The sequence below is a fragment of the Stenella coeruleoalba genome (assembly GCF_951394435.1).
Source record: "Stenella coeruleoalba genome assembly, chromosome: 2".
Classification (NCBI taxonomy): domain Eukaryota; kingdom Metazoa; phylum Chordata; class Mammalia; order Artiodactyla; family Delphinidae; genus Stenella; species Stenella coeruleoalba.
Window position 1 is genome coordinate 140,656,104 of NC_137147.1, and position 124,646 is coordinate 140,780,749.

Sequence of the window (124,646 nt, forward strand, 5' to 3'; positions counted from 1 at the left end):
CTTTTGAGATAAGGTTAGGAAAGACAGCAGCTTCACACTTGGTCTCTCTCTTTTGGATCAGTTGCCACGTCATGAGTCGTCCAATGGAGAGGCCTACGTGGCAAGGAGCTGAGGCCTCCAGCCAACAGCCACGTGAGCGAGCTTGGAAGTGGGTCCTCCAGCCCCAGTTAAGCCTCAGATGACTACAGCCCTGGCAGACAGCTTGACTGCAGCCTCACGAGACCCTGAACCAGATCCACCCAGCTAAGCTGCTCCTGCATTCCTGAACACGGAAACTGTGATAATAAATGTGAGTTGTTTCAAGCTGCCAAGTTTTCGGATCATTTATTACGCAGCAATAGATAACACACAGGACTTCTCAGAGCATTTAATAGGCTAATGTAAATCTCCAAGAAAGAAGATATACAATGTAACATTCCCCTTAGTTATCTGGCCAAGAAGGCCTTCTTTTTTGAGTTTTCTCAAGAGAGGAAACTGATTTAATTGATATGGCTCTGGTTAACTTCTAACCTTGATCTGTCTCATGAGCTTGTCATCTACCCTTCCAGAACCTTAACTTTTCCCTTTTATAGAGTAGAAAGAAACCACCTGCCTTTGCATCAATCATGACTACAGTTCCAGATGGGCAGGTTCTGAGCTACTTGGTGGGGGGATGGGAGGGTAGCTTATCTAGGTCCTAAAAGGAGTTTCACCCTGGGGCTCAGGTGGCTTCTGTGAGGTGGTAGGTGGGTTCAAGACCCACCATCTCAGTCTTTCTTCCACAGGCCATTTCCCCAAAGTGGTGAGAATTAATGTTTTCTAGCTTGCAGACAGCTCAGAGATGAGAGGCATGGACCCAAGTCTTCCCCATCAGGCTGAGAGTTCCTCTAGGCCAGAGCATGAGCCTCCCCCATCAGACTGGAAGAGTTTACCTAGGATGGATGGCCCATGTACTCTCCCTCTTCCCCCTGAATCCTGTGGACACACTACAGCCATGGGCGGGAAGGAACAACAGAACCTTCTCTGGCCTTAAGAGCAAACATACGACCTTCCTCCCTTTTTTTTTTTTAAAATAAATTTATTTATTTATTTATGGCTGTGTTGGGTCTTCGTTTCTGTGCGAGGGCTTTCTCTAGTTGTGGCAAGCGGGGGCCACTCTTCATCGCGGTGAGCGGGCCTCTCACTGTTGCGGTCTCTCGTTGCAGAGCACAGGCTCCAGATGCGCAGGCTCAGTAGTTGTGGCTGACGGGCCCAGTTGCTCCGCGGCATGTGGGATCTTCCCAGACCAGGGCTCGAACCCGTATCCCCTGCATTGGCAGGCAAACTCTCAACCACTGCGCCACCAGGGAAGCCCCCTTCCTCCCTTTTCAATGTAATTCCCTCTACTCTTTAACTGGTAAAAGATTGAAATCAAGTTTCGGGATGCCAGATGGGTCAGAAACCCACAGAAGCCCTGCATGTTCCTCTTTGTTAAAAAGAAGACAGTTTAAAAAAAAAAAAAAACTATAATGCGAATACTTTATTATCAACGAGTGACTGGTATTAGCTTTTTGCCTGGGCATTAATATTTCAAAAACCATACACCAAACCCAGGCTCTTCCACCTAGCTCTGCTGTATCATTTTCTTTAAAAAAAAAAAACAAACAACAACAACAACAAAAACCATAAAGAAGAGGAAGGAGGAGAAGAAAGAAAATATATCTGTATTATAAGCCAAAGTGCGTCTTTCTTGTTTTGTCCATATACACACATTGCACCATACATAAATAATTACATTGTAAAAATGACTCCATAATTACAAGTATAATATATATTTCCATATAATATATAAAACTTTATATTAAATCTAGGTAGATGATATCTGGGGGGGGTCGTCCGTGGGGGCTGTGTCTCTGGGCACGGGGCCCCCGTTGGCGGGGCGGGTGGCGGGCCGCTATCTGTGGTTGTTGAGGAGGATCTCAAGCCAGCAGGGGCAGGAGGTGATGAACTGCCGGGAGTAGCAGGGACCCCAGCCCTTGGCGAAGCTGATGCGGACGCTGTTGGGGTCGTAGGGGCCGTCGGCGGCGTCGGGCTCGGGCCCGTGCTGGAGCAGGCCGGAGCGCTCGAAGTCAAACACCTTGATGGAGTAGCCGGGGGGCACCTTGCGGACCACCAGGGCGCGGCCGCCGGGCGCGTCCAGCGTGGGGGAGTTGACGAAGATGGGGTGCTCGCCGCGGTTGTAGGCCCACACGCCGTCCGGCTCCTTGCTGAGCAGGATGCCGAAGCCGATCTTGCTGCGCGTGCGCCGCACCGACTCACTGCGCTGCTCCAGGTTGAGCTGGCCCAGGCAGAAGCCGCTGCCCTGAGGTAGGTCGTAGAAGATGCTGACGGCCTGGTCATACACCGCGTAGAGGCGGCCCACCCGTGTCCGGTGCTCCCAGTAGGCCACGCTGCACCAGTGGCTCGGCTTGGTGGCATCCGGAGACATGCTGGCGTCTGCAGGGCAAGCACAGGGCACGCGGGTGTTATTCCAGGGCAGCGGAAGCGGCACTGCCGCCTGGCCGGTGGGCTTTGAGGGGGGTCTCTGGCGCCCAACAGACATGGGGAGCACTACTGCGGGCCAGGCCGTCCTCAGATTTAACCCACAGCAGGACCCCACCGCCCACCCCACCCCCAGACACACACGAAGGCAAGGTACCTACCGTGCCAGGTGCCTGTGGGTACCCAAACACGAACCACACCCGGCTCCTGCCTGTAGAATTTTACAAGCCAGCAGGAGAGGGACACACACCCACACACCCAAGGGAGGGACTGACTGGCGAGCACCTACATTGTTCCGGGTGCTGTGCTCTGCACTCCTCACTCCGCACGTGACTCACTGGGTCCTCCCATAACTGTGCGGAGGCCACCTTCTCACTTTACAGACGAGCTTCCGGGACTTGGCAGCCACCAAGCAGCCTGCCCAAGGCCACTCAGCCGGCGAGTGGCACCACCGGGATTTGAACCCGGTCAGTCCAGGCCTCAACCTGAACAGAGCGGGGTGAAGCTATCAGAGGGCATAAACCGCCCCTCAGAGGGGACTCAGGCATAGGAAGGCACGGTGCGGTGGGGAATGTGGCCCCCAGGACCTCTTCCGGCCCAGAATGGGAATCGCGGCTGCCCGACGGCGCCCAGCCTCAGCCTGGAGCGTTACGCAGGGTCTCCCAGTAACCCCCACCCCCGGCCCCTCAAGTTGGCTCTCTGGGCAGGAAGTGCAGCTTTTCACCAGAACTGTAGCCGCCTCTGTGAGACAGAGAAGCAGAGGGTCTCTAAGTGCAAAAGGAAATCGCTCCTCGAGGGCTCCAGTTTGCCAGCGGCTCCTCTCCGGGCCTCAGTTTCCCCATAGACGGCAAAGGGGTGGCCTGCATGATGACTGGGATCCCTCCGCACTCCAGCTTGGGGCATCTCTACATGTCTGCATGAATTTAACAATTTTCTGAGACCAGGCGTAATACCAGGTATAGGCAAGGGGCCCATCTTGAAGGGCAGCCCCCTCCTCACTGCTCTCGGGTGTGGCCGGCTTCTCAGATTCTGAAGCGTTTTGACATCTGGTCTCTCCTTTGAGCTCAGGGCTCTGACAAGCAGGTGGGCACCCATGACTGCCCGGTGGGGTTATGTGTTCCCACACAGGCCCCTGGCTGGGGCTTTTGCAGAGGGCGAAGGTCTGCTGGAGGCCTGATGAGGACGCACTGAGGACCTTTATGGCTCGGCTTCTCCAAAAGAAACAGATTAAAGTCCAATCAGGGGCTTCCCTGGTGGCGCAGTGGTTGAGAGTCCGCCTGCCGATGCAGGGGACACGGGTTCGTGCCCCGGTCCGGGAAGATCCCACATGCCGCGGAGCGGCTGGGCCCGTGAGCCATGGCCGCTGAGCCTGCGCGTCCGGAGCCTGTGCTCCGCAACGGGAGAGGCCACAACAGTGAGAGGCCCGCGTACCGCAAAAAAAAAAAAAAAAGTCCAATCAAACCTGAGGGAGAAAGCACTGCCAACAACTTCCGTCAGGAGCCTGGGTGAGGTCAGCTCTGTCTGCCTTCAGCCCAGCCCCGCCTAGAGGCCCCAGAGCAGCCGGGTGACAGGGCTCCTGACATTCTCTTATGTGCTGGGAGGCCCACCTAGCAGGAAAATGTCCACCTGAGGGGCCTCCTGTGGGCTACCTGCTCTGCTGTGGCCTGGGGCTGGGCACAGTCCCAAAGGGCATGCTCCTTGCCCTCTGCCTGGCATTAAGATCCCAGCCGCAGGTCCCCAGGCCAGCCCCTGAGGACATATCATTCTGTCTCACAGTCCCCATCCAGGCCCCTCGTGGTTCTAGCTGATGGTCGGGATGGGGGAAAGAGGCCCTGCTCCCTGCCCTCAGCTGACTTGCCCCTTAGCCAGTGCGCAGAGAGACAGCTCTAGCCCGTGGTAGGTGACACAGCTGCAGGCACTAGGCCAGCCCCAGCAGGTGAACAGCTAGGAACACCCCAAGCCATTGCCCCTTTCTCCATCCACCCATCCAGCACTGGTCTGAGAGTTTCCAAGAGCCAGGAGAGCAGCACCATCCCAGCCTGGCCGTGAAACTGCAACGCCAACCTTCTCACCGAGCGACAAGAACTCCGTTAGTGCACTAGGCACAGAGAGGCGGGGAAGCAAAGAAGCTACGCCTGGAGAATGTCGGGTGACAAGACAGACAACAGGCATCCCTGAGTGCCTTGCACGAGCCAGGCGCCTTCTTCACAACGGCCTTGGTCGCACCTGTTATCACCCCAGTTCACAGGTGTGGTAACTGAGGCCCAGGGAGGTGCCAGAACCGGACAAGGGCACACGCTAGTGAGCCAGCATCAGTGCCAGGCCACACTCCCGAGGGCAGCTCTTCTCCGTACTCCGGGCAGACACCCCCCAAAACCCAGGCACCAAGCAAATGCCCCCCTTCTCGAAACCTCACCCCGTTTGTAACCACGACTGCTCTCGTGGTCTGTGAGTCCTAGAGGTGCTCGCCCACAAGCCGGTGAGGCACTGTCCGCCCCAGAAAAGAAAGGTCTTCATTCCCTGAAGACTCAGCCAGTCCCCCTGAGTGAGGGGGTGCTGCCGTCCCCTCCACGGTAAGCTCAGAGAGGCCACCCGAGTCATCAAGTGGCAGCTCTGCCCCCGGAGGGAGCCACGCTGTCGTAGAAGGCAGAGAAGCCGTTTAACAGTCAGGGGGTGGGGGTGATGGGATTGAGGGGGTGGGGTAATTCCTCCCTCCCAGCTCCTAAAAGGCTTTCAATTCAAGGCCAAGTGGGCCTTCCTGTCCCCCTCCTCTCAGTACCTCCCACCCCAGCCGAGTCAAATGCGCCCTCGCCCTCTACCCCCATCTCATCGACACCTGTGTCCCCGGCCTTGCCCCAGTCAGCGCTCTTCGCAGGGGAATGGGACCCTGTGAGTGGGGATGAACCCCAGCCCCTCACCCACCCCCCCGCCACCCTGGAGCAGCCCTAGGGCCCAGCCTGCCCCATCCGTGGCGCTCAGGGACACTCCCCGGGCCAGGCCTCACTTTCCGCGGCCTCTTTGGTTGAACAGACTGGGTAACAACTCATCAGGCCTGGGCTCCAGGCCATGTCTTCCAAATTCCAGGGGATGGACTGTCACCTCTGAGAAGCCCTCTCTGACCTCTCCCTCCTGTGCGCCTAGAGCCTTAAATGCAGTCCCTCCCTTGGCCTGAGCAGGTGTCTGTGCCCCTGGCTGGCCTCAACTCTCAAGGAGGAAGGGGTGGGTCTTAGTCCTTTCTGCATCTGTCCCAAGTCTGCATGTATCCCCAGGGTGCTCTTGGAACACCTACAAGGGAAGAAGGAAGGAAATAAAATAGATCCCAAGTGTTGGCACACTGCCCTCACCCCTACCCCCCACAGGAATCCTGCTCAGCAGGTGGGACCGATGCCCTCAGGCCCAAGGGGGTGCTGGGCAAGGACTAGGGTCTCAGGTCTGATCCTGAGAGAACAGGCCGGCAGGTGAGCCCATCACCATGCTTGGGGCATCCCCGTCCCCACCTAGCTCTGAGGGTCTCTGGGCTCCAGAGCTGGAGGGTTCCCCCCGCATCATCTCATCCAGGGAGCACCGATGCTTTGGGCTTTCACAAACCAATACACTGTTTAATGGAGGGGTTGGGAATGTCATAAGGTTACCACGGTTTTATTTTGTCACATACAGACTTATTAAAAACCCCAAGACCATCTACTATCACTAGCACAAAAGAAAGTAATTTGATACTCACAAAATAGGTAGGACGTAAATCAGAAAATTTTAAATTAATACATTTAGATTATAAGAAGCTTTCTTATTTCTTGCACCATGGGCCAATGAGAACTTAGTCCGGAGGCTGGCCTGTGGGAACTATCAATTGAGTCCAATGTCCTTGTGCCTCCAAGATGGCACCTCCGGGGGTACCGGGTGACTTGCCCAAGGACACACAGCAGTGGGTGGCAGAAGTGGGACCAGAACTAGAGACCCCAGATTCTAACCTAATGCTTGTCACATGATCCAAAAGGTTTCCTAGTGAGACAGACCTAAGCTCTCACCACTGACTGGATAGGTGGCCATGAACAAGCCACTGAATGTCCCCAAGCCTCAGTCTCCCCATTTGTAAAACGGACTTACTCATAACTGAGCGCCTCATCTGCACAGTCCATCTTTGGATTTTCTGGCAACTCTGGCAGCAGATCAATCGGGAGCAGAAAGAAGCAGCTGTCTGTTTATCCGTCCCAGCGCTGGCCTAACCCTTCCAAGGCTAGGGCTCCTTAGGGGTGTCACGGGTCACGACCCAGGGTCATTCCCCAGCACGGGAAGTTACAATAGGACAATGGACGGCAATGCCCTTTGCAAACGGTAAGGTACTTTACAAATGTTAAGGTTTAGCTCCCAGCCCGGTACCTGAGATGCAAAGAGATGCTCAGTAAGCGAAGGAATGAAGGGTGAAGCAATGGATAACTGAATGTGGGAGACACAGATGAGTGCTCCTGGGGTTCTATTTACACACACACGCACATGCGCACATGCACACGTGCGCGTGCACGCGCGCGCGCACACACGTATTCAGATCTCATGCCGTGTGTTCAGAGCAAGCCGACCCGCCCTCTTTGAGAAGGCAGGCACCCCCAAACCCAGGGTCACCTCTCCACTCCTCACAGACGCAGAGCCCCACCCGACCCACCACACCTCGTCTGTGGCCTGGGCTGCCACTCAGGCCGCGAGGGGACAGTCTCTTGCAGAAGATCTTTTGCTTTTCGTGGCTCCAGGGCTGTGGTCCCGCCATCAGCCTAATTAGGAACCAGCTCCTTAATTGCAAATAAATACCGCGGAGTCAGACCCGAGTGAACAACATCAAAGATGACCGCGCTCTGACCGAAACTCCTGCTCGCTACCCCCTGCTCAAGGCCTGGCCTAGTTCCCAGCCAGACTCTGGGTCCCAGCTGGAAGGGTTCCAGGGGAAGGGGGAGAGGAGAGGCACGGTCTGGCGCGATGTCTGGGGCAGATCTGGTGGAGCGGCACCAGGCCGGGGGTCAGGAGGCCTGCAGCCCGGTGTCCAGCCTCCTGGCCCTGATCAGGCAGGCCATCTCCCTTCTCCTGGCCTCAGTCTTCCTTTCTGAACAATGAGCTCTACATTTCTGTGATTTCATGCATGTTCACAGCAGCTCTACTCGTAATCACCCAAACTTGGAAAGCAGCTCAGATGTCCATCAACAGGAGGATGGACGTTATGGACTAAATGTTTGCGTGTGCCCCCCCCCGCCCCAAATTCATGTTGGAAATCTTAAACCCCAATGTGACAGCATTAGAAGGTAGGGTCTTTGGGAAGTGATTAGGTCATGAACGGGATTAGTGCTCTTTAAAAGAGACCCCAGGGCTTCCCTGGTGGCGCAGTGGTTGAGAGTCTGCCTGCCGATGCAGGGAACACGGGTTCGTGCCCCGGTCCGGGAAGATCCCACATGCCGTGGAGCAGCTGGGCCCGTGAGCCATGGCCGCTGAGCCTGCACGTCCGGAGGCTGTGCTGCGCAACGGGAGAGGCCACAACAGTAAGAGGCCCGTGTACCGCAAAAAAAAAAGAGACCCCAGAGAGCTCCCTCGTTCCACCGTGTGAGGACATAGCAAGAATACAGCCATTTATGAACCAGGAAATGGTTCTCACTAGACACCAGATCTACCGGCCCCTTGATCTTGGACTTCCCAGACTCCAAAACTGTGAGAAATAAATATGCATTATTTAAGCCACCAATTTATGGTATCGTTATTATAGCAGCCCAAACAGACTGTGATAATGGATAGACGAAAGTAAGGCTCATCCACACAGTGGAATACGACTCACCAATAAAAACGAACCAACTACTAAAACACACCACAATGTGGGTGAATCTCAGATGCACCCGGCTGAGTGAAAGAAGCCAGACACAGAAGACGTGCTGTGTGTTTCCATTGATACGAAATTCTTGAGTAGATAAAACTAACCTACAACGACAGAAATCAGAACAGGGATTACTTCTGGGGAGAGGGGACGAGGGAACTTTCTTGGGTGCTGGAAATGTTTGATATCTTGATTGGTACAGTGGGAACTCAGGTATAGACACTGTCAAAAATCATAACCTATGCACTGGAGAGCTGTGCATTTCATTGTACATATGGTGCCTTGAAAGAATTACAACGAAGATAGTGGAAATGTGGCCATCCTGGAGTGGTCCCAGCAGGGCTCCCAGGTGGTCCAAGGGACAAGCCCTGTGTTTCCCGGCCAGAGAGGGGCGGCCTGGCCGCCCGGTGGCACCCACATTCCTGCCACCAGAGGGTGGTGATGCCTGCGGCGGGCAGGAGACTGGCCTGACAGTAGGTCCCCTGCACTGAAGCCGGCCCCTCCGACGGCTGGCGTTCCTTCCTCTTGGCCTCTCTGCCCAGCAAGGGTGCTTCGAGCCCAACGTGTAATTCTGTTGGGGTGCCGGGGCACCAAGGGGGCCAACTGCGTCTGGGGGAGGCGGGGAGAGCTGAAATCCCAAGCAAGCCTTTAGCTTCTTCGAATCAGCAGTTTTCTGTCAAAACAAAGGGCAGGAACGTTCCTGTGTGCTCCCCCGTGGGCCGCACGCTCCAAAAGCCTGAGCATACGCAATGCAGCTTGTTTTCCTTGTGATTCCCCCCTTTCCACTGGGCCAGACCGCCTTGGACTCACCCATCCTGGGAGGCAAACCAGAGACATGCCCAGATTAAAGTCTCCGATCCCTTAGACTCTACGGAAGCTGGATGTGGAGGCTCAGAGCATTCGCAGGAAGCTGGACCCTGAGTCCCCAGGTCTCCAGGGCCTGGCTGGGCCGCTCGTGCTCCTCCATGTTCAAAGCTCTCGCTGCTGCTTCACACCCCCTTGGGCCTTAGCAGCCTCCCTGCCTCTCCTGGGGCTGGCCCAGCCGCACCTCAATGAGCGATGAAACATGGGCAGACGCCATCGAGAGCTGGGAAGGGAGACTCAGAGACTCAGAGAAGTTAAGTGACTTGCCCAGGGTCACCCAGCAAGTTGGTGGCAGAGCCAGAGAGGAGCCTAGGGCTGGCTTTTCCAATCCCCTTTGCACAGGGCCCCACTGGGGCCTCCTACCCTCCTGGAAAACTCCTTTCTTCTGTCCCATGTCATGCCTGTGGCTTTAAGTTCCCATCCAACCAGCAGCTTTTTCATCTGAGGCTCCCAGGCCTGGGAGTAATTATGTGGCCCTGCATCTGGTTAACCTAACACCCCTTTAAAAGCCTTGTTTGCCCATTAGATAAGTAGTTTTTGTTATCAAACTAAAGAGGGAAAAAGAAGTTTCCACTTAACCTTCCTTTGTCATTTTAAGCTACAGAAATGGCTTCAGGTTTTGAAACAAGTCCAGAGATACAGCATTAATTAGAAGCTCTTTTTTTTTTTTTCTTTGTTAAGGGAGGGGGAGACCAGTCCTTTATCCACTGGGATCCGGCAGTAAAAGCAGAGAAGGAATGTGCACAGGGCCATGTTAATGGTCAACAGCTTAGAACAAGCCTCTCCGCTGAACGCTTTCCAAAAGCAGGGCCCAGCTGACAGGAGTTTCCTCTTATTTGCTCCCACCCGCCCCTCCCCACCCCCACCTCAGCTCCAGCACCTTTGGCCCCCGGAGGAAGCCAGGCTTCCAAGAGGAAGTTCCTAATCGGTCATTACATCACGGGCGGTCTAGCCACCGCCACTGCCTGCACGGGGTCCACCTTGGGGGCTCTTTCAGCCGCTGGTCTCTGGGGCCAAGGACTGTGCTTTGCCACCACTTTGCAGACAGTCGACCAGCCTCTCTGCTCTGTGTGTGTGTGTGTGCGCGCGCGTGGTGTGTGTGGTGCAAAAGGAGAATGACAGCAAGGGGAGGAGGGAGGCCAGGAAATGCGTGATCCATGTGGCCAAAATTCATGATTCTGCAGATGCAAAAACTGAGGCCCAAAGAGGGAAGGGAACTTGCCAAGGTTACAGGGAAAATTTGCAATACAGGGGCTTCCCTGGTGGCGCAGTGGTTGAGAATCTGCCTGCCAATGCAGGGGACACGGGTTTGAGCCCTGGTCTGGGAAGATCCCACATGCCGCGGAGCAACTAGGCCCGTGAGCCACAACTACTGAGCCTGCGCGTCTGGAGCCTGTGCTCCGCAACAAGAGAGGCCACGACAGTGAGAGGCCCGCACACCACGATGAAGAGTGGCCCCCGCTTGCCACAACTAGAGAAAGCCCTCGCACAGAAACGAAGACCCAACACAGCCAAAAATTAATTAATTAATTAAAGTACCCTTAATTTTAAAAAAGAAAGAAAATTCGCAATACAGTGGCTAGGACCAGTTGGATGTCTCCTGCACAGGGCCCGGAAGTAAAGCTGCCTGCATGTGAATCTCAGCTCTGCCACTCACTAGTGGTGAAGTCTTGGGTAAGTGACTTCACCCCCTGGGCCTCAGTTTCCTAATCTGTAAAATGGGGATGCAATCAGAGTTTACTGCCTCGGGCTGCTGGGATTAATTTCAAGTGCATTGAATAATCCCTGGTTCAAAATAAGCACTCCATAAGTAACAGCTATTATTTTTTACTAGTATTATTACCACCATCTTATCTCTATATGTTATTTGCATAAATTATTTAATAGATTGACTCAGCCTGTATAGTTCATAAGGGTATTCATATTAGGTAATAATAATACCTGCAATGTGCCAATGGAATTGAGAACCAAGGGGAAATAAGAGGAGGAGTACTAGTAGTAGTAGTAATAATAACAATACAATAAGGCAGCCAGTAGTAGTAGTAATAATAGTAATGATGATGATTTACCAGCCAACATTTAATGAACCTTTACCAAGTGCCAAGCAGAGTATGAAGCACTTTAAATGCAGTATCTCAACATACTGTCAATCCTCTCAGTAATTCCCATTTTAAGAGGCAGCTGAGGCCTGAATGTCAGGTAGTGTGTCCACAGTCCTCAGCTAGGAAGTTGCAAAGCTGGGATTCAAGCTCACATCTATCTAGAGACAGGGGGCTTTGCGTTACTCTCTCATGGTTGCAACCTATAGGCTGCAAACCTCCAGAGGCCTGCCGAGTAATGGCACAGGGACTGTGCTGTAATAACCCACCCGTGTCCACTCCAAGCTGGCACGTGGAGACTCTATAAAGACTGGATGTGAAAAGTGGCCCTTGGATGTGGCAATGTGGGGACCCCACCACACGCTGCCCACCTTCTAGGAAGACAGGGGTTTTTCAGAAACCATGCCATATAACAGCTATCTACGGTCCCCTATGCAGCCCCGCAAACACATACACTTTTTTGGTTTTTAAGTACAGTTTCTCCCATGCACTCCCACCACCCCTCCTCAACACAACGAGCATTTTCTAAATGCACTGCAGTTAGGAAGGGTGACCTTGGGAAAGGGCTGCTGACCCTGGCTGAGTAACTGGAGTGTGGGAGCTGCCGGGTGCTCTGTGCTCGGCACCAAGTCCAGGAAGCAGAATCATCTCCATTCTCAGAGGACAGACCCCAGGGACAGAGGCCACACAGCAGTACAGCACGGGAACCCTGACCGACGGCCTCTGAGCCCAGCTCCTCTCTGCTGTGCCCTCGCTGCTGCCTCATCTGCTCCCTCTGCTCTTCTGGGGAGTCCATGGAACCCCTGCCCTGAGGGGTTTAGAGGGACGTGAGTATGAGGATAGTCAGTGGCCGCCCAGCTGAGTCGTAACTGGCCTTCTCTAGAGAGAGGCCTGCTGGGCCCGGCAGGAAGGCCTTTCTTCTGGCCTTGGTGCCCTGACCCCAGCCTGCTCGGCCCCAGGTCTCTGGTTGAACAAAGTGGCGGTCTGGGCTGTGGGGAAGGTTTCCATTCATCTATCTTGTGCAGTAGTCAAAACAGATCCTGAAAAGACGAACTCCTCTTGTAACCCTGACATAAAACAAGCTTTCACCTGGGCCCTAATACACACAGGCCTGCTCAGTCTCCTCCACAGGTAGTTTCCCTGGCACCTACCAGGACCTAAGACTTCTATCAGCATCCTTCTCGCCCTGCCTCCCTAGCAAGATTGTTCCAGGTTCCCTGGGCCCAGTGGGCAGTGGCTTCTCTCCCCAGACCTTGGTGCTCTGTGGTCCAAGCTCCCTTCTTAAAACCACTCTGCAGACAGCTCCAGCTTCTGAGAGCCCCACTGAGGCAGCCATCAGATCACTCTCCATCAGAGTGAGAAACACTGATGAGAAACTCCTCCCCAGAAACACTGGTGTGCCGGCCTGGCCTGGCCCCATGCTCCTAAAGGAAAGTCCAACACCCTAAGCCACCCAAGGAGGCAGGGCAGGGGAACCACTCAGACTTCTAACAGGGAACCAGGTCCGGGTGGGAGAATTCTGGTTCCCTGTGCCCTGGAAGGAAGGATGGTGAAAAGCATCTGTCTTCGAGGGGAGGGGAGAGCCGGGCGATAAGCGGCTTATAAAATCAGCCCCACGTTTTCCAGAAGGAACCAGTTTCTGCAGCAAAAGGCTCTGAACTTTGCTCCCATTCCAGGTCTTCTTTTGTTTTATCACAGAGTCAGACTCTGAGTGTGTTTGTTTGTTTTCTTAGCCAGAGACCCCCTGGGATGGGAAAGCCTGGCTTTTCATATTGCCCCTGGAAAGATTCTAAAAACACAGTGTGCACCATAATGAAGCTGGGTACCTCAGTCCCCAGGAAAGAGAAGGCGGGTGTGAGAAGGGAAGGGGCCCCCCAGTCCTCCCTGGCTGCGGGTCTGCCCTGCCGATGGCCAAACTCCTGAATTCACACAAGAACCAGGCCCCTGGCTGCTCTCTGGGTTCCTGTCTTGGCGGAGTTTGGGTTTTCACACCTTAGGCTTCAAGTGCCAAAGTTCACTGACTCAGCCCAACCTTGACTTCCCTGTTGAAGAAAATCGGCCCTTTGGGGGTTCAGATGGGGACAGCCTGGGCATGTGTCAGAGGTGCGTTGGGGGGCGCGATCTGTGGCAGTTGGCGGTGTGCTTCAAGGAAGCTCATTTGGGGGTACTTTCCTGCCCTGCAGGCTACCAGAGCTGGGGGAATTCAGGACAGCTCCGTTTCTCTTTTATTTCCCAAATACAATTTGAGTTTTATTGGCAAACCTCCTGCCTTAAACTTCTACTTGGACCCAATGAAAAGCCATAAAAGCAAAGTACCTTAAAACTGCCCTCAATGAGCCTGTCTCAGCAGCTCTGCGGGGCTGGAACCTGCCCTGGTGCAGAAACGTCCCAGGGGAGGCACCCCTGCTACTGGGATCCCTTAGTTCCCTGTGCTTTGAACACCCCACTCTGTGTGTACTTTGTCCACCCACCCTCTCTTGATCTGGAAGATTCCCTGAGACCACAGGCAGCAGAGAGGTGAACTAGTGCAGATCTTAACAGCTGGGTTACTGTGGGCAGGCGACTACGTCTCTGAGGGCCGGGACCAGCTACAGAATTTGGGGGGCCCAGTGCAAAGTGAAAATGCAGGGCTCCTTGTTCAAAAAGTATTCAGAATTTCAGTGGTGAAAGCATAGCCTTAAATTGAGCTGAGGCCCCTTCTGAGCACGGGCCCTGAGTGGGGCACTCACTGGACACCCATGAAGCCAGCGTAATAACTCACTCAAAGGGGTCAAGGGCAGGGGGCAGGTCCATGACGGGCCTAACAACGGTAACTAGCACTTGATGAACATGAGTTTCCTCCTCCCTTCCCCAAAGTTTGTCAGACTCTTACTCAACCGTCAAGACCCCGATGTCACCTCCTTTGAAAAGCCTTCCTCAGTCCCTGCGTCTGAACTGCACGGCCCCTCCTCCATGACACTCTTTGATGCCATCATCAGGAGGGCGTGTGTCTCCACCGCACCCACCTGCAAGCTGGCTGGCCTGGCATGAGGCGTCACTCATCTCTGCCCCTCCTCCCCCTGAGACCTGGCACCCTGCCACCGGACCAGGGCGCTGTCAACAATGGGCGCTGAATGGAATTTCACATCCAAGAGCTGGGAGGGCACTTGGGAAATCATCGGGTTTTCCCCAGGTCTGAAAAAGATGCAGCAGCTGTACCGTTCCCATTGAATAGATGACACCACTGAGGCTCAGAAGCCAGGACACTGAGCGGGGGAGGGAGAAGCAGCATCCCTACTTGCTGATCCTCATGGTGCAGCCCCACCAATGGAACGCCGGATGAGCTTGCTATGTGCCACACTTGTTTCAGTGGCTCAAAAAAAAAACGCCTAAAGCCTACAGTTGTCTGGCAATGGGGGTGGATTTAATTTCTCAGACTCGCTAAGTCTATGAGGGTGAATGGAACAGGGAGCACGGCTGTCAACGGAAGAGTCAAAGAATAGGATGGGGAGCTGGTTCTCTTATTTGCAAAGTTCTCAAAAATACGCCTCATCTAACACCAGCCTGGTGTCGTTTACCAACGAGCCAGTACCATGTGACCTTTGCAAGTCAAATACACCTGCCTTATTTACATTAAAGATGCACTTTGGGATAAACACCCCCAAATTAAAGTCCCGGGGTGGGGGCACTCAAATTAAATCCTTGCATTAAATCCTTCCCTTAAAAATATCCTTCTGTAACACAAAGGTACATGATCTACACCTCTTTAGTGAACACAGCGTCCTACAGGCTGGAGTTTCTTCAAGTGAGGGTTGCCTGGATCACATACATTTCTGGAACACACAAGAGTGCTTTATAATAAGCAAAAAGCTAATATTGACTGCAGAGACCATTAAGCCCCAATTAAATACTAATATCTGCTGTAAAGAGCACAGTAACATGAGCTTTAAAGGTTCCCTGCAAAAATGTTGCAAGATGACCTAGGGCTTGGCAGAAGCTCACGCCTGCGAGCCGGCCTCCTGTCTGTGGTTGTGCTCCTGCGTAAAACTGAAGCCGCTGAAGCTGCTCGGCACCTTCCGTGCCCAAGCTCCAAGCTGCCTGGAGAGGGATGGCTTCTTTGCTATGGGGCTAGAGGTGCAGAGAAGGGAGCGCGCCAGGCGGTCCGTCCATCACATCAGGCCAGCGGGTGGACACAGCCCCGCAGACTTGCGCCCCATGCCTCAGCCCCAAGTCCAGGACCCGTTTCCAAAGCAGAAGGAGGCGAAGCTTGGTTCTCACAGCCCCTGTAGCCCAAGCCAAGAAGGTGGCTGTACCCCCATTGATAGTGATGGTGGGATACTGTTTCTAACCGTGGAAGGTTTTCCAATTCTCCAAGCCCATTTTAGGTTATGGAATATAAAGCCCAGACAGGTTGGGTGACTGCCCACAGGGGGTTAACGAGGAAGGAGGACCAGGGCTCATCCACGTCTTCGGAGGCCAAAGGTGCTCCTTCCACTGTCTGCGCGGTGCCCCACCCCCGCTCACCCCCGGCCAAGCATCTTGGGAAAATGAGTCATCAGCTCAGTAACAGTTTCTCAGAGTAATGCTTTAGTCTGTGTCCAGGTACACATGGGCACACGCTGCACGACTCAAGTCAATGCAGCGATGATGTGAGCGCAATTGTCACAACTGTCAACTGTGCTTCTGTTTAGTCTCCTATTCCCAAGGCTAACTTTTCAGCCAAGAGGGGCACAAGGCTTGTTTGCCATGATCCAATTCTTAATCCTTAATTGTCTTCTAGGAAAGACAAGAGGACCGGGGAGACCTATGGGCAGAACCCAACCGATGGCAATGCCCAAGTGCCTTCTAGAACTGCCTCCCGCTCCTGAGGGCTGTCTGCAGCCACAGGGACCTGTGTGATAAGGGGAGGAAGGAGTGCCTTTCCTGAATCATGGGGAAGCCTGAAGAGGCTCTTGGGGAAGGGAACTGAATAATCGTGTCTACCCTAGCAAGCAGCACACACCTGGCATGCACGGGCTCAGCGAACATTAGCAGAGCTTTGCTAAGTAATGATCCTGCCGTCGCTGGGTCACTACTGAGGCCTCGTCTCCCGTCAGCCTATGGGAATCCAGCTGCTATTGGCCACTGTCCGTCCACATACCCCGTCTCATTTAACCCTGAGAACAATCCTAGGAGGTGCAGAATCTTACAGAAGAGGAAATGGAGGTTAAGTCCCCTGCCCAAGGTCACAAAGCCAATTAGCCAGAATGTGAACCCAGGGGAGCCAGACTCCACACCCACTCTTCCTTCCATCCCTCCTTGCAGAGTGTGACCCAAGGGGCACTCAATTTCTAGCCTACACTGGTTCCCCCAGATAGTGCAGTCTCTCTTCCGGCCATCTCCTCCACCTGAGACCTGTACCTCCTCCGCCGCGGCTGGTGCCTGCCCCTCCGCGCCCCGCCCCCAGCCCCCCCCACCTCTACTGCCTCCCTTCCCCGTGGGCACAAATGACTCTGCGGGCCACCAGTGTCTGCTTTCCTGGAGCACATGCCCAAGTTGGGCCCACTAAGGAGGACCTGAAGTAATTCAGCCCATAAATCATGGCCATTGTGAATTTCCCTTTTAGCCACAGGCCAAGTCAAACTCTTCCTTCCCCCACTGTAGTTAACCACTCTGGGTTCACTGTATCTCTCGCGGCTGGCTCTGCCTGGCTGGGGGCCAGCGCTCAATTATTAATTAATCTGGGAGGTGCAGGTTGCATTCTTGGCCACCTAACCACTTCCTCCTCCGTCAGGAACTCACAGGCCAGGCCCTTTTAGTTACATCAAGCGTCTCACAACATCCCAGCCCTATCTTGTGGCCAGAGCTGCCAAGAAAGGACGCTTAAAACCAGAGTTAAAAATAACAGGAGAAAACCCAAACACCCAGAAGTCCCCTTTCCCAACTCCATCCCACAGAGCCAGCACTACCTGTGTGCAAAAAGCAAAGCGCGCCTCAGCTGCTCAGGTGTGAAATGGGACATCTCCTCCCATAACACACCAGCCGCTGCGTGCGTGCGTGCGTGCGTGTGTGTGTAGGAAGTGGGTGGCTGGGGAGCCCTCCCCTCTGAGAATTCTCACTAGCCAGAAAGAGAGACACCAAGACTTAAAACAAGCTAAGAGGCAATCCAGAGTCTGGGCACGGGAAGGTGCTGCCGCCGACATCACCTGCTCGCTTTATCCTCACTGGATGAAGGAAACTGATAGGCAGCTGCGTGAGCAGAAGGCAGGAGAGGCTCCAGCCGAGTTCAGGTTTATTCAAGTGGTTCAGGCGACTTTGGGCGTGAGGAAGAGGATGGAAGTGTGAGCCTCTCCTTGTCTGGGTCAAGTCTATGGGAGGTCTTTGCATGGACAAACACCCCAAGAAATGTGGGGATCAAACAGAGCAAGGTGACCAACCTTGGTGTGAAAGGTAGCCCCCTGTGACAGTGAGGTCCAATTATGAAATCAGACCACGGCTCTCTTGAGATCGGTGCCGAAGCCTTGGGCCAAGTGGGACCACTAATTCCTGATTAGAAGTAATGCTGAAGGGTTGACGTCAATGCTACTGGGATGAATGTCAAAGGTGAGCTGTACGACCGGTGAAAGACAAAAATGATAGAGGGAACATCTCAGGTCATAAAAAGGGATAAACATCTGCTGTTGCTGGAAAGTATCCTTTGGTCACCTCCTCTCCTCCATCCCCCACTGGCCCCACACACACCCCACAGTATGTCAACCTCACCCGCAGTGTCCCAGTGTGTCCCGGTCAAGCTCCGGGGACTTAATCCCTTAGGGTGTAGTCTAGGAAAGCTCTTTGAAATCTCATGCTTTCTACTCCATGACATGTCTGCTTCCGATCAGATAAAACAAACGATTTGTCCCCCAAGCCTTCCTATAACATGGACATTCTGGGGAGGAAGGGACACTTTTGGCTTCCCTTACCCTGAGCACTGAGGCTCTTGGTTAAAGCATGCAAGATAAATGATCGTGCACATACATCAAGTACCGTTCATTAGGACCCATAAATCCAGAATTTGTAATAATTCCGAAAGCAGCTGGGTTGAAGTTAAAAAAAAAAAAGTTTTGATAAACAAATGCAAAATATAAATAAGGTTCAGGAGAACTGTTTATCCTACTAGCACTGTATAAACAACTGGCATACCAATTACAAATCGCTCTTATCTGTGCACTAAAGCAGATCTCCGAATGACCTCTAACGGAAAACATTATCCCCGGTTAGCATCACCGTCTATGGTATTCAAACATCACAAAATTTGGTTTCTAGACAGTAACCTTTCCAATCAGCCACCATCCAATCGCCTGAACTGATGAGTCCCTGAGTTGTCAGTGTTCCCTTTCTGTGCAACTGGAAAGGAGGCCACTTGGGCGACTGTACCTCCAGCACCCCCAGGTCCCTCAGCGGCCGTCCAGGAAGGAGAGGTAGCCCTTGGCTCCCACAGGCCAACATGCCACCCAGTTATTTCCGTGCCCATCTGAAAGAAGCAGCGTTTCCTAGGGCTGCTTTCCTAGGGTATGGCCAGGGGAACCAGCCAACTGGGGCGTTTCCACGTGAGAGAGGGTAGGGAGGGGCCCCACCCCATGTGGAAACCCCTCAGGCGTCAACTGCAGTAGGGGAACTCGGGATGTTTATGGCCTCCTTGGTGATGTCTAATGAGCCAGGCCCCATGTTTTCTCCCTGGGAGGAAGCGCATTTCACCTCCGGGGGAGGGCTGTGGTGGTCACTGATGTTTTCTAAGAAGCAGGCAAGGTGAGGGGACCGCAGATTCAGCGCAGGGAGTCTGAGGTGGCAGGAAGAGGCCCGGGCAAGGCCGGGAAGCCGTCAAGCTGAGAGGGTGTGTTGGTCCTGGCCCGGGAGGACAGACTGTGAGGCCCCAGAGAGGCGGGCAGAGGGCCAAGCTGGAAACACCGGGGGCTGCTCCAGCCCGAGGACGTGGCCCTGCCAAGTCGGGGAGGCGGCACTGACAGGCGAAAGGCAGATTCCGGCCAGGCGGGTTCGCAAGGCCACCGAGTCAGGAGCAGCCGCCTGCGTCTCTGGGCACGTGGGGGGAGCTGTGCCAAGAAGACCCAGAGCCGCCAGCCTCCCCGGGTGCCCCTGTCCCGGCGCTACCCCGGAGACCGCCCGCCTGCGGAGCCCAGGGGAAGGCAGAGCCCCTCCGAGTGGTACTGACCTCAGGCTCAGCCTCGAGGTCGGAAGATGGTCCTGCTCCCTGCACCTTCCATCTCCTAGTTCCAGAGCTGCCCAGCAGAGCCCCAGTCCCACCCCGAGACCACCGCTCTGCGGCTCCTGCCCTCTGCGCGTTCCAGACATCTTCTGGATCACCAAGACCCTGTGGGACCCACTGGGTGACGGAGCCCGCCTCAGAGGTGCTCCCTAGGCTAGCAGGGGCCTCTCTGCTATGCCCTGTGGGGAAGACTCATCTTGTGTCTTGTGGGGCAGGGAAGCCAGGTGTGCTGGCGGACGCTTTTTCTCCTCTCCCTACCAATTCCTTTGCACCCCCCTCCTTGGGCTTCACATACTGCTATCAGGTAAGACCAACAAAAATATGAAGGCTGGGACCTACCATACGCATGCATCTGCCCCCAGATGGACGTCCTGCCACAGACACCATGGCTTCTGTAGCTGACCCGCAGGTTGACCAGAAGGATCTTCACCCATATGTTTGGAATCTGGGCATCCACTTGGTTTAACCCTCTCCCTCCTCATGGCCTTTACCGTAAAACAGGCAGACCGACTCACTTACTTATAAAGACCCACATCCTAGTAGGTCACTCACGCCAGTCTGACCATCTCTACCTTCCCAAGGTGCCCCTCCTGACCTCTCCCACCCAGCCACTGGAACATGCAGGGCCCCACCCTGAAACCCTGAAAGCAAATTCCCTGAGGGGAAAGAGTGGGAAGGATGTTTTCAAGAACCACTCGTTGTGGGTTTGGGGTCCAGCCAACAGAAGGGCCACGGAGAGGCAAGAGCAGTATTTGCTTACGAGGCAGGGCTCCGCTCTCACGCTCGTTAAATGCCTACTGTGTGTGAGGGTGCACCAACCCGGACTCCCTGGAAGAAGGAATAATCAATTCTGCGGCAAGGGGCGTGCTGGAGGCCGGAGGGAGGAGAGACTAACGGCGATGTCAAAGGAAATCAGAGAGGCTCTTGTTTCTGTAAACATCGCTCGTTCTGGTCAGTTCCAAGCTATTTAGTGGGCTACACACACATGTTTTTTCCCTCAAACCAAAAGAGCCCTCCCTAAGACTCCAGGCTCAGGGGAATTAAAGAAACAGCATCAACATTCTTTGCAGCTGGCCCACAGGAGGTGCGCACTGGCCCGGGCGTGTAACTAACTGCAGGCCTGCAGGAGAAGTCCCACTCCCTGTGAGTTCTGAGGGGCATTTCCCTGCTCCCAATTCAAAATGGTACCTGTCACTTGGGGAATCCACCCACCGCCCTGGTGGGTCGTGTGAATGTCTGAGAGTTGAGGGTGGGGGAGGCCATACCAGTCTTGGATTGGTAGAAACTCGGAAAATTATAGGGTGCTCTGGAACATCCTGTCTAACAGCAAAAGCATGCTTATTTCAAAGAGAAACTTGGAGGAAGTAGGGGTATCTAAAGGATTCTTGGGGAGCTGCTCAGTGTCAGCGTTAGAACTTATTCAGCCCAACCTCCTCCCTTTACAGAAGAGGAAACCGAGGCTCAGAGAGCAGCAATCACTTGCTGGAGGTGAGGCAGCAGCAGAGCCGGGTCTCACAGCTAGCGCTCCTGTCTCTAAGGAATGACTTGGTTCTATCAATACCACTGGGCACAAGGAACAAATACTCCTGATGAGTCTGGCCAACATGAATTATTTTTGCAAAAGGGTCTGTTTGTTTGTTCTTGTGAGTTGCAGGGAGAGAGTCCTTCCTCGCATGGCTGTCAGAACAACTCCCCGCCTCTGCCTGAGTAGTGACCCGCCCCGGCTGGCCGGCACCACCACAGACTCTCAGGCAAAGGATGTGCGTTGCAAAAATGGGGCAAAGTTTCCTATTCTGAAGATAACATTGTAAGACACAGGAAGTCTCCGAGCAGAGCCTGAGTTTCCAGAAGGTCTCTGCACACCCATTCGCAACCACTTCCATTGTACAGGGTTCCTAGAGATTCGAGGCTGGGGGATGGGGCGGGGGGACAGTGCTGGGAAGGGGCAGCAACTGTGACTCAGGTTAGAGTCCAGAGAGGGCTTTTCAGGCTCACTGGGCCTCCCTGCAACGCAGACCCCTCTCCGAGGGCCGGCTTCTTCAACCGAAAAACAAAAGGGTTAAAAGAGCCAGTGTTTCCCCTGCTTTGGGCCCTTATGTCCAGATTCCCAGGCCCCGCCCCTGGAGATTCTGATTCACGGGTCCTGGGTGGAGCCCAGGAATCTATGTTTTTCACAAGATTTAAGAGGCCTCTCTTCTGGCTGATATGTCACTATCCCACGAGCAGAGGGTTCAGAAGCCTGGCACAGTAGTGGGAGAGCTGGCTTCCCCGAGGGAGGGATGACAGGGGCAGGAAGGAGACCAAACCAAATTGACTTCCTAGCATTACACGGACGTGGCGGTCCCAGTGCCGGGCCAGGAGACCAGCAGGGAAGGCGACACTCTGGAGCCGCCACGGATGGCCCTGACTCAGTGCACCTGGGCGTGTCTGAGGACAGGCCCTTGGGACAGCGTGCGCCTCCTCACGGGATCCAGCATCAAGGGCCTCGGCTCCAATCCCAGCTCTGCCACTTCCTAGCTGTGTATTAGGGACGAATGGCCTTAGTCTCTCTGGGCCTTGGGTTCCCCATATGTGAAATGGGATCAAGGGCAGCCAGGACAAAGAATCGTGGGACAGGGAACGACTGTGCTAGGAGCTGACATGTCCTGCCAGCTCACCATGTGCCAGGCACCTATTTCTCACAACAACCCTGGGGTGTAAATATTATTAATTGCCCATTTGATGGACAAGGAGGAAACTGAGGCCTCCTGACCCATCCAAGGTCACCCACTGGTAAGGGGTGGTGCTGGGATTCACAAAGAGGCAGTCCAACCTCTGCTCCTGCGGGGCGGGGGGCGTGCAGCAGGCAGGGAGGCGCTCTCTCCACAGATGCCCCCTTCCATGCACAAGCACTGCCCAGAGCCCCCACAGGGCACAATGCTGGTCTCCTGTGGGGCCAGGGGACCAGGCACACCTCTGCCCTCGGAGCTCCAAGCCAGGGGAAGAGAGGACAGGACCACCAAGAACATCATAAATGAGGGGCAGCGAGGCAAAGAAGGTCGGGCCACCAAATCCTCCTAGGGAAGGAGGATGCTGACTGGTGCCCCAGAGGGGTGGAAGGGGTGGGGAGGACGGCCAGGCGCTCCAGGGCTGAGGGACGGCCTGGGCGAAGGCACACGGGCAGAAGTCAAGGCGAAAGCAGTCTCCTAAGGCCAGATCACAGAACACGGAAGGGCTCGTGGAGAAAAGAGAGTCTATAGGGGTTGGCTAGGGCTGAGCACCTGGGGTGTGTTGTGGGCATGGGTAGCCACGGGAAGGTGGTGGGCCTGACTGGTTCTCCACTGTTTCATGGGCATACATCCCTACACCCCACAGACTACTAGCTCATTCAGGGTGGCGACCCCGCCTACAACTGGGTGTGATTAATACTGAGAGACAGGTGGCCATTATAAGTGGGAACTCTAGGACTACAGGAAGCACCCAATACTGAAGATGCAGAGCTTTTTTTTACCTCATCTTGATTTGTCCAGCCCGTTTAGAGACAAGACAGACCACTCTAGTTTAAAAAATCCAAGGGGTGAGGCAGGGACCTGGCATGGTACAATGGGACAAGCACCTGTAAATACACAGATACACATACTGCAACATATTTGCAGTGTTGTTCATAAAATTCTCTGTCTACTGGATCTGTCAGCTTCTGAAAGCACTGTGTTTTAAAGTCCCGTTCTCCTGGGGGTTTGTCAAATTCCCTTTTTATTTCTATCTGTCTTTTCATTTAGAGATCTCAAAGCTATGTTGTTAGGTGTATAAAGATCCTTGATTATTATATCTCCCCGAGATATAATAATTTAGCTTTGATCTATGTCAGGCGTCAGCAAACGCCAGATGTGGCCCGCCACTTGTTCTGGGCACTACAGTTTTACTGGAACACAATCACAGGCATTGTGTTATATGCTGTCTGTATATGCCACAATGGCAGGGTTGAGCAGTGGGACAGAGACCGAACAGCCCGCAAAGCCGAAAATATTTATCTGGCCCTTTACAGAAAAGTCTGCCAACCCTTGATCTTTGTAAAATTTGCCTCTTTGTTCCTTCTAATGCCCTTTTGTCTGGAATTATATTACCTCATATTAATACTGCCGCACTTACTTTCTCTCTGTTTAGCACTGACTTAGTGTATCTTTCCCCACCAGTTCTCTTCAGTTTCAACCTGCCTATATGATTTTGTTTAGATGTGTCTCTCCTGAAAATCCAGCATGTAGCTTTGTTTATAAAAACAGTCTGAGAGCTTTTGTGAAGTTTACTGTCACCAGCGTTCGGACCTGCCGTGATTAAAAAATAATCTACTCTGTTTCGTTGCTGTTTTCATCCTGCTCAGCTTAAGAGTAGTTAACTGGACTTCCCTGGTGGTCCAGTGGTTAAGAATCCGCCTGCCAATGCACGGGACACGGGTTTGATCCCTGGTCCAGGAAGATCCCACATGCCGCGGAGCAACTAAGCCCGTGCGCCACAACTACTGTGCTCTAGAGCCCACGTGCCACAACTACTGAGCCCACGCACTGCAACTACTGAAGCTCGCGCACTCTGGGGCCCACATGCCACACCTACTGAGCCTGCGTGCTGTAACTACTGAAGCCCACATGCCTAGAGCCGGTGCTCCGCAACAAGAGAAGCCACCGCAGTGAGAAGCCCGCATACCGCAACGAAGAGTAGCCCCCACTCGCCGGGACTAGAGAAAGCCCGCGCGCAGCAACGAGGACCCAGCGCGGCAAAAAAAAAAAAAAAAAGAGTAGTTTACTCTCAGGAGGAAAGTGGGATGGGGAAGAAAGGGAGACTTCTGCTTTACCAGTGTATTTCGAATGTTATATAAAGAGACTATAACTATATTGACTGTGTGATGACATGTTACTTTATATTTAGTAATAAAAAGGAGAGTGCTAGGGAACCCAGGGTCATGACTATAGAAGGATCTGTGTGATGAATTCTTCAGGCAACGGAAGTTCCAGACACACTTTCCTCCCACCACCTCCACCCGCAGACATACACAAAGACAACAACTTTATAGAAACGGGGTCTGTATAATGTGGAGTAGGCTTCAAGGAGGGTCCCTGGCCCTCTCCGTCATTTTAACCAGAAACCAGCCCCTCAGAGTCATGGGAAACTGCTCCTTGAGGTCACCCGGCCTGCCAAGGTGGCCGTCCCTCCCTCCCTGGCCCCAGCCCGGTCATCTCCACATCTGAAGAGGGCCCGATCCCCAGTGCCCGGGTCCATCGCATTCCGCCCGCCCTCGGCTGTGTTGTCCTGCCAGCACTTCCTTCGCAGCTCAGTGGCCATTCCAGCATCCAGGGCGTGTGTGCGGAATGCAGGGATTGGGGAAGGCCCAGCCCAGCGCCCTCCAGCACTGAACCGCTCTCCCCCCCCGACCCCACCCCCGACCCCGTGCTCCCAGCTGGCCCCACCTCCAGAATTCCCTTTGGCCCCTCCAGCACACTCCAGAACACTAGAGCCAGGCGAACCCTCCAAGAGACTGGGGCGAAGCCCTGAAAGGGGCCGGGATCAAGATGCACTAGCCCCCAACCTGGGGGCTCAGGCAAAGACCCATCCTCGGGGGCTGGACCGTACCTCGGGAGCCACCAGGAGGGATGCCCCGGATTCAGACTCTGCCCCTGGCAAGTCCCATGCCAGTCTGGGCCTCTGCCTGCTCTCTCCTGACTCCATGGGAGTCCCTGTCATTAAAGAAAGGGTGGCTGGAGGAGGTCCCCCATCGAAGGGAAGGGGTGTGTCCTGCTATGTCTGACCCGGATCCTGGTACCCACAGACACCAGGTTCACTCGCATGTCACACCTCTCCTCCCGTGTCTTCCCACGGGGACCAGAGTTGGCAGTGTGTGAGGATGTTATAAAAGCATTCCCTGAACACCTGCTGGGCTTCAGGCCAGACCTTCTCACACCGACCTCCTCCATTAGATCCTGACAACAGTAGAGGAGACGAGGACTCTCACCGACACCGTACAGATGGGGAAACTGAGGCTTGGGGAGAGGAAGCAATTTACTCAGGTCACGGAAGACAGTCAAGCAGCAGAAGCCCTTCCCCACAACTCCAAGTCTCAGAACTCTTGGTGGGGTTTTTCTCCACTAGCCACAGTGCCTCAGGGAGACATGAAGCAGAACTTCCCTCCCAGCACATGAAGGTCAAGCCCAAGGCTCCTGGGGCCGGGGTGGTGGTGGTGAGTCTCTTCCTAGGGAGAAGAATCAGCCAAAATAGCCACAAGGCAAGAACCCCCTGCTCCCCACTCTCACCTCTGTCCAGAGAACCCAGCTGATGCCTCAAGTCACTATGCTCCTCATTTGCTGTGTGACTTTAGGCAAGTCACTTCCCCACTCTGAGCCTCCATTCCCTCCAAACAAGGGGGCTGGACTATAAGAAACTCCGATGTCCCTTCAGTCCAATTCCATCCATTACTAAACCTGATTGAGCCTCCTCTGGAAGAAGCTGCTGTGTATGGGACCCCTCCCCTTTGTGGGTATGTGGGATGGAGGGGAGGGCAAACAGAGCAATGGAAAACAAATATTTTCAAGGATGGGAGTAAACACCACTGCTGGCATGGCAGCGCCGGTGGAGTTGCTGAACTAGAATCCTGAAACCGTTAAAAATAGGAAAAGAAACGGTACAGTTCACATATTTTGCAAAGCTAAGTTAAATCAACATCTGCAAAAAATATCCCCGTTAAACGGAATAGCAGGATTTCATTAAGTAAATTGCAAGTTGGCAAAAATTCTGAAAGAAAGGGGAAAAGCCACGGGCTGGCCTGTAATTTAAACCTTATTTTAACTGTGACAGCATGACTGCAAAGGGCTCCATTTCCAAACGAAAGGAAAAAAATAAAATAAAGCCTAAAAAAAAATTTTTTTTTTTTTTTTTTTTTGGGAAAAAGGGCCTCCTGCACGCCCAGGCATGCCCCTCCCCCTAGCTTCCAAGGACCCACAATATTTTCAGTAATTATAACATTACCTAGTTTTCCCATGGATATAACAAATGAGGGACAGAGAGAAGGGGGAGGTGTGGGGAAGAGGGAGGAAAAAGTGAGCACACAGACAAAGTCACCATTGTCACCTCTAATTAGGTTTTTTTTTTTTTACCAAAATGGCTTGAAGCACAGAACTCTGGGAATCTTTTCCTTCCTCCAGGAGGCCTTTCTGTTTAACCCCACTGTGGGTTCCCCTGGCTGGGAGCCCCATGCAGAGGTGGAGGCCAAGCCCAGCCCTGCCCAGGGAGGGGGAGATTACCACCCAGACCCCACTGCGATGGCCCTGCCACTCACCCAGCCCCTCACCTTGGGCAGACTCCTCCTGCCCCGAGCCTCAGTTCCTCATCCCTAGAATGGGGTGGTAACAGCAGCTGTCCTGCCCAGGCTAGTGCTGGGAGATCAGTGGTGAGCACCTTGTAAGGCACAGAGAACCCACAAAGCCCAGGGACATGCTATGGGCTCTTCCACCTGGAGCCCAGGTAGGGCCGTTTCTACAGGTAAGCAGAAGGCTGCAGTGGCAATTTCACGGCCCTGGGACATCATCCAAGGATGACCTTAGCATAATAATATTCTCATCACAAGAGACTTGAGCCAGAAGAAATCATCTACTTAGTTCTGGTACAAAAAGGGGCACTGAGGCTCAGCAGCAGGCAGTGACCATGGGTTGTTATTTCACAGAGGGTGGGGCCTCTGGGAAGCGTGGCCCTGCGGGCATGCTGACGAGGCCTACGAATCCATGAGGGCATGCTTGGTACCTTCCTGTGAGCAAACAAATTTCTGACAGCTTCCCAGCCTGGTGGTGACTCCTCAACATGAAGGTCACCCTCAGAGCTGGGCCATGACCTCCACAGTCCTAAGGAGTTTTTGAAGAGTAAGGACAGCCCTGGAACCAACAGAGACAGCCCCTTTCTGAACACGTTTGATGGGCTGCCGGAGTTTCCAGAAAATCCAAAGACAGACTGAATGAATGTGCAGTCCTTATAGGCCCAGAGAGGGAAAGGGACTTGCCTAAGGTCACACAGCAGGCAAACAGCAGAGGGGGGACTCGGGACAAGAACAAGGCAGCCTATCCCTAGCTCCAAGTGAAGTCTTACCTCTTTGATGAGGTGAGACACACTGCACCCCCAAACCACAGAGCTCCCTCTTCCCTCCCCCAGCTCCTCACCGCTGCTCTGAAGGCAGCCATAAAGCTCATCTTGTCCTTTGCGCCCTCTTGTCTTAAATGGACTTTTTTTTTTAATGAGATCTTTTTTTAACATGCGTTTTTTTTTCGTTTTTTTTATATTTAAGTATAGTTGATTTACAATGTTTCAGGTGTACAGCAAAGTGACTCATATATATACACATACTCTTTTTCAGACTCTTTTCCATTATAGGTTATTACAAGATATTGAATATACTTCCCTGTGCTATACATTAGGTCGTGGTTGTTTTATCTGTTTTACATATAGTAGTGTGTATCTGTTAATCCCAAATTCCCAATTTATCCCTCTCCACCCCTTCACCTTTGGTAACCATAAATTGAGTCTACTGCTGTTCTGTAAATAAGTGCATTTGTATCATTAAATGGACTTTTAACCCCTGCGCTGTTACCTTAAGTTCACATGTGCCTTTTCTCTAAGCCTCAGTGAACCCACCTACAAAATGGGGATTATAATGAACTATACTCCTCCTACACCCAATGCTTATAAGGATTATGGGAGACTCTATTAAAATGCCCAACCCTGTGCTGAACAGCTAGTAGGCACTTACTCTGCACAACCCTATAATGCCTAGCACAAAAGGTACCTACCTGGTGACATCATCACTGACGGACAGAAAATAAAATGGGCACGTGCATTTATTGAGTTCATACCAAGTACCACCGGTTGTACTTCACACGAGGGTTTGGGTGAATTGTGTGTGTGTGTGTGTGTGTGTGTGTTTGTGCGCCAGTGGAAGATAGGGAAGAAGTGAGTATGAACCCCTGCATATTGCAAACTGCAGCCAAGTCTTTCAGCAGTGCAATGAGCCAACTCCCCAGGCAGTGTCACCTGGAGCCGGGTAAACTCTGACCTTTTTGCAAGTGTGAGTTTGAGTGCGACCCCTGCCTTGATTTAAAGAGAGCACAAGCAAGAGGCCACTGTGTAAGAGTGACTGAGCGAGTCTGGAGAACGCAAGAGTCAGATGGAGAGAGAGGAGGGATGAGAAATGCCCCCTTGTCTCCCAGGACCAGATAACAATATCGCCCATTCATGGAGCACTTCCTACATGCCTGTTATTAACTCAGGCCCCTGAGGTGGGGCTCCCATTATCCCCACTCTTACAGAGGAGGACAAATGAGCACATGACCACCCACGGTGAGCGCGGTGGGGCTGACATTTGACCCCAGAGCTTCAATCCCCAAGCACTCCACGTGCTGCCTTTCAGGCCCTCTGATGGTGAAGGCAGGCAGTGCCAGGAAGCTGGGTGAGGAAACGGAGCCTCAGCATCACCTGGCTGGGGCTCTTGCCCTCAGCAAGACACGTCCCCACAATTCTCCAAAAGACTAGCAAAACCCTTGCAGCAAGAGCAGAAAAACATTCTAATCATGAGGCTCTTTGGGGTGGGGGGCCTGAGTTGTGTCAGGCGAGAAGCACATACTGGATCCCATTAGCCATCCTATCATGGCGGAGGGCTGCAGGGTCCACCACAGTCACTCCCCACCAGGGATCACCAGGAGGTCTGGCCCAGCCCCTAATGCAGTGTGACTTTGAGCAAGTCACTTCCCTTCTCAGAGCCTCGGCTACCCCATCTGCGCAACGAAACCTTGAGTGAGGGACCCCTGATGTTTCACACCCATTAGGAAGGATCCTTAAGAAAGGCCACCCAGACAGCTGGGAGGGGGGCAGGCATGCGGAGGCCACCGTGGCCATACTTGCTTGCCCCTGATGGAGGTCGGAGGCCTCCTGAGGGAGCTGAGGCAGGAGGGCAGAAGTGGAGAGATGGTGCCCGAGGGGCAGTGCTGAGGGGTCTGGGAGCAGGGAGGAACCCTGGGGGCTCCTTGGAGACGCCTGACTCACAGAAGGCCCAACTGTGCCCAGATCCCACAGCTGGGATGATACATGGGCAGGCTGGGGGATGAAACTGCTGGCACTGAGGTGGGCACTGGCATCGCCACTCCCAGCCTGGGCACATTGTCTTACAGGACCGCTCAGCCTCAGCACCTTTTGCAGATCTCAGATCCTGAAAGTGATGGGGAAGTCTGATTGGGCCTCGGGGCCTTTGTGGCAGTGACATGGGAGGCTTCGGAGAGGTGGAAGGTAGACAAGGGGCTTTAAAACCTGCTTCATGCGGCCCCAAATAAGCTACCTCTCCTCTCTGTCGCCCAATGACCTCGTCTGCCAAAAGAAAATAATTAAACGACCTTCCCAGGGCGGCCTGTTGTGAGAATTCAACAAGACAATACATGTAAAGCTCAGTGCATGTGGTACACGTTTGGCAAATGCTACGGTCATCCCCCTGCCCCTTCTCCCTGAAATGTGTCCCTCACTGTCCCCTGCCAGGGCTAAAGGTCACCTCCTCCATGAAGCCTTCACACACTTGCCTAGGCAACCCCCACTGGGATCCCAGAGCGATCTATTCACATCTTTATAAAAAAGATTTCCGTACGTAATTTTTAAATTAGGTGTCTGCTTCCATCAAACCGTGAGCATTAAGGGAAGAGGCTAGAGCTGGCAGGGTGATGTGACCATCTAGCCTAGGGAAAGAACTCAAAGCACAGAGGTGATGGGACTCCCTGTAGTGACACAGCAAGCCAAGCCAGAGGTGGCCCTGAAGCCCAGCCTTCCGGGCACCAGCCTGGGGCTCTCTCCCAGAAGCCCTCCGCCCCAAAGTGTCTATGGTCTGTCAGAAGGCAGGGAGGGCACCTCACAGTCAAGACTTCCGACACTGCCCCTGGCCGTCCTGACCCACTAAGATCTGTGTATGGCTGAAAGATCTCTGCCCTGGGGATCTCAAGACCCCAGTAAGCTTCCCAAGCCTCAGCTACTGCAGCTTGAAAAGGGGCAATGCCTGTTTGCCCCTCAATGGGTTTCCTAAGGAGCAAGTGAAAAGCTGGGTTGTAAGCTGCATTTTTCTTAAAGGCACTATTAAATGTAAGGGATATTTATTATGTTTATAAGCAACTGTAACAAAGCATACCTTACACAGCAGCTTCCTACGGAAGGAGGAGAAAGAAAGCATGCCAGCCACCTGGGACCTGGCTGCAGTCTGGTCGCCAAGAAGTCACTGTGACTCGGGGAAGTCACTGGTGTCTCTGGGACTGTTTCCTCTTCCCAACAAAACAAAGGTTTGGGCTGGCTGACCGCCAAAGCCCCTCTGGCACTAATAACCTGCTCTGTGCCCAGCACGATCAAGGCGCTGAGGACGCAGCACGCACAAATCAGGGGCTCGAGTCCCAGGGAGGCCTGAATATCTTGATGCCAAGACCTGCTCGAGACAGGTGAGTACAGCCAGAGCACGGGGCCGGCCTATCTCCTCCCCGCTCCCAGGCTGGCTTTGTGATTTGCTTTGACCTCGACACACACCTGTCATGTCAGGAAAACTGTGGCCCAGGGGGCTCAGGAGTCCCGGGTTCGGTCTTAATTCTCATGAGCCTCAGTTGCCTACCGTGAGAGGCAGTGACAGAACCCTTCCCGCCGGCCGCCACACGGCGTGTTGGAAGGGCTGCAGAAAGGCATGTGCTAACAGCCTGTGAGGGATGCGAGCGGGAGTGACCTTTTCTTGAGTATCTTTGTGCCAGGCAGCAGGCTGAGCACCGTACTTGGCTACCATTTAGGGCTCACGGTAAGTGGGAAGGTGGGTTCAGTGGCTTCCCCAAGGCCATAGGGTACCGACTGGCCCTGCCTTCTGATTCTGGAGTAAGATGGTCTGAGCCCTCTATGCAGAGCTACAATCACCACCATCACCTGATCACCACCATCCTCCTCCGACCCCCCGCAGAACAGAACTCAACAAGGTGCAGAGCACTTTCACCCAGAGAACCTCTAACACAGGGCCCGTCTCAGCGCTTCGTCTCCAAAGGGCAGGGGCTTGTCGGGCTCTCCTTTGCTGAAAACAAACTTTGGTCAAGGTGGGGGGTCTTGGGGCCACCGGTGGCCTGACACATGGAGGGTGTCCAACAAACACTGCTGGTGTTCTGCCCACGTCCCCTCAGCCTGCACCAGTTCAGGGCACGACCCAGCTTCTAAATGCCAGCACCTGCTCTTGTCCCAGGACGTGCCTGAGAGGTTGCTGGGGCCTTACTCTGCTTGAGAGCTGGAAGCACCAGGAACGAACACCCAAGGAACGGTGGATTGGAGCCCCAGCTCCCCCTCCCCTCGGCTGGGGTAACTCTGAGGTGAGCTCCATATTGTTTCCCAAAGTCCCTAGCAGGATTCTGCTCCTACCCACAGAGGTAACTGGCTTCTGGCCTCCCCACCCCCTGTTCCTTCTCCACACTCCACTGACGTTTCCTGGGTCAACCCCCTGCCCCAATAAACCGTGCAACTGAATTTCTGTCTCAGGGTCTGCTCTGGGAACCCCCAAACTAAGAAAACCTTGCCTTGGCCCCAAACAAATCGTAGCTACGGTAGCTGTTCCCAGGCCCAAGTTCCTAGAGAGACGGGAAGTTCTCTGGGAACCAGAGTTGGGTCTCCTCTGCTTTGTGCCCCTACAGGAGGCCCCAGGCCAAGCTGCGGGGGGGGGGGGGAGGTGCCCATAAATGGAGCGAAATGAACGTGAGATGGGTCATCACATGGAACACTCGTCCTTGTCCAGAGAAGGCCCCAGTCTAGCTGGGAAATAAGACATAAAACAGTTTGTGAAGCTGTTCACACAAAAAGAAGAGTGTGGTACCAGGGGGTTTCCTAGGTGTCTAGATAAAGGTCACGAGTCTTACTGAGAGCTGACTTACCCAAGGTCACGTGGCTCTTCTGTCTAGGTGTGAAAACAGATTACAAGCTCCTCAAGGGCAGGGTTGAGAGAAGCCCTCTGTGTCCCCGCCACGGCAGCTCAGAGCGTGCCCTGGACGAGGTAGGGAATCAGTAAAGGGCCACTGGTTAATCTTTACGGAAAGACCAGGCGCCCCGGCCGCAGTGAACACTTGAGGAAGTACCCGTATGTGTGTCCCATGTGTACACACGAACCTCGGATGACAGCACCCAGACAAGTCTGGAAGATGTGCTGCAGACCCATGGTCTCCCCTCGCTCTCTTGGACGCCAAACCCAATCTGTCAGCAGGCCCTGGCCGGTTCTGCCGTCCCGACATCTCAGAACCACTGTCCACACACAGAGACTGGACTCCAGGACTCAGCCTGGGGCCAGGACTTGGCCTGGGGCCAGGCCTCCTGGGGCAGGTGTCAGCCCAGCCCACCTCCCACAATTAAAATTGTGAAGTCTCTAGACCCAAGAGGATGGAAGGAGGCAGCGTTCAGCAGGCCTGGTCCCAAGAGGTGCCCAGTGGTCACTGCGTCCCTGCCCTCTGGTTTCCTAGACCCGGAAGGGCCCTCAGGAGCTTCTATTCCAGGAATTTTTTTTTTTTTTTTTTGCAGTACGCGGGCCTCTCACTGTTGTGGCCTCTCCCGTCGTGGAGCACAGGCTCCGGACACGCAGGCTCAGCGGCCATGGCTCACAGGCCCAGCCGCTCAGCGGCATGTGGGATCTTCCCGGACTGGGGCATGAACCCGTGTCCCCTGCATCAGCAGGCGGACTCTCAACCACTGCGCCACCAGGGAAGCCCCTACTCCAGGAATTTTTAACCAGGAAGGCACGAAGTGAGCAGCCGGGGAGCCCGCTGAATCAGACTGGCCATCAGGCACGTGGACTGCGACAAAGACCTCCAATCAGAGGCTCTAATCCAAGCCCCTCATTAAACAGAGGGGAAACTGAGTCTACGGGAGGGGCGGTGACTGACCCAGGGCTCCAAAGCTAAGACCAAGTCCCCGCAAGTAAAGCTTTTGGAAGAGCACATCCCACACAGGCCTCTCCCTATAGCTTTGCAAGGAAGCTCCTGTCCTGTCTCCTTTTCCCCGATGATCTCGAGCAAGAGTGAGTTAGGGTGCAGCAGGGAAGCGGAAAAACCTGGGGAGGGGGTGGGCGCGTGACCCCTCCCCCAAGGAGCCTTGCCATCTAATGAAGCAAAGAGAAAGGTTCAGGTGGCGGTTCAAACGCTTGCGTTTTAAAGATGAAAGTATGCGATTCAATTAAACGTTTAAGTAGTGTTTTCTCACACTAAATCACTGAATCGTTGGTGCATTCCTTGAATTTCTCAGGGCACTGTTCATTTTTATTTATTGTTGTAACCCAATGCCCTTAGCTGCGTGAATGGTGCTATTCGAAGGAAACTTGTTTTGCAACGGGGAAAGTTGTCCCAGGTCTCTTAAAAGGTTCATTATGTGCCTGGTAACTCCGTTCTATTAATAATCCCGGACTATATAGGCAGGGCTTACTTTCCATTTAGCATTATATTTTCCATAATTCTGTAAACAGCTCCTCCACACAAACCCTTTTGATATTCAATTCCTCCCTGTTTTTTTCCCCTAACCACTCTTCTCTCTGGGCCTACTCCTTATGAAAAGAAAAAAAAAAAAAAAAAAAAAAGATGGAAAGAAAGAAATCACCAAGCACACATATTTTTTCAATTAGGCCATGCTTGGTGCCAAAATATATGGATCCCACTAATAGCCATAAGTAATCTTAAGGTCTTTTCCCCAAATATTTTGATTATTTTACAAATCCCCCAAGGAATGTGCTCTTAGGGTGATTTATGGAGCCCAGGCAGGATTCATGATTCGGGCCGGGGGGCAGCTGGCTGCAGCGGAGCAAGTTAGGATATGGGGGCAGCTGTGTGTGCCCCCCCCAGACAACGCCTTGTGGGAGGGGAGAGGTGGGGGAACCAAGGGGCTCTCAGGGGGAAACTTTAGGCCATCTCTGCAGGGGTGAAAAGGGGGAGTTGGTGGCTCCTACACAGGACAGGTGGCTGCGGTCTGCCCTCTGGGGAAATGGTGGCTGGAGCAGAAGTCACCTCCACAGACATCCCCCATGTCTGAGGATCCCCAGGTCCCCTCTGTTTGCCGTGCATTCTCAGGTGGGGTGTTTTGTCCAACCTCTATCAAATTTACGCTGCTCACTTTTCAACTTTCACTAAGTATGCATGACTACGGGGGAAACCATGATGGCAAGGGAAAGCTAATCTGGAATTAAGAACTACTGTATCTGTGAATAATCTTCAGGTGAAGAAGCCATGCTGGTGGACAGATGAGGAGGTACCACTGGCCCAGTGGGCTCTGTCAACGGAGGCATCTCCAGCCCCCGACCATGAAACCTCTCTACTCCCAAGGGACAGCCAAGAAGATGGGGCCAGGGACCCTCAAAGACCAGCTGGGATCGGCAGGCTGGGTTCCCCACGGGGGCGCTGAGGAGTCTGGCCAGAACTTCCCACTGACCAAAGGGGCCCAAATCAAGGACGAGCTTGTTAGCAGGGGCAGATGAGGCTCTCAAGTGAAGGGCAGGTATGGTGGCAAGGGTCAGGCCTTGGCAGCCAGAGGCGCAGGGCCCATCCACATCCCGACAGCAAACTGCGCAACTCCTGCCAAGCCTCAGTCTCCCCTCCTGCCAAGTGGAGCTAAGAAGCTCTGTCTTCCTGGCTGGATCCTCTCGTGCAAGATCTACTGGTTCAATTGGGTTGTTCTTTGTAAGTGGAAAATCAGGCCAGAAGGAATTTTGTATTAGGCCTGTTATACAAATAACTGATATAATAAACATCCAACTGCACAGCATTCCCCAAAAGTAGCTTAAATACCCCTTTCCCTTCCTTACGCGTTAAAATGAAATTAACCCTACAGAGCCAATGTCTTTGCATTCTGAGATCATCCTCCCAACTCTGAAGAATTCAGTTCCTCACACTGAAGTCTGACTCCAACGTCCCATGAAGCCACAGTGGGGGGACTTGCTGGATTCACTAGCGGGTCATCGTAACCGTTCACATCTGGAAGTGAGCCCTCTCTGCACTGCCTCCCGTCAGCTACCGTCAAACTGAACCTCGTCCTTGACTGGCCACCCGAGCAGTTTAATGGTCACGCCCACCAAGGGCATGAAATCGGCCACAGCCAGAAGTGGCCGAGCCTCAGTTTGACAAAACTCAAGACATAAAAGCCTGGAAGTCGCTGTCTCAGCCTCCCACACAGCCAGAGGGTGTCCCCAAATGACGCTCTCCCTGAACGAGCGGATGACTTTTCATGAGCAGGTACGCGCAGATCCCAACCCCCAGCTACCCACCGCCAACACCAGGAACCCCCCACCCCAGCACAAGTCCAGAGAGGAACTTGGAGCCTCTGTGTCAGCAGCAGGAACAATAGGCTGAAGTCAGGGTCCTTGAGGATGTGGAACAAAGAGCTGGCTCGCCGGAAAGGGAGACCTTTAACTTCCAGAAATCACACACGTCCCATCCCACACGTTGTCCCGCGACCAGGAGAGAGCCCCAGGGTCACGTGGCCTTTGGAAGATCCCAGGTTTGTTGGGGCCAGAAAACCCCCAGGCTTGAAAACACATAATAGGACAAGAGTCATCCCAGTTGCACAGCTGCTGGGGTCCCCGTCTCTCTGCATGTGCCCTGAAACCTTCACCTGTCTGAGGCCCCAGAGGGTGTGGGCAGAGGCTGGCGAGACCGGTGCCAGCCTGCCCTATCTCCCCCCCACCTCCAGCACCTCCAGCTGATTCACCGGGAGCCTCGGCCTCTTATCAGGGCCCGCCAGCCAGGCACCAGCCCACATCCCCACTGGCTGCACCTTCCGCCTGGAGCACGCCTTTGTCTCTGGCTCCAAACTGGCTGCAGGAAGTGGGGCGCAAGGGAGGGGCAGGGGTGCCACAAGGCCCCGGAGGCACTGCAAGGGGCCTCCCCACCTGATGTCACATGATCCTCACCTAGAGACAGAGAAGCAGAGGTGGAAAAGAATTCAAGAGACCATCCACTCACGCTGTGTATGAGCAAGCTGAGGTCCAGAGAGGGAATGAGACTTGTCCAATGTCACACAGCAAGCTGGAGGCAGAGGCTGGGCTGGAGTCCCAGCTTTCCTAGCCTGACTGTCTGTCCTGTGCTAGGCCGCTGACAGGCCGGGTGCCCTGAGCAAGGGGCTTCGCTTTTCTTAGTGTCCTCACTAACAAAATGGATTCAGCACTCAGACCTTGAAGATTCAAGTCCAAGATGGGAAAGTGTTTTGCCGAAATAAAAGTGCCCTCCTGGAGTAGGAAGCCCTTCTCTTAGCCTGAGTAAAGGGGAAGTTTAGGGAAAGGAGTGCAGGGGAACAGAACAGGGGGGGAAAAGGGAGTCACCAAAAGCTATTTTATTGCAGGGGCCCAGGAAGGGAGATGAGAGGAGATCGGAGTCAAGTTGAGGGGCAGAGGGCATGCCAGCCTGGGTGCTGCAAGAGGGGCCTCCCAGGTCAGTGGTGGGGCTGGACGGCCTGGGGCTGGAGCTCCGGACTTGAAAAGCAGGATGTTTGGCTGGGGCCTCTCCTCTCCCAATAAACAATCCACAACCTTACTCAAAACAGAGGGGCACACTGGGGAAGGGCCTGGTCACCTTATTTCCATATCCCCTCCCCAGGGGAGTGCCACCAGCTACCTCGAGGGCCCTCAGACCGGTGGGGTGGGAGGCGGCGGCAGGGACCAGGGTTGGGCAGCAGCTACCATCCATCCAGAGGTCACCTGGGGACCCCCCATCTTGCTGGACGTGTGGGGCAAGAGTCTTGCCAACTGTCACCCTCCTCGCTCCCATCCTGACCACGGGCACCCAGATTCCTGGCCTGAGAGCCAGAAAGGGGCCCCGAGAACAAAGTCTAGTCCCTCAAGAAACTGAGGTTCAGTCAGTGAGGCAACTGCCCCCAGTCACACAGGATCGGGGGCATGAAACTGGCACCCAGACTCCCTGTCCGGCACTTTCCAGCACCTACGAGAGGCGTGGGGGATGGAGGGCTCATCCATTTTCTTGTGGAGAGCTGGACCAATCCTCCACCATGTTCTTGGATTCGCTTGTCCCCTGGAGCCTTGGTTCACCCAGCCGGTGTTTATAGAGAAGAGACATGGTTCTAGGCTCGGGGTGTAGCCAGCTGTGAACAAGACTCAAACCCTACTTCAAAGAGCTCATATCAGCTTCCGCTGGTAACAAGCTGCTTTTTGTTATTCAACAAACATTCACCGTAGGTCTAGTCCACGTGAGCCCCGAACCAGACGCCAAGGGCGGCCAAGGCACCGTGGCCCCACCCTTAGCCTGAACTTGTCACACGTCCTGCGCTCACGCTCCTGTGGCCTTTCAGGTAGTCATCATCTTCCCCATCCAGGTGGATGGGAAGCCACCTGAGACATGGACCAGGTCTTGGCTCTCTGCTCTGCTCCCAAATGGCTTGGCCAGAGGCAGGCCACAGAGCATCCACTCAAAAACTGGGAGTGGATTATTTACCAAATGCCTCCCTTCCTCTGGCAGGAAGTCGCTCCCAGCACGGTGGTTTTTTTTTTTTTTTTTTCCAACTCTTTCTGGGCTCGTGGTTTGGAAATAGCAAAGGGTTGTGAGTTACAAGATCCGGGCCCTCTCCTCCACCGCTGCTGGGAGAGAAAACGGATACAGCCTTTCCGGAGAGAACTCTGACCTTAAATGTGCATGGCCTTTGACCTAGCAGTCCCACTTCTAGGAATTTATCCTGAGGAAATACCCAGTGATGCGCACAAAGACGTATGTACGAGGACCCTTACCAGGAGGCAATGTTCCTGAAGTTAAAAAAACAATCACTGCAACAACCTAAATGTCCAGGCCCCGGGAGACTGCTAAGTAAATATGGTACATCCATGAAATGGAATGCTAAGCAGACATTAAAAAGCACACTGAATGTGTGCTGAATTAAGCAACTGTCCTCAATATTGCTAAGAGCAAAACAGAGCACTACAAACAGCTATATATACTTCTAATAACTCCCTTCTTTTCATTTGGCAGTATGTACATCTATACATTCAGCAGATTTCTACTTCCCATTTTTTGCTAAGACAGAGGATGACATGAAAAATAATATTCCAAGCTAGTTAAATAATAATTTCCTTTCAGCGTGGTAGAGTTAAGGGTAATTTGTTTTTCCTTAGTGCTTTTGTTTTCTAAATGTTCTGCATTAATCATGTATTACTTTAAAAAAGGAAGAAAGAGGAAATGCTATTGGGGTGGCGCCTGGGCCATCTAATGTCTGTAGGAGCCTCCTTTGCTCATCTAACAAGGACATCAGTGACATTGATAGCTAGAAAGACAATACCTGCACAGGTGTCGTACATCCTCCCCATTCCACACTCACAAAAGACCTTTCAGGTAGATACCCACTTTACAGATGCAGAAACTGACTCCATGCCAGCCCAGAGGCCTCTGCTCACCAAGCCCCACCACCAGCCACCCCAAGAGAACGCAGCCCACGTCAACCTTGTGGGATCGGCTGGGAGTGGGAGGCTGGGTGGGAAGCTGGGAAAAACCTGTGCCACCACAGAGCCACCAACGCTTCTAAGAGAGCAAACTCTCAGCTGCTACATTCTCACTGCGCACTGCAGGGGACTCTCGGAATCCCACAGGGATAGGCCCTGCAGGGTCTCTGGCTGGTGGGCGCACCCATTCCTCCGCTCAGCCTTCTCTGGGCAGCTGCCACAGCAAGGCAGGAGTGACTCACAGAAGGGCAGGGCATGGTTATGTCCCGATGTGGAAACTGAGGCCCACAGAAGGAAAAGTCACACAGTCAGGGTGTGGCCCACCACATGCCGACCGTGGAGGGGCAGCCGCTCTGGAATGCAGGACTTCCAAGTGCGGGGGCTCCAGGGAAAAGAATTTCGGCGCTGAGGACTCAGGCAAGAACTCAGTAAACGCACCCACCCAAGGCCAGAAGCAGAGCCAGGTCTCAGGCCAGAGAGCCGAGTGGGTAGCCCAGAGGACAGGCCATGTCCACCGACCCACTGGACTTCCTTAAGTAAGGCTGGGACTCCGGAAGGGGCACCAACGATGGACAGGGTCAGAAATGCCAGGCGCGACCTGAAAACCACCAGCTGAATCAAGGAGGGGGCAAAGAGCCCACCAGTCACTCCTTCCCCCGGGGAAGGGTCAACCAGCAAGAGCATCGCGGCCGAGTCCCAATCTTGGGACCACCAATTACTGCCCAAAGGGCTGACTGGACACCCCGTGGGGCGCTGAGACCACGGACATTGGGGCTGCAGAGGACCCTGTGCAGGATCCTCTACTGTCTGACTGTCCCATACAGAGTTCACAGGGCAAAGGCATCCACCATCTCCCCACCTGGACCCAAAGGAACCAGAAGGCCAGAGGAGATGGAGATTTCTTTTTTTAATTTTTGTTATTTTTTAAATACGAATTATTTCCAGCCGGAAGGCAGAGCGAGGGGTGAGGGCCATTGGAGGCCTCTGGCCGCCGGCACCCAGCCAGCCTTGTAAATGTCTGGCAGCTGGAGGGAGACTCAGCTCATTGCTATCAAAATGAGCTCGTTACTGCTAATTTCCCTGGCTCACCAACGGATGTATCCAGTGTGTTCCTGAATCTTCAAAGACGTTTCCTAAGCCACCCTCAGGGGATCTGCCAAGAGTCATGGAGTGTAGGCGGAATTTCAGGGTGGCCTCAGTTTCCCCAACCAAAGTGTGGGCAGAAGAATAGGGAACAAAGGTAGTCCATTCAACTGTAGCTGAGTCAACCACAGTCGAGGTCAACCATTCCCCACTGGGCTGCTCACTCCTGCGGGTTAGTGGGGAGACGGCAGGACGGTACAACCTCAAGGTGTCCACTCAAAACAACCCCACCACTCATCAAGCACCCAGCAGGCCCCCGGACAATACCAGGCACCTGGTGTATGTGATCTCTTTTCATTTACACAACAACAAGGCAAACAGGACCTTATTACCACTCGCGTTTATAGATGAAGAAACCAAGACTCAGAGAGGTTAAAGAACTTGCCCCAAAGTACACAGCTAGTGAATACTAAGGCCTCCTCTAAAGCCAGTACTTTGCAAAGCAAGCAAGAAAAGAGACCAAGGGACTTCCCTGGTGGTCCAGTGGTTAAAACTCTGTGCTTCCACTGCAGGGGGCACAGGTTCAATCCCTGGTCAGGGAACTAAGATCCCACATGCTACATGGTGCATCCAAAAAAAAAAAAAAAAAGAGGGCAGACGTGGCAGGGGCGATGGCCACCCTGTAAGCACACACAATCTAGGCAGGATGTGCAAAGCGTCCCCCTTCCTGGGAGTTGACAAAGGAGGGCAAACACCCATTGGCCACCCCAAGCTGGGGTGGCCTAAGAAGGCTTCCAAGAAGGTGACCTGAGAGAGCCACACTATTCGTGCTCAGGGCTGCCGAAGCTCAAAGGAGGGGGTGGTCAGCACCACCCCCTCGGAGTGTCCACCTCCCTGGGCCAGGCTCAAGCAGGGAGCAACACAACCCAGAGAAGCGGTGGGTAAGAAGCAAGAGTCCTCCACACGCATGGGGTTCATCTTCCCACCTGGGAGGCCAGGTGTCCAGCTGATGATCGAGTGAATCAGCCCTGGGAGATCCATAGGCTGGAGGAGAAGGCCGCCGTCAGAAACAATGTTTACGGAAAGTGTTAACTAGGCAGGGAAATATTTACTGATGCTGAGGGGGGAAAGGCAGGATACAAAGTTGTATTTTTTTAACAGAAAAACAATTTAAATAGAATAAGCCAAAATGTTCCCAGCGGTTATCTCTGGCGGGGGAGGGTTACCTCTTTGCGCTTTTCTATGCTTTCCACATTTTCCATTAACGAGCCATATGCTTCTTTGAGAAACAAAAGCCAATGGGTGTGTTTTAAGTGAACCCAAACACCACCACTGCTGACCCCCAACCTCCTGTCCCCCATCCCTCTGTGCAGAGGATGAGGGAGCTGCTCTGGGAGACAGACAGGCCTGGCTGAGGCTCTCTCCTCCCGGAGGCCCTGGGAGTGAGGATCCGCACCCTGGGAAGATGGACACATAACGCCGCACGTTCCCCGGCCACCTCTAGTGTCCAAAAGGCTGCCGGGTTGAGCAATCCACACCTGGGTTCTGTCTGCAGCTAGGTGAGGGCCTTGGCTCCCCCCACAGGTGATACAGGACCAAGAGCGAGATGCCTGCGAGTGCAATGCATGGACTCAAAGATGCTGCATCAATGGTCCCGGCGTGCACCGTCCACGAGCTTTGTCAAAAGAGTGGGTGCCCCACAAGCTGCTGAAGTGCCTGGGCTACTCCTTCTACGTTTCAGCCCCTCCACCTGAGCCTGTTCTCTGGTCCCAAACAGAGCCAGCACCCTCACCCCACCCTACCCCCTGGAGGGGAAAATGGCAGAACTGCTCCCTGGAGAAAGCAGCGCTGTTCACAAACATTTGGAAGCCTTGGGCGGGGGGCAGGGGTGTGCAACACTGGAAAAGTGGTTCTAAATGACATTAGGTAAGAAGGGCAGAAAGGAAAATGTTCTCTTCTTTGCCACTGCACCGAGACGGCGTGAAAATATACCCGGGAGACAAGACACTGAAGGACAGAGGGGAAACGGAGCATGGCAATTGTGTGAGGGTGATTTTTTTTTTCTATTTCTGAACTTCCTGGATTATCGAGAGGCTCGTTTTCATGCACCGCCACCCCCAATTTTCACGGGGATGACATGAACAGATATATTTATGAGTGGTCCGTAGGCACCGACACCCAGTGTCCTATCCGGAGCCTAAGACCAGCAATGTCCGCCCTACCACACACGTTCATCCGTGCCCTCACCACTCGCTTTTGCCCACCTCCCTTGGACCCTTGGTCCTATCTGTCCCACAAGAAAGAGCGCTCCCTAAGGGCCAGTGGCTGTTTTATTTATATGTGTCCCCAGCCAGTGATGTGAAAATAGCCTCTCAGTGTGTACTTTCAACAGAATTTAACACAAGGCTTTAAAAAGCCATTCTCCTTTTGCGAGACAAAGGGATGGGGACGGTGGCATAACAATGTGAATGTATTTGATGCCACTGAATGGGACACTTAAGAACGGTTAAAATGGTAAATTTTCTATTCTGTGTATTTTGCAACAATTTCTTTTTTTAAGCCATTCTTTTAATGCCGAAGGAGCCAGTACCTTAGGGCTCCCTCTCCTAAGTGGGGTCCTGGCTCCCCCTCCACCTCCCCAGCTCCTTAGCCCCCTTCGGGCCACGGCCCATCTCAAAAGTGGGGAGGCTGCGCTCCTCACTTCCGTGTTTATCCAGAGTGGAGCTCTGGGAAGCGAAGGCTCAGCCCAGGCTGGCTGGGGCCTGGCTCCAAGGCTCCAGGTTTGCCATAGGGGCCTTTTTCCACCTACCCAGATCCAGAGCTGGCACTGCGCAACTTCCTGGCTCGCTTGCATCTCTTTTTTTTTTTCTTTTCTCCTTCAGGTCATTTAAACCTGTTTACCTTTGGGCTACGTGGGGCCCAGGCTCCAGGAAAACGAACTTAGGTACCAGCCAAGAGGAAAGGCGGGAAAGGGGGACCCTCCAAGTGGACAACGGGGTAAGGAAGAAAGTTGGAACCCCACTCCCTCTACAAAATCCTTCCTTCTCCCTTCAATTCAATACCCATTTACCAAGTTCCTCCCCATACCAGGCACTACCCTCGGACACGGAGAAGTACCGAGCTAGCAGTGAAAGGGACCAGAAGACCCCTCATTCATCCCTGCTAAGACGTGAACTGCTATCACTGAGTCTGTGCCATGAGTCGATGAAGGATGGGATGACCAATTCTGCCATGGTGGCCAAGGCAGGCTCCAGAGAGGAAGTGACATGAGTTGGACCTTTGCAAGGAATCGGAGGAGTTGGCCAGGTGGACAAAAACAGCCTGGCAGTGCATTCCAAGCGGAGGGAGCAGCGAAGGCTTGGGGGCTGTGAAAGAGCCTAGCGTGCTGGTAGTTCGGGGTAGGGCCTGTGTGCCAGGCTGAACTTCCGCCTGCAGGTGGCAGGGAGCCGTGGGAGGATGCTGAATTGGGGAGGTGATGAATGGGGGCCCAGACTCCCTGCCTCACCCCAGCACATTCCTGGGCCCCAGCCAGGGCAGACACCCTGGGTACTTTCCAGGTACCAGACCAAGGTTCCCTCTTGGTCTCGTGTATTCCTTTCCACATTCGTGAATAATGAAAGCGGTGCGGCCCAGGCATCAATATTTTTCAAAGCTGCCCTGATTGATTCTAACTGGGCTCTGCTGTCAGGCAAGACCTTTTTGAGGCCCTAGCAAGATACTGCCTCCAAAAACCTTTTGTTAGTGCTGTACCCGTCCGGGATGAAAAATGTAAGCTTTGGTGTCTGCCCCACTTGAGTATGAATCTTAGCTTCACCACTTACAAGGTATGTGCCTGGGTAGGGTTGTCAGGTAAAATAACAATACAAGGTGCCCACGTAAAATCTGAATTTCAGATAAACCACGAATAACTTTTAGTTTAAGTATGTCCCAAATCAATTCCTCCATCTGCACCAGGGAAATAACCCTGAGCATAAACCCAGCACTCGCTGGGTGAAAGTTACCCTTTCCTTCCTTTCTTCTCAGAACCCTGTCTCAGTAGAGATTCTTTTCCCATTATGAAAAATTTCAAGCACACAACAAAAGTAGAATAGTAATAAACTCCTATATACCCACGGAGTGGATGATGTTACATGCCCCTCCCAGGTCCCCTTTGTCCCCAGCTACTGGGAGGTTTGGGCTGCTAATGGTTCGCAGGTGCCCCTTACTGGGAGAACTGTCCTGGTCAGGCGATTATAGTCCCCCCTCCCAGTGTGTGTGCGTGCATGCGTGCATGCGTGTGTGTGTGTGTGTGTGTGTGTGTGTGTGCGCGCGCGCGCGCGCACACCCACCCACAGCCAATGAGTAACTGACACGGAAACAAAAGGCTGATGCCTTGCCTCAAGGTGTGACCAACTCTGGGGTGCAGTTCCCGCTCCAGAGCTCCCCGTGGACCAGGCTGAGGCTGGACTCCAGCTAAGCCCACATCCTTGCTGCCCCAGTTTGCTTCCCTCACTCCCTTCTCCCGAGAACAAGCCCCCCAATAAGCTGCATGTGTCCAAATCCCCATCTCAGGCTCTGTTTCTCAGAGCCCCCCAACCTAAGCTAACTCTCACTCAGATTCAACAATTATTAAGTTGCTACATTCAGCCCCTTTTACTTATTTGCTTGTTTGTTTTGGCTAAAGTACCTCCTATCATTTCCCCCTGCATCCTTCATTATGCATCTCTAAAAAAAATGTGAGCAGTTAAGGTTCTGACTTTCTTTCCCTGATTTCCCTCCCAAAGGGGAAGGCCCTTGTGGGGGAGTCCTAACTCCCCGCAGTGCCAAGGGACAGAGACCAGAGGCCAACCAGGCGGGCACCAGGCCATTCTGGCTCCAGCCCAGCCCTGGACTATGGCGTGGAATTGGTGGCCGGCAGACCACGGTCACCCCAGGTCCCACCTCTTTTGCGTGGTTCAAGAGCTCTGGGACAGTGTCCCAGCATCCTCTTGGGGATGCTGCCAGGGCTTAAGCATCTCTCTATTCTTAAAGAAGGGGATGGCAATGGAAAGGCCAACCCAGCCATGGCTATCTGCTGGCCAAAGCCCCTACCTGCCCTTCCACCTGGACCCTGGGCGGTCCCACCAACCAGGAGGCACACAGCAAGGGTCCACACTCTGCCACGCCAAGGAGTCTGCTATGCAGGAGGCAGCACGGATGGGGGGAAAGGCACACCAGGGTTTATTTTAACTGTGGTAAAATACACATAATAAAAGTTAACCGTTTTAACCATTTTTAAACATACAATTCAGTGGCATTAAGAACACTCGCAATGCTGTGCAGCCATGCCACTATCTAGTTCTAGATCTTCTCCATCACCCCAACGGAAACCTTATGCCCATTAGCAGCCCCTCGCCTCACCCCAGCTTCTGAGTTCAGAGAAAACTTGGGTTCAAGTCACAGCTCCTTCACTCGCTCCCTGTGTGACCCTGGCAGGTAAAGTTCTGAAACCTCTCTGAGCCTCAATTTCTTCATCTGTAAAAATGGGACGAGGGGCTTCCCTGGTGGTGCAGTGGTTGAGAGTCCGCCTGCCGATGCAGGGGACACGGGTTCGAGCCCTAGTCTGGGAAGATCCCACATGCCGCGGAGCAACTAGGCCCGTGAGCCACAATTACTGAGCCTGTGCGTCTGGAGCCTGTGCTCCGCAACAAGAGAGGCCGTGATAGTGAGAGGCCCGCGCACCGCGATGAAGAGTGGCCCCTGCTTGCCGCAACTAGAGAAAGCCCTCGCACAGAAACGAAGACCCAACACAGCCATAAATTAATTAATTAATTAATTTTTTAAAAAGGGACGAGAACTCAAGGGAGGTGCCGGGAAAATCAAAGCTGATGGGGATAAGGTGCTGAGCTGCTCCTAGCACTGCTACATCCAGGCCAGGCTCTCTATGGCCGAGGATGCTCTTCCCCTCCATCGTCCTCTCCTCCCTGCTTGTACCCTTTAGGCTCCTGGGCTGTGTGCAGTGACGAAGGGAAGGAGGCTGCTTTCCTCTCCCGGAGGCAGGGCAACTGGAACGAGTACTCACGGGCTCCAGTGTTTTCCCTTCGCCATGCCCGGACCCAGTTCCAAACCAAAGAGTTACAAAGGCCTTTAAATTGCACACTCAGGGCGAGGTCAGCCAAAACCCGCATTTCCAAGCACCGTGCTTTTAAACGTTGAAAACAGCCAAACGTGAACTGGCCCCTTCTGAGGGTCACAGCTCCCAGCGGCCTCTTGGCAGCTGGCACTGATGGATGCCTCGCCAGCCTCTCCCTCCTTCCCGAAGGTGGAGTCACCTTCCCGTCGCCACACTGGGCTGTCTTTCCCTGTCCAAATCAGGGGTGAGGGCCTGGGTCTGGGAAGAGGAGACCCGTCCTCTCATCAGCTATCGGGCAACCCCAGGCAAGTCCCCTGCCCCCTCCGTTCTACGAAATCAGGAGAGGGTTCCCTGAGGTAAGGACTCAGCTCTCTTGCCAAGCTCCCACCCTGTGGTTTCTGTGAACAGCAGGCTCAGGGCTGGAAAGGATCTCACCAGGTCATCCGATCCAGCTGTCTCCACTGCCTTCCATTTTACAGACAGGAAGCTGACACCCGAAGTCTGAGGCAACTCGCCCAAAATGTCACATCTGTCTTGGTAGGATAAATTCACACTTGACTACCTCAGGGAATGTCATGGGGGCAGAGGTGATGTTGCTGAGAGTCCAGGAGAAAAAACTTCTCCCCTTTGCAACTCTTCCTCTGAAACATGGCACCCAGCACCAAGCACCAAAGCCATTCAAATCCTATGCACACCAGGTCAATATGTAAGAGTTAATTGTATTTCTAGATACCAGTAATGAATAACCGGAAAATGTTTTACAATTTATAACAGCACCAAGAAACGTGAACTACGTTGGTATACGTTTAACAATCCCGTGCACGATCCGTATTCCGAAAACTACAAAACACCAGGAGACAAATCAAATACCCAAATACATGGAGAGATACACTCTATTCATTGACTGGAAGACAGTATTTTCAAGATGTCAATTCTGCCCAAACTGATCTATAGATTTGATGCAATCCCAAACAAAATCCCAGCAGGATTTTGTAGAAATCAACAGCCGATTCTAAAATTAATATGGAAATGCAAATGCTTGGAACAGCCAAAACAACTCTAAAAAAAAGAATGAAGCTGGAGGACTCATGCTACCCAATTTCAAAACTTACTATGAAGCTACAATAGTTAAGACAGTGCAGTATTGGTAAAAGGACAGATAATGAAACAGAACAGGGTCCAGAAAGAGAACACACATAAATGATCGACTGGTTTTTGACAAAGGGGCCAACATAATTTGGGTAAAGAGAAAGGGTAGTCTTTTCAACAAATGTTACTAGAACAATTGTACCTCCACAGGTGGAAAAAAAAAAAAGGAAAGAAAAAAGAAACTAGGCCCTTATCCCACACCTTGAACAAAAATCAACTCAACATGGACTATAAACCTAAATGTAAAACCAAAAACTATAAAACTTTTAGAAGAAAACATAGAAGAAAATCTTTGTTACCTTAGGTCTGGCAGGTTCTTCATATGGCACAAAAACATGAAAAGAAACAAATGACCGACTGGACTTCAGCAAAAATAAAAACTTCTGTTCTTCAAAAGACTCCATTATGAAAAGGAAAAGACAAGCCACAGACTGGGAGAAAACATTTACAAAACATATATCTTTTAAAGGATTTATAACCAATATATAAAGAACTCTCAAAACTCAATATAAAAGCAATCAACCTAATATAAAAAATGTGCAATGATCTGAACAGATACTTCACCACAGATACAGATGGCAAATAAGCACATGAAAAGAAGTTCAACATCACTAGTCATTAGGAAAATGTGAATTAAAACCACAATGAGAGGGCTTCCCTAGTGGCGCAGTGGTTAAGAATCCGCCTGCCAATGCAGGGGACACAGGTTCGAGCCGTGGTCTGGGAAGATCCCACATGCTGCGGAGCCTGTGCGCCACAGCTACTGAAGTCCACGTGCCACAACTACTGAGCCTGTGCTCTAGAGCCCGCGAGCCACAACTACTGAGCCCACGTGCCACAACTACTGAAGCCCGCGCGCCTAGAGCCCATGCTCCGCAACAAGAAAAGCCACCGCAATGAGAAGCCCGTGCACCACAACAAAGAGTAGCCCCTGCTCACCACAACTAGGGAAAGCCCGCGTGCAGCAACTAAGACCCAAAGCAGCCAAAAATAAATAAATAAATTTATTAAAAAAAAAAACGAACACAATGAGATACCACTACACATCTATTAGAATAACTCAAAAACAAACTGACCATACCAAGGGCTGGTGAGGATGTGGAGTGACTGGAACTCTCATACGCTGCTGGTGAGATGGCTAAATGGTACAAACTTTGGAAAACAGTTCAGCAATTTTTTATAGAGTTAAACATACCTTCAGCCCTACACCCAATAATCCCACTCCTGTATTTACTCAAGTGAATTGAAAACTTATGTTCACACAAAAACCTGAACACAAACGTTTAGAGCCAAAAACACTGGAAATAACCCAAATGTCCATCCATGCGACACCATGAATGAATCTCAAAGCATTATTCTGGGTTAAAGAAAACGGTACAAAAGGCTACTCGCTACATGATTACATCTGTAGGATGTTCTGGAAAAGGCAAAACTAGAGAGAGAGAAAACACATGGGTGGTTGCCAGCAGCTGGGTAATGGGGTAAGGGCTGACCACAAAGGGGCACCAAGGAACTTTTGGGGGGTGATGGAAATGTTCTGTATCTTGATTATGTAATAATGTTACATAACTGTCAAAATTCACAGGACAGTCCGCTTTCAAACAGTTTTAATGTATGCAGACGGTATCTTAAAAAACCAAACCAAACAAACCGCATGTAGTCTCACGAGGGTTCGTCTTGTTTCTCCAACCAGTCAGATAAATGTGAGGGTAATTCTGGCCCAGAGAGGTAAATTAACTTGTCCAAGGACACAAGCTCTGCAGTCAGGTGGATGTGTGTTCAGACCTCAGCTCTGCCATTTATTAGCTTGTTGCCCCTGGGCAAATTGCTTCTCCCATCTGAGCCTCAGTTTTCTCATCTGAAAAATGAGGGCAAGTAATAATAGAACCTACCTTATTGGGACTGAATGAGCTTAAGGAATAAAAACACACGTTCTGCAGTACTCAAATTTTAGCCATTATTATTACTTCTCCTACTGTTATTGTTATTATTATTGTCGAAGAGCAAGGACTGAGTTGCAGGGAATGACTTCAATCCACGTCCTCCTGCATGAGGTGTGCGATGCCAGGCACCAGGACCACCAGTTTCCCTAAGGGGCAGAGGCAGGCCCAGGCCCTGCCCAGAAGGCATTCACAGTCTGGCTGGGGACAGCAGACAGACTCAGTGCAAAATCAACCCACAGCAAGAGAGTGGTGTACAGATGAAAACTACTGAAAGTTCAGAAAAGAGAGAAGCCACTCTGGACTATGTAATCCCTGAAGGCTTCCTGGAAAAGGAAGGATTTTACTGACAAGGACAAACCAGATATAATTAAATCAAAGGAGAGGCACCAGCGCCATCGGGAAAGGGAAGAACCAGAAAATCCCTCTACCCCTAACTTCTCCCCAACCCATCCCTGGCAAAAGGCATTTCCTCCCAAGGACCAGCCCTGGGCCAAGGGGAGGTACAGGCATGACAGCAGAAAGTCCGGGTATCATGCCGGGCACCCACATGTGTCCCCACATCTGGGCCAAAGGGTCCGATGAAGGGCTGCTCTGGGATGTGGGGCTTTCACTTTCTCCCCACTTTTTTCCAGGGACCTGAATTTGGGTTTGTCTGGGGAGTGTTTGCTTTAGCCCAAGTGTTTTTCCCGCAGCCCAGGTCCGCTCCCTCCCTGCCCCTCCTTGCCCGCGCGCTCGTCTGGAGCTCCGGGCCACGGGCGCCTTTGATGCGCCCCCTCTCCAGACTTCAATGTCGCTGTGTGCACGGCCCCTTTAATAAGTTATTTCCGTGGAAAACCCTGGTAACTCGGTCATGAATCAAGCCTATAAACACCTCCAATCCATCAAAGCACCCAAGTAAGGGAGGGGGCGGGTAGGGGAGGAAAATCTCTTACAGTAACTCACACACTGCTCCCTCAGAAAGGCCCAGCTGCCCGGCTGTCAGGGGCCCTGCAGTGGCCAAGCCAGCCCACTGTAAAAGCGACATGTCCCCCAACCCTCCAGCCCAGGGATCCAAAGCCCCCGAGGACACTGCCCGTCTGTGTGTCCCCGGACGAGGCAAAAGTCCTGACCCAGCGCCCACAAGATTTACAGCCCGGAGAGGCAGACCCGACCGGCTGCTCCCGGGGTACAGGAATGTAATGTTTTGGCTACTGGTGAAAGGCCCAGTTTATTGGAAACACACTTCTTTTCCAATGTTTGGTTTCCTTTCACTCTTTTCTCCTTTTTGTTTTCCCAGAGTGCAGTGCCCAGGGTCTTCAGAAAGGATATGGACCTAGAATCCTGCCTGGGGGGAAGCGGGGAGGTGGGGAATGGGACATGAGGTCAGATGTCTGAGCGGTGGGCTGAGCACCACCTCCATGTGGGCAGAGGCCTGGGCACGGAGTGGGGAGACCCCAGGTCTGGACCGGGCTCTGCCACCTGGGAGCTGTGGGGCCCAGGACCGGCACTGTCCCTCTCTGGTCTCATCTGTAAAATGGGTGGGATGAACCAAAACCCCCTTAAAAGTGTTTCTGACTGTCATGGTCTTGGACAACAGTCTGGTAAAGCATGGAATAAAGCTGACCACATGTTTGCTGGAGAGCCCGGCAATGCCACTTCCAGGTACATTACCCAAGAGAAGCAACTCCTTTTGTCCACAGAAAGGCTTGTCCAAGAATATTTATTAGTAACATCACCAGTAGGAGCCAGAAACTGGGAACTGCCCAAGTGCCCATCAGGAGTAAAATGGATACATTAGCCTAGGAGAACCATGGCTGTGCCCATACAGTATTACCCGGCTATGAATGCGTGATCACAGATGTTCACGATAGTACGGGTGAGCCTCACAACATCTGCTATGTTGAAGAAGAGCCCACAGGATTGGTGGTGGCCAAAGGTGGGGGTGGGGAAGAGTGGATGAAGGGGGTCAAAAGGTCCAGACTTCCAGTATTAAGATAGGCAAGTCCTGGAGATGTAATGTACAGCCTGGTGACTGTAGTTACCATTACAGTATTACATATTTGCAAGTTCCTAAGAGTAATCTTCGAAGTTCTCATCACGAGAAAAAAAACATTTGTCACTGTGTGAGGTGATGGATGGTAACTAAATGTATATGGTAATCATTTCACAATATATACACACACATGTATCAAATCATTACCTTGTACACCTAAAACTAATACTATGCTATATGCCAATTATATCTCAATAAAAAAAGAAAACAGAAAAAGGAAGAGCCCTCAGTGTATGCTTCTGTTTATGCCAACTCTAGAAAGAGGAAAACTAGTCAACAGTGTTCCAAGTCAAGACAGTGCCATGCAAACCTATTCTCTAAAGCACCTAGCAATCAAAAGTATTTCTGGGATGTACAGCCATGGCCCACCAGAGAAAAGTGTGGCCTTCCTTGAAGTGGTATTCAAGGCCCTCCCCTTGGGCCTCACTTCTTACTGCCCTGCCAGGATTGCTCCCCTTCCCAGAGCAAGCATCATCACATGGCCTTGCCTTTGCCCAGCATGTCCCTGGCCCTGGGGTGCCCTTTCCCCCTCCTGGTGACACACCCCCTGCCTCCTGACCCAGCCCCTCTCCCAGCATGCCCTGCAGGCACCCTGGAAAGCGGCTGTCTCCCAGCCCCGCACTATGCACTTAGGAAACAGCACTTTCCCTGACTCTCTAGGAAGCGGTTTTTTCCCCAATCTTCCCAGTTAGATTCTAAGTTTCTTGGGAAGGACCTTCCTTGGGTATTCGCTTCACACAATCCTATCCCTCATGCTAATACGTGGTTACCAATTCACTTAATTACCGCTTACAGAAAATTAAATGTCCCTCAGCTACCTATGGTACATATGGGATCTCCATGGCATCCACGAGGATGCCCAGCCCACTTGTCAGAAGTGGAGTGAGGCAAGGCTGCAAAAGGGAGGCTGAGTGAATTTTTTTTTAAATTTATTTATTTATTTTTGACTGTGTTGGGTCTTGGTTGCTGTGTGCAGGCTTTCTCTAGCTGCGGCGAGCGGGGGCTACCCTTCGTTGCGGTGTGCGGGCTTCTCATTGTGGTGGCTTCTCTTGTTGCGGAGCACAGACTCTAGGCGTGCGGTCTTCAGTAGCTGTGGCGTGCGGGCTCAGTAGCTGTGGCACACGGGTCAGTAGTTGTGGCTTGCGGGCTCTAGGCACGCAGGCTCAGTAGTTGTGGCGCACGGGCTTAGTTGCTCCGCGGCACGTGGGATCTTCCCGGACCAGGGTTCAAACCTGAGTTCCCTGCATTGGCAGGTGGATTCTTAATCACTGAGCCACCAGGAAGCCTGAGGCTAAGTGATTGAAATCACAGGTCTGTCTGGCTCCAAGGCCTGGGCTTTTCACCCTTGCCCTCTTGAGTTCACGAGCATCCCCTGTCATTCATATTCCTCACTCCACATCCTACTCCAAGGTCTAGAAGCAGACCTGGGCAGGGCTAAGTGGCTTATTTTATTTTTTTAGCAAAGCTGTTCAGACCCAAGGGAGGCATCTGGGCAAGGAGAGGGACTCAGGGCTCAGGTGGGGCTGTCCCCCGCTTTCCTGAGCAACCACAGAGAGCACACTTTCCTGCACAAGATGAAAACGGCAATCTTCTCATGGAGGCACTGGTCAGACGCTTGCCTTTAGCTGAGTGTCTCTGAGCATCACTTTAACCACCTCCCAGACTCAGTTTTCTTCCCTGAAAACTGGAGGTCACAACTCCCACTTCACCAGGCTGTGCTGAGTAGGCACCTGGTGATTTTCAGAGGGAGGGTCAGACGTGACCTCACTGGTGCTCTCCCACCACTAACCCCCAGAACACGAGTGGTAGCTGATGGGACTAGAGCCGGGCAGCCAACTGCTTTAAGATGCCACACGCCCATCCCAGAAGTGACCAAGCTAAGGCTCCTGTCTTGAGGGGAAGATGGCCCAGATGCTCTAGATCCCTTCTAGGTCCATTTGGATCTGCGGTTCTTAGCCCTGGTTGCACATTAGAATCACCTGGGGAATTTTTAAAACCCTGATGCCCAGTCTCCCCCCAACCATTTCTAGGGTGGGGCCTGAGCTTTGTAAAAACTCTTCAGGGGACTCTAACGTGCAAAGAGGGTTGAGAACCAATGAGTGAGACCAAATGACCCATTTTACAGATAAAGAAGGCGAGTGGAAGCAGGTTGAGACCACCAAGAGATGTGGGACTGAGCCAGGACTGGGACCCGGGTCTCCTGGGCCCCCGGGCCAGCTGTGTCACTAACTTTCAACTCAGAGGAAGCCCCCAGGGCTCTGTCTGGCTTTGCCCTGAGAGGGAAGAGGGCGGGGAGCTAAGACACAGCTGGGCAGCCAGGTTGGAGGAGACGGGGTCTGTCTCCCCAAGCACCTGGACCCTCTCCTGCCCTCCTCGGCTCCTCTCCCGGGTCAAACAGCAGCAGAGGGCCCAGAAACAAGGCTCCCCCCAAACCAAATAGGGTCTCCTTGGGCTCGAGACAGACAACGTGAGCTGAGGGTCCGGGGATGTGGAGAAACCAGAGCCACTCTGTGAAATCTGTTCCATTTTGTTTTAAACTCTTTAGGGGGTGGCGGGCCTTCTGTGAATCACAAAACAATCCCAGCATCTACCGCATGCCAGGCCCTGAGCTGGGTGCTAGGTGGGGATGACCCAGGCCCTGCCCTCACAGCCAAGCCCGCCAAACCCCATTCCCAACGTCTGCCCCCTGAGAGCAGCCTTGTCTTGGAAACACCGTCGCCTCTTTTGCTGTAACCCTGCGGGTAGCTCTGGGAGTGACCCTGCACATCCCTCGGCTCAGCAGGGCAGAACTTGACCAGAGCAGATGTGCAGTTTCCGGAAGACCACACAGCTGCTGAGCGGAAGGCTGGGACCTAACACGGGGCTGGGGCGCGTGTCCCCTCAGTGCCGGACGTAAGGCGGTGGACAGGAGGGCTGGGGAATGTGGGTAGCATGTGGGGGGGGGGACACAGTCTGGGACTTGCTGGGCACACACACCCTGACGTGAACAGCCTGCTGGGTGCCCCATTTCACCCCAAGAGGCTGGAGCTGGAGCCAGAGAAGCTGCACTCTGCCCCCATCCCTCTCCCAACACACCCCACTCACCACGTCTGCCCCAGCAAAGCCTCCTCCCCCAACTTCGCTGCTTCCCCGGGCTGCTCAGGAGCCATGCAGCTCCCGGCTCTGCCCCTTCCCTTCCCGATTTCAGGCTGTGTGACTGTGTGACGGGAGCCCACCTCTCCACCTTCTCCCCCCACCTGGCACAGAAGGCCTGGCAGCCCAGCTCCTCCCTGCTCTGTCCAGAGCTGGCGCTACCCTGGACGGCTCAGATGAAAACGGCTTCCAGGCTCCTATCTCTGAGTTCCCCCCTCTCCTTTTAAAGATCAATTAAAGCCTCGGCGATGATTCACCTTGCAGTCTGGGACAGTGCCTTTGATGTCTGCTCCAGACATGAGACCTCTGTTTTTCCAGAGACTTCTACCACGGGGTGAGGGTAGCGTCCCTCCCTCGGGCCAGGGCGGACCCTGCTTTGCAGAGGTGCCAGCCCCCCAGGCCTTACCCTCTCAGGCTGGGGGTGCCAGGCCCTGACTGGGGGAGGGGGGGTGGAGGGAGGAGGGGAGGGCATAGGGGAAGGGCCCGTGAACACCAGGAATTCTTTCCACAAAGGCAACTGGAAAAGCGATGCATCTCCGCTTCCCTTGGCAGCCAAGGGCCACGGAGGGAGAATGTTTAATATAAAAACATCTGACAAAGTACCTTCGGGATATATTTTCTGCATCAAAGAAGGAGCTCTTGGCAACAGGTGCTCTACCCTGACAAGGAAACTTTCGAGCGCAGCTCCCAATTGTTACAGACACCCAGGGAAAGCGTGCCAGTGGGGACAGGAGGAGGGCGAGCCATGGGGCCCGGCAGACAGATGGTTGTGATTAGGCTGGATGCAACCAAGTGCATTTTCTGGAATTTCAGGTCTCCTCAGAAAACCTGCCGGTTCCCCCAGTGATGCAGGCCGCCCAAGGCAGAGTGAGGGGTAGGGGCCATCTGCCTCCAGCTCAGAGGCACACAGCCCTGGATGGGCACAGGGCTCCCCCTCAGCCCAGAAGCCCATCCACCCACCAACTCACTGATTTACTCATGTATTCATCCAGCAACCATCCGACCAGCAGAGTCTCTCTAGGACCCGGTGACAGTTGTTCATGCCGAATCTTGGGGACCCAGGAACACAAAAGCCCCCACAAAAGAAGAGCAAGAATCATTGGAGTACTGTATCTTCCAGCGGGCAGAGAGGGTACCTCGCCAGACCCTGGGGAACCCAACAGGGGCCAGACTGCCTGGGTCTGATCCCAGTTTCACCGCTTTCTAGCTGGGAGACATTAGGAAGTTACTTAAACTCTCTGAGCCACAGTTACTTCTCCTTTAATTTGGCTAATAAAAGTGGCGACTTCATAGAGTTGTTGGGAGGATTCATAAATCTGATTATTAAATGTGTTATGATCTGTCTTTATTTTTATGTGTTCTCTCTCTTTTCTAGATCTCTTTGTCCCAGGCAAAAATCCATTCATTCATTTATTTATCTCACGATGACCTCCGGCTATTGGCTAGGCCCTGTGCTGGATGCTAGGCAAGGTCCAGAGCCCCTTCAGTACCAAGTATATCCCAGAGGTCCTCTGGGCCCAGTACCCACTACCTCTCGGTTCCAGTCCATTCCTCCAGATTTAGGACATCTCTGGATTCATCTTACCCTATTCTCCATCTCTCACGTATTAACCTTCTAGCCACAAATAAACTCACAACACACAGTGCTATTTGCATACCTTTCTGCTTCTGTACAAGCTATTCATTCCTTCTATCCGACAGGCCATCTATATCCTGTTGTCCTCCTGGTGAACTCCTAGTCACCCTACAAAACCCAACTCAGAATCACTTTCTCCTTGAAGCTTTCCCTGAACACCTCATTCCCACCCCAACAGAGTCCCCTGCTCTTGTTTCTGTGCTGGTGCTAAGGCTTGCCCACATCTCCACAGCACTCAGCAAAATCATTCCCCATTCTTTGCTTGTTGTCTACCTCTCCTCCTAGACTATCAGCTCCTAAAGGGGAAGGTCCTGGCTTTCTTCACTTTGTAGCAGCTGCACTGGCATGCAGTAGGCTCTTATTACATGTTCAGTACACTGACTTGTCACCCCAAAGCCTACGGTCAGAAAACACACCAGCCCTGGGATCCTTTGTCAGGGACCCTGGAGGATGTAAAAAGCTGTGTGATCTCTGGTGAATCAGTCGCCTTCTCTGGGCCTTGGATTGTCATGGGTTAAGTGTACCCTCACTCTAGTCCCCAAGTTTTCATACTCTGGGACCAGGGCTGCCGGGGTAGGGGGCAGTACACCAACCCCCCTCCCTCTGCATGGCCTTGTCCCAGGCTGTAGTTTGGCTCTGAGACAATGATGAGAAGCTAAGATGCTGCAGGCCAAAAGCCCCAGCTCTCTGTACAACCCCTCAAGGCCTAGGAGCTGGTACCCTCCGCCTGGAACACATAAGCATCAAGGGGCCCCTGAGATCGGTGGCCCAATGGCCCCAATGTACAGCTGAGCAAACTGAGGCTAGGGAGTGAGGAGCTTACTTGAGGTCACACCATAGGGTAAAGGGCAAGGCCAAGCCTGGAACCCACATAGGTGCACTGCTCACCACCCTACGTGCTTCTTGGCAAACCAAGTTGGCCAGGTCTCCTCCACAAATGCCTGGTCCTCTGTCATTCCTGCCTTTGACCCCCTCACTACCTCTCCTCCAGCTCCAAAAAACCAGCCCAGGAAGAACAGGTCCCCTGTGATATACCTGGGAGGTTTTAGGGAGGGAAGAAGGTTTTTTTTTTCTTTTGTTGACCAAAGCTAAAACAAAAACAAAAACAAAAACACACGGCAGAGATATGATGCAAGGAACCAGAGCAGAGGTGAGTGTGCCCTCTCCCCACCCCCGCCCCAAGAGGAGGCAAGGAGTCTGGGGCTATTTCGGAATTGGAAATGGTAAGCTGGTCCCAAGAGCCCAGCGTTAGTCCTGCAACCCATCCACAAATTTCCAAGCTGGAGCCTGACCCAGTGGGTAGGCAGAGCAGGAGTGGGTCACACCCAAGACCACCTCTTAAACCATGGGGACCTACCTAGGTTCAAGGTGAGTAGTGTCAGGGCACCATCTGCCCCCAAACTCCAGGTAAAACGTCCTTCCTGCTCTCCAAAGCCAAATGGAACCCTCTTTTCAGCTAAAACTCAATCCCCCTGCCCTGCCACTCTCTCTTCTAAACCACTCACTCAACACGCGGCACCCCTAGACCCACAGGCTGTGAGCACTGTCGCATATTGGGACTGAGCACAGTCACGTGACAGCAATGTTATCCGGGACCTGCCTGTCACCCAGGTGCGATCAGTTGGTAAAAATTCACCAAGCTGGACACTTACCTGTGTACTCTGTATATTATAGCAGAAAGTTTTTTATGACCCAGGCCTTGGCCTCCTCATGCCTCGTCTCCCACTAACGTCAGGTACCTTGCTTCCCAACCCCTCTATCCTCCTTTGGTTTCTCAATATCAGGCTGTTTTCACACTTCCAGGCCTCTGCACTTGCTTTCCTTCTACGTGGACCGCATCTCCCACCCCCCAAACCTTGCCTCTTTGGTAGATTCCTATTTATTCTATAATACCCAATTGGATATCACCTCCTCCAGGGAGTCTTCCTGGGTCACCTCCCCACCATACCAAGAGTCAGTGTGCCCTTCTTTCTCTTTACTGCCTCTTATTCCACTTCTCATTATTACTATTTGTGTCTTCACCTGTCTGTGAGTACCTTGAGGGCAGAGATGATGTAATTTTTATCTCTGCGCTTCCAGCCCAAGCACAGTGCCTGGCACACCATAATGGCCACACCTACCACATGTGTGCCAAGCCGTGGCTGATTCACTTGGCATCATTTCACTCTCACCATAAGGTGACACATTGTTATTTTCATCCTCATTTTACAGGTGAGAAAACCAAGGGTGGGAGTGGTTAAGCAGCTGCCCCAAAGCCCCACAATTAGGAAATGGCAGAGCCGGGACTTGAACCCAGGGCCCAAACGTGCGCAGCCCATGCTCTTCAGCCCACCTTGCTAGAGAGGCTCAGCACACACTGAGGGAGCTGAATTGAGGAACTTGGAGAATGAGGAGCTCTAGGGTCATTCTGGACCAGGGCCTCTGAGGCGAGCAAGCTTGGGTCCTAGAATCGGGAAGCAGCAGGAAATGATACTGCGCTAACTCACTCCTCTCCTGGCTTCTGTGAGCACTGACACACATCAGACAGCACTGACCACAAAGGGGAACCTCCTCAGGGACCACTGAGAGGAAAGGTGGCAGGTGGGTGGGCAGCATGGACCCATCTAGGTTATGGCCTGGCTCCACCTCCTATGCTTGCTGTGCGGCCCTCAGATGCTCTCCTAACCTCTCTGAGCCTCTGTTCCCAAACTCTGCCAATCTACAGAATGCACGAATCCTGGAGAATGATCTGTGCCCTTGAGGAGCTTAGAGTTTGGCTGGTGGAGGAAAGATACCCACATCCAGCTAAGCCCCCAACTCTCCACACTGTCCTGAGTAGCTCCTTTTCTTCCCGGGCCTTCTCTTCAAAGTGAGGGGCTCGCCCTCACTGACACTCTAAAGAAACCAGCCTGCTCCAAGGACTGAGATACTGGTACACACAACCAAAGTCAAACAAAGGGATTGTGTGGTCCCCATGACAGGCAGCTTACACCATGTCTTGCATACAGTGGGTGCTTAATAAAGCACTTGAATGGTTATCCAATAGGCACTAGAATAGGATACTAGAAGGGAGTTACTGGTTCCTACAGAAGTCTGCCCAGTGCTCTACGCTCCAGCCCCACAGCACTGGAGTCAGGCAGGCCTGGCTTCTAAAGGCAGCCCATCACCTTGGGCCCTGGTCAACTCCCAGAGCTCACTCAGCACCCAGCACTGAGCCTGGCCTAGCTCCTCCTACCTCATCCAGGGCAAAAAGCTCCTTGTGTCACGCTCATTCTGTTCTAGCCTGGAGCCAAGAGAACCCAGCCCTCAGAGAGGTCGTTCCCACGTGGCCCTTGATCCTGCAATTTCTTTGAATTATCGCATATCCTGCCTTTAATTTGCCAAGAAGAGTTGCCCACCAGCCACTCACACCTTAGTATGAATTTAACCAGCTAATCTTGCTTTCCTCCGCAAACTAAATCGAAATAAAGGGAATGGGGGGGGGGGGTTGGAGATGTTGCAGAGAGGAAGAGGATGCCCCTTAGACAGTCAAGGGGCAGCAGTTAGACAAGGAAACCAGAGTGTCGAGGACCTGAAGTGAAGGCACCCCAAAAGGGGACTTCTAGGCTTTCAATTTTTCCAAATCCCACTGAAGACTCCAGGTGTAAGGGTCTTTACTTAGTGGAAGCTCCATGTTCTGGCCCCCTACTGGGTGATCTTGGTGAAGTCACTTGCCACCCTGAGCTTCAGTTTTCTTGTCTGTTTAGTGGGGATCACGTATCGACATTTGGAGCCGACGCAGAGATCAGATGAGAGGGTGGCAAGCATTCATCAGAAGGCTGAAACAAGACAGTCTCCCGTCCTGCTGCCCCCCACCCTGCCCACCGATGCATCCTCAACTGCCCTGGCTGTGACTAAGCCTCAAAATCCCCCCATTTCCCCTAAAGTGGCCTCAGCAACAGGACGGGAAAGTGAAGCAGAGACCTTGGCGCTGGATAAAAATAGCCAGCCTCAGGTCGGCTGCTGGGATTGTCACTGTGCAAGACAAGCAAGGGCAGCCTCCGTCCCGGAGCTGCAGACACCCTGCTCCAGCAACACCCATCCCAAGACGCTGAGAGAGGCCAGGCTCTCAGGGACAGCGCTGCCCAGGATGCAGGGAGACAGAGGGGGCTGCGGGTGGTCTCCGGGTGGTGGGCAAGCTTCACCCGGTGGGGACACGGAGAAGCACAGGGCCCTGTGCCTCTAGCCAGGCCCCAGCCCCGTCCCTAGTACTTCAATCAGGACAGGCTGTCCCTGGCCTCCTTTTGATCACTCCACCTTGCCAGGTGTGGCTCAGGGAGAAGGATGGGGATCCTTGCTGTGGAAGGCTGCACAGTCACACCGCTCAGTCTCCCACCCCAAGCCTGCCACTTACAGTTTGGGAATCTGGGCAGCTGGCCTGGCCATTAGCCTCGGTTTCCTCACCTCTGAAACAGGGGGAATCAAATGTGTCTCGCTGGGTTGTGATAAGGAGTCAGCGAGATGAAGAATGACCAGCAGTCAGCAAAGTGCTAAGTAGTGAATGTCAACGTTAAATAAATAAACGTCAGCATCAGCATCCTTACCATCTGTCCTTGAGCATCAAACGCCTGGTCTGTCCCAACGCATTCTACCTGCCTGTGCTCCTCAGCTTTCTGACCTCACCTCCTGCCCTGCCTCCCATCTTTGCAGGATGAGTCTTGCTTCACCATCCACTGAGACCCCTCTGGGCCTTCTTCTCACCCTGCAGGGCCTCCCTCCCTGAGCCTGTCCTCCAAGGTAACAGCCACCCACAGCCCCAGCTCTACACGCATCCAGGAGGCAGGGGCAGGGCCAACCCATCGGTCCTCGGATCCCCACGGCACAAGTAAGCTAGAAAAGCTGAACTGTGAGCCCGCAGAGTGGGAGGAGACCCACGCCATCCCTGGGAGGGGCCTGGATGACTACAATGGGGAACGCCTACCGAGACCACCTGCAACCCAGACCAATCAACCCCCAAAAGGAAATCCCAAACTTCCTCCCCAGTTCCTTCAGTCCCTTAGAATCCCAAGGCAATGGAGGCCAGATTTTCTCATGAGAGCCACGCAATCCTCATCCACGGTAAAGAGCATCACAACAGGGCCTTCTCACCAGTCAGCACCAAAGGTCGCTCTGGGATAGCTGCATGGGAATCCCAAACACAGGCCCACTGGGCCCCGAAGGCAGCCCAACCTAATGGCCTCAGGGTCTCCGGAGACCTTCCAGCCTCCAGAGGGTGCTCTCTCCTGGGAACCGGAGGTAGGGAGGGGCCTCCTGCAGGTGCTCTGGGGTCTGCTCTCTCCAGCCTGTGTCACACACCAGGCCAGCTCTGGGATGACAGAGATCACATCTGAGGACACACCATGAACCCGTAAGGCACCTCCACACACGGCAGTTTCCGCCATTAACAATGAGGGGAAGAGATGATGAAAAACTACCCATCTGTCCATACAACCAACGCCAGCGCAATCCGTCTAAGTTAAATACACTCTGACAGTTGGCAGGGACATGGAATCTTGCATTCAGAAATACTTTTAAGCCTCTTGCTTCAAAATTGTATGTGGCTTCCAACCACGTAGGCACAGAGGAAGAAGAATGGATTAAAACGTCCACTTCTTGCGTTCATCTGGTTGGGTCTTTCAGGGAAAGACATTTTAACAAGTAAGGCCAAAAGGCGGGGATGAAAACAAAGTGGGCCAATGAGAGGGGCCACCAGAGACCAGAAGGCAAGTGGGACCCAGAAGCCCTAGACCCCAGTACCAGCTGGGCCATAAGCTCTACTGTACCCCTGGGCAAGTCACTTCCTGCTCTAGTTTCTAGTTTCTCTATCTTCGAAACAGACGTACTCTTGTGATCTCCCACGGCTGTGATGGAACATGGAACGGATGGGGAAGGGCTCTGGACACGGGGACTGGACAGGCAGCCCTGAGCAGCCAACACTGTGACACCCGTAGAGGCGTGGGAAGAGTATGGCAGGAATGACAGAGCTTCATGCGAAATAAGTTCACTGGAGGTACATCCAGCCCTTGCAGAGAAGTGGGGGACAGAACAGTGGTCAGAAGCACAGTGACATAGTGGCAAATGGCTCTGCTCCTACGCGACCCTGGGCAAGTCACTTTACTGCTCTTCTGAGATGATGCTTCTCAAGGGGCCCGAGTATAGGATGTGGCCCAAAGTAAACACTCAGTAGATAGCTACAATGACTGTTGTTGCCATTATGACAGGGTGTGGGGTCCGGGGAGGACGGCTCAGATGCAGGCAAACACAGGCCTTCTCAAAGCAGCCAACACAGGCTGCTGGGGAAGCATCTCCCGCCCGAGCGGCTGTCACCCAACGCAGCACAGAGCCAGGCCACAAGCCCCAGCTGTCCTCACAGCGCACCCTACCCGCCATGCTCCCAAAAGACCCCACAGATCTCAGCACTTGAGCCCCTCCTGGCCCTCGAAGCCCCCGGGTCACCACCAACATGGCATTTCTCAAGGAAAGCTTGATTCAGGTGTTCCCCAGAACGTGAGGGTCCCTATTGCCAAGTCTTAAATGTGGGAAGTAGGGGAGGCTCCAAATCAGGGTTCTCTCTGCTTCCTAGCCCAGCACCCAGTGCTCAGGGAGAGACACGGAAACCACCAGCCTCTGGAAAACTCCTCGCTTGCTAGACTCTCCCCCATGATCGTTCTACCCACTCCATTTCCCCCTCTTCTGACCCTGCGCATCGGTCCTTCCCCAGAGCAGGGACAGAAGGAGAAACCCAAGAAGACAAACGTAAACAAACACGTCCATTTTGCTGCCTCTCAGCCAGCTTGGGGAGAGGATCCCTCGCAAAATCTGGATGGAGAACTGGGCTGGGTTTATCATGTCCACAAGAGAAAACTGGTCAGAGCATGGATTGCCAGGCACTTGAAAAGTTCTCATCCTTAGGCTTCATTCATACAGATTGTTCTTAACCCCAAGAACACCTGTGATGAAGACCCTGGCAGTCTTCTCCTCGAGGGGTGGGAGGCCCAGGGAAAAGAAAAGGAGGGGGGACATCAACAAGACCTCCGTCAGGCCCCTGCCACTTGTCCCCCTCCTATAAAGTTCAACACAATGGCAACATGCAGGGAAAAAAGAAATGCCAACCTGAGAATTCACCCGGAGCCGTGATGAGGGAGTTGGTGGCCTCTGTTTCAGTGTAAGACAATGTGGAATCAGATAGATCTACAGGAGGAAAGAGAAAGAGAACTTAAGTTGGCTGTGGGGTGTTCCTCTCTTGTTTCTCAAGGCAGCGTGTCCCCCACAACTTTCTTCTGCCACTCCCCGCCCCAAGATCGCACGAGACCAGGCCAGCCAACCCTGGAACCCTTCTGGAAAATGCTGGCTGCTGCAGCCCTGGCACCTGAAAAAGTTTCAATTGCTCTGGCCACAGAAATAACCCAAGTTCAGGGGATCGAGCAAGTAGTAACTTGGAGCCTTCTTGGGTAAGGTTAAATTAAGCCCCTAAACAATTCATAGCTGCTGTACTTAATTACAACCATTAAAATTCTTGAAGTTGTTCCTTCTTGCTTCCTTCCTTCCTTCCTTCCTCCCTCTGGAGCTGGGGAAACTCTGTTTTAACAAGTTACCAGCCATCCTCACTCTGTCCCGCTTACACCCCTCTAATTAAGGGCTCAAGCATTTGCTCCCAGATTAACTTTTTTCTCTCTCCCCTCCCCCACCCTCACATCCAAACCCACTCCCAGAGCAAATTTCAATGTCTAGACTATTTTTTTCTTTTCTTTCTTTTTTTTTCAAGGCGTTCATTGTTGTTTAAATAGTTTTAAGTACCTCACATGGCGTGCGCTATTTGTTTTCCCCTGTCTGCAGTGCACTTAGATGGGGAAGGGAAATTCTTTTGCACGTTTTCTCTTGAACGCTGAGCTATTAGCGGGACAAGCGGATGCCTTGGGGGGCAGGCCGACTTGGAAAGTTTTTCCTGGGCCTCTGCCTCTGCTACCAGTAACGGGGTGCTGTCCCCGTTAAGGGACAGGTCTGTCCAGGAGATGGAAGGCATGTTCTTTCTGTGAGGCTTGTAGTATCTTTCATCTTCTCACCCAGCACAACCCAGATGTGGCTCGGCTGGTCCCACCTGGCTCAGGAGAGCCACTCCAAGCTGGGGAATCCTGGCACAAAAACCGTTAGCCTAGGCCCTAGCTAGCTAGAATTCCATTCGATCCTGTAGGAATTTTTTCCTTCTACCACGTGGCCTGGGGAGCGGGAAGATGAAACCTTAAACAATTTGGCCTTTTTCTTTTTCTTTCTTTCTCGTCTCCCACTTGCCAGATGCTGACTGGGTGTTCCGGGTTTTATTTTGTTTTTTTGGTTTTATGTGATCACAGTGGCTTAGAAGTGAAATGACTTTTTGTTTATGAAAAACTAACAATGCAAGGAAAAGAAAATAATACAAAAAATAACTCGGGCTGTTTATCGGGGCCTGAAAAAGTTATCTGCTGGTCAAATGTGTTTGGAGGAAAATAGGGACAGATGGAAAATCTCTTTAAAAGAAGATAATAACCTCCGTGCTTAAGTGGGAACCTCTTTGCTTTTCAGACCTAATCTTCCCCAAGTGTTCAGGCCCCAAGTCTTGCTGCCACTTATTGTCCGAAGTAGCAACACCCCAGGCTGAACCCTGTTTCTTAGTGAACCGCTGTGGAGCCAACACAGACAGCTTGATGAACGTTCCAGGAGTGGGGGTGATGGGTGTTTTCCATCCTTCGCAGCTATAAGTCCCTGCCATGCACTCTCCAAACGTTCACGTCTAGTGCTTCTAGTGAGGCCCTACGAGGCTGCTGTAGAAAAAGAACACTCCAACCTTGGTCACTGCTCGAGCCCCAAGGAAGAACCTCATCTGGAAGCCGGAGCCCCAGGTTCGAGTCCCGCTTCCACTCTTACTCAGCAAAATCAGGGGTCACCAGCTTTGCCTGCAAAGGGCCCCGTAGTGAATATTTTCAGCTTTGTGAGCGCTACAATCTCCATCGCAACTATCCACCTCTGCTGCTGTCCTGCGGAAGCGGCCACAGACAATACAGCCGGGTTCCAGCAGAACTTTGTTATGGACTCTGAAATTTGAATTTCATATAGTTTTCACATGTCACAAAAGACATGCTTCTGCTTTTGGTGGTTTTTTTTTTTTCTTAACCGTTTTAAAAAGTAAAAACCACTCTTAGCTCAAGAGCCACACAAAAACAAATGGTGGCCTGTCGTTTTTGGACCCTTGAGCTGTATGACCACCAGCAAGTGTCACTTCCTCTTTCTCCGTCGCAGTTGTCCCATTTGTAAAATAACCGGGACACCTGCTGATTTCCAAATGGTCGCTTTGCCCCGCTGGATGGAGTCCTGATTTCTGTGGCTTTATCACCGGCTGACCCACGATTCCTTGGGGCAATGATCCTTGACATTCAAGCTCAGGTGCTACACTTACTAAGAATGTTTGAGGGTTTTCCTTTTCCTCTACTAGAATGAGGGATCTTCTAAGCGACTAGTGCAATTATGTTAACTTAAAAAATGCTGGGCTTCCCTGGTGGCACAGTGGTTGAGAGTCCGCCTGCCGATGCAGGGGACATGGGTTCGTGCTCCGGTCCGGGAGGATCCCACATGCCGCGGAGCGGCTGGGCCCGTGAGCCATGGCTGCTGAGGCTGCGCGTCCGGAGCCTGTGCTCCGCAACTGGAGAGGCCACAGCAGTGAGAGGCCCGCGTACCGCAAAAAAGAAAAAGAAAAATGCTGAGACGGGCCTGGGAGGGAAGGATGGGGCACCGCTGAGCTGAACAGGGGCTGCTCTGGGTTTCCGCCTCAGCCCCACTGCTCATCAGCTGGGCAGTTCTCCCTGACCTTCGGCCTGATTCCTTGTCTACAAAGTGACAGGGTCCCACCAGATGATCACTCCAGTTCCCCGGAGAACTAAATGAAGCTCCTCCATCCACGGTATGACCGTACTTCAGGAAAAACAATGAGGAAGTTGCCATCGTTAAGCCACTGACTCATACACCGTCATGGGACAGCCTCTGTCCTCCTAGACTGAGAAGGACAAACTCCTGAAGGGACCCGGTGGGCACTCCTGTCTCCACAGGGGGGCCTGGAAGGAAAACTGGACTGGATGCCTCAGAGTTTATGACACTTAGAAGTGACCTCCCAGATGATGCTGACACACGCTACCGGGAAGAGGCCTTTACCAAAAACAAAACAAAACCCACTTTTTGTGGTCACTGGTGGAATGTGTCAGCATCAGTGCCACGCCATCTGACATTTAAAGCTCGAGGCCCACGGCAGCTACCCACGGTAGTCCCAACGGTCACAAAGTCACTCTCCCGGTACTATTCAGGCCATACTCACCCCACCACTGGGATTCTCCACTGGAGGAACCAGGAGGGCCAGGAAATGAGCCATTTCTACTTTTAAAACCACATGCATCTACCCCAGCGTACGGGCTGCTCATTTAGCCCCAAGGCTTTACAGAAAACACGTTCTACCTCTGAATGGGCCCTGCCAACAATGACACTACCACTGAGGGGTACCCTCCATGCCAGGGGCTTGGTGTACCAAGACACTTGCTTTCTAAACGTTCCAGCTGTTGTTTCTGCCCAGGTGAACTTCTTGCCTTAAAAGGGGGGGGGGGGAACATATAGCTCGTCTCAACAGTGACCGTGCTCAGCCTATCTGTCATAGTGCTAATTAATACACACCAAAGGAGAACCACGTAAGGCTGGGAGGGAAGGAGAGGAAAAGAGACAGAAACATCAACCCACCAGCATCAACAAGATGTTGAAGCTGAAACCCATTCGTCTCCCACAGGCCCATGGTTAAAGGTCACAGAGAGGTTAATGATGAGCGAGGAATTTCAAGACGTAAATAGCTCGCTGCAAAGGCGCTGCAAAGGCACTGCAAAGGCTGGGTCGGCTCTGGCCCAACTGGGGTTGTGTTTGTAAAACTTCACCCACCCCATTTCAAAGGCAACCAGGCTGGTGATCCCTCCCTCCCCTCCTTCTCTGGCCCTTCAGCACTGAGGCAGGGCCCTGTGGGAGCCTGGGAAGGAGGCAGCTCCCCAAAGGTCAGAAAGAGGACACACTTACCCAGTGGCTTGTACTCGTCGCGAGGAGACAGCCGAGAGTAGGGGGGTGGTGGTGATTCTGGAAGACAGGAGACAACATGTCACTGCTGGGATGGGAGAGTTCACACATGGAGGTTCTACAGGCTTTTGATTATTGGTTTCCTCAAATAATAAACCCAGCTCCCAGGAACCCAGCACCTCTGCTGCCCCAGTCCCCTGGAACAGCACTGGCCAACAGGGAAAGCCACAAACTTGGGGTACAGACCTGGGCTCAATCCCTGCTCTGTCACCTTTGGCTGTGTGACCTCAGGCAAGTTACCTCACCTCTCTGAGCCTGTTTCCTCAGCTCTAAAATGGGGACAATAATCATAGAGACCTCCCAGGTTTGCCAGGAGGGCAAAAGGAAATAATGTATGTAAAATGCTCAATACAGCTCTTGGTACTGAAGAAAAATACCTCCACAAACAGTAACTATTGTTATTATAATGAGAGAAACAGGGGTACAGGGAAAGTCAAAGCTAAGGTGGCCTGTTAAAATACAGGATGCTTGGTTAAAGTTGAATTTTGGATATACATGGCATAAACGTTTAGCATAAGTATGTCCCTTGCAATATCTGGGACATACTTATACTAAAATATTATGTGCTGTTTACCTGAAATTCAAACTTAACAGGGAATTCTGTAATTTTCTTTGCTAAGTTTGGCAACTCTAGTCAGAACTGACTGACTGCAGAGGCCCACATAGACAGAGGAGCTCCCTTTCAAACAAACTACATTAGAGCAAATGACCTTCAGGGCAAGGAGGAGGACATGACTGGTTGGAACCCAGGAAGCCAAATCCAGCTCCCCCGATGGGAGACCTTAAACCAGTCACTGCCAGCTCTTGGCCTCAGTCTCCCCCTCTGTAAAGAGAAGGGGTGGTACACACAGTCTCCGTGGCCTTCCAGATCAGACCCTCTGCGATTCTTTATTGTCTATGGTATTTTTCTTTGGGTTTCCTTTCATTTGCCTAAAATACTTGTCCTTAAAAACATATACTTTGTCTTCAGAAGAATTCCTTAGGCCTCTTGCTTTCTGGGAAGTAACAATTTGCTTAACTAAGTAACAATTTGCACGAATGAAATGACCCTTCATTTTCCTTAAAAGAAACTAAAGGCCATCAAATCGCAAACTAAAACAAACTCTCAGTGGTAGTAAAGTGGTAATAACTATTATTAGGCAGGTATCAGGAATGACACAAGGGGTAATAAGTGTTTTTCACAATTATAATAAGGCACAATTAGTCGCAGGAGCAGGCAGCTTCACCTCTTCCCCACCCCGGCTTTTCCAGCTAGAAGTGACTTCAACAAAGTGAAGGCGCTGCAGTCTAAAAACAGGGAATCTTTTGTGGACTGGAGTTAGGGAGAAGGAAAATGAATCATGGATTAGCCACTGGGAGCGAAGCAAACATTTGCTGAATGTGTACCCTATGTCTCTGTGCTGGGACATTTCAATTTCATTCATTGTATTTTATTCTTTTGGACCTTAGGTACAGAGTGGTTAATCATGCTCATTGGGTGCCTATTTTCATTTCCTCCTTTCTTAAAAATAAATAAGATGACCATTATCATTCCCATTTCACAGATGAGAAGACTGACTTGCCCACTGTTCCCCAGCCAATCATGGTGGAGCTGCACTTTGAGCCCAGGCCTGACTCTGCTCTACACCCCAATGAGACAGGCAGTCAAGAGGCACCCTATCTTCTACCCCTTCATCCCAGCTGGGTCTGGTACATCATATGCACAGAAAGCGTTCAGTAAACAGATGTGGACAAAGACAATGGTGACAAGGATAATGGTAAAGTTGGGGGCATCAGTGGACGAAAGTGTGGAGAAAGAGGACCTATGGGGCCAAAAGGGTGACCCAAAGGAGACCTCAAACAAGACTCAAGGAGGGGGGCTATTTGCCTTCAGTAGGAGCCCCCTTATCCACCAGTCTTGGAGGGGCTACAGACCAGACTCTCAGGACAAGAGGCAAAATACAGGTAGGGCTAGCGCTCCACAGGGAAAGAGAATTGAAGCCAATGCTCCCACTGTACAGAGGAGAAGACTGAGGCCAGAAGAGTAGAAGTGACTCCTTGAGGGCCAGACAGGGAGCTGGTGTAGAGGCAGAACCAGAGGCCAGGTATCCTGACCCCCAGCCTCATGTCCTTTCCACTACCCCACTAACTTATCAGAAGGTCTGCAACTCCTGTGTCCGGGTTCCTCTTGCAAACATCTAATTGGCTGAGGCCCAGGCCATACATAGTAGGGAGCTCTGGACATCTGCCCCCCAAAGTGAAACCTGGCAGCAATGGGCTGTGGAAGCTGGAGTCAAGCCACTGTAATCAACCCCAGCATCTCTGCCTGGGGCTGCTTACCTGGGACCTGTAAAGGGGGGGCGGGGGGGACGGGGGCGGGAAGCTCATGAAGATCCCCCTCACAGGAGCCGTCTGGGCCTTGAGTGACACCCGCCACCCATGCCCACACCTGGGCTGGGGGCTCTAATGCATGAGTGAGACAGAAAGCCAATCTACAGACTTGGGACATCAGACACACCCGCCAGTGAGGAACTGCAAAGCTTTCAGGAGGGACTCTACCAGCACCCACACCCCCCTTCGTTCCAGCAAAACGATCTGCACAGAGATTGGAAGCACATCACTAACTTCCATCCTAGGCAAGTAAAAAAGAGACTGCACCCCAAGACACGGGGATTTAGAATGTCAGAGGTCCCCCCCAACTCAATTCCTTATTTTAACTGACGGGGCAAGTGGGGTGGAGGGAGGTAAAGGGCCCACCCAAGGCCACACAGGGAGGCAGGAGATGTTATCCTTCTTCAGCTGAACAAAGGGGGAGGCCAGTTCAGGACCAACAGCAAGTTACTTTTTAAAAAAAACAACAGAGTTATCATTCACATACCCTAAGATCTACTCTTTTAAAGTATACAATTCAGTGGTTCTTAGTACACTCAGAGTTGTGAGACCAATACCACCAACTAATTACAGAACATTTTCATCACCCCAAAAGGAACCCTGCCCCATTCACAGTCAGTCCCTATTCCCCCAACTCCCAAACCTCAGGCAACCACAAATCTACTGACTCTCCCCGCGGGTTTGCCTATTCTGGACGTTTCACACAAATGGATTCCTACAACAGAAGGCCTTTGTGTCTGGCTTCTTTCACTTAGCATACTGGTTTCCAGGCTCTTCCATGCTGTCACTTCTATCGTACTTCATTCTTGTTTATGGCTGAATGGTATTCCACTGGGTGACTATAGCACACATTTTGTTTATCCATCTGTCAGCTAATGGACACTCGGACTGTTGCCACCTTTTGGCTCTCAGGAATAACGCTGCTATGAACAACACTGAGGAAGCTTTAACTGGCACCTCGGCCTCACTCCAACACATCCACCCTCCCTCCACAGATCTGGGAGGATGGAGCCCCAGGACATGAACTCAGGTGGGACAAAAGGTCCGAAGAGAAAGTGTAGGCTGCCTCCAGGCCCTCTGTCCACACTCCCGTCTTAGAAGCTATCTCAGTACTTAGAAAAGTTGTGTTGATTTCTAAATAATAACTTACGTTCTCTAAACTTTAAGGGGAGAATCCTTAGAGCCCTGCAGGCCTCTCAGAAAGAAATGATCATAGGCAGGAGGGAAGGAGGGAGGGAGGGAGGGAGGGAGAAAGAGAGATCAGAAACTCCAGCCCCCCCAGACAGCCAGCCTCAGGCATCAACTTCAGGAATCTCCTCCAACTTCCTTCAGAAGTGAGAGCAGTCAGCCAGGGGCCGAGTGTACCAGAAGGCTAGCGCTCAGCCCAATGCAGCTCAGGCTCTGGTTAGCCCCCAGGGGGGTACTTAGCCTTTCGGGATCTAGACCCTAATTCTAAAGCCAGAAGAGTTCACAGCCTCTCCCACTGCCTGGTAACCTTTCAGTTGAAGACATTACCTTCCACCCCGATCTGTGCAGCCTAGCATCTTGCTTTTAGGAAAGGTCCACGCGCCTCCCTGGACCTCCCAGCTTTCACCCTCCCAAGGGGTGCCCTCCTGGGTGCCTTTCCCCTCCAGCCCCAGGACCTGAAGGCTCAACCCCAAGGCCCAGGGTGGGAAACACAGAAGAGAAGCTCCTGGTGCTTTAAGGCCGGCAGAGCCTAATTGCCCAGATTCCCCCGGCAGCCAGATAAACAGCGCGGCAGGCTGGCGCCGGCAAGAGGCACACTGCACATTATCACCCCTTCCTCACCTCCAAGGAGGAGCTCGGAGGAGCAGGGCGGGCAGGGCCCAGGGGCCGCCAGAGGGGCCGCCAGAGGGGCGGGGCGGGGGCTTGGAAGCCCAACTTGAAATTGATCTCATTTCAAAGGGATAATGCCAGGCCAAATAAAAGGAAAACTTTCTAGCCCATTCTAATTCCTATAGTCCTGGCCTGGGAACCCTGTGTTTTCCTAGGCGGCCTCCTCCAGTCGTTTAGAAGTTCTCTCTCGCTCCGTCTCTCTTTCCCTGGCGCAATTTGGATAATAGTAATTTACTGAATATAATTACAGAAAAAAAAAAAGTGGTGAAGCAAAGAGCAGGAGATTTATTCCAAAGTTAATGGATACTTTCGGGAGAAAGGATCTCTATAAACACAGGTTAGAACTGTGATTAAAGTATTTCTCCACATTTCCGTCCACATAGGCACCAAGCTCAGCGAACTGGCTTTTCCAGGGACAGAAAGATACACCAGAGGGAGGGAAAGCTAGGGCCTGACTCCCACGGGAGCGGGAAGCCCAGGGCAGAGCTGGGCACACAGGACCCCACTTTCTGAGACAAGCATGGGGGAGAGGGCAGGCCTGTGTCACCTGGAATCCTCCCAGCAGACCCTCAGAGATTCTGTTCACCACTCCCTCGCTTTACAGATGAGAAAAGAGGCCCAAAGAGGGGAATTGGCCCCAATGCCCCAAAGCAAGTTGAAAGATGGAGCAGGGTTTGCCCTGAGCAGCAGGGGGCCGCACTGCCCAGAAAGGGGCCGTCTCACTAGGGATCCCTGTGGGGGCCTGGAGGGCACTGGGGAGCCGGTGGGTGTCCCTCAGTTGGCCCGCTGGGTGTTCCAGCGTACTCTCTATGGGTGTACCTGCCCCAGTGCCCCAGCCCTCTCCCCCAGAGCCCGGGAAGGAGCAGTCTCCTTATCAGGACGCGCACGGCTGAGCTCCAGCTATGCACCCGCCCAGCTCCGGGAGCCAGGCTGGCGGCCAGGAGGCGGCAGTGGGGTGGACAGCAAAGGGCTCCCCCAGTCCTCAGTCCAGGCGGCCCATGCCTGATGGAGCAAGAGGGTCAGCGTGGTGCCTACCGGAAACTCTTCCCAGACCACCAGTCCTCCCAACGGCCCCCGGGGTGGCTTGAACGGGGTGTGGGGGGGCGGGGCTTCGGCAAACGAAGTAGCAGGAGAACAGGCACAGTCCCTGCAACAGCGCCTCCTTCTGGGAGGAGGAGAGGAGTCACGTGCCAATGCTTAGTCTGGAATTTGAGGTGGAGAACGTTTCTAGAGCCGCCCGCACTGACCCACAGAGAGACTAAGAGGAGAGGTTACTCCTCGAAGGTCAAGTTGTCGATACCGGCCGGGCAGAGCCTAGGACCAGGTCTATGGGTCAGAACCATTCCACTGCAGTTTGCCCATCAACTTAAAACTGCTCAAGGCCACCAACCTCAAACCAAGACCCAAGCTGACTTATCCAAGGAGTATGGGCAGGGCGGGTCCTGCCTGTCTCCAGTTTTCTTTACCCCACCCCTTCCCACCCTCACACCTGAGCCTGCCTGGTACCCTGACTCCCAGCAGGCCCTCTCCTCCTCCCCCTCGACACCCACCTCCCCTTACCCATCCATCCTCCAAGGCCCCGCTCCAGGTTAGAGCTGTGAGGCTCCTAGAGGTGCTCCTGTTACATGCACACCCCACAGTGCTCTGAGAGTTCAGACCTTCTGGCCTGGCCCTGCTCCCCCCATCTCTGTCCCAACTCCCCCCCCCCCCCCCCCCCCGCCACAACCCGAAGATTCTGTTTCCTGAGGGCATGGATCCTACTCATATTTCCACTCTCCCCACTACAGCACCCAGCATGCTGCCTGGCACAGAGTAAGTGCTCAACAAATATTCCCTAGCAGACTGATGTGGTGAGAGAGAAAATGCCCAGCGGGGCCTTCTAGAAGAGCAGAGGGGCCCCCACCAATTCTCTCCTCCTGAAAACGGGACCAGGGACAGGGCAACCACAAACAGGGCCCTCCTCCTCAGAGGCAGGGAGGAGCCAGGGTGGAAGAGGAGAGAAAGCCACTTCCAGGGAAAGCTGTCAGAAGAAGAACAAGGAACACAGAAAGCCCGCAGAGGGCCACAGGCCAGCGACTGCCCAAAGCCCCTGAGAATCAGGCCTGGAGTCGACCATGCGGGGCGCAGGGCAGCCAGATCAATGCTGCCTCTCCCCACCCCAGCCCCCATCAGTGCTCTCTCCTCAGGAACCACCAGTGAGGCACCGTCCTTCCCCTCCAGCCACCACCCCAGACACCAACAAGACACCTGGGACCAATCCATGCTTCTAGCCCCACCCTCCCCTTCCATGCTGGGAGTCAGGAGACCTGTGTGATCTGACCCTCTTAAATGCCCCCAGGCTGGGTGCTGCCTCTCTCCAGAGGAGCCAGGCCAGAGGAACTCAGAGCCTGCCCAGGCCCAACAGTCTATAACCCTCAGAGAGTCCCATCCCTGCAGAACCCCCAGTGCCACTTAAGATGCATACACCCAGAAGATGCTACAGGCTAAAAATGTGTGATCCCTGCAGTGCAAGGGAAGGGGGCGCTGGGGGGTGTGTGTGAGGATGCAAGCTTCCGGCCTGCCTGGAGTCTCCTTCTGTCCTCACCTCTGCTACAGCACCCAGGGCCTGCTCAGGTAAGCAGGACTGGGTAGATGGTGTGTGCAAAAAATTCCAAGAAGAGGACAAAGAAGGGGGGCAGTTCTCAAAAGTACTAAAATATCCAGCTTCCTTCCCTACCTAGACACCTCCAGGACCCTCAGCTCTCTAGAAAAGCTGGGCACAGGATTGAGAATGACGATGACAGAAGGTCCTGGCATTGGACACCCAAGGGATGCTGGCAACAATCAAGAGCCAAGAGAGCAAGAGGGTGGTCTCCACTCTGAGGAGGGTTACCCCGCAAAAGCTTTGCTCCTCAGTATAGACAGGAACAAGTAGGACAGTTTACAAACACTTTGGACTCTAGCCATGAACTGCCTACACCCAATTTCACGACATATATCTACCTGGATACGACAAAGCATAATATACCGTAGGTATAGGCATATGCACACAAATGCTACAGGCCCGGGCACGGACTGGGGGTAAATGGGCTTGGAGGAGGGGGGCGCTCAAGTCTTTGGCCTCTTCTAGACCTGCCCTCCTCTTCCACCGTCTGGAAAGCCGGAGCCTGCCTCAGGTCCCTTTAGCTGAAGAGAAAACTCCAACGCGCACCCTTCTGAGTTTGCCGGAGCCTTAAGACGAAGTTGCCGTGTGCGCCCACATCCCCACTCCCCGGCTTTCCTGCCAGCGTCAGGCGCCTCCACTGGGAGCTCCCAAGCTCCAGGGGCACCCGGGGGAGCACCCTCAGCTCCGCCCGCCCGCCCGCCAGAGGTGTCAAGGAGAGACAGGAGGCCGCGGAAGGGGGCGGGAAGGGAACCCCGAGGGCCCGCCGGGCGCGGCGCGCTCACCTGGCCCGCAGAGCCGGCTGAAGTGGTAGGGGTTGCAGCACACGGTGGGGCCGTCGGCGGCGGCGGCGAAGCTGTGGCAGCCGCACAGGGGCTTGAGCTCCACGGCGTGCTGCAGGTCGGGCCAGCGGAAGAGGCGGCCGAGCAGCAGCTGCGGCGGCGCGGGCTGGCCGCCCAGGCGGAGGTCGGCGCGCGGCACCAGCACGCAGCCGCCCGGCACGCCGCCGCGGGACTCCACCGCCTCCAGCAGCGTGTCCAGCGAGCGCTCCTTGAGCCGCTTCAGCAGCGAGTACGTGACCGTCTTGAGCTCCTGCTCGAGCAGCAGCAGCCGCGAGCGGGCTTCACGACTCCGCCCGCCGCCCGTCGGCTCCAGGGCCGCCCCGGCCAGGGGGTCGCCGGCGTCCCGGGGCGCACCGGCGGCGTCCCGCTCCGAGAAAAGACAGCAGGTCACCGTCTCGCAATCACTTTCGGGCAGCCAGCCCCGGCCTCCCGGCTCCGCCACGTCCAGCGGGGAGCCCCCAGAGCCGGCCCCCGGCTCCGACATGGGCCTCGGGGGGCCCCCTGCGCGCCGGCGCCTCCCAGCGCCCTGGGCGCCTCGCTGTCCCACCGCGTCCCGGGGCCGCCTCAGGGCTACCGGGCGGACTTCGGGGCGGCCGCAGCCTCCGCCTTCTCGTGCCCGCGGGGCCGGCTCAGCTCGGCTGCCCACGCTCCCATCCTCGTCGCCGCCGCCGCCGCTGCCTTCCTCCCGGTCGGGGACCACACGACTTCGCCAAAGTCGCCGCACCAGCCCCGAGCGTTTGGACCTGAACATACGATATCCTTTGGCGCCGGGGGTGGGGGGGAGGCGGTCTCCGGTTACCGGGGGTCCGTTTCCTCAGCGAGGCGCCGGCTGCGCGAGCCGCAGCCCCACATGAAGCTCTGCCGCCGGGCGCCGTGCAGACCGCGCACAGCCTGTCGTCGAAGGGGCGCCGCAGGGCTGCAACATGAGGGAGCTCGCCAGGGCAGGACGGCGGGGAACGCGCGCACGCCGAGCCGCAGTCCGCGCTCGGCCCGCGACTACATGGACCCCGGCGCCCGGGCAGCTCAGCAACTCCAGCCCCGGCGCTTCAGAGGGACTGCAGACTGCGCGCCGCCAGCAAGACCCCGCATGGGCCGGAGAGCCTTCAAAAGTTACGCGGCTGGTCCATGAGCACAAAGCGCTCGCGCCGAACCCCCCAAATGTGTCTGGGAAGCCCTGCCTTTAAAACCCAAGCACTTCACTACATGGGCTTTTCCTGCAGGATCCGAAAGGCAGGCTTGTTGATACCCTCGACTTCCTTCTTACTCCCTGCAGAAAGAAAAAAAGAAAAAGGAAAGAAAGAAAAAGAAACCCGAAACAAAACCAAAATCCCTGGAATTGCATGCACGAAAAGCCAACTCCGTCTCAGGTCCCAGGCGCTAGATGCACTTGGAGCGAATTTCTCCAGAACGCGGGTGTCAACACATGAGTGGAAACTGTAAAAATCCCAAAGAGCTGCTGGGAATCCTTAATTAAAAATGCAATCCACCGAGGCAGAGGTCGTAGCCCGCCCCACGCTGCGCTCGGACGCCCCGGACGCTGCGGCTGCAGAGGTCGCCCCCCTCCCCCCTCCACAAAAAGTGCCTCCCGGTGGCCCCGTGGTCCCGGCGAGGTCTGGCGAGGCAGCGCCCGGCGGCTCTTTCTCTCGGCTCGTCTCCCTCGCTCGCTCCCCCGCTCGGCTCTCTCTTTTTTGTTCTCCTCAAACGCACACTGAGGGCCCCCGGAGGAGCGCCGCGGAGTCATTGGCTGCCTCCCATCATATGCCAGTCTAGACACTTTGGCGGCTCCGCGGCGCTGATTGTTGCGCAAACAAGGTTTCAAGTTTCTTAACTCTTAAAGGAGAACACGTCCCATTGCAGGGCCCGAGGCTCCGAGGGGCCGGCTCCCGGGGCGGGCCGAGCCCCGGCCCCCGCCCCACGCTTGCCCCAGCCCCCCCGCCTCGGGCCTGACAGCGCCCACGGCCTGCTCTCTGGCTCGCGTGCGCCGCGGGCACGGATGCGAGCGCGCGCTCGCACACACACACACACACACACGCGGTTACACAAACCACGGGCGGGCTGCTCGAGGGCTCGGCGGACTCTCTAAGACTCGGACACAAACGGGGCGCTTTGCCTCTCCCTGGCTTGTGCACAAACTTACAAACACACATTGCACTTCAGAATTGGTACAAACCCCCATCCCAGGGAAGGCTAATAAAAATGGGTGTGCGTGTATGCTTTCCTGGCTTGCGTCTCTTGGGAGCAGGGGGCGGCTGATTTGTTGGAGTAGCGGGAGCTAGCGTGATAGCACGAGGTTTCCACACCCCCTGCGCGAAGTCAGGGGTTGGCCGCCCGGCCAACCGAGGGGCGTGGAATGCCTCGCGCAGCGGGATTCTAGGCTTGCTCGAGGTAGGGGAGTTGCAGAGGGTGGGGTAGAGGCGGAGAAGGTCTTCTCTCGGGCTCCTCTCGGTCGCCAAGTCTCTTTACCTCGGAGCTAGGCGGGCCGCCAGCCGTCCCGGGGCTGGGCGACTCCTCCACCCCCTTCCCTTCCCCAGTTTATTCTCTGCACCACGAAGAGGGATGTGGGTAGGGCTCGTGATTTCCCCAGCGACGTTTCACCATGGCAATGGGGGTGGGTTGGGGGGCCGGGGCCCGCCTGATCCGGGGCGAGCTGGTGGGAGCGCGGCGGCAGCAGCGAGCCGCCCGGCGAGGTAAGGGTTAAGGCCGCTCTTGCCCCTGGAGCCGGCGCGGCGGGGTACCTCCTCGGGCGCTCCTGCTAGTCCGAGGGTGGCAAAAGTTCAAGCTTGTAAAGTCGGGATTGGCCCCGCGCGGAGGGAAAAAAGGCCTGGTCCCCCCTCCCACCCCGGGCGCGGCGCCGATTGGCCGGGCCACTGAGCGGGCACCGCCCTCTCCCCGGCGCGCGGCGGCCCCGCCCCCGGCGTGGTGTCCCGCCCCTTTCCGGGCAAGAACCAGACCAGCACTGAATGAAAGAAATTCCGCTACTCTCATTGGCCCGCGGCTGGACGCCATTCCCCCCGCCGGGGCCGAGGGTTTGCAGGCGCGCGGGTCTCCCTCGGGGGTTCCCACGTGTGGGACTGGCCTTGTGAGCGTGCTGCGGTGCTAGTCCCCGGGCGGGCCCAAGTTGTGTGTGCGCTGGGGGAAGGCCGGTGTTTGCAGGAAGGACTTAGAACCCTTTGCTGAGCTTTACCTGGAGCCAGGTACTGTTCGCTCCGCTCCCTCTGGGAGAGGCGTTTACTCTCGCGAATGGAGGGCCGGACTGAGAAGCTTCCCAACCCTCATCCCCTTCTTCTTTGGCCCAATCAAAATAGCTGTCTTGGCCTCCGTTTGAAAAACGGAGATGATGATGCCTGCCCTGCCTTCTTCACAGAACCATGAGGATCCTAGGAGACAGTGCCTTTTAAGTGCACAAGTCCTAAGCAAACGGTGAATTTTCACAAGTGAACAAAACAGCTGTGTAAGCAACACCTAGAGGACAACGGATCTTGTGGCCCCTTTTCAGTCACTTCTGACCCCTGGGGAAATGAATGCGTCTTAAAATGCAAGGAGAAACTTAATGTGATGTAAAGTGTTTTCTTTCATCAGGGTATCTGCTGGTTTGGCTGTGGATTACAATAATAGCTTGTGCTTACTATGGGCAAGGCTATGTTCCAAGCAAGCATTACAAAGATTTTAGTCATTCTCACAACAATCCTATTAGTACTATTATCTCCATTTCACAGATGAGGAAACTGAGAAACAGGAACTTACTCATTTAATTTGCCACTGAAATGAAGATAGTCTTGAAACTGCTAAGATACTAAAACCAGAGAGGCATAAACCAGTATGTGCTCTTACCCCAACAGCTAGAAAGTGGTGTGGGTCTGTGTTGCCGGAGCACACCCTTCAGGACACTGCTTTCCAAAATGTGGTCCACTGGACCTGCTGAATCAAAGTGTTGTGGGCTGAGGCCCCAGACTCCATATAACAACACTTTAGGGGTAGGCATGGTTATTCACCACTAATTTACATTAAAGGACACTGAGGCACAAAGACCTTAAGTAACTTGCACAAGCTTGTAGTTAGTGGCAGAGGTTGGATTTGAACCCATTGGCTAGGGGAAGAGGTATGTGTGTGTGAGGGGAAGCAAAAGGAAAAGGATAGTAGGCGGATGGATTACCTCTCAGGGCTTCCACAGATGCTCAGCACCCCTGGATGCAAATCTGTGAACTGTGACTCCTTCCCCCTCCATTCCCCCATACCTCCCTAAGGTACCAGGGCATCCCTTTCTGCAGGGTTCCTGGTGGAGCACCCTGAGGGATGTCAGGCCTGTGCTTGGGGCCTCAGGCCGAGGAGAGACTGAAGTAGGAAACTTCCTGGGGAGGGCTGCCTTCTTCCCTGGGCAGTAATTTGGACAAAGTTTGCCTTCTGCTCCTGCTCATCCAGAGATGTGGCATTGAGGGTGGGGTGCCATTAGGTGCCAGCTGGATGACACCTGAAGAGCATGAAAACCAGAGTCTAGTAGGCCTGAGTTCAGTACTGACCCTACTTAACCTCCCTCGCCTCTATAAGCCTCGGGGTTCTCATCTGTAAAATGGGAATAGGAATCATGCTACAGTTGGTTACCAAAGTTAAATGACATGAGGTCCCGGAGTCATCCCTCATTCCAGGAAGACCAAGTCTCAATGGAGATAGTATCTGGCAGAGAAGGATGGTGACAGTCAGTCCCACTGTCCTTGGATTCCAGGGCCCATCCAGCCTAGCGCCTGCCTGTGTTGTGACCACTAGAGGGTGTGTGTGGCAGTGCCCAGAGGGCAGGGCCTCAGAGCTTCAGCCTAGGGCACCCTCCTAAACTGCCCCTCTGGAGAACAAGCTCAAATTCCCTGAGGGTGCAGGAAAGGAGAAAGGTAGGGTCCCAGCTGCTGCTCCTCAGGTCTCTGCAGCCAGGTTATTCACAAAGTAACTCACAAAGAAATAACTCTAACCCCTGAGATTTAAATCTGCCCCCTCCCCATTATTCTAATATTCCCCCAAAGTACCCTGTGTTTTCTCACAGTTCATAAACCCATGCAACCCCGTGTCCATTCTCCTCTGCCTCTGGAATGTAAGCCCCACGTGGTTAGAGATGGTGAAACTGTCAGGCACAGGCCACCCACAGACCCACTGAGCGAGTCAGAAACAGGCCATTTGATGCCACTCTGTCTGTACCATCAAAGAAGCTAATTCACACAAGACAGCACCTGCCCTATTTCTTCTCCCCAGTCCTTAGCATAACACCTGTCACATAGCAGGCACTTAATATTTGTGACATGATTGGATTAAAACCCCTCACTTCACCAAGCTCCATGCTCATCATCATCCCATACCAAACACTTATATGCACTATCTCATCAAATCCCCCCAACAGCATAATGAGGAAGTTCTTATTCTTAAACAATCCATTTTTTTAGAGAAGGAAACAGAGAGGTTAAGTAATTTGTCTTTGGTCACACAGCCAACAAGTGGCAGAGATGGGACTTTAACCCCAGGCTGCTTGAGTTGAATGTTCATCTTCTGAATATCTGACCCTAGAAAAGAAAACATGGTCTTTTGCCCTTGGGATGTTTCCACATTAGCTGGGAATTCACAAGGTATGAAACAGCAGAAATAATACAAGGCAGAACTTGCTTCTTGGTGGTGGGAAGAGGCAGGCTCTAGGGGCCACTGCTTATGAACAGAGGCATTACAGAGGGAGTCTGGGCCACCTCTTACTATGGTGAGATGAACTGGCAGGGAGACTGACTCATCCTAGCCCACTTCACAGAAAACGAATGGATAAACCAAGGCTTCACTTATTAACTCTCAGGAGAAATACTATAGGCCCAACTGGCTAAGTGGTATTGTCTGCCCCTTTAGAAAGTAAATCTAATTGGCCAACATGGTCCCAAATGGGGGAGCTGGGGTACCCTTTGGTGGCAGACAACCCTTCTGAGACTTTGATGAGTGCTTTGGACCCTTTCTCTCTTGAAAAATGCACATGTGCACGAATGGAACTTTGTATTCACCCACATGACATGTACTCATCGAGCTCCTATTGGGTGCCAAGCCATGTTCTAGGTGCTAGGGATCCTGCAGCAAGCAAAAACAAAAATTCCCGAGCTCAAGGAGTCTAGTGGGAGGACAGACAGACCATAAACAAAATCATCAGGTATCCAGCATCTTGGAAGATAAAGATGCCAAGGTTAAAAATGGAACAGAGAAGAGGAGACAGAAATGCCAGGAGAGGGTAGATGTGGTTCAGAAAAAGTGGTCAGGGAATGCTTCTCTGGGAAGGTGACATTTGAGCAAGGTCTTGATGGTGAAGGGAACCTCTCTGACACTATCTGGGGGAAGAATGTTCCAGGCTCAGAGAACAGCAAGTGCAAGGGTCCTGAGGTGGTAGCATGCCTGGCATGTCCCAGACCATCAAAGAGGTGATGAGATGGGAGAAATACTAGTGGGAGGGGGCATGCAGATTATAGGGTCACACAGGCCATTGGTGGGTCTTTGGCTTGTCCTCTGAGCTGGGAGCCCCTGGAGGTTCTGAGAGGGGGAGGGACATATCTGCCTTCTGTTTTAACTGGCTCCCCCTAGTTGCCATATGGAAAACAGACTGCAGGGGCAGGGCGGGGAGCGGGGCCTGGTGGGAGACTGTTGCAGTGGCCCAGGAGAAGCCATGCTGGCGTGGGAGAAGAGGTCAGATCCTGGACATATTGAAGATAGAACCAGCATGACTTACATTACATATTTGAGAGTGCGAAAGAACATCTGAACAGTGTAGACATGTTATTGACACTTATTTACTTAATTTTTAAAATCAGTTCACCACTTTTTTTTTTTTTTTTTTTTGCGGTACGCGGGCCTCTCACTGTTGTGGCCTCTCCCATTGCAGAGCACAGGCTCCGGACGAGCAGGCTCAGCGGCCACGGCTCACGGGCCCAGCTGCTCCGCGGCATGTGGGATCTTCCCGGACTGGGGCACGAACCCGTGTCCCCTGCATCGGCAGGCGGACTCTCAACCACTGCGCCACGAGGGAAGCCCCAGTTCACCACTTTTATTTAGCCTTGTCATAAGCAGTAATAGCCATGGAGTCACAGATGTGCTAGTTATATTTATCACTTTTAAATAAATACATAAAATAGAAAGTTTATCTGTGTATCACCTGAAATTATCCTAATATCCACCTGGATATATGCAATGTTGGGAACACCAGTTTAACCAATACCTACCCTCACCCACTTTTAGGCTTTTTTGTTTGTTTGCTTTTTCCTACACTCTCTCAGAGACAAGGATTTTTCCTGGTCCTGTCTATAATTATGGGACCTATTACCATAGCCCCTATGAATCAAATGCCGATTTTACTATTGCCACTCCAGGCAGCCTGTGCTTGGGTAGCACAGAGTAATGGTTCTTAACCATCACTTTATTGAACCAAACAGACCTTGGTGCAAATCCTGTTCAGCTACCTCTTAGCTGTGTGACTTTGGGCAACTTCCTTAATTTCCTACAACAACCCCCAATAGGGGCCTATTATTATTCCCAGGTTATGGGGAGCCTGAGACTTAACTGGTAATAATAATATTGGGAGATTGTTTTGAAGATTCAAATGCTTAGCCCAGTGTCTGGCACCTAATAAATGCTCAGTAAATGGGAGCTATTATTATTGAAATAAGCAAGGAGTTAGTTGTTACCAGGTTAAGCCATTCAACTAACAACCAACTAACCTCAGGGAGACTCAGTTTCCTCAGCAATAAAATGGACCTGCTTGGGGACTTGCCTGGCAGTCTGGTGGTTAAGACTCCGCGCTTCCAGTGCAGGGGGTGTGAGTTCAATCCCTGGTTTGGGAACTAAGGTCCCACATGCTGCACGGCCAAAATTTTAAAAATAAATAAATAAATAATTTAAAAATTAAAAAAAAAAAAAGGACCTGCTCGACTGTGGTAGGAGTTAAATAAGGTCCTGGCACACTGTAGGACTCAGCAGCTCCAGAGAATCGAGAGAAACTTCCCTTCTCAATGCTATTGGTCACACCCCTCGGGCTGCACTTAACCCTCCACTATCTAAATAGCCTAAATAGCTCAAAGCAGAATAGGGCAGGGAGGGGGGCCAGGGCAGATTCTAGAACCAGGAAAGGAGGGTGATTTGCCCAAGATCACAGTGCCGCTTGGAGGGAGCCGGAAGTTGATCTGAGGTTTTCCAGCTCCCAGGGCTCTTTGCCTCTTATCCCAGTGCTTAAGGCTTCTCACCCCAACTGCACAGTGTACACAGTACAGGAGGTAAAAGGGCAGCCTTGGGGTCAGACTGCCTAGTCTTAATCCTGGCTCTGCTGCTTCTAGGGTGGCCTCTGTCACTTTACCTTTAACTCCTCTCTGAGTTTCAGTTTCCCCGTCTGTAAAATAGGTTTAATAACAATAGTACGTACCTCAAAGTGTCATTGTATTGATTGAGATCATACATGCAAAGCATTTAGAGCCGCTACTGTTATTCTGCTCCTTGTGGATGTCATAGGAGAGGGCAACACCCTGCACATTATCAGGTTTCAGAAATACCAGGTGAATGAATGAACAGAGGCGTGGATGAGTGAAGTGCAGCAAGTTTCCTGGTGGTTAAGAGGGCTGAAGGCAGTTACACAGAGACCAGGGTGAGGACTGTAGCTTTGCTGCAGTGAAACTGGATTGCCTGCATCCATCCTTCTCAAACTGGGAGGACCCCTCGAAATCGAAGGATTTTTCTGGAGGGCTAATTGGACTCAAAGCTGTTAGAAAAACTTACTTGTTTAAAAATAATTAATTTATTTATTTTTGGCTGCGTTGGGTCTTCGTTGCTGTGTGCGGGCTTTCTCTTGTTGTGGCGAGTGGGGGCTACTCCTTGTTGCAGTGCACGGGCTTCTCATTGCAGTGGCTTCTCTTTGTTGCGGAGCACAGGCCCTAGAGCACATGGGCTTCAGTAGTTGTGGCATGCAGGCTCAGTAGTTGTGGCTCACAGGCTCTAGAGCACAGGCTCAGTAGTTGTGGCACACGGGCTCAGTTGCTCCGCAGCGTGTGGGATCTTCCCGTGTCCCCTGCATTGGCCAGCGGATTCTTAACCACTGCACCACCAGGGAAGTCCCGAGAAACTTACTTTATATTATATTTGTAATACATCCCATTTTAATGTTAAAGCTAACCTAGATATATCAGGGAATAGTATGCAAAATGGAGGCTTTTTTTTTTATTTTTGCGGTACGCGGGCTTCTCACTGCTGTGGCCTCTCCCGTTGCGGAGCACAGGCTCCGGACGCGCAGGCTCAGCGGTCACGGCTCACGGGCCCAGCCGCTCCACGGCATGTGGGATCTTCCCGGACCGGGTCACGCACCCGCGTCCCCTGCATGGGTAGGCGGACTCTCAACCACTGCGTCACCGGGGAAGCCCGGAGGCGTTTTTTTGAACAGAGATGAGAGACTTCTAAAGAATGTCACAGTCATTGTGAGCAGCATCAGATCATGAGCCCCGGCCTGAGCCCAGGCCTCCTGGAGGAAGCTCACAACCCTCAGGAGCCCTCATTTCAGAGACAATGCCAGGGAATATGGCTCAGTTTGGTTCTTGGCTATAATTCAACTGCCTGTTTCTACACTTGCTATGGGCTAAAGGCCTTTAGTGCAGGGAGCCTGTCCTTCAGAGACTGGGAGTTTACTGGAAGAAACATTGGCATTCAATCATTCCTCCACACCACGGCCAGAGAGAGGCTTCTAGCATTTCTCTCACCATGAGGCTACCACATTGAGAACCCTTCAATGGAGCTCCATGACCAACAGATCAAAGAGTCACTTCCCGGCCCTGTTAGGTGCAGGTTCCATCTCATTTCCCCTCCCACCACATGGACCCTGAACAAGAGAAGGCCTGCTCCCCAGCACACCCCAAAGTTCCCCTGTGACACCTGGCCTTTGCACATGCTGGTTCACCTACCTGCAGTGCCCTTCCTTCTTTTCCTCCCAGCAAACATTTTCTTCCTCTCTCCCGAGTGACAGGCCCATGGCTGTCTTCCTTGCACTGCCCTGGCATCTGTCCAGCCCTCCTTCCCAGGGCTGCAAGTGATCTGTCCCAACCTGAGAGCCCCCGAAGAGCAAAGCCTGAGTGCTCCTCACCTCTGTACCCCTAGCCCAGCACCCAGGAGGTGGTCCAGAAATTGTTTGGGGAGGAGGGATTTAATTTAGATAAGTATGGCCACATTGGCCTCCCCATGGAGGTTGTACCAACTTCCCCTCCCTGCACAATGTCCACATCTCTTGACGCTGTGATTCCATTCTAAACAGACATACAGATGTGCTTGCACATAGTGAAAAAAGTATATATACAGTTACTTAACGCACAACTGGAAGAGTGGGGAGTTATGCTCCGTAAGGTTACTTTATAACAGAGATTGGAAACAAACTTATCAATAGAGGATCTAGTTAAATCAATTATGGTATATCATCCAGCTGTTGAAAAAGAATGAGGCAGCCCTCAGTATGAAAAGATCAAAATATTAAGTGACCAAAAACAAACAACTCAGTGAAAAAATGGGCAGAAGACCTAAATACACATTTCTCCAAAGAAGACACCCAGATGGCCAACAGGCACACGAAAAGATGCTCAACGTCGCAAATTATTAGAGAAATGCAAATCAAAACCACAAAGAGGCTATCATCAAATGACTTTCATTAAAAAATCTACAACTAATAAATGCTGGAGAGGGTCTGGAGAAAAGGGAGCCCTCCTGCACTGTTGGTGGGAATGTAAATTGGTACAGACACTACGGAGGACAGTATGGAGGTTCCTTAAAAAACTAAAAATAGAACTACCATATGATCCAACAATCCCACTCCTGGGCATATATTTGGAAAAGATGAAAACTCTAATTCAAAAAGACACATGCACCCCAATGTTCATAGCAACACTATTTACAATAGCCAAGACATGGGAACAACCCAAGTGCCCATCAACAGACGACTGGTTTAAGATGTGATGTATGTATATACACACACACACACACACACACACACACACACACACACACACACACACACACAATGGAATATTACTCAGCCATAAAAAAGAAAGAAATATTGCCATTTATATCAACATGGATAGACCTAGAGAATATCATACTAAGTGTGGTCAGACAGAGAAAGACAAATTTTATATGATATCACTTATATGTGGAGTCTAAAAAATAACACAAATGAATCTATATACAAAACAGAAACAGACTCACAGACATAGAAAACAAACATGGTTACCAAAGGGGAAAGGGAGGGGGGAGGGATAAATTAGGAGTATGGGATTAACAGATACAAAACTACTGTACATAAAATAGATAAGCAACAGGATTTACTGTATAGCACAGAGAACTATCAATATATTAAATATCTTATAATAACCTATAAAGGGAAATAATCTCAAAAACATATATATATGTTATATATATATATATATATAACTGGAAAAAACGACCTTAAGTGACTAACAACGTGTACAGTGTGCTACAATTCGGGTAAATGTTTTAAAAAACATATATGCTTGCATATGCATAAAATGTCTTTGGAAGGATCCATGGTAACCTGGGAAAGTTGGTTGTCTCTGGGGTGGTGGGAGTGACAGGGAAGCTGGAAACTAGGTAAGAGGGAGATTAACTTTTCAACACATACCTGTTTGGGGTTTTGTTTGTTTGTTTGTTTTCAGCCGTTCTATTAGATAGGTAATGCTCGCACATGGCACAAACTAAACAGGACCAAAGGTTCAGAGCAAAAGAAACCTCCCTCTCTCCCCTGCCTTCAGCCTTCTTCAGTACCTTCCGAATTTCTGCACCATGGGCTGAGTTACCCATTCAATTAAATGGACAATTAAATCCAATATTTTAAAATAACAAATATATTATTAAAATAGTAATTTTTTGTTGAAGAAAGGGAAAAAATCCACAAAAGAATAGTTGATTGAAGTATTAAATAGATGAAGCAGTTCAATAACCTGCAAAGCAGGACATAACTAAGTGACGAATAAAATGACAAAAATAAGAAGAGACAGAAGGGACTTCCCTGGTGGCGCAGTGGTTGGGAGTCCACCTGCCAATGCAGGGGACACGGGAAGATCCCACACGCTGCGGAGCAACTGAGCCCGTGCACCACAACTACTGAGCCTGTGCTCTAGAGCCCGCGAGCCACAACTACTGAGCCCACGTGCTGCAACTACAGAAGCCCATGTGCCTAGAGCCCATGCTCCACAACAAGAGAAGCCACTGCAATGAGAAGCCCGAGCACTGCAATGAAGAGGAGCCCCCACTCGCCACAACTAGAGAAAGCCCACGTACAGCAACGAAGACCCAATGCAGCCAAAAAGAATAATAATAAGAGAGAGAAGTAAGAACTGGCCATGCAGCAACCAAGACCCAACGCAGCCAAAAAGAATAAGAAGAAGAGATAGAAGAACTGGCCACACTGGGAAAAAGCATGCTGTCTTGTCCTGCTCTTGGCTTCCTGTGTGTACATTGTCTCTTCCCAGCCAGACCAGGACACACCTGTTGCTCTTGTTTACTTCCCAGAGCTCTCAGCATGCAGAGGTGTGTAATAAACATTTCTTGCCTCAATCCCCACTAGCACTGGCTGTGCTCTGGGAAGGGCTGGGGGACACAATGGTCAGTGCCTTCCAGGGCCCAGGACTGTGTGCAGGGCTGCATTGCGAATTCCATAGTCCCTAGACACTTTTGTCTTCATGGGTCCCTTCTTCCATAAAAAAATATTAAATAATATATTTTAAAAGTATATTGGCATAAAGACAAGTGTAATCCAGGCTGGATTCATCGTTGTATGTTTATCATTATTATTTCTTTTCTTCTGATTTCAAACAAAATGAAAATTAAAGCATTTTGTAGGCCCCCTAAAATTACCGTGGGCCCTAGACACTGTGTCTGCTGTGCCTAATGGATCAATGGGCCCCAGGCCTGTGCCCTGGGCATGGCCGGTGCTCAGTAAACAGGCACTGCTTCCAGGAGCAGCCTGGCCAGGGAAATGCACGTGGGCTTTGGAGCCCTAAAGGCCTGGGTGTGATCCCAGCTCCAGCACTTACCCACTGAGGCTCTGAAGGCAATCACTAAGGCTTCCTGAGTTCTGTTTCCCTCCCTCCTGCTAAAATGCAGTGTTGTCATGAGGATTAGAAATAACATTAGATGCTTAATAAATGCCCAATATTATTAGCTGATTTGTCCCCGGGATGGAGAGGGTGCTGTGGAGGTGGACCAAGGACATGGCTGGAGTGGATGCCACCAACCCCAGCCAGGAGTCCTGGCCCCTTCAGAAGAAAAGGCAGAAGGAAGGCAGTGGGAGGAGGTGCAGCCGCCTGGCCTTATATATACTCTTAGTATATATGTACTCTTAGTATAAGTCTGGAGCAGATAAAGAAAGATTAAAATTCAGAGCCAGGCCTCTGCTCAGGTATTCTCAGCCTTGACTGTGCATTAGAATCACCTGGGAGCTTAAAAAATACTAAAGCTCAATCCCTACCCCAGATCAATTAAATCAGAACACCTGATGTGGGGCTGGGTTTTTTTTTTTTTTAAGCATCCCCAGGTGATTCTTATCCAGAGCAGGGCTGAGCATCCCCGTGGCCATTTCTGTGGGTGGAAGGAGTGAGCTGGGGAATGATCTGTCCCGTCCAGCAGACAGACTTCTCACCCTGACAACATCTAAGACCATGAACTCTTAGTGGTTGCCAGAGGTGGATTGAAAGTAGGGTAAAATTCACTTGTAGGAGGTACTTCCGAGGCCCCTCACCCAACAGAGTATTCTTTTTCTCTGGGACAGCCTCCCAAATCGCCTAGCTTCAGGCTGCACCAGCCTGGATCCACCCCTGTGGATGCCACTCTCGGCCCAGAACCTTGCTGGGTCCTGAGATGAAGGGAGCAGAGCATGCCCCCATCTGACAGGGGGATAACAAAGAAGACAGGGGACCTACCCCAGCAAGCACTGAGTGCGTTTCTCCAAGGGTGGGCTGCAGACCTCCTCCACCTGAAGACCTGAGTACTGTTCATCTGCCGTCCTGGGCCACCCAAGACCCACTGAATCAGCATCTCTGGGTTAGGCCAGAGGCTGCATTTTTCACATTCTCCAGAGGGGATTCTCATGCACAGGAACGTTTCTGAGTTAAGAGAGGACCTATATTCCATATCTTGATTTGGGAGATTACACAGTGCACACATAGGTAAAAAATCACCAAGTTTGGGGGCTTCCCTGGTGGCGCAGTGGTTGAGAGTCTGTCTGCCGATGCTGGGGACACGGGTTTGTGCCCCGGTCCGGGAAGATCCCACATGCCGCGGAGCAGCTGGGCCCGTGAGCCATGGCCGCTGAGCCTGCGCGTCCGGAGGCTGTGCTCCGCAACGGGAGAGGCCACAACAGTGAGAGGCCCGTGTACAACAACAACAACAACAACAAAAATCACCAAGTTTTACACTTAAGATGTGTACTTTATGTGCCCAACTCAAGAACAAAAACAAAAGAGAACTAACCTACCATGTGCCTGGAGCTTTAGGAAGAAAAATCGGGGGAGGCTGCCTGGAAGAGGGCCTCTTTGAGGTAGGCTAGACAGGGAGAAGAGAAGGCAACAGGGCAGAGGGAGTTGGGAGGCCCATTGGGGAAGAGACTCTTGTAGCCACAGCAGTGGGGCAGGCAGGTAGGAATGGGAAAAGGGTTGTTTCTGAGGCCTTTTCAGGCAGCTGCCTCATCCCCACCCAGCAACAGGGTGTCCTTAGAGGCCCACAGGCTGCTGTGGTCAGCGTAGGTAGCCCATGTAAACTCCCAACTTGCCTCCAAGTGCATCCAGGTCTTTCTCCCCAACAAGACGGCATTGTTTGGGGCTCCAATGGAGGGCAAGAAAAACAGAGAGCCCAACTGTCCCTGTCATAATGGTATATAATTTATAATAATGTCAGCTATTAAAGGATTTTTGGTAATTAACTGACAGTGGTGTGCTATTTCACTGCATTTTTGCCTGTCATAATGATCTTGAACTTTGCAAGACGGTTTTGAACTTGCTCAAAATAAGTCCTGAATACAAAGAAGGGCGAGATCATTCCAAATAAGGGGTAAGAGACATTGGACAAAATGGGGCTGTTCTCCTCCCAGAAAGAGGGCTGAGCTGTACAGAACCAGAAAGATCTCAGGCCCACTGTCTTCCCAGGGAGCTATACAACCAGTAGAACGCCTGCCAGGCCACAGTGGTGAGTAAAGCAAGTCAGCTGTTTCAAAAGAGTGTATTAAGTTGCATTTTTTTCAATATACCTTGTTTGCACGATACACAGCTAAGAATATTTTTCTCTTCCCCAGAGAAATATGCTTCCACTCTCATTTTTCTTGAAGCACATGATTCTCTTGGTATAGTTTTTACTCTTTTGATTTTTAACAGAGACATAGTATAGGAAATATTTCTTTCTCCTCTTGATTCCACTAAGAAAAAAAAAAAAGTCAACACAAGCCCAGTGATAAATAGTAATTGACATGGAGTGCTGGAGAGGCATCAGGGAGTGGTGGGGTCTGTGGGAAACACATGAGCTCAGGCCCAGTGTGAGTGAGGCATCTGCTACTCCACTCCAGACAATCAGGACTGCAGGCCCCTGGCAGAGGCTGTTAAGTGCCAATGGCAACCTCGATTCTTCCCCTTTCTCTTTAATAGCAGAAAGATGATTTAATTTTAGCTGGGCAAATTTCATCCTGGGGAAAAAGACTACTTCGGCTTGAGCATAGTCACATGACTATGTCTATCCTCCCTTGCCCTTGGTATAGCCATGTGACTATCTAGACAATAAGTTGTAAGTAGAAGCTTTGTGCAGGAATTCTGGGAAGGCTGTATAAAGAGAGTTGACTCCCTTTTTGCCTTCAATTTTTCCTTCTCTGGCCTAGAGTGTGAATGTGATGGCTGGAGCCCTGGAAGCCACCATGGGCCACGAAGCAACTTTTGCAAATGGGAGCTATACACTGAAAACAACAGAGCCGAGAGAGAAGCCTAAAGCCCCTGATGGCTTTTTGAATCTACCTACCCCGTCCTGGGCTGCCTACTTACCTCCTAGCTCCTTCTATATGAGAAAGAAACATGTATCTTATGTAAGCCACTGTTATTTTGACATTTTCTGTTATAATCTGCCCAACTTAATCCTAATTAATACACCTGGGCTCACTGTCACCAGATAGTTCAACTTTTCAACTTTAGCCAGATTATACAGATTTGTATATGGCATAGATTGATGTCATACCTGTTGGAAACCTTATAAAATTATTTAAAATACTGAACAGGCCAAACAAATCATGTCTGAGCTGCATTCAGCCCAAGCCCCGCTCTGGCCTATACCATTGATGGTAGGTATTAAAACTGTTGATAAACAGTCAGTTCTTTCATTTCTGGGAACATAGTAGGATTGTACTTCTCGACCCAATTGAACTCAAATGTGTCCATGTGACTTCCTTTGGCCAACACTTCTGGGCAGGTGATTTAAGAGCCAGTGTGTGGTTTGCCACATTCTCTTTTCCCTGCTGCTGTCATTATGGAAGCTTATCAACATGGAGCTTCCTACGCAGCTGGATGGTTGAGTGACTTTGAAGAACAGACCACCCTGATAACTCACCATGCAGTACCTAAACATGGCTGTTGTAAAGCCAGTGAAATTTGGGGGATGTTTGTTATCACAGCATTATTTAGCTTATCCTGACTGATCTGCCATCTGCACCATAGATATTGATCAGTGGAATTTTATGAAGCCCTCCTTCAACCTTTTTCTCTGTGGCTGAAATTTCCCCATTTTTTTAGCCCTCTTACTCATTCTTTTTCTTTCATTTAGTCTTTCATTCATTCATACATTTATACATCAAACACTGGGGGTGGGGTGGGGGGATGCCCTCTATGTGGCAAGTCAAGTCACTGCTATCTGGGAGCTCACATTCTTCTTTTGATTGGGTTGCTTCTCTTGCCAATATCCCTTTGGACCCTTCCCAACCTCCCTCACACACAATCCAGAGGTGGAAAGGGATAGGAAGGGAGAGAGATGAAGTCCTTCGAGGGCAGCCTCTCAGGTCTAGGATTTGCATTAGTGTTTTCTGTTTTCCTTTCATCTAATTCAAACCTTAACACATCCAATGAGAAAACCAAGTCTCAGAGAGGTTAATTAACTTGCCCAAAGTCACACAGTTAGAAAGCAGCAGACCTAGACCTGAAGCCAGTTCTGAACCTGCAAGGCCTACGCTGTCCAGCTATCCTATACCACCTGCCTCCATGGAAGTCTCTCTACTGTGGTCATTGCTACCACCAGGAGCCATCTGTAGCTACAGGGCAGCATAGCAGATAATAGCCCATTCCCCACTTCTGACTCTTTCTTTCATCACAGACCGAAAAGCATTTGAGGGCTTCCCTAGTGGCGCAGTGGTTAAGAATCCGCCTGCTAATGTAGGGGACACAGGTTTGAGCCCTGGTCCGGGAAGATCCCACATGCCACAGAGCAACTAAGCCCATGCACCACAACTACTGAGCCTGCACTCTAGAGCCTGCAAGCCACAACTATGGAGCCCGCGTGCCACAACTACTGAAGCCCACGCCTAAAGCCCGTGCTCCACAACAAGAGAAGACACTGCAATGAGAATCCCGTGCACCACAACGAAGAGTAGCCCCTGCTTGCTGCAACTAGAGAAAGCCTGCATGCAGCAATGAAGACCCAATGCAGCCAAAAATAAATAAGATTTATTTAACAAAAAAAGAAAAGCATTTGAAACTCTATTGAATCTGATGCACACAGTATAAGCCTGTGGTCAGCAGAGGAAAACAGGAGGGTTTGGCCTGCAGTCTGTGGGAGCCAAGAATGCTTGCACACAGGCTTGGAGATGGTAGATGGCAGCTGTGTCTATTAGAAAGCCTTGGGCTGCAAGTAACTGGAAAGCCAACTCAAAGTGGTTCAAACAATAAGAATCTTTATTACTTCATTAAAAAAAAAAAAACAGAGCTAGAACAGATTCTCACAGCAGCTCTGCAATGTTGTCAAGGACCCAGTTCTTTCCATCTCTTTTCTCTTCTACCCTCTGTAGGTCAGTTTTACCTTAGACTGGTTTCCCTCACAGTTGCAAGATAGCTGCTGCAGTTCCAGGCATCACATCAGACACAGTGAGAAACAGCTCTCTTCTTGTCTCCCTCCTAAAAGTAAAGAACCTTTCTCCAGAAATTCCCTAGCAGATTCCCCTCAAATTTAATTTGCCAGAACGGAGCCACTGATTGACTTAAAGTAGAGAAATTTCATTTGCTATACTTCAACAAATTTTTTTTAAAAAGAAAAAAATTTCAACTGATAGGTGGCTGGATATCTTCCATTCATCCTTCCCCTTCTCCACGTTCTCTATGTCCTGGGAGGTTGATGTGTCTGGGCTGCAGCAACGGGCAACCTTGCTCTCTGACTCCCGGTTGGACCCAGCCAATAATGGACACCAGAAAGTGCTCCCAGAACAGGAAGAGGGAGCAGTCAGGGTATTTAATCTCCTGTGTCCTCCTTTCTCAGTCATCTGAATCTTCTACCAAAGCCCACAGCTCGTGCAATGCAGCCCTCTCCATACCAGGCACTCTCCTGGTTCTGGCTCCTGCTCCCTCCCTTGGGGTCTTCTCAGTCCTAGGGCGTGATAACAGCTCCCCACCATTGCTAGCCTCAGGCTACTTCACTACTCCTCTCACAATACCAAACCCTTCATGCACCTTTGTAAATAGTCCTTTATCCATCTCTCTTGATTGCCCAGTCTGAATGTGCTATCCTCTACCTTTCCCTAGAGCTGATGGTACACTGGGCTGGGGATAAATCTCCCTTTGCAGTATTGAATCACTGTCTCTGGGCCTCTTACCAGAAGGTCTTTTTAGCACTTGACCCTCTGTTCATCCCAAATAGCATGCATCTCCTTACCCCCCATGCTGACTTGCCCATCTCTGTCAATAGCACCACCAACCATTCAGTCACCCAGGATCAACACCTGGGTGTTGACTCCCACTTTCCCATTGCCCTGCCGCCAACCTAATCCAGAGCAGGTTCCATTGATTCTACCTCTGCTGTCTCCCATTCCTCACCCCTACCCAATTTCAGGCCTATCGCTGCTCATCTGCTCACTGACGGCAGCCTCCTAATGACCCCCTGCCTCCGATACATGCCTTTCCCTGCTGCCACAGGAAACTTCCTTAACCACAGCTCTGATCATCTTAACCTTCTGCCCAAAAACCTGCTCCTGTTGCCTGCAAATTAACATCAAATCCCTCCTCATTCAGGCCCCTACCCAGTTTCTCAGCCTCAGTTCCTACTACATCCATAACCCACCGGCAATACAGGTTACATCAGTCAGCTATTGCTGGGTTTAAAAAAAAAAAAAATCACCCCAAGACTCAGTAGCTTAAAACAACAATGTCTATTACTGCTAACAAGTCTAAGGTCAGCAGAACTTCTGCTGATCTGGGCCAGGGTCGGCTGATCTTGGCTTGGCTCACTCACATGTCTGCAAGCAGCAAACAGGTTGGCTGGGGCCTAGCTGATCTGCGACAGCCTCGCTCACATGTCTGGTGGTTGTATGGCTGTCGGCTGGGTGACAGGAAGTGACTGGGCCTGATGTCACTCAATCCAGCAGACAAGCCTAGTGGTATATTAGTTATCTGTTGCGGCATAACAAATTACACAGCTAAAACCAACAAACCTTTATTTTCTCAGTTTCTGTGGGTCAGGAATCCAAGTGCCACTTAGCTGGGTGTCTTTGACCCAGGGCCTCTCACAAGGCTACAGGCAAGGTATCAACTAGGACTTCAGTCATCTCAAGGCTCAAATAGGGGAGGATCTGCTTCTCAGCTCACTCCCGTGACTTTGGCGGGTCTCGGGTCCTCATTGGCTTTTGACCAGAGACATCATATCCACGCCGTGTGGGCTCCTCCACAGGGCACTCACAGCATGGTGGCTGGACTCCCTCAAAGCAAGGCAGCAGGAGAGTAAGAAAAGGAGAGCAAGATGGAAGTCACACGGTCTTTTCATAACCTAATAGCGGAAGTGCCAACCCGTCTCTTTTGCTGTATTCTACTCATTAGAAGCGAGGCACTAGGCCCAGCCAACACCGTGGGGTTACACAGGGCATTAATCCCAGAAGGTGGAGATTCTTGGGAGCCATTTTAGGGGCTGCCTGTCACACCTGGGCTTGGTCATAAAGTGGTGGCAGGCTTCCAAGGACAGCAAGGTGAGTCCAGAAGTGTGCAAGGCTTCTTGAGGCCCAGGCTGGGAACCTGCATATGTTTGATCAAAGCAAGTCATAAGGCCAAGCGCAGATTCAAGAGATGGGGAAGTAGACTCTATCTCTCCATGGGGAGAGCTGCCTAGTTACACTGCCAAGGGGATATGGACTAGGATGGAGAATTGTGTCTGTTTTTGCAAAGAACCACACAGGGTTTCCCACTGAACACAAAAATGCCTTGTGCTTTCTAGCCTAAAGGCCGCTGGGTGTACAGTTTCCTCTTCCTGTGTGTCCTAGCCCCACCTCTGCCTATTATATCCTGCCAGTCTTCAAGGACCAACTCACATCCTGTATCAGTTTCCTTTTGCTGCTATAACAAATTACCACAAACTTAGTGGCTTAAAACAACTCAAATTTTATTACCTTATAGTTCAGGATGTCTGAACCACACGGGTGTCACTGGGCTAAAATCAGAGCACTGGCAGGGCTGCATACCTTCTGGAAGCTCTAAGGGAGAATCCATTTTCTTGCCTTTTCCAGCTTCTAGAGGCAGCCCACATTCCTTGGTTCATGGCCCCTTCATCCATCTTCAAAGCCAAGAAGTTTGTCACTCACATCACTCTGACAATGACTCTCTCTCCCTCCTTCCTCCACTTATAAGGACACTTGGGCTTCCCTGGTGGCGCAGTGGTTGAGAGTCCGCCTGCTGATGCAGGGGACACGGGTTTGTGCCCCGGTCCAGGAAGATCCCACATGCTGCGGAGCGGCTGGGCCCGTGAGCCATGGCCACTGAGCCTGCGCGTCTGGAGCCTGTGCTCCGCAATGGGAGAGGCCAGAACAGTGAGAAGCCCGTGTACCGCAAAAAAAAAAAAAAAAAAAAAAAGGACCCTTGCGATGGCATTGGCCCTACTGTGATAATCCAGGATAATCTCCCCATCTCAAGGTCAGCTGATTAGCAACCTGAATTCCCCTGTGCCACATAACCTGACACAGTCACAGGTTCCAGGGATTAGGACATGGCCGTCTTTGGTCCAGGGGAGCATTATTCTGTGTACCACTCCCTCTCCCACCCCCAGGAGCAATGGCAGCAGTATTTATTGAGCACTTACCATGTACCTGTCAGTGCACCCTCCCTCCCATCTCCACACACCCCATCCCGCCCTCATCCATCTGAACAATCTCATCCACTCTTTACAACCCTATAAGAAAGGTTCTATCTAGTGGTCTCATTTTACGGACTCAAAGAAGTTAAGCAATTCCCCAAGCCTACCCAGCAAGTAAGGGCTGGATATTGGAATTTGAACTCAAGTCTGTCCAACTCTGAAGCCAGAGTCCCAACCATATGTGTGTCCTATGAAGCCACCCAATCCCCTCCTCTGTGTTCCCATAGCTGAGTGGTCCGGCCTCTCTTTTTAAATGATACTCCGCTAAGTTTCCACTTTCGGCAGGCCACCTCCCCACCTCAGCTGTCACAGTAATAAGAGTAGTTATTTAACGAAAATCTACCGTGTCTCAGACCCTTCACATACAACATCTCTGACACCCACTGCTAAGGCGGTCCTGTTTCCACTTTCCACAGAAGGAAGCTGAGACTCAGAGAAGCGAGGGTCAGCCTCAGGAGTCATTAATGGCAGTTCTGGAAGTTGAACACAGGCCTAATTCCAAAGCCAGTTCCTGCCTCAGCCAGGCCACCTTTGCAGTTGTAAATGCCTGCTGCCTTTGTAAGCCGGGTAGAGACATATACATATCATTAGCTGGCTTTAAGGTGGCAGTGTAGTCCAGTGGTTAAATTGGAGATGCTGGAGTCATCCTGCTGGGGTTCCCAGCCCTCCCACTTTCTGCCTGTGTGACTTATGCAAGTCACTTAACCTGTGTCTGCCTCAATTTCCTCATCTGTAAAACGTATAATGATAGTACCTACCTCATAAGGGCTGTTGTGAAGATTAAATGAGTTCACATATCTCAAGTGCTTTTGATAGTCACTGCCACACAGCAAGCGCTATGTAAGTGGTGGCTGTTATTGTGGGGTGACCTGGTCAGCTGAGGGTCATGCAGAGCCCCTGCCCCAATGTCTGGTCACGTCATTGGTCCTCTGCTCCAGTCTTGTTAGGCATCTTTCTTCTGTGAAACTTTATGACCCCAAACTACCTAAATGGAAGGTTATCTGGAAGACCAAAAAAGATAAATGTTGAGAATACTTTATAAACTGTAGAGAGAAATGCCCATGTTGGCTATCATTGACCTTTATGAAGTGCTTAACAGTCAGACCAGGAAACCATAGACCCACCGGAAGACCCAGTGTCAGCCTTCTCAGTGTGGGCCCCAGGGGAACAGAGGGCCGGCAGCTGTCATATGTCCTCCTCCCTCCCATCTCCACACCCCATCCCGCCCTCATCCATCCTGGGGCTGTAGGAATGCGATGGTATCTCAGCAAACAGACAGTCTGTTCCCAGAGGAGATGGGGCCGCCCCCAGGAGGCCCCACTCTCCCAGCCACTGTAAACACAAGGGTCTGTCCTCTTTATCAGCCTGGCTCAGCGGCAGCGGAGACAGTCTGCCCGCTGGAGAGTCACTGCACAGCGATAAGCCGCCGGGCCCCTTGTTGGCTGCCCTCCTGGGGCTGCAGCGGAGCTGTGCCAGAATAGGAATCTCGGGGCTGTCCTGGCTCGGGGCCTAAACACCTCGTCCCGGGGCTGGGGGGCTGGATGCCTGTGCTCTGAGGATGTTAGCCACTCAGAGGAAGGAAGCAAAGGCCCAGAGCCGCCAAGGGGCCAGGGCACACAGTCTGCAAAGCCCCCAGGAGCTCCAAGACTGCTGACTCTGTTAATTACATTGCTTTGCAAGATAGCTTTATCCTCCTCCTCCCTCATCATTGTCATCTTTACAGACCATACATATTGATGATGTTACCAAGCCCCATGTTTTCCAATCCACACTCCAGTCAAAGAATTAATACACATAAAGCACTTAGCACTGGGCTTGGTAAGGGCTCAGAGAAAGTCACCTTGCATAGGCACAGTGTAGTAGCGTTCTTGTGGTTCAGGCAACCCCCGGTCCCTTAAAATAATAACAGCTAATTTTATCCGGGACAGTCATACCCATTATGTCCTCAGTTTCTCCACTGACTTGGACGTGGGGAATACTGGTATGAACATCATTCCCATTTGACAGAGGAGGGAACTGAAGGGCCCAGAGAGGTGAAGTGATTTGCCTAAGCTGCACAGTCAGGACATGGCACAGCTGGGACCAGCCCCAAGCCCAGCCCAAGGAGTCAAGATAGAATCCTGGGAGCCCCAGGGGCTGGGGGCTGGGGGCTAAGGCCGCTCTCACTGAGTCTACAATCCAGCCATCACCATCACCATCACAGGGACTTCTGCTGCCTTCTCCCTTCTAAAGGCACCCCCTGCACCCCAACAGGTACCCTCTCCTAGCCAAGGGACCTCCAGGTGGCCTTTGATTCTCATGAATGGGTCCACCATCACCTTCCCCACAAACCAGCTGGGCCCTCGAACGTCCCCTCCCGCACATCAACAGGCTCTGATTCTCAGGGTGACAGAGGAAAGGGATGGACACTGAGCTGGAAGTTGGGACATACAGAATGGCTCCCCAGATGTCTCAAGTTTCCTCCAGGCCATGTCTTCTCCCTGTGCCCACCGGAGTGTCCCGCCTCCACCACCCACATGTCCACCAGATCCCACATCACAAGGTGGCCCTTTAGTCCACTGCTGTAGCCTCAGACCTCCGGCTACTGCCCCAGGCAAGGTCATGGCCCCTCTGCCACCTCCCCCGAACACCCAGCCTATCACCACCTTACCCACGGATACTTACTGAGTGTCTTCTCTGCACCAAGTACTCTTCCAGGCACTGGGGGGACAGCAGTGAACAAAACAGACAGGGTCCCTTCCCTCACGGAGCTTTCACTCTAATGAAGGAAGCGAGGGAAACAGACAGTTAAACAAAACAAATGAGTAAACTATAGGGCATTTTAAGTAAGATTTATTATAGATAACTTTACTATCATTGAAAATAAGGGCTTTGGTTAAAGAAAAAAAAAGGGATGGGTTTGGGGAGTGTGGGGTGGAGTTGCTGTTTAAATGGGGTGGTCACGTAGGCCCCCTTGAGAAGGTGACATTTGCTCAAAGAGTTGAAGGAGGTAAGGGGGTCTACCTTAAGGATTCCGAGGAAGAGCCTTCCAAGCAAAGGGAACAGCCAGGGTGAAGGCCCCTGTTTGAATCCATGTTGCCTTTTCTGTGCACCCACATTTTTCATCCCTTTATTTGGCCCTGAGCAGAGTTCAGGAGCATCAGAGGAAGTTGCTCACTTGGCCACCTGTCCTGCTGTACCAGGAGCTCCTTGGGGCAGGGACCCTGTAACGGTCAAGTTCACAGTCACCTCAGACCCCACCCTGACATGTCCAGACACACAGACACAGACCCAGACCCTCATGCCCAGACATACACACCCAAACTTGTATACAGAGATCCACACACTATGCCAATAGAGAAGGCCTCAGTGATTGTCTGTTGAGATGAACTGAGTGAAGAGGAAATCATAATTAAGTACACTCAGCCCCATCTAGTTTACAAAGGTCTCCCTTGTGCCTACTCTTTGAGCTTGAGAACTGGGTGGTTAAAAATAGTGAGGCTCAGAGAGACCAAGGTGAACGGGCTTGTCACTGGTATTTGCAATACTGGAACCCAGCTCTTCTGATTTCCATCCAATATATGTTTTCATTAAAAAAACAAAAAACTAAAAAATAGGTCAGATGTGAACATAGTACAACATTCAAAATGTCCATAGAGGCAAGTGTCCCTCTTCTCCCCGCCATCCCCACACCCCCGCTCGGCACACAGCTTCCTCCCTATAGAGTCAGAGTGCACTTATCAATTTACTTCCAATGGAGACTTCGGCTCTCCTCTCTCTGTGAAGAGAATCTGCACTGCACATACATCTGACATTATGAAAACAGGCCAGGAGTCCCCACTCTGGAAGCATCTCCTCTTTGCTCCTAGAACCTAGGTTGTCTGGAGCCAGGCTTGGCATCCACTTGGTTTCCCCAAACCCACAAGCCTCTTGGATCCATGACATGGTCACTGAATAGTTCACATCTTCGTCCCTGGGGATGATCCAATCATCATGAGGAACGCTTCGTCCTCAGAGAGAGGAAACAGGGACTGAGGGAGAAGAGGGAAGGAGTAGGAAGGGGCTTGGGAGGGGGAAGTTGGGCACTGCAGGAAATCACACTGTGCTGCAGTTTCTTTAAAAGTAGGCAGTGGCGCAGTGGTTGAGAGTCCGCCTGCCGATGCAGGGGACACGGGTTCGTGTCCCGGTCCGGGAAGATCCCACATGCTGCAGAGTGGCTGGGCCCGTGAGCCATGGCCTCTGAGCCTGCGTGTCCGGAGCCTGTGCTCCGCAACGGAAGGGGCCACAGCAGTGAGAGGCCCGCGTACTGCAAAAAAAAAAAAAAAAGACTAGGCCCCCGGACAACTCCCCAAAGAGGCTGCAATGGCGGCCAGGGAGGAGGTGCTCACTTTGGAGGCTGAAGTTGCCCAGCGTGAGGAGGAGCTGAGTTCCCTGAAGCAGAGGCTGGCGGCGGCTCTTCTGGCCGAGCAGGAGTCAGAGCGGTTGGTTCCAGTGTCTCCCCTGCCGCCGAAGGCCGCCCTGTCGCGAGATGAGATTCTGCGCTACAGCCAGCAGCTCGTGCTGCCTGAGCTGGGCGTGCAGGCACAGCTGCGCCTGGCGACCGCGTCCATGCTGGTCGTGGGCTGCGGGGGGCTCGGCTGCCCACTGGCGCAGTACCTGTCAGCGGCCGGCGTCGGCCGCCTGGGCCTTGTGGACTACGATGTAGTAGAAGTGAGCAACCTGGCCCGCCAGGTGCTGCACGGCGAGGCACTGGCCGACCAGGCCAAGTCTTTTCGGCCGCCGCCACACTGCGCCATCTCAATTCGGCGGTGGAGTGCGTGCCCTACGCCCAGGCGCTTACGTCAGCCACGGCGCTAGACCTGGTCGGCCGCTATGACGTGGTGGCTGATTGCTCCGACAACGTGCCCACTCGCTACCTGGTTAACGACGCCTGTGTGCTAACCGGCCGGCCCCTCGTGTCGGCCAGCGCCCTGCGCTTCGAGGGCCGACTCACAGTCTACCACTACGGCAGTGGGCCTTGCTATCGCTGCATGTTTCCGCAACCACCTCTGGCGGAGACGGTGACCAGCTGCGCGGATGGCGGGGTGCTTGGTATGGTTACCGGGGTTCTGGGCAGCCTGCAGGCACTGGAAGTGTTGAAGATCGCTACAGGTCTGGGCCCCTCTTACAGTGGCAGCCTGTTGCTCTTTGATGCCCTCGGAGGTCATTTCCGCTGTATTCGGCTGCGGAGGCGCAGGCCCGACTGTGCAGCTTGCGGGCAGCGGCCCACTGTGACTGATCTACAGGACTACGAAAGCTTCTGTGGCTCCTCAGCCACCGATAAGTGCCGCTCCCTACAGTTGCTGAGCCCGGAGGAGCGAATTTCTGTCGTCGACTATAAGCGACTTCTGGATTCCGGGTCACCCCACGTGTTGCTGGACGTCAGGCCTCCAGTGGAGGTGGACCTGTGTCGGTTGCCTCACTCCCTACACATCCCTTTGAAACATTTGGAACGGAGGAATGCGGAGAGCCTGAAACTCTTGGGAGAAGCAATCCGGGAAGGGAAGCAGGGCACACAGGAAGGGGCATCTCTCCCCATTTATGTGATCTGCAAACTGGGCAATGACTCCCAGAAAGCCGTGAAGATCCTGCGGTCCTGGACAGACTTAGACTCTTTAACAGTTCGGGATGTTGTGGGAGGCCTCATGGCCTGGGCTGCCAAAATCGATGGAACGTTTCCGCAATACTGAGATGGCCGGTAGAGTCTGACCAGCGAAAGATGTGGGTTGTCATGTTACCTAAAGTTTTTTTGCCTTTATGAATGTATTTGCATTTTTTTTCAGTAATGTACGGAAGAGCCTGGGATTCTCCAATATCTGCAGATAGGTGGACTTCTTTTTATAAGGAGCTTTTTAATTGTAACTTACTGGGTGATGTAGCAGTTAAGGGGTTATAACACTGTTCCTCTGAACTACCTTGTGTTTGCAGCACTTGGATGGTGTGTTGAACAGGTGGGATAGAATGTAAGTGACAGGACTTTGTGTTTTGAACTGCAGGTCATTTGCGTGTCCTGCCTTTTTTTTTTTTTTTAATCTCCCAATTAAAAAGCTCTTTAAAGTTGTCCATTTTATTGCTTGGAAAGCTGTCATATACTTACTGAATTGATCACGGATGATATAGTTAAGATAAGTTTATTGTTTACTAAGACATTCTTTGGGTGTTATTTCTAATTCAAATGATGGAACATGCCCTAGAGAAATCAGTGTTTAAAATGTAAATTGTTAAAACATTAAAATGAAAATTAGCTGGGAAGTGGTCATTCTATTAAATATTTTCAATTAATAGCCAAGTAAGATATTTACAGTCTAGCAAGATAGAAACCACCTTTGTAGCATGTCAGTTTCTTTTATAAATTGCTGACTTTTTCTTAGACTTAACCTCAGGGTCCACCTTATGTTGGACACGTACAGAACTTTCTAAACTGTATGGTTTGTCTTGCTTTGGAATCTTCAAGTCCCAAGTCCCAGCCTTCTGCCCTCCCCTGTCCTTTTGTCCCTGTCCAACCTGTTATTTTTATTTTTGTCGTTACTGTATGGCCAGAATGCCAAATACAATATTGAATTAAAGTGGAATAACGAACATTCTTCTCTCCTTTGCAGTTTGCACTTTGAATATTTGACCAATATTACTTGTTATTGCTTTACTGTAGATAAATACCTCCTATCAGATTAAATAAATTTCTGTATTAAAACAAAACAAAACAAAACAAAACTAGGCCCCCATTTAAGGACCTCTGGATTCTTCCCCAGAGGTTTCAAAGCTGATGGACCGTAAGTTCCCCATGAAAAGCATGGGGCTGGAGTCACTGGGTGACCACCCCAACCGAACCCTAGCACAGTGCCCCAAACACACTCAACTACAACTGTGGTGTCCAGTGTATGCCTTGCCTTTACTAGGAGCAGATGAAAATGCATCAGCCGTGGACCTGCTGCCAGGAGCTTACAGCCTAGGGGAGACACACACATACATCCCAGTGGGACAGTACTCAGGGAGCCTTGGGGAACCAAAGGATGCTGCTTCTCCTGGAATGAGTGAAGGAGAGAGAAGAAGGAATACACAGGAACCCCAGCAGAGGGGCCGACATATACAAAGAGCAGGGACACTTAAGAAATGCTAAGGGGAATTCTGGTTTTGGGCGGCAGAGTTCAAACAGGAAGGGTCAGTGGGGGCGGGTCAGAAGCAAAGGGCCTGGATGTCAAGCGGATGTGTTTGATTTTATTTTCTTAAGTGGAGGTTTTCAAGCAGGGTTATGGCAGGATCTGACTTGTGTATTATCTGGATCTCTCACAAACTGTGAGCAGTGTAGAGGATGGGGTGGAGGCTTCCAGGGCATGGGATATGAAGGTATGATTAAAGTCGAGCAGAGAAAATGTATTTATAATGCTTTATTTCTTAAATAGGGTGATGGGGACACTGTTTCTTCTCTTTTTTATATGTCTGAAATAGTTCATGATGAAAAGGAAATTTTAAATAAAAAAGTGAATTAAAGTCAGTGAATAAGCTCCAAGAGGGTGCAGATAACAACAGCTAATAATGAAGCTTGTTATGCTCTTAGTAAGACTGCTTAATAGGCACAATTTCCAGGACTTTCTAAGTACACAGTCATTTAACCCTCACAACCCTAGGAGGTGGGTGTTTTACTCCCCAGTTACAGATGAGGATAGGGAAATATAGAGAAGCTGAGTATCTTGCCCGAAGTCACCCAGTCAGTAGGATGGAAAGCAGCGATTCAGGGATTCATCACACTCTTTCACCAAGGCTTGTATTACCACATGGCTCCTGTTCACTACCACATCCCCAGCACCTGGCACCTGGCCTGTAGTAAATTTTCGTTGAATGCATGCAGCCCAGAGAGGTTCAGCAAGTTCCCTTAGGCCACACAGCAGTGCCCTTCAAGATTATGCCCCCATGGGGAGCCCGGTTGTCCGGCTTCCGGTCCAGCGCTCCTTCCCCGACCTGGCCGCACCCCTTTCTGCCTCTCCTGTTCCTCCTCGCAGTCTCCAGTCCCAGCCATCCTGGGTCAGTATACCGGCGGCAGCCTAAGCCTGACTCAGCCAGACCAGCGGAGCGAGAGCCGCTTAGGACGAGGCTGCGGGGAGGCGGGGCCGCGGGGCCAGAAGTGGGCGGGGCTACGTGGGGGCAGGACCTGGGTGGGCGGGGTTAGGAGGGCTGCGCCGACGCCGGGCAGAGGCAGAACAGTCCTGAGCAGACAGGAAAGCACGGTCTTCTTATTCTGCCGGCAGTGACTAGCTGTCACTCGCTCGTTCTTAGAGACCCCATTATGTGGAGCCTGTCTTTCAACCCCAAATGGCTGTGCTCTCTCAAGGATCTAGGCCGGGTGGACCGGGAGGAGGTACCCAAGGAACCTTTAGGTGCAGAGCGCTGGGTGCCATGGAAATGGAGGGCCAACTGGGGAGCCATGGCAGGCTTCTGAGCAGTAAGGGGGTCGACAAACTTGAACCTGGACGATGACCGGCCGTGGAGGGGCGGTAGGAAGCTGCCTCAGCCTACCCATACCCCTGCCTTCGTAACTCCATCCCTTGCCACACTTCCCTTGTTTTCTCCTGACCGTCTTGCTCTTCTTGGAACATTACAAACCCTTTCCCACCTCACGGCCTTTACCCTTGCTGTTCCCTTTGCTGGAAAAGTAGAAGGAGAAGAAGCAAACACTTGCAGCCCTTACTAACGTGCCAGGCACTTTCTAGGCACTTCACATGTATTAACTCATTTAATCCTCTCCACAACCCTATAGGTAGATACTATTCTTATCCCTATTGTGCAGGTGAGCAAACTGAGGCATAGAGAGAAGTGGCTTGTTCAAGGCCTCATGGTAGTGGCAGAGCTAGGACATGAAACTCTGGGATTCAACTCTTATTCCATTCGAATGGTTTGCCCATCCCTTCACCATCCAGTATAAAAAAGCTTTCTGTGCAAACCTCCCACCAATGCTTACCCTCTGTGGTTTTCATCATGGGATTTGTGTCCCCTTGACATTCTGCATTTCTTTCTTGGTCTCTGTTATCTGAGTTGTCCATCAGATTGTGAGGTCTGCTGTGTGAAGGCAGGACTTTGTCTCATTCACAGCTGTAACCCTCGCTCCCAGCACAGTGCCTGGAACATAGAGGAATTCATTAAAGGTTTGTTGAATGACTAAAGGAACAGGAGTGTGGATGTGAGATGGAGAAACTCAGCTCAAGGCTCCGTGGACCTCTATCCTTTCCTGAACCCCCGATCCCAAGAGAAAGGATCCCTCCCTCCTGCTTTGTGTTCCCCATCCCATCCTTGCACTTGTTAGCTCACACAAGTGTGTCTTCCCACTGGATTGTTCACCACCTAAAGACAGCAACTATGTCATAGTCATCTGAACAAAAATAATACTAATAATAACTCGCGTTTTGTTTTTTTTTTGGTTGCACCGGGTCTTAGTTGTGGCAGGCAGGCTCCTTAGTTGTGGCATGCATGTGGGATCTAGTTCCCTGATCAGGGATCGAACCCGGGCCCCCTGCATTGGGAGTGCAGAGTCTTAACTACTGCACCACCAGGGAAGTCCCAGTATATATTTTTCTATCCTTTTACATTTTTTAAAAAATATTTATTTATTTATTTGGTTGTGCTGTCTTAGTTGCAGCAGGCGGGCTCCTAGGTTGCAGCCCACAGGCAGGCTTCTTAGTTGTGGTTTATTGGCTCCTTAGTTGTGGCATGCAAACTCTTAGTTGCAGCATGCATGTGGGATCTAGTTCCCTGATCCGGGATTGAACCCAGGCCCCCTGCATTGGGAGTGCAGAGTCTTAACCACTGCACCACCAGGGAAGTTCCTACCCTTTTACTTTTAAGCTATTTTTTTCTTTATATTTAAAGTGGGTTTCTTGTAAGCAGCAGATGGTTGGGTGTTGCTCTTTCTTTTCTTATTTTTTAAAAATTTAAACAGTGATATTTTATGTTAAAATTAAATAATAAAAGTAGTTGGGGAAACAAACATAGTTTGAGGGGGTCTTTCTCTTTTATCCAATCTGACAATCTCTGGCTTTATTTGGGGTGTTCACATTTAGTCACATTTAATGTGACTATTGGTAGGGTTGGGTTTAAACCTATAATTTTGCTATTTGCTTTCTAATTGTCCCAACTCTTATTTCTTCCCCTTTTTCCCCTTTTCTGTTTGGGTTTTTTTTTTTTTTTGTATTAACTGTGTAGTTTTTTATGGTTCTATTGTATCTCCTTTTCTAGCTTATTAGATGTAACTCTTTTTGTGTGACGTTTTAGTGGTTTCTTTGGTGTACCTCTTTAATTTATCACAGTCTACCTTCAAATAATACTGTACCACTTTAGAGTACACAAATATTATAATAGTATAATTACATTTGTCCAAGCCTTTGTGCTATTGTTGTCAGATATTTTGTTTAAATTTGTTACAAATTCAACAATACGTTGTAATTATTTTTCCTCTTAATATTCAATTATATTTAAATATATTAAGCAGTGATAACTGTAGTTACCATTTACAGTGCTCTTTATCCTTTGTGTAGATCTAGGTATCCGTCAGGCATCATTTTCCGTCTCTTGAAAAATTCTTGTAGGACAGATATAACTGGTGATGAATTCTTTTTACTTTTATGTGTCATAAAAAGTCTTTCCTTCATTTTTATTTTTGAAAGGTGTTTTTGCTGGGTAGAGTTTTTTTTCTTTTGATACTTTGAAGATGTTCCTGTTTTCTACCTTGCATCGTTCATAATTTTATATCTGCTGTAATCCTTAGCTTTGTTTCTCTGTATGTAATATGTCTTTTTTTCCTCTGGCTGCTTATAAATTTTTCCCTTAATCACTAGTTTTAAGCAACTTGATTCTGATGTGCTTTGGTTCAGTTTTCTTTATGTTTCTTTTGCTGGACTTTCTTGAACTTCTTGGATCTCTAGGTTTAGAGTTTTCATCATATTTGGAAAATTTTCAGACGCTATTTTTTAAAATCATTTATCAGTGTCCTTCTCTATTCTCCTTCAGAAATTTCAGTTGCATGTATGTTTGGCTTCTTGAAATCACCCCCACAGTTCACTGATGCTCCATTTATTGTTCTTAATTCTTTTTCTTGCTGTGTTTCATTTCGGATAGTTTCCTTAACTATGTCTTCAAATTCACTATTCTTTTCTTCTATAACATCCATCTAATCTATCCTTAATCTTACGCAGTACTTTTCTCATCTCACACATTGTAGTTTTCATCTTTAGAAATTTGATTTGGATTTTTTTTCCTATATGTCTCTAATTAACATGTTCAATTGTTAGCTTCTTGAACTTACGGTATACCAGTATAATACCTGTTTTTATACACTTTCTTCATTATGCATTAATGACCCTCTCTTTGTTCTTTTGTGGTTTTGTTTTGTTTGGGTTTTTTTTCTTTGTTTGGTTGGTTTTTTTGCCACACCATGCAGCATGCAGGATCTTAGTTCCCCGACCAGGGATCAAACCCATGCCCCCTGCATTGGGAGTGTGCAGTCTTAACCACTGGACTTCCAGGGAAGTCCCGTGACCCTCTCTTCGTTGAGTGTTGGATTTTCCTTCTTTGTATGCCTAGTAATTTTGATGAGATGCTAAGCATTGTGACTTTTACCTTTTGGGGTAAAATCCTTTTGTATTTCTAAAATTATTCTTGAGATTAGTTCTGGGACATGGTTAAGTTACTTGGAGAGACTTGGATCCTTTTTTTTCTCTATTATTTTTTTTGGCTGCGTCGGGTCTTAGTTGCAGCACACAGGATCTTTCATTGAGGAATGTGGGATCTTTCATCGTGGTGCACGGGCTTCTCTCTAGTTGTGGTGTGTGAGTTTTCTCTCTCTAGTTGTGGCGCATGGGCTCCAGGGCGCGTGGGCTCTGTAGTTGTGGAGAGCGGGCTCCAGAGCACATGGGCTCTCTCATTGAGGCGCGCAATCTCAGGAGTTGTGGCATGAGGGCTTAGTTGCCCCACGGCATGTGGGATCTTAGTTCCCTGGCCAAGGATCGAACCCGTGTCCCCTGCATTGGAAGGTGGATTCTTTACCACTGGACCACCAGGGAAGTCCCTGGTAAAAGTTTGAAGAGTTTCTAGGTTTTGATTTTAAGCTTCATTAGGCAGGACAAAAGTAGCATTTAGTCCAGGGTTAAGTGTCCCCACTACTGAGATGAGACCTTTCACAGCACTCTAACTGATGTCCGGTTATGGGCATCTTATGATCTTCTACGCTCTGGATTTTGGAAACAGGCACTATTCTGAGCCCTGTAGAGCTCCAGGTACTGCTCTCTCTAACCTTCTGGGGTTCTTTTCTGGCCTTGGGTAGCTTTCTCACACTGAATACTACAGGGAACTCTGACTTTCTCTCCTTATGTAGCTTTCTCCTCTCTAGTATTTTTCCCTGCAAATTCTAGCTACCTTGGCTTTTTTGGACTCTCAGCTCCATCTTCTCAAGATGACTTCTGGGCTCAACATGAGTCACTCTCCCTTTGCTGTGGATGGAAATGTTCTCCAGGAAGTAAGCTGGGGCAATCATAGCTCATCTCATTTGTTTTCCATCACTGTCCTCTATTGCCTTATATCCAACATCTTGAGAGTCACTGTTTTCTATACTTTGTCTGGTTTTTCGGTTGTTTCAGATGGCAGGGTAAATTCAGTTCCTGGATTTTTTTTTTTTAAAAAGTGAAAGTGTCAATAATCGGAATTTGAAATTGAAAACAAAAACAGTACTACTTAAAATAGCGTTTAAGGGAATTCCCTGGCAGTCCAGTGGTTAGGACTCTTTGCTCTCACTGCTGAGGGCCCAGGTTCAATCCCTAGTTGGGGAACTATCGATAAAATCCCACAAGCTGTGCAGTGCGGCCAAGAAAGAAAGAAAGAAATATAAATAAAATAAAATAGTGTTTAAACATTCTCTGACATAAATCGTACCAATGTTTTCTTAGGTCAGTCTCCCAAGGCAACAGAAATAAAACCAAAAATAAACAAATGGGACCTAATCAAACTTACAAGCTTTTGCACGGCAAAGGAAACCATAAAAAAATGAAAAGACAACCTATGGAATGAGAGAAAATATTTGCAAATGATGAGACAGACAAGGGTTTAATCTCCAAAATATCCAAACAGCTCATACAACTTAACAACAAAAAAAACAAACAGGGCTACCCTGGTGGTGCAGTGGTTGAGAGTCCTCCTGCCGATGCAGGGGACACGGGTTCGTGCCCTGGTCCGGGAAGATCCCACATGCCGCGGAGCGGCTGCGCCCGTGAGCCATGGCCGCTGGGCTTGCTCGTCCGGAGCCTGTGCTCCACAATGGGAGGGCCCGTGATGGTGAGAGGCCAGCGTACCGCAAAAAAAAAAAAAAAAAAACAAAAAACCCAATCGAAAAACGGTCAGAAGACCTAAATAGACGTTTCTCCAAAGAAGACATACAGATGGCCAGTAGGCACATGAAAAGAGGCTCAACATCACTAATTATTAGAGAAACGCAAATCAAAACTACAATGAGGTATCACCTCACGTCAGTCAGAATGGCCATCATTAAAAAGTCTACAAATAACAAATGCTGGAGAGGGTGTGGAGAAAAGGGAACCCTCCTACATTGTTGGTGGGAATGTAAGTTGGTGCAGCCACCGTGGAAAACAGTATGGAGGTTCCTCAGAAAACTAAAAATAGAATTACCATATGATCCAGCAATCCCACTCCTGGGCACACACCTGGACAAAACTATAATTCAAAAAGATACGTGCACCCCAATGTTCATAGCAGCACTATTCACAATAGCCAAGATATGGAAACAACCTAAACGTCCATCAACTGATGAATGGATAAAGAAGATGTGGTACATATATACAATGGAATCCTACTCAGCCATAAAAAAGAACAACATAATGGCATTTGCAGCGACATGGATGCAACTAGAAGCTATCATACTAAGTGAAGTAAGTCAGAAAGAGAAAGACAAATACCATATGACATCACTTATATGTGGAATCTAAAATATGGCACAAATGAACCTATCTACAAAACAGAAACAGACTCACAGACATAGAGAACAGACTTGTGGTTGCCAAGGGGGAGGGGAGTAGGGGTGGGAAGGACTGGGAGTTTGGGATTAGCAGATGTAAACTATTATATACATAGGATGGATAAACAACAAGGTCCTACTGTATAGCACAGGGAACTATATTCAGTATCCTGTGATAAACCATAACGGAAAAGAATATTAAAAAAAGAAATATTAAAATTATTAAAATATAAATATAATATTTTTATAAAAATTAAAATATTAAAATATTAAAAAAAGAAATATTAAAAAAAGTCTGTATGTGTATAACTGAGTCACTTTGCTGTAGGGCAGAGACTGGCACAACACTATAAATCAATTAAACTTCAATTAAATTTTTTTAAAATTAAACATAAAAAAGCATTTAGAAATATGAAATACAGATAAATCTGACAAAAGCTGTGCAAGATCTGTAGAGTGAAAAATACAAAACATTGCTAAGAGGACATTAAAGCATATATAAACGAATGGAGAGCTATACCATCTTCATGTATCAGAAGACTCAACATTTCTAAGATGTCAATTCTATCCAAATTGACATATATTCTCTGCAATCCCAATCAAAATTCTAGCAGGCATTTTTTTGTTGAAATTGACAAGCTGATTCTAAAATTCATACGGAAATGCAAAGGACCTAAAATAGCCAAGACAATTTTGAAAAAGAAAACAAAGTTGGAGGATTTACACTGCCTTCCCTCAAGACTTATTGCACAGTAATCAATACACTGTAGCATTGCCCTCAAGATAGAGATCAATGAAGCAGAATAGAATCCAGAAATAGACCTCATGTAAATGATCAATTGATCTTTTGACAAATGTTCCAAGGTAATTCAATGGGGAAACAAGAGTCTTTTCAACAAATGGTACCGGAATAAATGGATATCTATATGCAAAAATAAAAACTGAACTTTAATCCATACCTTGCACCATATATAAAAACTAACTCAAAATGGATCATAGACCTAAATGTAAAACTTAATACTATAAAACTTTAGAAGAAAACATAGGAGAAAATCTTTGTGACCTTAGATTAGGCAAAGATTTCTTAGATACTCATTAAAAACACAATTGATACAAGAAAAAATGATAAGTTGAACTTCATCAATGTAAGAACTTCTGCTCTTTGAAAGGCACTAGTAAGAGAATGAAAAGATAAGCCACAGCCTGGGAGAAAACACTTGCAAATCAGATATTTGATAAAGGACTTATACCCAAAACATATATAGAACTCTCAAAACTCAATAATGAGAACATAAACAACCCAATTTAAAAATGGGCAAATGATCTGAACAGACACTTCACCAAAGAAGATATGCAGATAGCAAATAAGCAAGTGAAAAGATGCTCAATATCGTTAGTCACTAGGGAAATGTAAATTAAAACCACAATGAGATTATCGCTACACACCTATTAGAAAGTCTAAAACAAAAAAGACCAATCATACCAAGTGTTGGCAAGGATGTGGAACAACTGGGATTCTCTTTACACTGCTGGTTGGAATGAAAATAGTACAACCTCAGCGGAAAATAGTTTAGCAGTTTCTTTAAAAAGTTGAACATACATCTACTATATGACTTAGCCTTCCATTCCTTGGGTATTTACCCAAGAGTAATGAAAGCTTATGTCCATACAAAGACTTGAACACAAATGTTCACAGAAGTTTTATCTATAAGAGTAAAAATGTGGAAACATCCCAAATGCCCATCAGCAGATGGATTAACAAATTGTGGGAATGGAACACTCAACAATAAAAAGGAATGAACGACTGATATACACACAATATAGATGAGTCTCAAAATACTTGTGCTGAGTGGAAGAAGCCTTACACCCAAGAATACATACTGTCTGACTCCATTTATATACAATTCTTGAAAATGCAAACTAATGTAAGTGACTTGAAGCAGATCAGTGGTTGCCTGGGGACTGAGGTAGGGGGTGGGGAGAGAGGGAGAGAGGGAAGGATTACAAAGTGGCAGGAGGAAACATTTGGCAGTGATGGACATGTTCATTTTCTTGATTATGGTGATGGTTTCATGACTGTAAACATATGTCAAAACTTATCACGTTGTACACTGTAAGTACATGCAATTTCTTGCATGTGAACCACATCTCAACAGAGCTGTTTTTAAAACATGAAAGAAAGAAACACAGAGATAAGTCTGACCTCGACTCTGCTTCTAGCACCCTGATGGGGAGGGGGAGGAGGGCTGTGCATTGTAACCTAATCAAAGCCTGAGGCTGGAGGGTGAAGCTGGAAGGGCGGAGTTTAAGCACAGAGCAAGGGCGGGAATCTGAGCTGGAGACACAGAGCCTTCTGAGTTCCTGAAGTCACCCTCCCACGTGAGAGGCTGGCTCTGCCTTATCTCGAATGCCTTCTCCTCCAACATTCTTTCATCCTAAGATGTTTCCAGCCAAAAAAGACTTCCTGAAATTGGGCAGGGCAGCCTGAGGAGGCAAGAACAATAGCAGAGCCCCAAGTATGTGGCCAGGCTCTCTTGCACACTTTATCGTGTTTAGCCCTCCCATCACCCCAGTATGAGCTAGTTATCGCAGTCCTGTTTTACTAATAAAGAAACTGGGGCGGGGTGGGGATGGGAAGCAGAGGCTGAGAAAGGTGAAATGACTACTGCTCTGAGGATAAGAGCTGACAGCATCCCCCTCCCCCGAGGCACAGCATGCTTGTGGGTGTTACACACACACACACACACACACACACACACACACACACACACACACACAAGGGCTGGAGGACCAGTGGTTGAGGGGCCCTTTGAAGCCTTTTCTCAACCCCAGGCACTCTTATTTTGGAAATCCCACCCCACTCCATATAAGGCATAGTAAATCAATAGATCCTATAGTGATTATGATTTTTAGTGTGCTTATTCATTTTATTTGCAGTGTTTTGTTGCATTTGAGAGCCAAGATATGTTCTTTTCCCCAGTTTCTAACAGTTTCTTAAGCACTAAGTTCTAAGGGCAAAGTGGCCCTATTTGTTGGGGGTGTGATGAGGGTAGTAGCCTTGTGGAGGTGAAGACCCAGGAAGAGGCTCTGGGCTCCAGTACAGGCGTGCCTGGCTCCTGGGGACAGCGGGGGCAGTGGAGGCAGTGCTGCCAGGAAGCCTGGCTTGGCACGCAAGCTCTGGAGTCAGTTGTCTGGTCCACATCCTGGCTCCACTGCCACTCCTGTGTGACCTGGGCAATGTCATCTTACCTCTCTGAGCCTCACTTTCTTCTTCTGTGAAGTTGGGATCCTAATACCTACCCGACAGGGTCAATGACTGTAACATGTCTGGTTGGATGGTATTCAAGGTCCTTTGCTGTGTGGAGACATGTGAGGACTCAAAAACTAATGTCTGAACAGGTGCCAGAAATCTTGTTCTGTCGGCCATTTAGGCACCCCCTGGACTCCGGCTGATTTCCTTTGGAGTCATCTTACCTTATCAAGTCACAAGTCCCTGAGTCACCCCCAGCCCTGCGGCCAGCTCCCCGGCTGTCCCTGCCATGCTTCCTGTGGCCCTCCTCCGCCCACCCCATATTGTTCCTTGCCCCACCACATTCAGGGACGTTTTGTCTCCCTGGGCCTGGCGACTGTGAGCCGCTGGGAACAGGAACTGCTTAGAGGCCCCTGGTCATTCCCAGGAAGTCCACGTGGAATGCAAGTGGACGTGTCCAGCGGCAGGCCTGTCTGCTCAGCCTGGCCTCCAGCTTCTAGCCACTGCCTCCCCGCCCCCGGCCCCCATGCCAGAGGGTGGTAACAAGATCAGAACAAGGGACACCAGCCTGGCCTTGGGCCCCCCTCTGAGCCTTTAGAGTCACAATGTCACCCACCATTCTATCAGGGTCCTGGATGTGCCATTAAGGCTTCTGGATCTGGGGAGGTCTAGGGCCTGGGGGATGGGCCAGGCAGCCTGAGCACTGGAGGGAAGGGGACCATATGTATTTGCAACACATATATAAGTGCATCAATATTTTAACCACTGGTATGGCCATGCCCACACAAGCCAGCTGAAGGTCAGCCCTGCAGGTTCAATCCCCTCTGCCTATTCAAGGTGACACCCCTTCCAGGAAGTCCTCTCTGACTACACCAGCCAGTATTAGGGGTCCTTTCCAGTGGCCGTGCTTACCCCTATCGTGGCACTTGTCACATCATGACCCCCAACACCTATTCCCTTATCTGTCTGTCCCTTGAGATACCCTGGGGAGAGGAGTTCAGGCTGTCTTTCCCATCTTTACCTCAATGAAAAGGGCTGCACTTTTATGTTAAATGAATAAAAGGCATTATATATGTCCAGAACCCATCAGGGCTGGGTTTACATCCCTGCCGCCCCCTCATAGTTATGTGTTCTTTGGTCTCTGTAAACCACCTTGTGCCTCAGTTTCCTCCTCTGACAAATGGGGTTACCAGTGGCTGCCTAAAGCATCAGTTGGAACCATTTGGGCAAAGTGTCCATCTTTCTCTTTTTACTAACCCTTAGATGAAGCTCGAGTGACCACCTGTCACAGGCCCAGACAGAGAGGTAGCTTTGGCTTTCTGGTTAGAGGTCTCCTGAGAGACCTCACCTGAACTTGGCTGCTGCCCAATCCCCTCCCCCTCTGCTAAATGCAAGACCCACGCCCCCTTTGTGAACTCCCAGGTCTTGAATTGTGTCACTGACGTATGTGCTACACTGTCATCATCATGGGAACAACTTACATTTACAAGAGCTTTGGGGTCACAAATCCGACCTTTATCTCCACAAGCACCTTGTAACATCAATCATAGGAGTCTCCCATTGTACAGATGAGAAAACTGAGGTTCCCACAGTCCCACAGCATGAACTACGTGTAGATAACTAAGAGTGCTCAAAGATCCTGCTCACACGCTTTTGCATTTTGACCTGAAGGAAAGCCCAAAGTAAATGGAATGATTCACTAATGGTGGGATTTCAGGCCAAAAAAGTGGGATAGGAAATTGAGGGATGGCAAGGGGGTTTTCCCAGGCTTTTGAAACCCTATCCCACAGGTGATCCCGCCCCCTCTACCTGTAGTTAGACCTGGAAAAGCAAACAAACATCTATCCCTTGCTGCCTCCCTGGCCAAGGGAGGATGCAGGGAGAAACTTGGCCCTGGGTCTGTACCGAGCTGGCTCTCCACCCTTCGTTTTTGTAAGTTCAGGCAGAAGAAGAGGCTGGGAGAAAAATCTGCTACTAATAAGGAAATCAATTAGTTGGTGTGCGTGTCACGAAATGCTTCAATAAAAATCTGCCTTTCGGGGATTTTTTCCTCCCCCTTTAGTTTTTTCCCCCAAAGAGACCTGGCTGGGGCCAGAATGTGTTTCCAGCGCCCTCCCATCAGAGGGTGGTGACGCTGCTGTGTCTGGAGCTGATTACAAGAGGGATATGCTCTGGTGCCATGCTGGCATCATGGGTGCCTATGGGGTCCCCTCCTCTACCTGGCCTGACTACACCCATGGGCATTCAAGGAGGAGGGGTCGTACCCACCCCGTGTGCTGATCAACCAGGCTTAGTAGAGGCTTCACGGCCCTCCAATACACACAATGATACCCACACAGTCATTCCAGATCTCTCACACATATACACACACACACACACGTCCACATACACACATAAATCTCTCACAATAACATACTCACAGACACACAAATTGCACCCAGACCCACATGTCACAACCCACATACATGTACACACACAATTACACACATCCACTCAGCCCCGAATACACACATACACATTCATAATCATCCTTCTCCATACACGTACATAATCCCACACACACACACTCCAATCACACACACCCAGACACAATCACGCACACATAATCCGTCTACTCTCACACATGCAGTTATACCCACATACTCACCATCCCCCACATCCAATCACACACCTAACCACACACAGCCACTCACATAATCACACACACACACCTAATTGCCTACAATCATGCCCACAATCACATGCATATACTTGACGTGAGAGTCCAAGAATATCTGAGCTAGGATGGAACGTCCAAGTCCTCATTTCCAACCTCCCCTCACATTACCAGTGGGGAAACTGAGGCCCAGAGAGAAAGCATGAATTGCACAAATGTGCCTCTCTATCCTTTCCCACCTGGTGAAAGATGTCTTGGGATGAGAAATATTGACCAGGGGATCCAAGGCTGAGAGAAGGCAGGAAAGAGAAACTCACAGGGAGCCCAGCCCCCAAAGAACATCAACTAAATCTTCTAATAAGGAAATGTAAAAATAATAATCAGGAAGGAATCCACACAGCCCCGTCATTCCCCTGAGCCCTGCCCAGCCTGGAGAATAGCAAGTGCTAAGACCGCGGGCTTGCTTACTGGGGAGACAGATCAGGCTTCCTGAAACAGGCTCTCAATGGCTGTGCCATTCATTTGCTGGGTGACCTAGGGCAAGGTAATTCATCTCTCTGAGCCTCAGTTTTCTCAATTATAAAATGGGAATAAAACTGACCTCAAAGAGTTGGAGGAAGGAATAATAAGTTAATGTCTCCAGAGCATCGAGCACTGTACCTGGCAGGTAGCAGGTACTCAATTCATCCTAATTCCTTTACTCAGACCACGTTCCTGCCATGTGATCTGTGTGAGTCCCTTCCCTCTCTAGCCTCCCCATCTAAAGGGATCTCTAAGGCCAAATAGTAATGAGCTTCTTGGCCGAGCTGAGCAGGCCTAGGTGGTAACCCAGGCGATGGTCTGGAACTTGCCCCTGAGACCCCCGGCCTCCAGGTTCGAGGGGAGCAGGGCTATTGCCCCTCAGACAGAAGGCTCTGAGGGGAACTCAGCCTTTGTCAGACCCTGCCTGGGGAGGCTGGTATTTGAAATATTCTTCTGAACAGTTGAGAGACGCTGGGAGGTCTCAGGGTAAGCTGGGAGGAGGGATGCAGTTGCCTAGGAAACCATGTGTTTTCACTTTTCTGAGAGAGGGGGCACCCGAAGAGGAAGGGCCTGGGGTGCACACAAGTGGAGGGGAATGGGGGTAAGTTGAGGGGGAAGGGAGGAAGCCAGCCGACAAGGGGCTCAGTGAGAGGCTGGAGGGAAACATTTATGGGCCCCAAATGCCTGTGGGCAAACGGCAGACCCAGAACCACCAAAATGATCACAAAATACAGATTCCTAGGCCCTGCCTAGGACTCACTAAGTAGGAGGGCAGGAAGTTGGACAGGGAGATGAAAGTCTGCCTGATTAACCAGCTCCTGGATTGGGAACATCAGGAGGACATCAGGGGTGTCAAATTAGGAAGAAGGACCACGGGGCTAAGCCTGGCCCCTCTAGGACCTGGGTGTTCTCATTCATAAAAATAGGGCGGGAGGAGGGCAGGACAAACAGAATCAGAGGCCTCTCCATAACTCCAATCCCCCGAGGCTCTGGCAGGAAGGCAGCAGCCTAGGCTTTTGCAACAGGATGGTCTGGGTTCAAAATCCGGTTCTCCCAGTTACTGATGTGGTCTTGCCCCAGTCATTTGCCTGAGCCGCTGTTTGCTTGACTATAAGATGGGTATAAACCTGCTATTATTATTTATCTTTTTTGTGTGTGGTAATGTAACAGTCATGTAATATGAAACCTGTTCTTCTGTCCTTGCCTTGGGGTGTAAGAACCTCCTCAATCTGGCTCCTTTCATCTCTATCTCCCCCAGCCCCCCTCCATCTTTCCACTGCTGGGCCTCCAGGTCTTTGCCTGTGCTGGGCCCTCTGCCTTCCGCCTCTCTACCGTCTTCCTCTTAACCACCCCAGGTGTTCCCTAGCTTCTCTCCCCACCACAATCCACCCCCAGACTCCACAATGCCTGCTCCATCCCTGCTGGAATTCTTCACCACTGCCTCTCAGCTCTGCATACCCCTGGTTGACACATGGCATTGGCAGTGGGCAGGGGGTCCGTTGTTGGCTGCATGAAATCTGTACTCAGACTCTCCTTCAGGTGTCCCCTGCAGGGCTGACCTCACTTACAGCCCCAGAGAGCAGATTAGACCACCTGCCCCCATCCCAAGTGTCTTTACCTGCAACCTCCTGGGTTACTTGGGTTAACTGCAGCAGGGAGGGGGCAGAGAGGTGCCTTCTTGTTCTGCTTTCATGTGTAAGGTTCCCGTTCCCCCATGACCTAGGGGCCAAAGGTGGTCTTGGGTGGCACCTTAGAGAGACAGGAGGATTTCTGTAAGCTAAGATGAAGAGGGCATTCTAAGCAGAGGAAGCAACCGGAGCAAGGGGGTGGGTGTGCTGAGAACAGAAAGACCTGCTAGGAGAGGGGACCCAGCTATCTCCATCCCCACTGCTGAAAGAACCCAGCCATTTTTGCTATGTCAGGGCCTGGGCCCCTGCAGACCTCACTGGTGGTTGGCACACTGAGGGGCTCAGCTGGCCCTGCCTCTTTGCCATTGGCACCCAGCCACTGGGAGAAGAATGACTTTCCAGACCCGGTATGGGGAAGATCCTGATGGGGGTCGTGGGAGTGGCTTTGGGCCAGTTGTGTTCTCTGGGCCCCAAGTATCTCTTCTATAAAATGGGGATGGGGCAATCTCCCAAAAAGCCCCTCCCGGCTCCAAGTTGGCCAGTTCCTCCCACAGCCGCTGCCAAGGGGGCGTTTAGGGCCTCCCTGCCCGCTCAGAGGCCCCTCCACCCATCAGCAGCCCCATCTCCCATACCCTCCCCAGGCCCAAGGGGCTGGGGACAGGCGGGGCCCCTTGCTCTGCTCTGGGACACCGCCACCCCAGCTTTGCCCTCGGGGAGCCCAAAGGGACCGGCCCGCCAGCGTGGAGCCGGGAGAGCGGGAGCCGGTGGGGGGAGAGGCCGGCCAGCCCGGGGCCGACGGCGGGAGACAGCGCGGAGACAGGGCGCGATAAAGCGGCGGCTCCGCGGGCGGCCCCTCCCCGGCCCCGCCGGGTCAAGAAAACCGAACTCCAGCGTCCGGCGGCGGCGGCAGGCGGCGGGCAGGCGGGCGCGGGGAGGGCTGGCAGGGCGGGAGGCTGGGCGGGTGCGGTGCACAGGACTCCCTCAGTGGTCTCACTCTGTTAGGACCCTGCCCCCGCCTCCGAGGCTGGGGGGTCCACCCTACAGCATCCCACTGGGACAGGCCGGGGACAGGGGTCTCACTCTTGCGGATAGTGTGGTCCAGGAACTAGGGCGGGCAGGGGTCGCGAGGAACTTTGAATGGGGGGCCCGAAGCCAGGAGGTCCTAGCACCCCACTGCCAGCAGGCTGTCCTCAACTGGGGGAAGGAGGGACTGGGGTCGAGAGAGCAGTCAGATTGGGGTGGGAGTCGGGAGTGGACTCTTTCTGCCCTGGGGGACTCCCCATCCTGAAATGATGCTCGATGGGACCTCCCCCAACCCAATAGGGGTGCACTTTAAGACTGTGGAGGTTGGCAAGTGTCTGGTTATCAGCACTGACTGACCACACACTGTGGCCAACAGTTATTATCATTATTATCCTTTGAAATAGACTGAGAGACATGGCTTGACGAAGGCCCCTGTCCCCTCCAAGGATCACGCTCCATCCTTGTACAAGTTCTTGATCAATAGGCTGCCCTTGCTTCCTATCTTTCTTTTCATCCTTTTGTATGTGTTTTCATTCATTAATACACATTCATTCAAATTTACCAGGCACTTACTCCATGCCAGGCACTGTGCTGGTGTCGCAATCTATGGAGGACACAGCAGAACTGGCCTCTGCCCCCCACAGTACGTCACATTCTAAAGAGAAAGACAGATAAAGAGCACAATTAAAAACTTATTTGGAGCTGTGAGGAGTATTTCGCAGTGGGGTACAGTGTATGCGAAACAGGAGAACTGCCCTACTTTGGAGCGGGGCGAGGGGTTCAGGGACACTTCCTTTAGAAGGCAGTTTGCCCAGAGATCCGATGACTGGGCAGACCCAGGAGAAGACGGCAAGGGTGTGGGCCATAGGGATCTCCCATGTGGAGGTGCTGAAGCTGGGGTGGGGGACCTCAAAGGTCGGAGAAGCTTGAAACATGCCCCCTTTTCAGAGCAGGGGCCCCAAACATGAATGGGGAGGGGGCAGAGGCCAAAAGGCATCAAAGACTGGTGGTCCGTGGTCAGGACGGTGATGGGATGGCAGAGAGCATTAGAAATCTGGGAGCGCCATGACTTGGGTGTGTTTTTAAGAGCGCTTTGGCCACCGTGTGGTGAATGAACTCGAGGGGCGAGGACAGAGTAGGGAGACCAGACAGGAGGCTGTGGTAGGTGCCCGTGAAAGAGATGCCAGGGGCTTGGCCTCAGCTGGTCCATCCAGCTTCTGCCTCATCCCTCCATTGAGTTACTTTTGACAAGTTCATAGGTGACCTCCACGTAGCCAAACCCCACGTGGTCCTCTGTGCTGGCCACTCCCTCCCTGAATGCCTCCCCTGGGCATCCTGACACGCTGGCTTCAGGCTCACTTTCCTCTCCCCGCTCTGTCAAGGCCGCCGCACCCATGCTCACGGACTCAACCACCGCCTGGACACAAATGACTTTCATACATTTTCCCCCTCAGCTCCAGATACCTTTGTCTGCTGCACAGTGGACACCCCACCTGGCTTTCCTTGGTCTCCCTGAAGGCATCCTGCCCGCAGAGGACCTGTTTCGATTCTCCTGCATCCCCCCCAGCCAGACAGCCAGAAACTTAGAGTCCTCCTTGACCCCTCTTACTTTCTCTCTCTCTCTCTCTCTCTCTCTCTCTCTCTCTCTCCCTCTCTCTCTCTCTCTCTCTCTCTCTCTCTCTGACACACACACACACACACACACACACACACACACACACGACCCCACCCATCCCCCTCCTATCTCAAATTCATCCACTCTTCTCCTTCTCCGTAGCAACTACTCTTCTAAAACACAGATCTGTCCCCAGCTCTCCTCTCTGTGCTGGTTCTATGGTTCCCCATCAGCCCCAGAACAAGCCCAGGTTTCCTGGCACAGCTTCCATGGTCTCCAAGGTCCAGAACTTACAGTCCCATCTCCGGCCAGCCCTCCACATCCCTCACACTGCCATTCTCTAGACACACATTTGCACAAGCTCTTTCTTCTGCGTGGTGATTGGCAGACTCTGCTCAGAGACCCCCTCCTCCAGCAAGCTTCCCCTGACTCCTGGCTCTGCTTGCTCCCTGTATTTCTCCAACTTGGTGTTGGTGGTGGATGGGAAAGACAGAACTTTGCCCTTCCTATATGGTCAGGACTACCATGAGGAAGAGGGAGTCATGGCCACAGAAAGATGGGACATCAGGGACAGACAGAGAATAAGTAGCATAGCCCTAGGCTAGACACGCAGGATGATTGCAATGGGAGCCTGTTTAAAGATGGAGACATCCCCATTGGCCCAGACCCCTTCATGCCAGCTGGACTGGCTTACACGGAGGTGCTGTGGGAACCACAGGAAGACATCCCGCATTGCCTGTCCCTCATCCCGAAAATCCCCTTAGATCTCCACTCCTTTCTGATAAGCATTGTCCTCCTATCTTCCCTGATCAACTGCAAACCATCCAAGAAGGGATATATACGTGGAACAGCCACTTCGTGCTAGATCCCCCTTAGAGATCAACCCCCAAGACAGCATCCAAACCCGACAGGCTGGTGAGCAGTCTAGGGCTGTATTGTAGGAGGGTATTCACGTTTCAAGCCTCTATGTACACAAAGGAGGACCCTGAGGAACTCTGCGCTCACAAACACACATTGGAGGGATTACCTAGTGGGCTATTACCCAGAGCAAGTGGCCTGCTTTGCTCTGCGGGTAGCTTGGCGGAGAAAGTAATTTGAAATTCCTACTGTTAGAGAGACTGGGATAACTCAGGGTGCTTGAGTCTCTGCCTTGGCTCTGGGGTTGACAGGACGCTCCTCCAACAGGGCTGTAAGGGCGTGAAGGTCCTCAGAGCTCACTTGGCACTTTGACAGATGGAGAAACTGAGGCCCAGAACTGGATAAGGGCTTGCTCAGGGCTACAGAGCAGGGTGATGGGCCAGAGCTCAGGATCCCGGGTTCCCAGGCCAAGGTTCTCCCTAATGCCTCGGCACCTGGGTGTGGAAACGTTCAGAATTAAGTGGGAGCTGTGTTTTCAAAAGGCACCAGTGACTTTACAGTTGGTTAAGTTGTGGGGAGGGAAGACTGAAGGGCCTCTCTCTAATAACTTTTGGAGTGGGGCTGCTACTTAAAGGATGATACATCTGGCCTGGAGGAGGGTGTACAGAGATGCCCACAGACACTCAGAACTGCAGAAATTCCCCGTTATTAGTTTAAAATCACTAAAACACACTTAAACACACACACATACACAACTGCTGTTTTCATTTAGCTGATTATTATACAAGTATTTCATAGTCATTGAAGCAAAATTAGAAAATACAAATCAACAAAAATCAAGCAATGTAATTCAGCCACAAGTTCACCTTGAGCAACAAAGAGGCAGTATTGCCAAGTGGTCAGGGGTGCAAGCACATGAGTCTACCTAGATCTGAATTCAGTCCTGGTTGTACTGCTTAGCAGCTGTGTGACCTTCAGCAGGTTGCTGAACTTCTCTGAGCCACAGTTTCCTCACTTATAAAATAGACTCTATTCTAGAAGTGGGGCACTTAGCCTCATGCCTGACATGTAACAACCACAAGACAAAAGGCAGTTATGGTGATACTCTCCTGATGTGCGGTTTTCCAGACACCATCCCCATTTTTTAAGACAAATGTTGAGAAAAAGAATTCATAGAATTGGACCAAGTAACCTTTGAGATCCTGTGTCTTTCAGCTTCTATGATTCCAACATGTCAGTGGGTTCTGGGACAGGGGTCTTCTTGCCTCCAGGCCTCAGTTTCCATGTCTGTATTCTAAGCTCAGGGCTGAAGCAGTTACTCTCAGAGTCATTTTTGTCTGCAGGCGAGGCCTGGTGGCCTCCAGCATCAGCTGGACCATCCCTGTGCCCTGGCCCCCAGAGACATGCTGGATGGCCAGGAGGCCAGCCCAGGTTGCTGGTGACCCGGGCAGCTGAGTGCAGTCAGAATCTCTAGACCATGGTAAGCCTTTCCCATCCCACTTCCCCAGGCCCCCATGAGCTTTTCTAGACTAAGGCAGCATTGTGCACCGCAGCAGGCTAGCCAAGCCAAATAAACGGGTGCACCCAGCCCTCCCAGCTGAGCCACATCAAATACCAACTATAGGCCAATTACACCAAGGTGCTGAGACCCAGGCAGTGGGGGAGGCTTTCCAGGCCACAGACCCTTCGGGGCTGGGGAAGGAGGTACATAGAGATTCATCCACTTACTGACTCACTCACTCATTCGCTGCTTCATTCATTCAGTAAACTCACAGAGCATTGTCTAAATGTCAGGCATTGTGCTAGTGCTGGAGATTCAGACTGAGAGAAACAGCCCCTGCTTTCAGTGTGCTCTTGGGCTGGTGAGGGCATAAATCCCAGAGGTGCTGTCAAGATTCCAGCACTGCAAGGTGAGATCCAGAATAAAGCATGAACCCTTCTAGCTTGGGAGATCAGGGAAGACTTCCCCGAAGCAGTGGCCTTTGAAGAAGGCTATGCAGGGTGGGTAGGAGCCGGTCAGACAGAAAAGACAGGTGGGACGTCCCTGGCAGAGGGTACAGCATGAACAAAAGCTGTGATTGGTGAGTTGATCCCTGAAATCACAGAGTGAGCACTGGAAAAAGACAAAGAGATCAATTTGTCCCACCCCTCATGTTACAGGGGGAGCAGCTGGCAATGCTCTGCAGGGGGAGGGACCTGAAACCGTGGCTACGGACGATGTGAATCATCAGGCTTAGCTGTCCAGAGCTTTGAGGTTCAGGGGCAACTGAAGATAGGTGTCCCAGGCAAAGCCTGGCTCTTCCCAAGGGACCTGCAAGGAATCATTGGTGTGTCTGGTTTTTGTATGCCCCCTTTATTCGGTTAGTTAGTTATCTTTACTAATATAATAAGTACCCAGGAACCTGGAGCTCTATGCTACTTTTAGGTGGCACAGAGGGCAGGAGAAAAATACGCTGAAGCTTCCACGAGAGAGCTTTAGGGCAGATGTGAGGGAGAACTTCCTGAGGGTAGACTAAGTCAGCCAGTGGAACTAAGACCAGAGAAGAGGCCCCGACAGGACCCAGTTCTCTCCCCACCCTGAGCTCCCTCTGCAGGCCCACCATGGTGCCCACCTGCTACCCCTAAGGGAGCTCCGTATCCATGTCAATCATGAGAAGGGCTCTGACCTCTGGGGGCTCTTCTGGGGCCCACAGTGGTACAGATTTGGGACATGGACCTGTTTGGGAGTCTAATAAAGGCTGTCGACCCTGTCCCAGAAATACTCTCCACCTGTCCAGATTTCATCTGCAGTGTCAGCCGT

At 51.5% G+C, this 124,646-nt stretch overlaps 2 protein-coding genes across 2 annotated transcripts; one reads left to right on the forward strand and one right to left on the reverse strand.

Annotated features, from left to right (window-relative positions):
- Nucleotides 1–379: 379 nt before the first annotated feature.
- On the reverse strand, nucleotides 380–75,776 carry SMAD6 (SMAD family member 6). Its single transcript, XM_079914859.1, has 4 exons — nucleotides 74,834–75,776; nucleotides 67,124–67,180; nucleotides 63,161–63,238; nucleotides 380–2,454 (listed from the first exon to the last, which is right to left on the reverse strand). Exons 1-4 carry the CDS (start codon nucleotides 75,639–75,641, stop codon nucleotides 1,913–1,915), a joined length of 1,485 nt encoding a protein of 494 aa, XP_079770985.1. The 5' UTR covers nucleotides 75,642–75,776; the 3' UTR covers nucleotides 380–1,912.
- Nucleotides 75,777–100,609: 24,833 nt separating this feature from the next.
- Nucleotides 100,610–102,575, forward strand: LOC307183009 (adenylyltransferase and sulfurtransferase MOCS3-like; the record flags this gene model as incomplete). Its single annotated transcript, XM_079914860.1, is given in 2 exon segments — nucleotides 100,610–101,012; nucleotides 101,015–102,575. Coding segments are annotated over 2 exon segments (1,365 nt in total). The 3' UTR covers nucleotides 101,977–102,575.
- Nucleotides 102,576–124,646: the final 22,071 nt, after the last annotated feature.

Coding starts and splice junctions, on each gene's coding strand:
- SMAD6 (XM_079914859.1), bottom strand. CDS start 75,641: ATGTTCAGGTCCAAACGCTCGGGGCTGGTGCGGCGACTTTGGCGAAGT. Junction 67,181..74,833: donor CAGCCGGCTCTGCGGGCCAG/GTGAGCGCGCCG, acceptor CCTGTCTTCCAG/AATCACCACCACCCCCCTAC. Junction 2,455..63,160: donor GGCTCCGGGTGAATTCTCAG/GTTGGCATTTCT, acceptor CTTGCCCTGCAG/ACGCCAGCATGTCTCCGGAT.